This window comes from Pseudorca crassidens, chromosome 15, assembly GCF_039906515.1.
Source record: "Pseudorca crassidens isolate mPseCra1 chromosome 15, mPseCra1.hap1, whole genome shotgun sequence".
NCBI classification, from domain to species: Eukaryota; Metazoa; Chordata; class Mammalia; order Artiodactyla; family Delphinidae; genus Pseudorca; species Pseudorca crassidens.
Window position 1 is genome coordinate 65,323,116 of NC_090310.1, and position 137,568 is coordinate 65,460,683.

Below are 137,568 nucleotides of genomic sequence, written 5' to 3' on the forward strand. Positions count from 1 at the left end.
GTAGCTTTAATTCAGTATGTGACCTTGGGCATGGACCTGCTTCTTCCTCTGTGCCTCCGTTTCCCCAGCTGCCCAATGAGAGAGTTGGTTTGCATGACCCCTGAAGGGCCCTTTCATCCTCTGATGCCTGTCAGGACATATTCCTCATGTGTCTAACCTCTCTCTCCCTCTTGCTGCAGTGGAGGCCATAGTCACCTCCTTTGTTTGCCCTTTGTGAGGATGGGGGACAGCTGGTCCCCCCATCCCCTCCCCCCAGTAACCTTTCAGCCATAAATCCATGCTGAGGCGTCTCTCCACCGGATAAACAGCCCTGATGCCTTTTGGCTGCACTCATCCTATTTTCTGCTTGAAGCATGAGAGCCGGGGCCCACTCGGGCCCTCTGCAGCTGCCCACGGCCCCAGGAGGGGGACAAGCCTTGGACGAGCAGGGGCACCCCCCCGGGGTGCCAGGGTGGAGGCCCCTCTTTGGGCCTCACCACCTCGCATTTAGACCCTTATGGCAGCCGCCTCCTAAGTCTTCCTGCCCCGGTCTCGCCCCTGCAGTCCATCCTCCACACCAGCTGTCATGGGGCTCTTGTGAACACATAAATCTGAACACACTGTCAAATGCCCTTGCTCCAAGCTCTTTGATGAAAAAAATAAAATAAAAATGCCTTTGATGGCTCCCCAACTCCCGCAGGATAAAGAACCAAATCCTAATCTGGCTTTTGAAGCCCTTCACAATCCAGTCCCAACTGCTCCGTCCAGCCTCACCTCCCTTTACGCCCGTGTGGCTGCTCTGGGCTTGGAGTTCAGGTTCACGCTGTCCGTCCCCTGTCCTCTACCTTCAGTGCCTCTCCCTGGATGGCCACAGCCTGCTCACTGGTCTGCCTGTGGCATCTCTTGCTCTTTCCAGTCCATTCTCTACATGGCAGCCAGAGTGATCATTATTAACCTTCACCACTTACTCTCCTGCCCTAACAGCTCCCCTTCGCACTTGGAATAAAGTCCTCCAAGAGTCCCGGTGACCCAGCCCCTGCCTACCTGTCAAACGTCACCTTGCAAAACTTTCCCCACCTTCCTACCCCAGCGGCACTAGCACTGTGACAGGGCCTCAGACACACCAAGCTATGCTCTGCCTCATGGCTTTTGTATTTACTGTTCCTCCTGGTTGGAATATCCTTCCCCCAGCTCTTCACCTAAACGGCTCCCTCTTATCCTTCAGATCTTGCCTTAAATGTCACCTCTTCAGAGAGGCCCTCTCTGACTAACCTGAATAGAGTTACACCCCCGTTACCCTCCACAGCACTACTTTGCGTGGTGCCTTCATAGCACGTGCCACGATCTTTTAACCTTCAAACTCCTCCATTCTGACATCCTCCTTGAGCATCACTTTTTTTCCTGGACAATGAGTGTTGTGTTCCCATCCTGGACACATAAGAGAAGCTGTCAGATGCATGTTGAATTGAATTCATGTGTCCCTCCCTCCTTCACAGAGTCCTTCAATGTCTTTATCCAAAGAAGGACTTCCAGGCACTGGGGTGCATTGTTGGCAGATATATTTGGGGCTGGGGTGGCTCCCAAATTACATCCTCTCTGCCTGCCTGCCTGCCCTTGCTTTCTCCAATGCTCAGCTCCTCTACTGGCATTTTGGGCTGGAAGAGGAGACGCCAGAGATACTATGCCCCTGTCAGGCTTTGCCTAATCAGTCTGGCTGCTACTAAGCTGTGGGTTCCAGGACTCTTGGCAACTGCCGATCTGAGGTCTTTGGTGGAGAGGAATCGGGGACACCTAGACCCTGGTGCCCAGCTTGGCTCTCGCCCCCTACATACTAAGACTTCCAATCTCTATCTCTGGCCACTTTACTCTCTTCCCTGACTCCTGCTTCTCCCCTCCAACTCTCTTCCTAGCCAGGCCCAAGGTTCCCTGGTGTAAGTGGGGGCTGGTGGACAGCATATCAGTTTTTGAGGGCAGTGGTAGACCTATTCAGGGCCACCTGGCTCTGGGGGCCTGGAGATACAGACTAGAAAGCCTGAGGTCCAGCCCTCCCAAACAGCCTTTTCTGGGGCTGTCAGTACCCTAAGTCCCTTGAAGATGGTGTTTCTTTGAGTGATTTCCAGGGAGAGTCCCTCTAGCCCAGGAGGGTGGACACACTGCTGGCCAGGCTGCAGGTGACCCAGCTGCCCTCATGCTGGTCCTGCCTGAAGTTGCTTTCTCCTTTCCCAGTTTTCGTGTGCAGGGGTAGAGAGCTTGCCTTTGGAGTGGGATCCTGGAGTCTGGCCTGGGCTTCCCTCTGTCCCAATCAGGGTCTTGGTGTGCTTAGCTAAGCTGATTTCCCTTCCAGCCCTCCAGCCCTGATGCTCCTGATTCCTAATGCCCTAGGAGTCTTTAATTTAAAAAAACAACAGGGGACTTCCCTGGCGGTCCAGTGGTTAAGACTTTGCCTTCCAATGCAGGGGGTGTGGGTTCGATCCCTGGTGAGGGAGCTAAGATCCCACATGCCTTTCAGACAAAAAACCAAGACATAAAATGAAGCAATATTGTAATAAATTCAATGAAAGACTCTAAAAATGGTCCACATCAAAAGAATCTTAAAAAATAAAAAGAAAACAACAACAAACAAACAAAAAAACCCCAAAGGAGGGACAAATGTAAAAGATACAGGGAAGTACAAATAATAACAAACCATTGTACCTTTTGTCATATTTGCTTCAAGTCTTTTGCGCCAGGATTCTAGCACTTCAGAGTTCTAATGACCCTGGGTTCTAACACCCCAGCATTCTAAAACTGAGGAGCATATATGTCTTGTCTCTGTACTTATAACATTGGGAAGAGAAGGCAAGAAGAAAGACTTTGGACTGTCTATACTGGCTACGCAGTGGGTGGGTTTGTTGGGTTGAGAGGGTGGTTGTTAAGAAACAAAGCTTCCAGAGGGTCTAAAATCCTGGAATCCTGGAGTCCTGAGGTTGGAGTAGACCTCAGAGGTCATCCAGTCCAAAGCCTCAAGCCCTGTGCAGACTCTACTTGATTCTTCCTTGCTTTTGGCAGGCTCACTTTCTTCCAAGGCAGCCTCTTCCATTGCTGATTGGCTCCAAGTGTGAAAAAGTCCTTTTTTGTGTGTATCTTCAAACTCTGCTTCCTTGTAACTGCACTGTTGTTCTGCTCTTGGGGCCACACAAATCACACAGGCTCCCTCTGTTCCAGCATGGCTCTTCGGGTGTTTAAAGTTGGTACCTTAAGTCCTTGCAGATTGTAGCATTTGTTGCATCTCTCAGGTGCATCTTGGGTTTCCTCACTGCTTTGTCATGTTTGTCTGTGAGCTCATCTCAGCAGGAAGGAGTGTCCGGTGTAGTAGAGGCGAACTTACAGGGCAGTTCTAGACCCACTTCTTTGGGTTGGTTTTTCAGCCCCAGGTTTCTACACTGAGCAGGTAATTCTAGAATTCAGACCCCCATTATATTTGGTATAGGCTAGGCTTGTTAGAGATTCTGATTCTCCAGGCCAGTTCTATTGCTCGGGCCTTAGGCACAAAGCCCTGCTTTCTGAGCATCTTTGAACAGGAGCAGAGTTTTCCCTACCCTCTGGGCTTTTTAAATTGCTCAAGCCCAGCTCCTTAGCCTCTGACCCCATATGGATATTAAAACTCTGTAATCTAAACTATCAATCAAGTTTGCTTCATTCTCTTACTTCATAGATATTTATTGACTTTCTACTATGTGTATCTACTCTGCAAAGTGCTGGGGGCCTAGACCAAGCTCTTGCCCTTTACTGGGTGTGGGTGTGGGTGGGAGGTGGAGGCAGGGAAGAAACAATCTAAGTTCTGTGAAGATAATTAAAACAGAATGATGGGGCTTCCCTGGTGGCGCAGTGGTTGAGAGTCCGCCTGCCGATGCAGGGGACGCGGGTTCATGCCCCGGTCCGGGAGGATCCCACATGCCGCGGAGCGGCTGGGCCCATGAGCCATGGCCGCTGGGCCTGCGCGTCCGGAGCCTGTGCTCCGCGACGGGGGAGGCCATAACAGTGAGAGGCCCGCGTACCACAAAACAAAACAAAACAAAAAATACCAGAATGATGTTGTCACAAATATGATGTGGAGAGAAAAAAGAAAGGAATACATAATGTAGGACTCCATTCATATAAATTTCAAAACCATCTGTGATATTAGAAGTCAGGATAGTAGGTGAGGGAGTGATAACTGAAAGAGGGTTGATGGGGATGCTGGTAATTTGGGGTTCTTGAACAGAGTGTGTTTACTTTGTGAAAATTCATCAGACTGTACAAGGATATTCACTGCAGCCCTGATTGTAATGGCAAAAAGAGAACAATCTAACTGTCCACCCAAAGGACACCTGTATCATTTTGTAACATGGGGAAATATCTGTAGGATTAATTACTAAAACGTTCTGGGCATTTGTAATTTTGATAGATATTGCCAAATTTGGCCATGCATTTTTAACAAAGTTTTCATGTAACATACATACTGTGAAGTGCATACATCTTAAGCATATAGCACGACTAGTTTTACAAAGTGAACACACCTGTGTAACCACAGCCCAGCTCAGTATATAGAGTGTTTCCTGCATTCCAGAAGCTTCTCTTGTGCCTCCTCTCGTTGTTATTTCCCTCAAAGGACCACTCTTTCACTTTATCATCATTCGTTAGTTTTGCCTGTTTTGAACTATTTATGGTTGAAAATGTATCTTTGAAATTATTCCTATAGAATATAGATATGTCTGTATATTTGGAATTGGTAACCTGTTGGTGCAGAGGATTTCTCTTTGTGAGCTCAGCCTAATGTCTGGCTGGAATCCTGGCTCTGGACCTCTTTGTGTCCAGTGTTGAAGGTTCCAGGATCCTTTAATATTCTGACTCCAAGATTCTGTGGCGTCACCAGGGCCTGAATGGGGTGACAGAAAAGGAGAGCCTGGAAGTGCCCTGACACGTTCTGAAGGCAGACTGAGTGTCAGCACCCCGAACCCCTGATGTGAGTAGGGTGCAGGAGGGGGCTAAGAGTGGGAACTTGGCTTCCTGTGAATCTTAAATGTCATTATGAAGGGGGCTCCTGATTGGTCTAAATTTCCTCAATTTGCTTCCTCTTCAGCTAAATTATTCCTTTATGCCTATGGTCCTAGGTCTGGTTTTCTTCTTGTGTAATTTCCCCAGGGGACCTCAGAGAACTAGGGATAGAGGTGAGGGGAAGTGGGGAAGAGACAGCATCCAGGTGCTTGGAGAGGGATGCCTTAGTGTCTCTGCTTCTCTTTTTGAGTCGGTCTCTGCCACTGTTTATCTGTGAGGTTTGGCTAGCGCTTTCCTTTCCCTGGGCCTCAGTTTCTCTGGATGTGTAAAGAGGGTTGGACCAAATAGTCCCAGTGTACATTTTGTGGTCGCCCTCCCTGAGTCTCCTTGCTCTCCACTTCTGGGGGTGTGGACCTTTTTCTGGGTGTATCAGACTCCCTGTGGCTCAGTTTCTCTCTCCCAGCACCTCAGTCTTCCCAAATCTCTCCCTGCCTTGTCCCTGCCCCTGTCGGTCTGAATCTCAACCTCTGAGTGGAGTGAGTGTCTCTATCTGCCTTTGTGATCCCCTGACAATGGGAGGTAAAAATAGCCCAGGGGCCGTGCTGGTGGAGATAAAAGGGAATTTGCCTTTTGTGTCCTGTGGCCAGGCAGGGGGGGCTGTGACACGTGGAGATTGCTGACATAGCTCTCCTCCGCTGACCTTGACGGTGGCAATAAAAGGGGTAGCCCAGCTCCCAGCCCTCACCGTGGTGCTGAGGTGGGTGATCAGGGCTGGAGTTGGAGCCCAAGGGAGGGCAGACAGGCTGATGGGTGAGGGTGCCTATGGGCTGGCACAAGTCTCTCCATTTCTGTGGGAGAGGATACTCTGGTGTTAGAGAGAGAGAGAGAGAGAGAGAGAGAGAGAGAGAGTGTGTGTGTGTGTGTGTGTGTGTGTGTGTGTGTTGCCTCACCAGGGAGGCTGAAGTGGGGAGCCCCACGGAATCACCTACTATTAGGTCTTGTGGGTTTTTCGATCATGCCCCAGTTTGGGGCCCCTGGTCCCTCAGTTCCCCTGTCACTGCCATCTTCCAGTGCCTGCTGCCTTGGACTGCCTTGAACCTCTAAGATCTCATCCTCCACCTCTCAGTGCCACTACCATGATGGATGTGAGTGAACTTGGGGAGTCTGCCCGCTACCTCCGCCAGGGCTACCAGGAGCAGATGAAGGTGCACACTGTCCTGTGGGATGGTAAGTGAGGGCAGAGTGGGGCACAGCTACAGAGAAGCCCTTATGGACTCAGACCAGGAGTGGGGAGGGGGGCACTCAGCTCGGGTCTGAAGGAGCACTCTGGCCTGAAAGCTTTAGCCCTGAGGATAAAATCCCAGGGAGCCTGTGTACATCACTGTATGTCTGTGAGCAAGCCTCGGTTTGCTCCTCTGTAAAATGGGACAGTATCACCCACCTCCTGGAGCTGCCGTCTGTGGCTGGAGCCTGAAGCTTCTGAGATGAGAGTGATTGGTATGTGTGCAGGCTGCCTCCACATGTCCATAAAACCTGTGCTGGAGTTATTTTTAGTGCTTTCCATAGAGCCAAAGCCTCTGTTTATCAGGGACAGGAATAAAGGCTACTATTTATGACCCAGTTTGCTCATAGGACAATAATAACAATAGACAATGTGTATCAAGTGCTTATTGTGTGCCAGGCCCAGAGCAGATGACTTTCCATGCATCATCTCAACAACCTGGGGAGATGGAGACCAGGGCCAGGGCCAGCTTCGTGGGTGTGCAACCTCTGCAGCCACAGAGGGGCCTCATGCTCGATTTAACACTCTGTTATCACCATCTTGAAACTGTAAATAATTTCTTAACAAGAGGATCTGCATTTTAACACTGGGGCCTGCAAGTTATGGAGCTGGTCCTGACTAAGGCACTTGACTAGTAAGTGGCAGGACACCTGAGTCTGTGCCTTTAACTGCCATGAAATATGGGCTCCCTGTAGCTCTGGGGCCAGCTGACCAGGCAGGAAGGAGCATAAGACAGACTTACAAGACCTGGGTTTGAGTCTTCAGTGAAACGGGGGAGGCAGAACCCACTGAGAATTAAGTGCCTGATATTGAGGGCTGCTCCATATGGGAACTAAGGACATGCCCATAATGTTACCTTTGAGGGACAGGCCCATAGAGAATGAGGGATTTTCCTGAGGTCACAGGGCAAATACAACAGAAGCAGGAATCTGAATCCAAGTGTGTAATCCAGGGCTGTGAGGGACTGTAACCTCAGTCAGGGGATCCTTTGAGGAGATCTCTAGGGACCCTCCCAGCTCTGCCCTTCTGGGAGTCTGTGTCTGGAAGGATCTTTTCTGGGTACTCCTGCATCCTGACAGGGCCTCCTAGGAGGGGCACAGCTGTGTAGACACGATCTGGGAACCCCAGCCGGGTCCCCAACCCCTGGATGTGCGTCAGCCTTTCTCAAAACCCCCATGCTCTCCCCAAAACTCAGGGAAGAAGCGGGTCTGGGTACCTGATGAACAGGATGCTTACGTGGAGGCTGAGGTCAAATCCGAGGCTGCTGGGGGCAGAGTCAACGTGGAGACCAAAGACCAGAAGGTTTGGCTCCCCCTTTTCCCGGAATTAGCTCCTCTGCCTTCCCGGGTGTAGCTCCTGGCCAGTGTGCTCTGGTTGATGAAAGGGTGTCTGGGAGCGTACAGGAGTGAGAGGCTGAGGTCAGTTTGTTCCTGCCCACCTGTCACCCCACTATACGACCTTCCTGGCAGGTGCTGACGGTTCGTGAAGCTGAACTGCAGCCCATGAACCCGCCCCGCTTCGACTTGCTGGAGGACATGGCCATGATGACGCACCTCAACGAGGCAGCCGTACTGCACAACCTGCGCCAGCGTTACGCTCGCTGGATGATCTATGTGAGCTGTGGGCCGGGGAGGGGCCACGGGTGGGATGGGGCTGTGTGTGGTGGGGGCGGGGCCATAGTAGCAGGGGCGGGGCTAGGGCAAGAGGCACAGCTTGGTGGGGACAGAACGGGGGAAGGGGCGGGGCTGTGTGCAGTGGGGGAGCAGGGCTAGAGGCAGGGTAGGGTGATGTCATGGGCCTGTGGAGGCGGGGCCACTGGCTGGGGCGGGGCTAGAGGTAGGGCTGGAGGTTTGGCTACGACAGTGTAGGGGCGGAGCTGCAGCAGCACAGAGGCTGGGCAATGGGGCTGTGAAGGGGCCACGGGCTGTGGGCAGGAGTAAGGGCTAGGGCGGGGCTAGGGCGGCCACAAAGGGTGTGGCATCGCACCTTAAGCAGCTCCTTGGGGGATTTTGCAAGGGTCACAGTTTTGCGAGGGCTAGAGCCTGGGGATGGGAACTTGGCCTCCAACAACCTATCTATACACTCTCTCCTCAGACATACTCGGGCCTCTTCTGTGTCACCATCAACCCCTACAAATGGCTCCCGATCTATACAGCCTCTGTGGTAGCCGCTTACAAGGGAAAGCGCCGCTCGGAGGCCCCGCCCCACATATATGCGGTGGCAGATAACGCCTACAATGACATGCTGCGCAGTAAGGGCCGCCTTGACTCCTCTCCCCCACCCGAGGCCCCTCCCCCGGCTCCAGGACCCCCTTCCCTCCACTTGCACTGCCCTCCTTTTGATGCTGCTGGACACTCTAGCATATCCTTCTGTCTCTCTAAGTGGGAGCTGGCCTGAAGTCTGAAGGTCCCACCTGGTCCTTGCCGTTTCTGGCCCTGGGTGGTGGAGGGGCTTCCCCAGCGCCAAGGATACCCAAGGTGTTCCACCTGTGGCTGGTCCCTCACTTTGGCTAACTTGTCTATCTCCTCCCCTTTCTTCCAGACCGAGAGAACCAGTCCATGCTGATCACGTGAGTGTGGGGCTCTGGGGATGGGGTGGGAAATGCTGGCCATCTGGCAGGAAGAGAGTGGAACTAAAATCATATCCCAAGGTTGAATACAAAGTGCTTAGGGCAGGGGTTTTACCGCCTGGAGTCAGTGTCCCAGGTGAAACTAAATTAGAGCATTTTCTTTGCCCCCTATTCTGGGCAGATGTGTTATGGGTGGTGGGCAGGAAGGGGGTACCAGACTGATCACCAGCCCTGATACCCTCTGTCCCTAGGGCCTGGAATCTTCTCCCACCTTGATCTTTTGGGAGTTCTGATTCTTGCTCAAGGGGAGTGGGGAGACCCCTTTCCTCCTTCTTACCGTCTCCATATTTCTGAATCTTATTTCTAATCCTTTGTTTGCTTTCACTGGTAAGTGGTAGAATTCTTACATACCAAGTTTATATCCAGCCAAGCCAATATGGACATCGTTCGTGTGTGTGTGTGTGTGTGTGTGTGTGTGTGTGTGTGTGTGTGTGCAGCCTGCTGGTGAAGATCAAGACCTTTGAAACCAGAAAGACCTGTATTCAAGTTCTCACGGGTCCACTTCCTGCTGGTGTGCTTGGGCCTCTGAGTCTCATCAGAAAAGACAGAACAATCCTACTTACCTACCACACAGAGCTATAGGAGTCAGTGAGTTAATGTCTGTACCTGGCACACAGCAGAAACAGCTACATAACTTCTCTGAGCCGCATTTCCTTATCTATCAAAAGCGGATGATAATGGTGCCTGCCTTACAGGTTTCTGAGGCTTAAATGAGCCAATATAGGTAAAGCACTTGGCCCAGTGTCTGGCGGTAAGTTAGTGTTCAGTAAACAGTGGCATCATAATGTGTTTTCTCATCTCACTGGGATGGTCTATGTTCGCTTGTTTTGTAAACAATTCTGAGGGCTAATTTATCTCAGGAGTTTTGAGTTGGGGTGTGGGTCCTGAGTTGGGAGCTGGGTGTGGGGAGGGCAGAGGGGCCCTGCTTGAGGGGTAGGGCGTTGGGGGATGGGAGGAATTAGAGTAGTCAGATGGACATTGGTGACTCATGTTTGTGTCGTCCAAGGGGAGAGTCGGGGGCCGGTAAGACGGTTAACACCAAGCGGGTCATTCAGTACTTTGCCATCGTCGCTGCCCTGGGAGACGGGCTGGGCAAGAAGGCCGTAAGACTCGCCCACGCGGGCGCTGCTCCCTGCTGCTTCTGTTTTTCTTTTCTTTCTTCTCCTTTTTTTTTTCTTCTTTTTTTCTTTTTAAAAAGTTGACTCCCCAGAGCCTCCAGCCCTGCCTGAGCCTCCCACCCTGGTGGCAGACTCTGGCCTGAGCAAGGCTCGACCAGCGAGGCTGTGGCCATTCTCTGTCACATTGTATGACGTGGTCCCAGGCTTGCCTCACTGTTCCCATCTGGAACACAGCGGGTGGGACCACATTGCTATTCCTAAGCATTTTACGTATTTTTTCCCTTTCATCATGACCTTCATATTTTGAAAGAGTTTACCAGGTAGGCTGCTTTTACCAAGAAGTAATTGTTTTCTTAGTTTTCATGCACCAAAGATACAGTTACCTGCTGTTAATCAAACAAGCAGGTTCAGCCAGAGACAAGGGCACCTGGCATTCCCAACAGCCAAGGTTAAGGGGCAGTTTTGCACCCCATGATTTCTTTATGGTTTTTGAAATTTTCTGAAACAATGGGGGAACCAATTTTTTGTTTTGTTTTTGTTTTCGAGGTACAACTTTCATTCCTAGCGCCAGGGCCAGCTGTTCAGAGCTCTGTGTGTGCTCCCCTACCCCAAAATGGGTTGCCTTTTCTTTCCAGAAACCCAAGGCCTCCTCCTGCACAGCCCCTACTCCTGGTCCTGTTGAGCCTTGCATTTGTTCTGGGACATTTTTCTTTCTTCTTTCCATTTAAAGTTTTTTTCTTTTTGCCTCTTCCTATTTTCCCCGTTGATTTTCTTGTGTTTTCTTTTTATTTCAGTTTTGTTTTTTTGGTGTGGTGGTGGTTGTTTTGTTTTTGCTGTTGACTTTTTGGTACTCTTTCCTCCCTCCCCCCCACCCCATTTTCCCAACTCCCAAAGTGTCTCTGAGGATGCTACAGAAAGTCGGGTATTGGTCCAGGAACAGGAATGGAGGGCAGGGAGCTGGCAGGGATGCAGCTGGGAGGGGCGGGGGTAGGGGGCACCTGGGCAGAAAGGAGCCCTGCATTGTGGAGTTGGGGTTGGGGGGAGCTGTCAGGCAGGGGAGGTAGAGAGAAAGGCTGCCCCCCCGCAGGGGCCATGGGTGCTGGCGCTTAAGAGCCTTATCAACCTCCCTCCCCTCGGCCCCCAAATTGACCACATCTCCAAAGACAGCCCTGTTCAAAAGCCCTGGATATGAATGTGTGGGGTGGAGCTCGGGGGAGGGGCTCCTGCCGGTTCTCTCCTGCCTCTGTCTCCCCAGCAATACCTCAGGGGGATTTTTAAGTCTTAGGCTCCCTGGAGGTGAGTGAATAACCACAGTCCCCTGGCGTGGGACAGGTGGCATGGCACCTGTCACTCCAAAATCTATTCGTTCCTTTTTCTCCCTTTTTTCCCAGGCTGCTGGGATCCAGAGTAGGGAAGAGAAAGAAAGGGAAAAGGAGGGAAGACAAGGATGAGGCTAGGAGAGCAACGGGGGGAGGATCCCCTCCATTCAGTAAGTCCCTCTAGATGAGACATATGGGTGGCTTCGGGCATCGTGGAAAGCAGGATGCCTGGGCTCAGTGTCTGCTCTGCCCCTGACTTACTGTGCCATCTGGAGCAGATCACTTTCTTGCTCTGAGTCTTAGTTTCCTCATTTGCAAATTAGGGCTAATAATGTGCACCGACAGGGTGCACTATTTTGAATAATAGTCGGTGTACAACTGTACGATGAAAATGCACCTCATCACAGTACAGAGGAGTAGTGTGAAGATGGGAAGTCATAGAAGGAGGGGAGGGGTCAGGAGGTTTGGGCAGGAAGAGGTCTCTTCCAGCCTCAGAGCGTCAGGGAAGCCTTCCTAGAGGAAGGGGCATTTGAGCTGGGCTCTAAAGGGGAGTAGACTGTAGTCAGGAACCTCTAGGGCTTGGGGCAGGGTCGCTTCCTGGGGCATGGGAAATGAAATGATATGGAGGAGGCCAGAGACAGGGCTTGGGGGGGCTGTGAATAGGAGACCCCCAGACGCAGCCCCTGCCTCAAGCCCCTGACTAGGGCCATGTTTGCTCTACTTTCTAGCATTTCTCCTTCTAACAGTCCCTGGAGGGTCGGGCATGAGGGGTCGGGGTGGGGGGTGTACATTTGGGTGACTAACGTTCACTGTCCCGCTCGCCACCCACTGCCTGCTCCCGCCTGGTGACACCTCACAGCCTCTAACTTGTCTTCCTTCTCCTCCCGGCAGTTTCTGGCCGCGAAGACCAGGGTAGGTATGGGGCTGGTGTGAGTGGGGCAGGCAACAATTATGAGGTCCTGGGGACCCCTCCTCCCCTCCCCTTCCCAACCAGAGGTTGTCTGGGCTGGGCCGAGACCCCGGGACCACGGGCTGACAGAGCCCTTGGCCCGCCACCACCAGGGCACCCTCGAGGATCAAATCATTGAGGCTAACCCTGCCATGGAGGCTTTTGGCAATGCCAAGACCCTGCGGAACGACAACTCGTCCCGCTTCGTGAGTGCTGCAGTGGGAGAGCCGGGTGTGGGTGGAGCCCGGTCTGTCGTGGGGAGACACAAGGTGGTGGGAGCCTTGGACGAATAGGGCAGCGCTGGCTGGGCACCCAACTGAGGTTGCTTTTCTGCCCACAGGGCAAGTTCATCCGCATTCATTTTGGTCCCTCTGGGAAGCTGGCATCCGCGGATATTGACAGCTGTGAGTCTAGGAGAGGGTGGGGGAGGGTGAGGATGGGGAAACAGGCCCAGGCCTGAGTCTTTCCGCTCAGACAGACTGAGGTCTGTCATCAAGTCCTTGGGGCTCCCACCTGTCCCAGTCGCTTCTCTTCATCCCCTGGCTACAGCCCAGCTCAGGCCACCTCACCTCTCACCTGGAACATTCCCCCAGCCCCCATGTAGTCTTCCATTCTCCATTCTTCTGCTGGATCTCCTTTCAGCCAGAGTGATCTTTTCTTAGAGACTAATCTGACCACATTGCATTCCTGCTTAAAAACCTTTTCCAGATCCCATCGCCTTAAGATGGAGACCCAAATCTTTATTTGGCCAGTCAGGCTCCTTGTGACTGGGCCCTTCCCCTCACCCACCATCCCAGTCTTTTCTCTGGTGCTCGATAGGGCAGGCCTGTGCCCCTCCTGCCGTGGCCTCATCTCTACACCTCGAGTCCCCATTCTTCCTGGAAGCCTCCCCCAATGCCTCTCTGGGGTCATTGCCCACCTGACCCAGACCTGCTGCATAGACACCAGGTACCCAGGCTGCATGCATAGAGGGGCCCCCACGCTGACTGCTCCCCATCTTGGGGTGCATGGCCAGATGCTGATGGATAAGCATGGGCAGGTGGTGATAGGCGGGAACGTCATAATTCATGCCCCGACCGACCCATGCACAAACACACAGAGGCTCTGCTCGGTGGACACACTGACACACCAGCAGTGCTCTGGAGGAAAGGAGTGTGGTCTGTGGATGGTGGAATGAAAGCACAGATGAAAGAATAGACAAATCAAGACCCATACACAGACAGCTACATTAATACACCCACACACAGAGACACACAGACGTACAAACATATGCATTCCCACACCGTGACACATGTGCTGATGGAGAGACACCCTTCAGCACATGCTGGCATGTGTGCAGACACGGCACCTCTACACACACCCCGGCCCCTTGCTGACACCTCCTCCCTGCCCCTCAGCCATAGTGGGGTGACCCACTCGGGAAACTAGGCCAGCACCTCCCTTTTCCCCAGATCTCCTGGAGAAGTCAAGGGTGATCTTCCAGCTGCCTGGTGAGCGAGGCTACCACGTCTACTACCAGATCCTCTCGGGGAAGAAGCCAGAGCTGCAGGGTGAGGGCCAGCAGCAGATGGGGTTGGAATCAGAGCCCACAGGTCTGGGTGGCAGTTGGGCTGCCCAGCCCTGTTCCGGCCCCCGTCAGAGCAGGCCCTGGGCTACCTGTTCCCCCACTGTTCTGGGGTCTGTGACATCCCTTCTTTCCTGGAGACCCAGAGCCCCTTCTATCCACCCACCCCCTTCCTGGGACTTCCAGTTCTTGCTGAGCCCTCTCCTCCTCATGCTAGGAAATGGGCCCCTTAGCACCATTGCCCTGGCAAGGTTGTCTCTCCTGCTGTCCTGACACTAGAGGCCCCACCTAGCACCAGTGGGGAGCAATGGCTCTGTCTAGGCCCAGCTCCCCTCTCTTGCAAGCCACTCAAGGGCAGAATCTGGTCCTCGCTGGGCCACAGCACCCAGCACAGGGTCTGGGCCATAGGGGTGGCTTGCGGAATGGTCAAAAGATGAGTGAGATGTAGGGACCGAGGCTCATTTCTCAGAACTGTAAAGAAAGAGAAGCCATGGGTGTGGGAGTTGAGGAGACAAACTCAAGCTACAAAGTCTCGGGAGGGCCCTACACTCTCCTGCCGGGCTGGCTCCCAGGATCCACCACGCTGGGATGGGGAGACGGAGGAGAGCTGGGTGAACACAGCCGACCTGTCCTTCTCCGCCCCGTGTACCCCCAGACATGCTGCTTCTGTCTATGAACCCCTATGACTACCACTTCTGCAGCCAGGGCGTCATCACTGTGGACCACATGAATGACGGGGAGGAGCTCATGGCCACTGACGTATGTGTGTGGTGGGAGGGGAGGAAACCTGGGGGAGCAGGTCCAGTGCCCTTCACTCGGCTGAACCCTGGAGGAGCCCAGACTTCTCTGAGCCTTCCACACCCCACCCCCAGCATGCCATGGACATCCTGGGCTTCAGCGTGGATGAGAAGTGTGCCTGCTACAAGGTCGTGGGGGCCCTCCTGCACTTCGGCAACATGAAATTCAAGCAGAAGCAGCGGGACGAGCAGGCCGAGGCCGACGGCACCGAGAGTGAGGGGCCCTGACCCTGGCCTGACCTGGTCATCCTCTTGACCCTGATCCCAGCATCCAGTCCATGACCATTAACCCTAAGCCTTGTTCACAGCCTTTGACCTCAGTCTTAACCTGGCCCTGATTGTAAACCATGACTTCTCAATTCCAGACCCTCACCCTCCTGAGCTGTACAGTTTGCTGACCCTGAACTTAACCTCTTCCAACCTCCCTCTCATAACCCTAAGTGGAGGCCGGTGGAGCTCCCACGTACCCGTGTTCTTGGCCTCCTCCCCCTCATCTCACCCATGTGCCCTGCCAGGTGCTGACAAGGCTGCCTACCTGATGGGGGTCAGCAGTGGAGACCTCCTCAAAGGCCTTCTGCACCCCCGAGTGCGTGTGGGGAACGAGTATGTGACCAAGGGTCAGAGCGTGGAGCAGGTGAGCGGCTGGCAGGCGGGGCCCACCTGGGGACAGCTGGGGCAGGGTCCCCTCCTTGCCAGGTCCCAGAGCAGCCTCCCCGCGCCTCCAGGTGGTGTTTGCCGTGGGGGCTCTGGCCAAGGCCACCTATGACCGGCTGTTCCGGTGGCTGGTGTCACGGATCAACCAGACACTGGACACCAAGTTGCCCCGTCAGTTCTTCATCGGCGTCCTGGACATCGCCGGTTTTGAGATCTTTGAGGTGAGGGCAGGCCCACACCCCCAGGCTCTGTTCTCTCTGGGGTGGAGGACCATGGGGGTGGCGACAGGAGCCCTGGGTGTCTGCCTGGAGGTGGGGTGAGCTCCCGCACACCCCTGTTCTCTGTGGGTCTCCTTGTCCCCATCTACAAGGAGGTCTGCTGAGCCGGGCGCCTCCCACTATAGTTTAACAGCTTTGAACAGCTGTGTATCAACTTCACCAACGAGAAGCTGCAGCAGTTCTTCAACCAGCACATGTTTGTGCTCGAGCAGGAGGAGTACAAGCGGGAGGGCATCGACTGGGTCTTCATCGACTTCGGCCTGGACCTGCAGCCCTGCATTGACCTCATTGAGAAGGTGAGGCCCGGGGCCAGGTCACTGCAAGGAAGGGAAGGCATGGGAGCAGTGGGTGAGCAGAAATGAATGCGCACTTGTGTGTGAGCGAGCGTGTGCAAGCCTGCATGTGTGTGTGCATGTATGAGCGTGGCTGTGCACATGTGTGTGTAACGTGTGTATGAATGGAAATGTGTGCATGTGTGTGACTAGGTGTATTGGAGATTGAGTGTGATTGTGTGTTGGTGAGCAGTGTGTGTGTGTGAGCGTGCAACCCAGCACTGTTGCAGCCACAGTTTCTTTGGACCCTCAAAACTGTCCGGAACTACAGGGCAAGGTAGGATGCGTTTGTTTATTTGTCTATAAAACATTACATACATTTCCCTATTGTACAAAGACTAGAAAGAAAGAAAAATCAAAGAAAAATTGAAAAATCAGAAATAAAGGAGAAAAGACGTGTCCCCCAATCCTACCACAACCTGTTTCCTCCCAGTCCTTTATCCTGGGCATCTCTTTTTTCTTATGAACACAGACGCATTTCTCGTCCTACCTTTTCTCTGGGAGTGTATTTTGAGCATGGTGCTTTGTTGAAGAAGGCACAGTAGTTCACGCAGCAGATGATTTTCATGCATTTCTGTAATCTCCTACTAGTGGACATTTAGGTGGTTGACAGCTTTTGCTGTTATAACAGCAATGAAAGTATTCATTTCCCCATTTTGCAGGTTAGGAAATTGAGGCTTAGAGAGGTCTAAGGGCCCCATAGCTACTAAGTGAGGAAGCCAGAATTTGAACTCAACTGCCTTTTTTGACTGTACCACGTGTGAGAGTGTGAGACCACGGATGCCGGTTTGAGTTTGCGCACTTCTTATAAGTAAAGAGAACAACTCAGAGCTGCAAGTTGGGCAGAAGGGGCTTGGAAGCCAAACCACAAACTTTCTTTCTTAGAAGACAGGGCTCCTGGGTGCAGGTCAGTTCTTCGTCCCTCAGGGCAGATGGCTGAGGTTGGAGGGTCTGGGAAAGCTCCCAGAGGGAGGGGCTCCAGGAAGTGGGGATCCAGCCCAGCCTGGATGGGCTGGCTTGATGGAGGCCCTGTCCCCAGCCACTGGGCATCCTGTCCCTTCTGGAGGAGGAGTGTATGTTCCCCAAGGCCTCAGATGCCAGCTTCCAGGCCAAGCTCTATGACAACCACGCGGGGAAGTCGTCCAATTTCCAGCAGCCACGGCCTGACAAGAAGCGCAAATACCAGGCCCACTTTGAGGTGGTCCACTACGCGGGCGTGGTAGGTGCCTGTTGAAACCCCAGCTCTTGACCTCTCTCCTTCCTTCTCCGGGTTCCCCCACCTCAGTTCAGCCCCCGTCTGGTCTCTGGCAGGTGCCTTACAGCATCGTGGGCTGGCTGGAAAAAAACAAGGATCCACTGAATGAGACGGTGGTCCCCATCTTCCAAAAGTCGCAGAACAAGCTCTTGGCTACTCTCTACGAGAACTATGCTGGCTCCTGCTCTAGTGAGTACAGAGGGATGAGATTCTGTAGGGGACTCACAGGGGGATGTCCCTTGGAGTGACTGGTCCCATGTCTCTCCTAGCCGAGCCCCCCAAGTCTGGGGTGAAAGAGAAGCGTAGGAAGGCAGCATCATTCCAGACGGTGTCCCAGCTACACAAGGTGAGGCCCAGTCTAGGCCTCGTGCAGGCCCTCACCCTGCCGCCTCCACCCCGTCCCGGCTCCCTGCTCTGTCCCCTGCACCCTGGGCGGGCGGCCGTTAAGACTTGCAGTGATGTTTAATTCCTCTCCACGTGAACATCACAGCAAGTCTGTGCTGCTTCCCGTCCCCATGCTGCCTGGGCAGGGTTTGCGGGGGATGGGGCTGGAGCCACGGGGATTGGGTGGGGGAGTGAAGACTTTGGTGATGGTAACGGGGACCCAGTCAAACAGAAGAGGGCAAAGGGTCACAAGGAGCAGAGTGAAAGGGCAGCACTGCAGAGACACGCTTAGGCACCTACTGCGCAGTCCTTAAGGGGCTCATCCACTGCGGTTTCCAATTCTGCTTCTCTGCCCTCTTGTGCTTTCTCCCCTCTCCTCACCCCCAGGAGAACCTCAACAAGCTGATGACCAACCTGCGGGCCACACAGCCCCACTTTGTCCGTTGCATTGTCCCCAATGAGAACAAGACCCCAGGTAGTCACCCCAGGGTGGGTTGGTGGCATGGGGGCACATTGGAGGGAGGGGACAGGGCAGACTGGAAGCTGGGTCTTGCCCCCTCCGCAGGGCCTGCTCAGCCTCAAAGTGAGCCCTGTGCCTGAACTCCTCGTCTTTTCTGGGGCATGAAGTTGTGTCCATTGACCTCTAATCTTTTCCTTTAACCCCCACCATGTCCAGGGATCATGGATGCCTTCTTGGTGCTACACCAGCTGCGTTGCAATGGGGTTCTGGAGGGGATCCGGATCTGCCGACAAGGATTCCCCAATAGGCTGCTTTACGCTGACTTCCGGCAACGGTGGGTGTCTCCCTCCCCCAGCCCTGGCTCCTCCCCAGCTCCAGCCTGAGGGGGCGGAAGGGCACCGAGGAGGATGCAGGGGGACTGGGGAGGGGGCCAGAAGGTATCCCAGTGGGAGATGCTGATGGCTGAGACCTGGGGGTGGGCGGTGGGCTGGGGGAGAAGTGAACCAGGCTCAGGGTAAATACTGGAGGTGCAGCCAACAGGCCTTGCTACTGATGAATTGGATGTGGAATAAGAAAGAAAAAGAAAAGACAAGGGTGACTTCTGGTTATTTGGCCTGAGCAACTGGGGAGTTGGTGGTAGATTTACTGAGAAACCAAGATAGGATTTTTTAAATTTTGTGGGGAAGTAGGAGGAGAGTGGATTGAGCTCTACTTTGAACATGTCAACTTTGAAATGTCTCCAAGCAGGGAATTCCCTGGCCGTCCAGTGGTTCGGACTCCGCGCTCTCACTGCTGAGCGCCTGGGCGTTCGATCCTTAGTCGGGGAACTAAAATCCCACAAGCCACACAGCATGGCCGGAAAAAAAAGAAATGTCTCCAGCAGATAGGAAAGCTGAGGGGGAGATGGGATTTGTTAGTCTGGAGCTCAAGGGTCGGGGGGCAGGCAGAGCTGGAGGTAGATTTGGGAGTTGAATGAGGGTTCACAGGGACTAGACTTTATGTAATGGCTGTCACCAAGTGAGGGCTCAGTCCGTGCTGTTAGCCCCTCTGCCTTCCCTTTATAGGTTTGATTTTTGTCAGGCTGCAATCGTGCACAGTTCCCTCCCCCTTCAGAAGTAACTGGGGCCATCCACGCTGACCGTTATACTTGTGTGTCCATACAAATATTGTACACACGGGTGCACACGCACATGTTCTCTTTGTTTTTCCCTGTAACTCTATGTCTTGGAGATTTGTTCCTTATTAATAGACATAAGTCTGCATCATCATCCTTTTTTTTTTTAAATTAAGACTTTCTTTTTTTAGAGCAGTTTTAGGTTCATAGCAAAATTGAGGGGAAGGCACAGAGATTTCCCATAAGCCCCTGCCCCCACACGTGCACAGCCTCCCCCATCATCAGCATCTCCCGCCAGAGCGGGACATTTGTTACAGCTGATGAGCGCACACTGACACATCCTAATCACCCAGAGTCCATAGTTTCCATTACAGTTGGTGTAATGGAACTTGGTGGTGCACATTCTAGGGCTTTGGATAAAGGTAATGACACATGCAGCAGCCATTTTGTTACGGCAGTAAAATATCCCCTAATCCAGTGACCGGTGCTTTGTTCATCAGTCCCTTAGTGAGGGGCCCTTTTGTGTTTCTAGGGTTTTGCCTTCACAGTGTGGTCACGACAGCCTGACCCACACAGCCCTGTACACATGTGCAAGTGTGTCCCCTTTAAAAGTGGGTGTGCCAGAACCCTTGCTCTTGTTGATTAGAATTCTCTCCCAAATGTTCCTTCAGTTTGTGATATGCTGTAACACATCACCTTCTTTACTTTTTTTGGCCTCCTGAAAAAAATGATAAATTATTAAAAATCATAAACTAAAAAATTATAAAAGTGCTGTATGCCTTCTGTAAATGCTGCAGGCTCTTAAAGAACTGAACTCCTGAATGCACTTAAATGCTACCCAAGCTTTTAACGCCGAGGATGCCCAGTCCTCCAGTGTCACAAGGCCGTCCCCCGCCAGCCTGTTCAGGGGGTGCCCCTCTGGAGCCTCTGCTCCGGCCTCTGAGGGGCCAGCCTCTTCAATCGTCGGCTCCCTGCCCAGCACCCTCCTCTCCAGCCCTTCCCCGCTCCCCCAGGTACCGCATCCTGAACCCCAGTGCCATCCCGGATGACACCTTCATGGACAGCAGGAAGGCCACAGAGAAGCTGCTGGCCTCGCTGAACATCGACCACACCCAGTACCAGTTTGGCCATACCAAGGTCAGGGCACAAGGGAATTAGGGCGCTGGACCAGATGTGGGCAGTCACACTGCAGGGGTCACGCAGGCGACTGAGGGTTACACCTACCGCCCGCACCCCAGGTGTTCTTCAAGGCTGGGCTTCTAGGCGTCTTGGAGGAGCTTCGTGACCAGCGTCTGGCCAAGGTCCTGACACTGCTGCAGGCACGGAGCCGGGGCCGCCTCATGCGCCTCGAGTACCAGCGCCTGCTTGGAGGCAGGTGGGTGTCGGAAGGGGGTGGGGTGATGCGGGGGTACAGCCACTGTCCCCCAGCTCGCAAAACCCTCTGAACCCAGACTCTCTGAACCCTGTCACACCGTCCTGTGGGTCAGATTTCACCGTGTGGCTGCCTGCGTGCCTCCCAAGGGGCAAGGCTGTGGTTTGTGCCACGCAGCCCCCAGCTACCACTTCCTCACCTCGGAAGTTGGGGTAAGAGAACCTGCCTGTACTCCAGGCCATCCCAGAGTGTGGCCTGGAGTAGTAAGAAGGGCATCTAGTGTTTCCCAAGACTCTTAAGTGCCAAGCCCTGGGCAAGATACTTTATTTGAAGTTATCTCGGTTAAAGTACAGGACAGTTCTGAGAGGTAGGTGCCATGATCGTGTCTGTTCACTAGAGGGGGTGTCTGAGCAGAGGGAGCCTGTCTGCTGGCTTGTGGCGGGAGGTGGGAGGCTGGGATGTGAGCCCAGGCAGTCTGACCTTATATAAGAGCCCAGTGGCTTAACCGCCCCTGGTGTCTTCAGGACACTTGCAGGGGCCATTCAGGGCTCTTGAGCTCCCACCCCAGGGGCAGACCTGTGTGACCTTGGGCCTCACCCTGAAGTTTGCCTGTAAAGCAGAGGATTAGGACCTACTTGAGAGGCTGTTGGGAAGGTTAACGAGGTCCCACGCTGAAGTGCTCAGTGCAATGTCCGGCCCAGGGTAGGTGCTCAGGGAACAACGGGGCTGTCATTATGAAGGGGGGGCACTGAACCTGCTGGCCACCTGTGGCTGCCCCTCCCCAGGGATGCCCTGTTCACCATCCAGTGGAACATCCGCGCCTTCAACGCCGTCAAGAACTGGTCATGGATGAAGCTCTTTTTCAAGATGAAGCCACTACTACGCTCGGCGCAGGCTGAGGCGGAGCTGGCGGCCCTGCGGGCAGAGCTGCGGGGGCTGCGAAGGGCACTGGCCACCGCCGAGGCCAAGTGCCAGGAGCTGGAGGAGACGCACGTCAGCGTCACCCAGGAGAAGAATGACCTGGCCCTGCAGCTGCAGGCAGTGAGTAGGGGAGGAGCAGGGTTTCTTTCTGCGACTTGGTGCCCCCTGGCCCCCAGCCCCCTCAGAGAACCCCAGGCCGCTCCGAGGAAATACCATAACCAGATCCCCGGCCAGGGCGGACCTGGCGTGCTCTGGGTGCTCAGGCCTCACCCGGGTCTTTCTTCCTATTCCGGAGGCTCATGGGCTTGTGCCCGTGTGCAGCCTCCCACGTTCCCAACCTCCCCACCCAGTCTATGCATGTGTCCTAATGCTCCCACGCCTTGTGTCCCCGTGGCTTCCTGCAGAGCTACAGTGTAGCCCCAACTCTCCCCTCCTCTCCATCCCCGAGACAGCCGCATGCTCCCTTCTCTGGTTAAGGGCCATGGGAACCCAGGCAGCAGGTAACAGTAACAACCAGAGGGTAGAGATCAAGGGTCCGGATCCTCCCCAAGTCCACAGAGCCATTCCTTCCTTCAGCAAATACTTTGAGTGTCAGGCCCCATGGAAGCTCTGGATATACATTGGTGGGAGAACAGACAGGCCTGTGCTCACAAACTCACCTGCTAGAGCAGGAGACGTTATGCAGCCAGGTAGTGAGGAAACAGTGATGGCAGAGAACCTGAGCCCTCCGTGGCCGTGCAGGGCTCTCCCCCCACCTCAGCCCCGCGTGGGCAGAGCTGGCAGCTGGCTTCTCTGCTAGAGCCCTTGTTTGGGCCTTACTCTGGGTTGCCCCCAGCCTGTCTAACGTTCCCCTCTTGCTGCCCCGTCCATCCCTCTACCTGAGCCCTTATCCCACCACACTTGAACGCCTTCAGGGCCAAGAGCAGGTCTTCGGTATTCCTTGGTCCCGGAGCCCAACTAAGCGTGTGTCCAGCCTCTGCACAGACAAATGAACTTGCTTTCCGGGGCCTGGCCTGGTGTCCCTGAGCTGCCTTGACCCTGCCCCATTCCCCGTGTCCCCCTCCAGGAGCAGGAAAACCTGGCGGATGCCGAGGAGCGCTGCCACTTGCTCATCAAGTCCAAGGTGCAGCTGGAGGCGAAGGTGAAGGAGCTGAGCGAGCGGCTGGAGGACGAGGAGGAGGTGAATGCTGACCTGGCTGCCCGCCGGCGCAAGCTGGAAGATGAGTGCACAGAGCTCAAGAAGGACACTGATGACCTGGAGCTGACGCTGGCCAAGGCCGAGAAGGAGAAGCAAGCCACGGAGAGTAAGGTGTGGGCCGGGCCGGCTGTGGCCCTGGGCAGGTGTCTTCCTCTCTGTGGGCCTCAATTTCCTCATCTGTCAAATGCTGCTGTTAATAGCAGCACTTCCCTCATTAGGGCGGGTGAGGATTCAGCGTGTAACTAGCCTGTGCTGGCGCTCGCCACAGGGCCTCGCCCGCAGTAGGTACTCAGCAAATGCTAGTGATTGTCATCCACCAGCTCCATGTCCCCCGGGTGCCTTCCCTCACTGAACCCTCCCAAGAGCCCAGGTGGTTCAAAGACTCGGGGTATTGACTCCCTCATACAGGAGGGGAAAGTGGGCCTCAGCAGGGTAAGCCGCTTACTCGGGTTCTCACAGGTGCTCCCCGAGGAAGGCAGGACTAGGAAACAGCTGCTTAAACACCTGTGCATCCCCAAAATAGCTGGTGTCTGTTGATCTCTCACTCTGGGCCGGACACTGTGCACAGGGCTTTGTGAGCATTTGCTCATTAATCCCTCGAGGAGGGTGCTATAATCACCCCTTAAGGGTGAAGAAGTTGAGGCTCAGAATGAAGTGACTCGCCCGAGGTTCCCTGGCTCGAAGGGGACGGTTGCTGTGACATGGTGTGGCGGCTGCTCAGACCAGAGTGCGGGGGAGGCATCCTCGTGGTGACCTTGGCCCTGACACAGGTGAAGAACCTGATGGAGGAGATGGTGGCGCTGGAGGAGTCAGTGGCCCGGCTGACGAAGGAGAAGAAGGCCTTGCAGGAGGCCCACCAGCAGGCCCTGGGCGACCTGCAGGCTGAGGAGGACCGTGTGAGCGCACTGGCCAAGGCCAAGGCCCGCCTGGAGCAGCAGGTGGAAGACGTAAGTCAGGGCCACGGCAGCGGCTGTGTGCTGGGGCCAGGACAGCCGGGACGGTGCGGAGCCCACTCACCCCGTCCTGCCCACAGCTGGAGTGCTCCCTGGAGCAAGAGAAGAAGCTGCGCATGGACATGGAGCGGGCCAAACGCAAGCTCGAGGGTGACCTGAAACTGACGCAGGAGTCGGTGACGGATGCTGCCCAGGACAAGCAGCAGCTGGAGGAGAAGCTCCAGAAGTAGGTGTGGTGGGGGGGCCTCAGCCCCAACCTCCTGGCCACAGGGGGCTTCCTGAACCTGCACCCCACTTCTCACCCACCTGGACTCTAGTCGGTTCTGCATCACAGCAGAGGTTGAACCCTAGGGTGTAGGGGGTCACCAAGGGCCACGATCTAGGGCCGGGCCTTGAGAGGGAACACAGGGATGAGGTCACTTAGGGCTGCTCCGGGTGAGGTGCCTCAGTCAGCGAGTGTGCTGGGGGCGGGTACGGAGGGGCCCCAGGCAGGTGGATGGGAGTTAGGCCCTGGGCCGGCTCATGCCCACCCTGTGACCTCCAGAAAGGACTCCGAGCTGAGTCAGCTGAACCTTCGAGTGGAGGACGAGCAGCTCCTTGGGGCCCAGCTGCAGAAGAAGATCAAGGAGCTGCAGGTGTGCGGGGGATGGGGGTGGGCGGAAACCTGGGTCGGAGGCCCTCAGAGGTGACACTGCCGCCTGCGCATCCCCAGTCTCGGGCGGAGGCGCTGGAAGAGGAGCTGGAGGCCGAGCGGTCGGCCCGGGCCCGCGTGGAGAAGCAGCGGGCAGAAGCAGCCCGGGAGCTGGCGGAGCTGAGCGAGCGGCTGGAGGAGGTGGGCGGCGCGTCCACGGGGCAGCGCGAGGGCTGCCGGAAGCACGAGGCCGAGCTGGGGCGGCTGAGGCGGGAACTGGAGGAGGCGGCCCTGCGGCACGAGGCCACAGTGGCTGCGCTGCGGCGCAAGCAGGCGGAGAGCGCGGCCGAGCTGGGCGAGCAGGCGGACAGTCTGCAACGGGCGCGACAGAAGCTGGAAAAGGAGAAGAGCGAGCTCCGCATGGAGGTGGACGATCTGGGCGCCAGCGTGGAGACTCTGGCCCGCGGCAAGGTGTCTGCCTCCTTCCTGATCCCGACCTCTGACCCGACTCTAGCAGCCTATCCTGACTGAACCCCTTCTGACTCCAGCAGCTGACCCCTGACCACCCGCTGCCAATCTGGCTCCATACTAGTCCTGGCCCTACACCCGATCGGGACCCCTGACCCATTCACCTGACACCCAGCCTGAACCCCACACCAGTCCTGACCTCAGACTCTACCTCCTAAACTCTGTGCCCTGACTCCAGGGGATTTTTGACCCAGTATCCAATTCCAACTTCTCAGTCCTTGACCTCTGAATTCTGACCTCATACCTGTCCTGACTCTGTTCCTGTCCTTAATCCCAGCACCCAACCCTGACCCCTGACCTTTGTACCACCTAAGCTTGACAGCTGACCTCTGACCAGTGTCCCCGGCCGACTTCAGACTCTAGTATCCTAACCTCACCTTGACCCACCGGCCTTGGGACTAGTACAGCCCTCTCTCACTTCTGACACTCATCTCTTAAGCCATAGTCCAGCAATAGAATCTCCGACCCTGAACGTGGGGTTCTGTTCTCCCTTTGATTCCTGGGCACGTGTCTAGCCTGCTAGTTCCCGACTCCGGGTCCCCATCTCTGACTGGCAGCCCTAGATCCTGCCCTGTGAGTCACAAACCTTTTCTGATCCCTGACCCCGGATCCCAGGCCAGTGCAGAGAAGCTGTGCCGGGCCTATGAGGATCAGCTGAGCGAGGCCAAGATCAAGGTGGAGGAGCTGCAGCGGCAACTGGCGGATGCCAGCACCCAGCAGGGGCGGCTACAAGCTGAGAGTGGTGAGGCCGGGGGCTTGGCTGGGCCACAGGGGGGCTGGGTGCTGCCCCTCACCCACCTGACCTGCCGGCTCTCCCCTTGGCCTGCAGGGAAGCTGAGCCGACTGCTGGAGGAGAAGGAGTCTCTGATTAGCCAGCTGAGCCGTGGGAAGGCCTTGGCCACCCAGAGCCTGGAGGAACTGCGGCGGCAGCTGGAGGAGGAGAGCAAGGTGGGCCAGCCATTAGCTGCCACAGAGCAGGCGGCGTGGGCACAGGGCCACTGGCCCGGCCCGATGCTGAGGTCACTGGGCTCTCTGCAGGCCAAGAGCATGCTGGCCCATGCCGTGCAGGCTTCGCGGCATGACTGTGACCTCCTGCGGGAGCAGCACGAGGAGGAGGCCGAAGCCCAGGCCGAGCTGCAGCGGCTGCTGTCCAAGGCCAACGCCGAGGTGGCCCAGTGGAGGAGCAAGTACGAGGCAGATGCCATCCAGAGGACCGAGGAACTGGAGGAGGCCAAGTGAGTGCCTTGCGGGCCAGGCCGTCACCACACAGGGACGGCGCCTGCACCTCGAGCTGTCAGGGGTGAGGGGAGATGCAGGGCTCAGCTATGCATCCAGATCCTGTCTGCTCCCGTGGCCTAGAAAGAAGCTGGCACTGCGGCTGCAGGAGGCAGAGGCGGGGGTAGAGGCTGCTCATGCCAAGTGCTCGTCGCTGGAGAAGGCCAAGCTGCGGCTGCAGACAGAGTCGGAGGACGTGACCCTGGAGCTGGAGCGGGCGACCTCGGCGGCCGCGGCGCTGGACAAGAAGCAGCGGCACTTGGAGCGGGCGCTGGAGGAGCGGCGGCGGCAGGAGGAGGAGATGCAGCGGGAGCTGGAGGCGGCCCAGAGGGAGGCCCGCAGCCTGGGCACGGAGCTCTTCCGGCTGAGGCACAGCCACGAGGAGGCTCTCGAGGCCCTGGAGACGCTCAAGCGGGAGAACAAGAACCTGCAGGGTACGACCCACCCCAGGGTCAGAGCCGCTCTGGGGTCACTGGGAGTCCCTCAGGGTCACACAGGGTGATGCGGTTGGAGCATGAGCCGTGGGGTGGCCCCTCAGTGCCCTGTCCACTCTGCAGAGGAGATCAGTGACCTCACAGACCAGGTCAGCCTCAGCGGGAAGAGCATCCAGGAGCTGGAGAAAGCCAAGAAGGCACTGGAAGGGGAGAAGAGCGAGCTCCAGGCTGCGCTGGAGGAGGCCGAGGTCAGGGGCGGGGTGGACACTGACCCGCTGCTCCCTGGCCTCCCCTCTCAACACACACGGCCCCACCACCATACTATCTGCTCTGTATCCCCAGGGGGCCCTGGAGCTGGAGGAGACCAAGACTCTGCGGACCCAGCTGGAGCTTTCCCAGGTCAAGGCTGAGGTGGACCGGAAACTGGTGGAGAAAGACGAGGAGTGCACTGACCTGAGGTGCGGGGCCGGGCTGTCCCTCCTCCCCGGGCCGACAGCCTCTCCCATCCCAACCACCTGAGAGCAGAAGGGCAGGTGATGTTGGCTGAGCCCCACTGTGCGGGGGACTGGCACAGACACCTAATGCCCCCATACCCACGACCCTCTCAGGTGGGGACTATCGTCCACAGTTTGGAGGTGAACCTCGGAGAGGCCAGAGGACTTGCCCAAGGTTACACAGTGGGGGTAGAGCCAGAGTTCAGTCCCTGTCTGTCTGCTCTGGGGCCTCACTCTTGCCTGTGAAATTGCTCTGATGGGCAGCAGGCAGGCAGACACAAGGGGCTTGAAACCGGGGAGAGATCAGTCACTTATTCCCCAACTGGCTTCACGTCTCCAGTGTTCCCTGCGTGTCTGTAAGCAAGTCCCTCGCAGGCCACGACCCCTCCTTTCATCCCTCCTAACTACAGGCGCAACCACCAGCGGGCAGTGGAGTCCCTGCAGGCCTCCTTGGATGCAGAGACTCGGGCCCGCAACGAGGCGCTACGGCTCAAGAAGAAGATGGAGGGCGATCTCAACGACCTGGAGCTACAGCTGGGCCACGCCACCCGCCACGCCACGGAGGCACAGGCCACCACGCGGCTGCTGCAGGCCCAACTCAAGGACGAGCAGGCGGGGCGGGATGAGGAGCAGCGGCTGGCGGCCGAGCTCCACGAGCAGGCACAGGCCCTGGAGCGGCGGGCCGCCCTGCTGGCCGCGGAGCTGGAAGAGCTGCGGGCCGCCCTGGAGCAGGCCGAGCGCAGCCGGCGGCTGGCGGAGCAGGAGCTGCTGGAGGCCACCGAGCGCCTCAGCCTCCTGCATTCGCAGGTGAGGACGGGGGTCACAGGGATGCACGGGGCGGGGGCCTGAAGGCCGACTCTAAAGCCCTGCCCCCCCTCAGAACACAGGCCTCCTGAGCCAGAAGAAGAAGTTAGAGGTGGATTTGGCCCAGCTGAGCGGGGAGGCGGAGGAGGCTGCCCAGGAAAGGCGGGAAGCCGAGGAGAAGGCCAAGAAGGCCATCACCGACGTGAGGCTGGGGCGGGACCGTGGGGGCCCCGAGCAGAGCCCGAAGGGACTTTGACCCCCGACCACGCCACCTCCTCCCGCACAGGCAGCCATGATGGCAGAGGAGCTGCAAAAGGAGCAGGACACGAGCGCACACCTGGAACAGATGAAGAAGACTCTGGAGCAGACGGTGCGGGAGCTGCAGGCCCGGCTTGAGGAGGCAGAACAAGCCGCCCTCCGTGGCGGGAAGAAGCAGGTGCAGAAGCTGGAGGCCAAGGTGTGTGCGGCCCTCCCAGTCCCTTGCCCTGCAGGGTGGGCCACCCGAGGGCAGGCTGAGGGCACCAGGCCCACTGGCTGGCTGCTCGCAGGTGCGGGAGCTGGAGGCCGAGCTCGACGCAGAACAGAAGCAGCACGCCGAGGCCCTCAAGGGGGTGCGGAAACACGAGCGCCGGGTCAAGGAGCTCGCGTACCAGGTGGGTGACCAGGTCCACCTAGGGGGGCAGCCCTGGAGCTGGCCTGGTTCGGGAAAGACCTGAATCCCCTTTGCCTGCCCAGGCCGAGGAGGACAGGAAGAACCTGGCTCGCATGCAGGACCTGGTGGACAAGCTGCAGAGCAAGGTCAAGAACTACAAACGTCAGTGTGAAGAGGCGGTGAGTGCACGGGGGTCTGAGGATGCCTGTGGTCACCCAACTTCTACAGCTGGCCCCAGGCTCTGCAGCCAGGTGGGATGCCAGCAGCCGGTCAGGCCTGCTCCATCGCTGGGCCGTGGATTCCCCCGTGTTGGCTTAGTGTGTAGGTTGGGACAGTGACCCCACTGCCCAGTGAGAAGACACGTTTCTAACAGCTCCGGCAAGACGTGAGACCTAGCTCTGTCTCTGAAGGGACCGCATGCGCCTTCCCCTTCCGGCCAGGTCTGGCACACGGGCACCTCTGGAAGGAGTGGCTCCCCCCACCCCGCTTCCTGCTGTGGGTACTGGCAAGGGGGGAGGAGGGCCGCGGGCAGTGGTGGTGGAGCAGAGGTGAGGACCCGGAGAAGCCATCCCCTTCTGGGGGTGCTGACCCTTTCAGTGACCAAAGGGTGAGCGGGCCTGCCTGTGCCCCCAGGAGCAGCAGGCCAACACTAACTTGGCCAAGTATCGCAAGGCCCAGCACGAGCTGGATGACGCGGAGGAGCGGGCGGACATGGCGGAAACCCAGGCCAACAAGCTGCGGGCGCGGACCCGGGACGCCCTGGGCCCCAAGGTGAGGAGTGGTGTGGGGCACCCACCCTGCCCTCCGCGTGGGGGGCAGCTCACCCAGGCACCCCTCTCCCCTTAGCACAAGGAGTGACACCTGAGCCCTGGGCTCTGAAGAGGGACACCTGCTGTTTGCCCCACCCTGATCCTCTCCTCTCCATCCCTGCTGGAGCCTCGCCACCCCAGGCTCTGCTACACCCTGAATAAACGCCACGTCTGCAGCTCCTACCGGTTCCTTCTCGTTCTTTGGGGTTCAGGAGGGGAGGGGAGCACGTGGTCTCATGGACAAAAGTCAGGTCCACATCAGTCATTTAAAATAAATTCTTTAATAGTCTCCATTTAATTGGTTTATTTGTTGTTAATAAATTGGCAACACACGGAGGGGCCGAGGGTATGCTCCCAGGCAGGCTCCTGCGCGGGGTGGGCTCAGGCAGGAGATGCTGCCCTGGAGCGGGGGGCCCAGGCACAGCCTCCCTGTGCTCCAAGGGGTGGAAAGAGAAGGCCCCTCCCACTTCTGGGGGAACCCATGAACACAGCGGCCAATGAGCAAACAGAACCAGAGGAGCTAAAGGAAAACAAGGGAGGGAGGAAGGGAGGGACAGAAGGGCAGGCTTGGGGGAAGGTAGCGTTCTCTGGTGTCCCCCACCCCTGCCCAAGGGCTCAGAAGCCTTTGCCTGGGTCCAAAGGCCAGGGCAAGCTTGGCTCACAGACTGGGGGAGGGTGCCCTTATCTCCCTCCCCACCCCAGGACTGACAGCCAAGAGACCGGGCAGGAGCTCAGACAGAGCTATTTTTAAAAGTCCCTTACCTCTGGGTGGGCCGGGACCCCAGGGTTCTGAAGGAAGGGTGGGCACAGTGTCCCTGTCCTCGTCATGGAGATCTTGAGGGAACTGAGGCTCCCCAATGACCCGGGGCCCTCAGACCCAGGGGCCAAGGGCTTCTAGACGCTCCCTCCCACCAAGCCTGTACCTGAAGACCTGGGGCAGGCGGAGAGCAGCAGGGAGGCGCGGGGTGGGGGACAGGACGGGACAGGGCAGGGCGTGAGGCACACGTACCCACGCTCACCCGCGCTGGCCCAGGCCCAGCAGCCTCCCAAGGCCTGGCCCAAGATCACTCCTCGGTGAAGTCCCTGTCTATGTCCATGTAGGGCTCCTCGATGTAGCTGACAAGGGCAGAGGGTGACTGGCGGTCCGGGTTCAACAGGATGGACACTGTCTCTTTCCAGTATGAGAAGCTGATGCAGGAGCTCTGGGCAAAGAGAGAGGGGCTGGGCGGGCGCCTGGGGGACCCGGGTCGAGCCCAGCACCCCGTGGGGAGGGCCTTGGTAAGGGGACAAAGAGCTGCCTGCCACAGGGTCCAGGCGGGGACCAGGGACCCCAGACGCCCCTCCGAGGGGCCCTGGGTCTGCGTGCCCGCAGCCCGCCCGCCACCCCTCAGGGGTGGGGCACTCACGTTCTCCAGGCAGGTGCTGTCCTTGTCCTTGTGTAGGTAATGCTGCTGCCAGAAGCGCAGCAGGTTGTGGAAGTTGTTAAGCAGGAAGCCAGGGTACTTCTTGCTGTGCTCCATCCGCTGCAGCAGCCGCAGGTACAGGGGCAGCCGCTCTTTCCGTCGGGCCAGCATCAGGATCACCAGGCTGGTGTTCAGGCAGCTGACATTCTCCTGCAAGCACCAGGCCATCCAGGTCACGCACGTGCCGGCAGCCCCAGGGGCCCCGGTGGAGCGGGGGTGCCACTGGGCAGGGAGGACGGTGTCCCTGGCGGAGTCCAGGGGCCATGCACTGCACTGCCCCTGCAGAAAGCTGACAAGAGGACTGGGGAGAGGAACGATGCTGGCATCCTGGCCCAAGTGCCTTCCTGGTCCCTCACCCCACGCCCCCATCCCCACCCTGGGATGTTTCCGGTGGGAACGGTGTCATCAGTCTAGTTAGAGTCCACTCTTCCTCCAGAATCAGCTCAGGCATCGCTTCTTCCCAGGAGCTTCGATCCCTGGGGCGGCGGGGTGCACGCATCAGATGCAGGTGTCTCACTCCGCTTCACTCAGCACTAGACAGGCAGCTTCCTGAAGTGTCTCAGACTGTTTCGTTCACTGTGCATCCCCAGCCCAGGGTCTCGCCTCAGTAAACGTTAGATGAAGGAATGAAAGAACAACCTCTGAGTATTACCCCCATTTTAGAAAAGAGGGGTGTGAAGCTCGGAAAAGGGTCAGCTGCACAGTTATCTGTTGAAGGAGGTGGGAGTCAACATCAGGTCCAACCCCAAAGTCTGCACAGGAGGCTGGGCTCGGAGAGCACTGAGCTGGGATTCAGAGCTCAGCGCCCATCCTGACTCTGCCCCAAATCATCTGTGACCTTGGAGCCTTGCTCCCTCCCCAGGCCCCTTCTGTAAAATGGGGCACTGATCCTTATTGGAGAAAAGTCCTCAGAATAGCTGGGAGGGTTTCCCAGGAACCAAGGGATGGGTCTCAGGAGATGTATTGGGTTGGCCCAAAAGTTTGTTCAGTTTTAAGTAAAAAGACACATTTTTCATTTTCACCAAGAACTTTATTGAATGTATTCATTAACCAAACGAACTTTTTGGCCAACCCAACACTTCTAGGCTGAAGGTGGCTCTGGGATGAGGGTAACTGCTTCCAATCTCCCTTTCCCTGTGGCAGGTCTGCAGAGCCTCTCACCTGGGTCAGCGTCTGCACGTGGATGATATTGATGAGGCGGAAGAGGAAGGACATCTGTGTGGGCACCTGGGATATGTAGGCAAGCAGGCGGCACTCGGACAGGACCTCTGCGACTAGGGACAGAGAGGCAGAGGTGTGAGCAGCAGGTGTGGAAGCTGGTCTGCGGTCAGGCCCAGGGGCCTGACATCCAGGCTTCTAGTCAAGCCCCCCTCGGGCTCTGACTCTGAAGCTGGGAGCCCCCACTGTCAAAACAACTACAGAAAGTGCTGGCTGCAGCAGGAACAAACCTCCAGCTGCTCTGCCACCCCGGCTAAAGCCTGCGTTCTCACTAGAGCCCCTGCCAGGAGTTTGCTTCCACCTTTGCCTTCGGTCACGTTTGGGGACCGCCTCTCCCAGAGGCCCTCCCCAGTCTTCACCACGTGGGGGCCTCTCATCCCAGCCAAGTCCAGGCCAGGAGAGGAAGGGTGTGTGTTGTTTTTTGCATTTTGCTGGAAACAGTTTTTTTTTTTCCCACCTGCCATTAAAATGTCACACATGCTCATCAGAGGAAGCATGGATGATAAAAGCAAAGCCAAGAAAATCACCCTGAGAGCCACCGCCTTGACCCCAACCACGTGGGTGTTTGGTGCAGCTACTTCCAGACATTTCTGTCTCCTTGCTAGAGGCTGGGCATTTGACACCAATCGCAGCCACACTGGACCGATTCACCTTGGCATTACGGCTTTTTCTTACCTTTCATGTCCACCTGGTTTTCGAATCGGTCCAGTGACAGAGTGACGCAGCGCACCAGCATGTTGGAGTCCACCAGCGAGCTGTTGATCTGCTTCAGGAACACCTGGAACTGGAGCGGAGGCTGGGCTGACGGGGGTGGTGGGTTCTCGGCTGGAGACGGCCAAGGCCTAGGGCGTGCAGTCACTGCAGGGGGTATCCCCGTACCCTGGCCCAGCTGTTTCCAACAGGAAGACTGAAGCTCGGACAAACCTGTGCCCTGCCCTCACCACCTAATAAGCAGTCCCAGCAAAAGAGCTCGACTCGGATCTTCTGACACTATGTCCAGTGTTTTCTGCACTGAAGGGTCTACTGTCATTTTTACTTCAACTTGTCTGAGCTGGGTTTCTGCCACACACATCCTGTGAGCCTAACACACCGGGCCCAGTCCTGCCCTTCTGGGGCTCATCATGGCACCCAGCACACTGCATCAGACCCATTTCCAAGCCCACCTGCCCACAAGCGGCTGAGACTTTCATCCCTGTGTACCCAGGGTCTAGCACAGTGCCCGGCACACAGCAAGGGCTAATGAATGTTTGTTGACAACTACCCGCTGACTCCCCAGGACTCTCCAATTTAAAACCAGCATCTGAAGACTGGGCTGCAACATAACTTCTGGATGATGTGGCACACCCCACGGAACCATGGGTTAGACTTACCTTTGCATCCGTGTTGATGTATTTATTAAATCTCTTGAATGCATCAACATTAAACTTCATCAGCTCCCCCAGGAGGTCAAAGTAACTCTGGAGCACATCCCGCGACTTGCACTCACTGTCCACAATGCAGTAGAGGATGTGCTGGGGGTGGGAGAGGACAGGGTGAAGGCAGGAAGGCGGCTGATCCCAGGGACCAACAGGCACATATGGCTGCTGCCCCCAGGCTGTGCTCATCTAAGCTGCCCACCGCCAGCCTCCCCCAGCCCTGGCACATAGCTCAGACCACGTGGCATTAGCTTTGAGCAAGCATCCAGGTTGATGGAACCTGCTCCCCTGTCTAGATTCTCATCTGAGGACGCTGGTGGCTCCCAGGGCAGGGCCGGGCCTGACACACCTCACCAGGAAGTCGGGTGTGGGGGGAGGTTGGGCTGTGTAGCCATCACCTCTCTCGCTTGCCCAGGTCCGAGCTAAAGTGTCTGCAAGACGGCCAGGCTCTCCAGCTCGCAGGGAGGTGGCCGTCTCCAGAGGTAACACTGGCCACTGCCCGAGCACTGAAGCCATTCAAGTGAAGCACAGGGTTTAAGAACACGAGACACGTTTTGACCCCATGGTTTGTCTTTATGTTAATAAAAGAAGAAGTTCACACTAAAGTCAGTGAACTTTTATCAAGAACATAAAGCAATTTATTAACTCCTTGAGAAGGTTTTCTATGACAGTTAAACTGTTTCCTTTTTCATTTTTATTTTCTTGAAGTTGTATATACCAATTTGGATCAGTTCTTTTCCTTATGGATTTTTATAACAATGCATGGGTCAGTTTCTTATTTGTATCCTTTTTTTTACCCAATTGTAGCTTTGGACATTTTGCCCTACCTCCCTTCGTAAATTTTGCTTTTTCTGGAGGCCATTTTTCAAGAAAGGGAAATGAACTTTTAGTCAGCAGCAAAATATCCTCAGGGTCAAAAGGCCTTGCTGAGCAACTTTACAGACTCCTGTAATCCTCCATGGCCACCCCCAGATCCCTCAGTCACCCGTTAGGCACCCATGGGGAACCCAGAGTTGACAGCTATGGGGAAGTACCAGGGCGATCTGCACTGGCATTTTATGATAAAGAGATCTGGTCTGCTCTGCCAGCTGTCTAGGTCTCAGGACAGGAAAGCAACACATGGGGCTGGGGAGAGGGACACCCGACACCCTGGCTCCTCCGGGCCATTACCTCCAGAAGGCCTCGCTTCAGCAGGAACATCTGGTCTGCATAGGAGGTGGTCCCTCGGAGGAAACTCTCCACAGCCCGGGCTTGCCAAAACCTGCGACCCAAATGTTGACCCCTGGCCCAGGTGGCTAAGGCTGCCCTCTTCTGGCCCATGTTCTATTCACCAAGGGGCTGGGAGATGTCTGCTGCCTTTTCATTTATCCAACAGACATTTACTGAACGTCTATCTACTAGGCATCGGGGACACATCAAGGGTCCCCATCCTCAGGGATCTGATGGCTCAGGGGGGAACAGTCCTCCATGTGGTTCGTCTGGAAGGAGCTGTGTCTTGGAGAAGGCAGCATCTAGGATCAAAGGGCTGGCCCCGTGAATCACGTGTGAAAACACACTCTAGCCTCTGCCCCTTCAGAGGAACAGGAGGACATGGAAGCGAGGGGCCGGGAATGCATGAGGGAACCCGACAGACGTGTGGACAGACCACCGAGCTCACTTCTGATGGGCTGTCCTAGAGAAGAGGTGGCTGATGTTGACTGAGTGGCCCTAGAGGGTAGAGCTGGGATCCATAAGGGGACGTCAGGACAAAGCAGGCTGAGCTGACAGGGGACCCTAGGGGATGGAGCCTACTGACAGCTCACACCCACCCTGATGGAATGCCTCCCTCACCTGCTACTGCTGTCTGCAGCCTTTAAGACTCAACTTAGATGAGTCTAAGGAACTGAGGTGCCCTCCCTGTCCGCACCCACCCCACCAGGCTTTCCTTTGCTCCCACGGCTCCCGGGGCAGGTCCTGGCTCCGAGCCTTTCCACACTGCAACCCTCACACAGGTTTCTTTTCATGCTTGTTTCTCACAACCCAGGCAACTCCATGTGGGCAGGGGCTGTAGCTCCCATTTCTCCCCCACCTGTCCAGCACCAGCACAGAACAGGTGCTTGGTGAATGCTTGGTCAATTCTTGAAACACACTGGTGGCACGCAGCAGAAGCTAGTGAGTACGTGCTGAGTCAACACAAGGGAGACGGCAAACTCCCTCTCCCTGACAGTAACCAGATGTCCGGGGTAGAAGCTGGTGACTAAAGAAGGTCATTCTAACAGCTAAAGAAACACTTGGCTCCTGGGCCCTCAGGAGTGGCAGGTGCGTGTCCCAGATCTACCTGAAAGATGACTCAGCTGGCTCCTTCTTCATGACCTGCAGCAGACGAGTTAATAAGCCCCTCTTCCCATCACACACCAAACTCCTGAAATAAAATACACAGGGACATATTGGGGGCAGATCTGAGAGGCTGACAGGGGCCAAATTCCACTTGGCCGAAGGACTGTGTCTTGGGGCCCTGGGGTTGGGTGTCTCTGCTGGGGTAGGTGGGTAAAAAAGCATGGTGACATTTCCAAACCTACAGGATGTCCTCCTGCTCTACCTGGGTCCAGAGCACCCTAAGGACTCCTGCAGTCTCACAACTGAATAGCCAAGTGCATTCTCACTACATCTCAGGGCAGCTTTTCCTGCCCAAACTCACTGACAAGTGATCAGAGGCCAAAAACACAACCAGAGTCACACAGGGCTCAGAACTGCTGGAGAGAGGGCTGCTTACAACAAAAGTGGGTTTGAAATACCATGACAGAGTCTAGCAGATGGGGCAAAGTCCGTGCCAACAGGGTGAGGCAGGGAGTACCCTGGGCCCCAGGTTCAGCTCCAGCTGGCCTTGGACAAGTACCTGAGGCTCTGGGCCTCCGCTTCCTGGTCTAGGAAGCAAAGACAGTAAGTGAGGAAATGACTCAGGTTGCATTATCGGGGAGAGAGGGCCAAGCAGGCAGGGACTCTAGGTCCTTAAACTCCCCCTTCAAATAGAGCAGCTCTACTATTCACCCACTACAGGTGTTAGGGTGGGACTATATTCACTTTCATTTGAACAAAGATTTCTGCTACTTTAAAAGTAAAAACAAACAAACAAACAAAAAAGGCTGGAGAATTACAACTCCTGTTGCTGGATACAGTCCTCCCTCCCTCCCCTGACCCCTGTGAGCCTGTGACTTCCCTGCTCCGCTCTAGAAAGTGAGGCAAGTATAACCCAGCTAATGGGACTTGGCAGAGGGCAGGAAAGGAGCATGTCAATGAAGCTGGGTGACAAGGGAGACAGCAGAGTATATATGACCTGTGGGAGGTGACCCGAGCCCCTGCTCCCCAGTCTGTAAAGTGGAGGTGACGACGGCACTTCCCTCCAAGGGCTGCTGCGGGGCTCCAATGAGATAATGCAGGTGACGGGAGGACAGTGCCTGGCACACAGGAGCCCTCAAGACACTGTAGCTACACGTGAGTGAGAAAGGACAAGTACACACACCTGTGTGCACCCATCTGGGAGCCCTGGGACACGCAGGAAACCAGGGTGGGCTGTGGGCCACAGATGCACCCCAGCCGTGCTCACCTGTCAGTGTTGAGGACGGCTTCCACCTCGGGGATGTTGGCCTTGAGAGAGATGGCGCTGAGTTCATTCAGCTCTTGGTTGTTGAGCAGTAGATACTTGTTCCTGAAATAAATGTGTTGGAGGTGGTAAAGGACAGGAACTGTGGCTGCCGCATCAACACTGGGCTAGTGCCCTGCCCATTTGCTGTGGAGGGAATCCGAGAAGCCCCGGGGTACCCGCCCCCAACGCCACTTACCCCGAGCCAGCATTCTGTGGCAGGGCACGCAGCCCACTGCTCTCAGGCTGTGGGAGTCTCCCTGGCCCCAACGCCCACCCTCTGCCTGCCACGTCCACTAATGAGGCCCCTTTCCTTAGCATCTCTAGGCCTTTCTTTTGCCACTGAACATTTCTATTTAATTTCTCAAAGGCACTTCCAACTCAGTGATGTCCAAATCAAACTCATCATTTTACTCAAGACTGGCCCTGTTCCAACATTCCCACCAGGAGGCCTGAGTTGGCTGTGACACTCCCTCCCTCCTTTCCCTTTCACATCCAGGCCTCTCGCCACCCAAGTCATGTGGACAGAACCAGCTTCCTAAATGGTCTCCCCACAGGAGTCACTCCCACATACAGCACCCAGAATAATCTTCAGATAACTGGAATCTGATCATGTCACTCCCATGAAAAATGCTCCCACATTTTCGCACTGCTTTAGAATATATAAAATCCAAGCCTGAGAACATGACCCATCAGATTTAAGAATCTGATGAAAGCTAGGGGCTCAATTCTTCAGGAAAAAAAGGACACGTTCAGAACACATTGGTGCCGTTTTTCAGGGCTGACATACTTGCTGGAGCTTGAGGCCTTCAGACAGAGAACCTCTCAGAGAGGATGATCAACATGATCCAGACAAAAGCTGCAAAGTGAAGGCCCCTGAGGTCACATGTGTCCCCAGGCACGTCCTGTCAGCTTATACAATATTTGAAACGAATATAAACCAGCACTTAAAAATCAGGACTTTTCACATAAATCTTAATTTCTGGCTTTCCTTGGGGGAAAAACTCAGAAGCTATGCAACACTGGGCCTTGTTTCCTGTACACCAACAGCTGCTAAGAGCTGAGCAGTGGCTGCCTGTGTGTTCCAGCTCACCAAGGTCTCACCAACGCCAAGGTCAGCTGCCATTTACCCCTCCCCTGCACTTTCCTTATAGCAGAGAATCATTCTCCAACACATCCTCCACCAAACGTTGGACAGTAAAAATAAGAGGGCAGAGTGTGTTTCAAGGAAAACAGGGGAGAGTACATCTCTTTGTAAAGGTGAAGAATATTCCATCTGCTCAACATGCCAATACTCAGCCCACTTTGGCCATCTGAGGTTCCTGCTGGCCCCTGCAAATAGCCAAGCTCCTGGCTCAGAGGGACAGACGGCTGAGAGCTGTATTGACCCCAAGGGTAATAAGGGGGCAGCAACTTCCGCACTCACTTCCAAGGTGGCTGTGGGGCAAGAGGAAACTCAGTGTAGGGCCTGACATAAAGGATGGGCTGCACAAATGGCAGCCCTGATCATGGAAGTGCAGCCCCATGCGGTTGCCCTGAGGTGAGAACGGCGCCCAGGTCCTCCTGAGCCGAGGTGAGCGGTTAGACAAAGGGAGAAGAAAAGACAACGAAACAACTCTCCTCCAGGGATGGCTCGTACTTACTCATGGTGGTCGCTGAAACTCTGGAGGAGCCTCAAAAACTGAATCTTCAAGGTGATGTCCTAAAATACATGTGCATCCTCGATGTTAAAACCACAGTCACAATGTTCCAAAAGAAAACAAAAGGCTCTGGTGACAGCCTGGATGTCACTCTGCTTCTCTGAGCCCCTGTCCTCGTGCACAGTGAGGACTTCTCTTTAGTCAGAAAACCCTTTGTCCACATCTGGCCAACAGGAGATTCAGCTAATGTAGACCCTTCCTGTTAAAAACACCCCAACATAACTGGATAAAAAATAACTGAAATTGGGCTTCTCCGGTGGCACAGTGGTTGGGAATCCACCTGACAATGCAGGGGACATGGGTTCGAGCCCTGGTCCGGGATGATCTCACAAGCTGTGAGACAATTGGGCCCACGCACCATAGCTACTAAGCCTGTGGTCTAGAGCCTGTGAGCCGCAACTGCTGAAGCCCGTGCACCTAGAGCCTGTGCTCCACAACGGGGGAGGTCACCGCAGTGAGAGGCCCGCGCACTGCAGGCCTCTGCTCACCGCAACTAGAGAAAGGCCCGTGGTCAGCAATGAAGACCGAATGCAGCCAAAAATAAAATAAATTAATTTTTTTAAAAAAGTCTTTAAAAAAATAACTGAAATTATTTTAAATGTGAGGCTAAGTTCATAAGAAATTCCACTAGAATCAGAAATGAAAGGACCGAGTTCAGAGCAGCGAGCAGAAGAGCTGATGGTGGCAACTCCGGGTGGCTGGAGAAGTGGAAATGAGACTTATTCGGGCCAGGGCTTGGGTTTCAATGCTCTGCAGGGACCAGACAGAACCTTGGGCCCATGGAAAGCCTGCAGAATGTAAACATTTGGTGAAAAAAGGGTTAGAAAAACCCCACCTACCAGCCCAGGGAGCCGGTAAATAAGCCTGTCTCTGCCAGGGTGCTGCTGGTGGTGGAGGGGAGCCCCCAGGTCCCCAGGAGGACCCTGGGCTCATACTACCAGAGTGGGAGGGCAGACACTCAAAATGAAACCTTGCCCTGGGATGCTGTGCCCCCTGAAGTACCTGGCAGACAAAAGCCAAATGTTCTATAGGACTACTTCCAGGGCCCAGGCTACACAGGTACTCACAGGGAAAACAAGCTCCCCCTCCCCCGAAGGTGACCTTCTACAAACAGTACAGAACACAAGGCAACACTCCACCCCGAGGCGAGTCTGAAGACTCAGACACAAGTAGCTCCCCATGAGCAATCCAAAAAATACCATAAAAAAGTATGTTATGAATGATTAAAGAGGTAAAATTAAAGACAGAAAATGCAACAGAAGAACAAAATATTAACATAATGAATAAAAGACCACGTAGCTTTTGACAAAGATCCAGACAAAATGTCTAGAAATGCAGAATATATTCACTTGAAATTAACTTAAATGGATGTGCTGAAAGGTAAATCTGACAAAGCCAAGGAGAAAAACAGTAAACTGGAAGATTCGGCACTGAGGAAAGTCCCCAGAATGCAGCTTAGAGACCAGGGAGGACCCGTGTCACTGGGCCTGGTGGCCGTGTGGCACTTTCCCCCTCATGCTGAGAGCCGATGATCTTTCTTTTGCAAGAAACAGAGGCTCAGAAATTCAGTGACTTGTTCAAGCTCTCCCAAAAAGCTGAGTGGCACAACAGGGCTCCTGACTCCCAGTTCAGTGCTCTCTAGGGCACCGTGAGAAAGACCGAGCAAAGGTGAGCCCTTGACCCTTAAAAAAGAGAAAACCTCCTAAAGCCCTTTTTGGAGGCAGACCACTGGCGTGGTTCTGGAAGGCAAACCTACTATCAGTGGGTGTAAATTACAATGGGATAGAGAACAGAATGAGGAAAAACTTGCTGTTCCGTAGCAGAGAGGGTAGCCCTGTCTGGAGGAAAGTGAGTGCCCTGCCCAGAGGTGAACAAGGGAAGGCTGGCTGGAGGGCCTCAAAAGGGATTTCTGGATAGGTGAAGGGTGGGGGTTAGATCCTTCCCCAAGGTGGCTTCCAATTATGGGGTTACACAGGCTATGACTTTCAGTTTCTGCTCTACTCTCAAAGAATGAAATTTCAAAGGGCCAACAGCAGTTCTTGAAACGACTACTTCTGGCAAGCAAAGCCCATCTGTCACCAGGGTCCCTGCTCACCGGGCTACAGTCACAGTTCTGGTTGTGACCGTGGAGGACAAGGGCAGATGCTGAATGCTTCCTCCAAATCAGTTTGTCAAACAAATTGTTCAGCCCAGGGATCAGCTTGAACTCCGCAATCATTCTGTGAACCTGGATGGGGCAGGAAGGCAAAAGCATTAAGACAAATGTGCTGTGAAGGCCTATCAAAGCCTGGGCAGGTAGGTACCATGAGGCTTCAGGACGAAGAAAGCATTGCTGAGGCTTAAAGAAAACAGCCACACTTACTCTACCCTCACCACCACTCCCACCACGCACAAACATACTTTTAAACTCTCTAGAAGGAGACATTAATAACTGGTAAAATTAGATGCTTCATGGGAGAACCCTGAATGTTCAGGATCAGAGGGGAGAAAGGCTTCACTTATACTCATTTACACCTTTTAATACAGAACTATGTGAATTACTGACCTATTAAAATAATTTTTTACATAACATAAAACAAAACTATTACTACTTTTCAGGGCTGTTGTAAGGATAAAGTCAGAAAACATGTCTAGTCCAGAGCACAGCCCCAGTACTTACTAATTCCCATTTTACAGAGGAAAGGAAAGTTTAGCAGGACCGATGTGGCCAAGGCAGGGGTGGAAATGTCACCCTAACTCAGGTGTTCTGATCTGAAAGCCTGTCCCTTCCCCGTCCACCACAGGCTGGTGTTTATCTTGGGAGACCAGAACTTGACAGTGCTGTGACTCTGGGCAACATTCTTCTTTAAGCCTGAGTCCCTTGATGGAAAATGAGGGCTGATGAAGCTATTGAAAGGGCTGAATGAGGTAATGTGAGGGAAGCTCAGGGCCTGACTTACAGGAAGCGCTGGAAAAAATGACTGTTGTATTGATTATTTTCATTAGCACCAGAGGGATGGAACTTATGACATTTGGTGAGCATTTCCAGTCTAGTGATTTCAACTTAGCCAAGACTGGTCAGAGAACCTGGCCCAAGTGCACAATAATAAGGTCACTCCAAGGAGGAGCCTTCTGGGGGACCTGGCCGGGGAAACTGTTCCCCCTGCTGTCCTGGTCTAGGCGGGGTCTGTGAATCCATGTTCCCACAGTGCCTAGCACACAGTAGGAACTCAGTTAATGCTGACTGTGCAAATGAGGACACACCAGCATAACACTGGTTCTCAGGAAGGCAGGGTTCTGAGGCCAGCTGATGGTCCCTCCCAAGGAAGTGGAGGCTGTTATCACAGTTTAACTAAAGACCACAATGATTCATAGAAACTTGGTAACAGGAAGGCTCAGAGAGCAGGGAACTGCCATGGTGAGGGGACAGAAAGAAGAGTCAGGGCAGCAGAGTTTAAATCCTGGCTCTCACGATGCCTGAGATGACTGAGAGCAGGGCCCTTTTTGTATCTTTGTTTTCACAAGCATCAAGTGGGGTAGAGGTCACCACCTGCTGTATAACTTACCAAATAACCTCAAATTCAAATATGAATGACGATGAAAGTGCCTCAAAAAAGAAAAAGCACTCAACACAGGTAAGATATTGTGACTAATATCTTTTATAAGAAATATATTCCATATTAAAGGAAGGAGTCCCAGTGCTGTGGACATCAGGGCAGGATCTCATCCAGCGTCCTGGTTTTAAATGCCAACCACAGGGTGACGACGCCCAAAGTTATACCTCCAGGCCTCTCCTCTCCCCTAACTCCAGGTGCAGGTAAGCCAAGTGCCAATTCTAACAGACACCTAAACCTAACTTGTTCAAACTGAACTCCTCCCCTTCCTCCCTTCAGACGTCTGCCCCTCCAGTCCTTACCCACCAGTCTTAACCATGTCAATAAATGGCAAACCATTCCTCCCACCTGCTTGGAAAGAGGTAAGGAAGTTACCTTTAACTCCTCTCCCCTTATGTCCACATCTAACCGATCAGCAAATCTTACCTGTTCTACCTTCAGAATAGATCCAGAATGCAAGCACCTCTCACCACTCCTGCCACAAACATGCTGGTCCTAGCTACTGTGAGCTCTTTCACACAGCAGCCAGAGGATGGCTTCCCATTTCACTCAGAGTATAAACACAAGAGCCCTTAAATGGCCTATGAAAGCCCAATGCGACCTGGCCCCCGCGTGACCCCTCAGCCCACCTCTCCTCGCTGCTGGTTCCTGTCCATCCCCCAGCTTCCCTACTGTTCCACCAACCCACCAGGCAGGCTCGCACCCACTTCCCATCTGGGCCTGCTCCCTCTACCTGGCAGGCTGTCTTGAGGGTTAGCAGTCCTGGCTTCCTCGCTTTCTTCAGGACGCTGCCGGGCCAGATGTCATCTTTCAGCCAGTCTTTTCCCTGCTGCCCTCTCTAAAATTGCTCCTCACTTGTAAACTTGTGATAACTGCACCCACCTCACAGAGAGCTGTGTGAGAGTACAGTCCCTAACTCAAAAAGGTGCTCAAGGACTGCTGAGCTCCCAGCTCCCGCTTCCCTTAGCCCACCCCTCCCCCCAGGCCTCGTTTCACCCCTAGGAGAATGCGCAGGGAGCACGAGTGGGCCACTTATGCATCTTGAGGAGTGCTGCATACTTCTAGAGCCCTCCCCCTCCTCCCTGCTCCTCCCTCCTGGAACTGCTTCAAGGTTCAAGGAACCTCAGCATGGCTGGACCCCCCGCAGTTGCCTAGTTTTCATAACTTGACACAGTTCCGACCCGCCACCCCAAGTCCCCATCAGCCTGGCAACTCCTCCAGTGCACCTACAGGGCAGACACCCACCCTTTACTCTGCACATTAACAAGGTCAGATAACATGGCTAAGCCGCCCACTCCTGCCCGGGGCACCAATGCTCTGTCTAGAAATGATGCCCACAGCAAGGTACAGTGGAAAGACTATGAGCCCCGGAATCAGACTGGTTTCCTGATGTGTAAAACAGGGACAAGGGAGCCAACCCCTCGCTTTGCTGGCCAGAGACAGAGGCATTGTGAGGGGCAGCCTAACAGGTGCCTGGGAAGTGTCTGCCCGCGGCTCCTCCTGCTCTGAGACGTGGCGGAAGGGCCCACCTGGTTTCGCTGGCGCCCCATCAGCAACACGCAGAGGACATAGAGCACTTCCAGTTTGTACATGATCTCATGCATGATCTTCATTGACTGAGGCAGCTGGGTCCTAGGTGAAGTGTGAGGCAGGCCATTTTCCTCCGAAGCCCCTGGAGGAGGGAGCACAATGGAGGCTGAGACAGCCACCAGGAAAGAGGGTTCAATCACTGCTCGTGAGGAAACACGTTTCTGCCCCTCAAACCTGCTCTGAACAGACCTGAGGTAACAGAGCCATCAGACTGGGCCCTGAGTCCGTGACAGAGACTTTGAAAGCCACAAAACTCTCTCCAGGCCACCGGGTTCAGGGAAGCTTAGAAACTTAGGAACATGGACTCTGCAATTGTATCCCATCAGCTTTTAACACCCAGCAAAAATACTCTGACACAGCCAACCCAGTAATCTGATCCATGCCCTGCCCCCAAATCCCTTCTCCTGCCACCGCCGGACCCTCCGCGCCCACCCCGAGAAAGTGCCCAGACACATGTCCAGCAGCAAACTGTGTCAAATTCTCTTCAGGTCACAAAGGACTCTTAAGTACCTGGTCCCTCTGCTTAGATGCCACAAGGGGGCACTGCTGAAGGACTAAAATGGATGCTTTTTGAAGATTTTTTTCCCTCCTGTTTTTCAAACAGTCATGGAAAGTTTCCTAAGGCAGACGAGGCATCACAATCGATACTAGTGATACAGATACTATCTGTACAGATGATACAGATAATATACAGATATTATCTACTAGCAGGTTTTCATTTTACCCTATTTCATTATTAGTGACAACAGCAAAAGCTACGTAATATTCATGGACACAATATGTGTCAGGCATTGGGTTTCGGGCTTTAGGTAAACCATCTCATTTCCTCTACTACCCAGTTAACAAAAAAGTCTCAGTGGGTCACGCAGGCTGCAGTGGAGGGTACTCTCGGGAATGGGGCAGAGCAAAGGGATGAAGACTGAGGGCGGGCTGTGGAATGACAACTTGCTGGCTGTGTGACCCTGAGCAAGTCACCTCCTCGTCAGGCTTTCAAGTGCTCTGTAAACGGGAAGAAAAGCAGTGCTGCAGCGATCGGCTGGAGCTCCTGTGAGGAGTGAAGGAGGACACAAGAGAGCCCAGCACCTGATTCTTGGGAAGCCTCACTCTTAGGTCCCTATTATTTTAAAAGGTCAGAGTCAGGAGACCTTAGGATTTACTTCCCCTTAGTTTTCCTCATCTTTAAGGTGAAAGGATGAATCAGTAACTACTAAGGTCCTTTTAAGTTCCTATTGGAACTGTTGCCCTAGAGGCCTTTTGAAAAGGCCAGAAAGTCTATGTGGTACAGAGCAGTGGTCATGAGATATATTCGGGTGAGGCACATGCAGTTATGATTTCTGTACGGGGATATCATGACCTAAAAACCTAACTTACTCCACCCTACAGACTTAGAACTATTTTTTCCAGCCATGTTACATCACTAATATAAAAGCTGAAAGATGACCAGCTGCTGAACGAAGCATGACAGAGAGGCAGTGCAGCACAGTGGTTAAGGACTCGGAGCCAGACTGCTGGGTGGCTTTGGGGAAGTCTGTTGATGTGTCTATGCTTCAGTATCCATCCTCATCTGTAAAACAGAAATAATGGCAACAGTACCTATCTCTTACCAACGTTGCAAAGATTAAATGATTTAATATGTTGAAAGTGCTTAAAAAATGCAGGGCACACGTACCCAACATACAAGTATGTGTTAAACAGAAGTAGAAAACGAACTCTGAGTTTTTGCTAATGCTTGCTTGCTATATGTTTTCTTCCTTTTAATCTGCAAGCTCTTAATGGCAATGAAAGTGACAGCCAGCAAAGACTAAGAAAAGTTTACTGGAAAAAATCTAATTGAGAAAATTCTTTCTATTCACATATCTTTTCTTGCATGTTGGGAGGAAAACCATAATTACTCAATTTATGTGTTGGGACTCCTTGGCCCCGCTCCCAGAACACTTTAAGAGTCAACTGATTTGTAAAGAGAATCTGAAGAGCTATCACGCAGAATCGCGCCTCTGCTGCACACCTGCCATGTAGCCTCCAGCGCCTCAGCGTCCTCATCACCTAGCTTGGGGGTCTGGGGGGCACTGCGGGAGAGGACGTCTGTGGAAGGAGCAGGGGCGGCGGATGGCACATGAGCCCTCCTCAGTAATGAACGTCTGTGGAGAAAGAGAGATGCAGGCAGCCTGGACTCTGCCGAGTCACTGCCAACTTTTGGTGCCTGGTTTGCAAAGGCCTGACAAGAAACTCTCTGGGATAAATATTTTCACGAATCACAGTCCTGAAAGCAATGGCCAGAGCTTAGTAACAACGTGATTCCCAAGGATGAGGATAGAAAAACTAGTTTAAGAGGCCTGTGCTTCCCTCCAAATCTCTTCAGCTCCACAATACTGATTAAAGTGGTACCACCCTCCATATATCTGTACTGTACCCTGGGGCACACTCACTTTAAAAAAAAAACAAAACAGCTCTGAGCTATGACTCACATGCCATACAATTCACCCCTTTCAAACGTACAATTTATTGGCCTTTAATATATTCACAGAATTGTGCAGCCATCTCCACAATCAATATTAGAGCATTTGTATCACCCCTAAAAGAAATCCTGTTCACATTAGCAGTCAATCCCCATTTCCCGCCAAGCACCTACAGCTCCAGGCATCCACTAGACTACTTTCTGTCTCTACGGAACTGCCTATTCAGGACATTTTATATAAATAGAATCATATAACTTGTGTTTTTTTGTTTCTAGCACAACGGTTTCAAGGTTCATTCAGGTTGCAGTACGTAACAGTATTTCATTTTTTTAAGTTACTGTATAATATTCTATTACATACAATATACCACATTGTTATCCATTCATCAGTTGATGGACATTTGAGTTGTTTCCATATTTTGGCTATAGTAAATCTTCTCTTATGAACATTCGTGTCTAAGTTTTTGCGTAAACATATGTTTTCATTTCTCTTGGGTATATACCTACAAGTGGAATTTCTAGGTCATACGGAAACTATGTTTAACCTTTTGAGTACCTGACAGACTGTTTTCCACAGTGGCTGCACCATTTTGCATGCCCACCAACAGGGAATGAGGGTTCTGATTTCTCCATCTCCTTGCCGACACCTGTTATCTGTCTCTTTTTTAAAATTAATTTATCTTTCGCTGCATTGGGTCTTTGTTGCTGCACGTGGGTTTTCTCTAGTTGCGGCGAGCAGGGCTACTCTTGGTTGCGGTGCGCGGACTTCTCGTTGCAGTGGCCTCTCGTTGCGGGGCACGGGCTCTAGGCACGTGGGCTACAGTAGTTGCGGTGCGTGGGCTCAGTAGTTGTGGCTCGCGGGCTCTAGAGCGCAGGCTCAGTAGTTGTGGCGGACGGGCTTAGTTGTTCTGCGGCATGTGGGATCTTCCCAGGCCAGGGCTCGAATCCTTTTCCCCTACATTGGCAGGCGGATTCTTAACCACTGCGCCACCAGGGAAGCCCCATGTTATGTGTCTTTTTGATGATAATCATCCTAGTGGGTGTGGAGTGGTATCTGATTGTGGGTTGGATTTGCATTTCCCTGATGGCTAATGATGCTGAGCATGTTTTCATGTGCTTGCTGGCTTTCTTATATCTTCTTTGGAGAAAGTCTATTCAGATCTTTTGCCCATAATTTGAAATGGGTTGTCTTTTCATTGTGGAGCTGTAGGAGTTCTTTATACCTCCTAGATACAAGTACCTTATTAGATATATGGTTGGCAAAAATGTTCTCCACCCTCCAAAAATGTTCTCCCATTCCGGCTTTTCACTTTCTTGATGGTGTTTTTTGAAGCACGAAAGGTTTTAATTTTAATGAAGTCCAATTTACCTATTTTTCATTTGGCTGCCTGTGCTTTAGTGTCATCTAAGAAACCACCACCAAATCCAAAGTCATAAAGATTTATCCCTGTTTTCTTCTAAGCGTTTTATAGGATTAGCTCTTACATTTAGGTCTTTGATCCTTTTGAGTTCATTTTTATATATGTGAGGTAGGGGGGTCCACTTCATTCTTTTGCATGTGTACGGCTAATGGTCCCAGTACCATTTGTGGAAAAGACTATTGTTTCCCCAACTGAATGGTCTTGGCACTCTTGCTGAAAATCAACCGACCACATAAGTGAGCATTTATTTTTGAACTCTCAATTCTATTTCATTGTATATGTCTCTCTTTATGCCAGTAGCACACTGTCTTGATTACTACAGCTTTGTACTAAGTTGAAAAATTAGGAAATGTAAGTCCTCCATGTTTGTTCTTCTTCTTCAAGATTGTCCTGGCTATTTTGGGCCCCTTGCATTTCCAAATGAATTTTAGGACCAGCTAGTCCATTTCTGCAAAAAAGCCAGAGGGGATTGTGATAGGGACCATGTTGAATCTGTAGATAGATCTGCAGATCAAGGTGTGAAATATTGCTACTTTAACAATACTGACTCTTCTGATTCATGAACATAAGCTGTCTTTACATTCATTTAGGTTTTCTTTCTTTCAGTAACAGTGACGTTTTGCACTTTGAATTCAGAGTATAAGTTTTATATTTCTTTGCTAAATTTATCACTAAGTATTTTATTCTTTTTTGATGCTCCTTTAAATGAAATTGTTTTAAGTTCATTTTTGGTCTGTTCATTGCTACTGTGTAGAAATACAAGTGATTTTTGTATACTGATCTTCCATCCTGAAACTGTGTTGAATGAACTTGTTTATTGGTTTAGCGGTGTTTCAGTGGATCCTTAGGTTTTTCTATATAAAAGATCACATCATCTGTGACTAGAGATAGTTTTACTTCTTCCTAATGTGGACGCCTTTTATTTCTTTTTCTTGCCTAACTACCTAGCCAGAACCTCCAGTACAATGTTGAATACAAGTGGTAAGAGCAGATATCTTTGTCTTGTTCTGATCTTAGTGAGGGAAAAGCTTTTCAGTCTTCAGCTGTCACGTATAATGTTGGTTGTGGGTTTTCTGTAGATGCTTTTTAACAGGTTGAGGAATTCCCTTCTATTCCGAGTTTAAATGTTTTTATCATGAAGATGGATTTTATCAAATGCTTTTTTTGCATCTATTGATAATCATATAGTTTTTGTCCTTTGTTCTATTGATATGCTATATTAAATTGATTTTCATATACTGAGCCAACCTTGCATAAATCCCACTTAATTATGTATATACACTTGATCAGGTATATAATCCGTTTTTGCTGCTGTACTTTGTTTGCTAGTATTTTGTTGAGCTGTTTTGCATCTATACTTGTAAGACACATTAGTCTGTAATTTCCTTGTGATGTCTTTTTTTCTTTTGGTCTCGTTTTGGTATCAGGGTAATATGGCTTCATAGAATGAGTTAAGCAAAGTTCTTTCCTCTTCTATCTTATGGAAGTCTGTGATGTACTGGTGTTACTTCTTTAAATGGTTGGTAGAATTAACCAGTGAAGCCTTTTGGGCCAGGGTTTGTCTTTGGGGTAGTTTTTCATCACTAATGTAATCTCTTGTTATAGGTCTGTTCAGTTTTTCTATTTCTTCTTGAGTCAGTTGCAGGAGTTTGTATCTTTCTTATAATTCTTCCATTTCATCCAGGTTATCTAATTTATTGGCATACAGTTGTTTACAGTATTCTCTCAGAGTCCTTTTTAAAAATATTTGTAAGGTTGGTTATAATATACCCTCTTTCATTCCTGATTTTAGTAATTTGAACTTGTCCCTTTTTTGCTTGGTCAGTGTAGCTAAAGGCTTGTCAATTTTGTTGACCTTTTCAAAGCACCAGCTTTTGGTTTTGTGGATTTTCTCTATTGTTTTTCTATTCTCTATTTCATTAATTTCCAGTCCAATCCTATTATTTCTTCTGTTTGCTTTGGGAATATAGTTTGCTCTTCTTTTTTCAATGATTTAAGGCGGTAAGTTAGGTTATTTTTTGAGCTCTTTTTAAACGTAGGCATTTACAGCTATAAATTTATAAGCATCCTTTAGCTGCATTCCATAAGTTTGGTATGTTGTGCTTTCATTTTCATTCATCTCAAAATATCTTCTAGTTTCCTTTGTGATTTTATCTTTGAACCATCAGTTATTTACAAGTGTACTGCTTAATTTCCATGCATCTGTGAATTTCCCAAATTTCTTTCTGCTATTAATTTCTAATATCTCTCCCTTGCGATTGGAGTACTTACTTTGTACAATTTTAATCCTTTTAACTTTCCTGAGTTGTTCTTTTTTTTTTTAAGGCCTAGCATATGGTCCATCCTGGAGAACATTCCATGTGTACTTGAGAAGAATATGTTCTCTACAGTTGTTGGGTGCAGTGTTCTATATATATATCAGTTTAGTCTAGTTGGCTTACAGTGTGGCTCAAGTCTTCTATTTCCTTGCTGATCCTCTATATAGTTGTCCACTATTGAAAATGGGTTATTAAAGTCTCCAACTATTATGTTGAACTGCCTATTTCTCTCTTTGAATCTGTTGGGTTTGCTTCATTTACTTATTTTTGGCTCTGTTGTTAGATACACACGCTGTTATATCTTGATAGATTCACCCTTTTATATTATTATAAAATCTATTTTTTAAATCTCTGATAACATTTTTGTTTTAAAGTCACTCTTAGTACTCTTAGTAGCCACTACAGTTTTCTTATGGTTGTCCTTTGCATGATACATCTTCTTCTGTCATTTACTTTCAACCTATTTCTACCTTTGAATAGAAAATGTGTATCCTGTAGGCTGTAAATAATTGGATCTTTTTAAAAAAATCCAACATGACAATCTGTTTTTTGAATGAATTATTTAATCCATTCACATTTAATGTTATTACTGACAAAGTTGGATTTACTTCTGCCTTTTACTTTTTGTCTTCTATATAGCTCACTTTTTAAAATTCCTCTAGGTTTTTTTTTTTTTTTTTTTTTGTGGTACGCAGGCCTCTCCCTGTTGTGGCCTCTCCCGTTGTGGAGCACAGGCTCCGGATGCACAGGCTCAGCGGCCATGGCTCACGGGCCCAGCCGCTCTGTGGCATGTGGGATCTTCCCGGACCGGGGCACAAACCTGCGTCCCCTGCATCGGCAGGTGGACTCTCAACCACTGCGCCACCAGGGAAGCCCCCTTTAGTTTTCCTTTAACACTTTCTTTTGCATTAAGTAAATATTTTCTAGTATAACACTGTAATTCCTTTAATGAGTTTCTCACTATATTTCTAAAGTTACTTTCTTAGCAGTTGCTACAAGGCTTGCCTGCCATATACATCTTAACTTGACAGACTTTTTCAGATATAAATTAACGTAATTCCAGGGCTCCCAGAGCTCCCTCTTCCCCCTTTTTGTGCTATTATTATGCATACTACATCTACATATGCTAAAAGCCAAACAATACAATATACTGGACAATACACTGTATACATTGTTACACAATACACTGTTATAATTATTACTTTATAAAATTTTATGTCCATTAAAGCAGCTGAGAAAAGAAAGGAGAGCAAGTAAATATTTACAGAGTCTGCTATAGTGACCCTCTTATTTACCATTTTGATTTTCTTCACTGATTCCTGTCAATTCGAGTTACCACCTTGTCCAATTTCCTTACTCCACTACAACTTTGGGTCCACCCACCTTCTTTGACCTGTTATTGTCAAATATATTACATTTCTATATGTTATAGGTTCAACAATGTAACTATAAACACATAGTTTTATACAACTGCTTTTGAAATTAGTTAAGGAGAAGAAAGATGCACATATATTGTCTTTTATTATTATACAATTACCTTCACCGATCCTCCGTTTTTTTGCTGTGTGAATTTGAATTACTGGCTGAGGTAACTTGCTTTCAGCCAGTATTTCTCCTAAGACAGGTCTGCTAGTAGTGAATTTCCTAAGTTATTGTTTATCTAGAAAGCTGTTTATTTCACCTTCATTTTTGAAAGAAGGTTTTATTGGATGCAATTCTTGGCTGAGTTTTTTCCCAGCACTTTGAATATGTCACCCCACTCCCTTCTGGCCTCTATCATTTCTGATGAGAAGTAAGCTGATAATCTTACTGGGATACTCTTGAACATGATGAGTCATTTTTCCCTTGCTACTTTCCAGATTTTCTCTGTCAGCATTTTCATTATGATGTGAATGGGTGTAAATCTTTTGAGTTTATTCTACTTGCAGTTCTTTGAACTTCTCAGATGTGTACATTAATCATATTTGGGAAGTTTTCAGCTATTATTTCTATTTTTTTCTGTTCCTTTCTCCTCTCAGTGAACTTTTCATTCCAGTTATTGTATTTTTCATCTCTGGAACTTCCATTTGGCTTTTTATATCTCTTATCTCATTATTAATATTCTCTATTTGATGACACATTGTCATCACTGCTTCTTTGAGGATAGTTTCCTTTAGTTCTTTGACCATATTTATAATGGCTGCTTTGAAGTCTTTGTTAATTCTGGTATGTGGGCTCTCTCACAGGCAATTTCTGTTGCCTGCTTTCTCCTGCGTTTTGGTCATACTTTCCTGTTTCTTTGCATGTCTCGATTTTTGTTAAAAACTGGACATTTTAAGTAAATACTGTAGCAACTCTTGATACTCTTCCCTCTTTCTTCTTTCAGGGCTTGTGGTTGTTTTCTTGTTTATTTGTTTTAATGCCCTGGCTAGCCTATTTCAGTAAAGTCTATTTCTCTGAGGACTGATGAGGCCATTTGGCAGAGAGCGCAGCCTTGGGCATGTGTCCCTGGATGACAGTGTTTTAGCAGGGCTCTCTTTGTCTGGCTCTTTCCTTGATATCTCTGTTAAACTTTCTGCCTCATCTAGTATGAAACTCAGTTGTCAGGCTCCACTAACTGCTGGCTGAATGCTCTACTGTTTCTGACAATGCCTTGAGGCATAAATTGCTCCAAAGTCTGATTCAATTAAATTCAGGCAGGGGTAGTTTTTGAGACTGAGGTTTGTTTTGACCTCAGCTTTAAGTTCTTCTTAGCCACCTCTTTCCTTGGTTCTCTCTGGTGAACTAGCTGGCATACGGTTTGGCTTTTTGTTCTCAATTAAAAAGAGCTCCTTTTATTTTCTTACCACCAAAATCTACACTGTTTCTGAGAATGACCTTGAGCTCAAACTTCCCAACATTTTGTTCTTACCTATTACCTCTCCCCCTGGCAAAATCTCAGTGCTATTACTCTGAGCAGGATAGGTAGCCTCTATAGCCTCCTCAGCTTGCCTCTCCCTACATAGTAGAACCTCTGTCCTACAAGAGAGCTGGGGCAAGGGCAATAAGGGCCATAGAATTCTTGGCCTACTGGGCCTGGGTAGAGCTTCTGTCCTATGAGTACAGTATTGAGGTGGGTGGAGGGAAGGAGCCCCTGGCATTATGCTAAATCAAATAAGTCAGAGAAAGACAAATACTGTATGATATCATTTAATGTAGAATCTAAAAAAGCTCAGAGAAACAGCTAGTGGTGGTTACTAGTGGTGGGGTGGGGTGGGGAGAAATGGGGAGTTACTGGTCAAAGAACACAAACTTCCAGTTATAAGATTAACAAATTCTGAGTATCCAGTGTATAGGATGGTTATTATAGCCAATAATACTATATCATATAATTGAATGTTGCTAAGAGAACAGATCTTAAATATTCTCACCAGAAAAAAAGAAATGGTAATTACGTGATGGGATAGAGGTGTTAGCTACTGCTACAGTGGTAATCATTCTACAATATATAAATGTATAAAATCAACACATTGTACAATTCAAACTTACGCAATATTATGTGTTGATTATATCTCAAGAAAGTTGAGAAAAGGGATGGAGGGAGGGAGGGAGGGAGGGAGGGAGGGAGGGGAGGGGAGGGGAGGGAGAAAAAAAGGAGCCCCTGCCCTCTTGGCTATATTCATCAAGAATTTAGCCTCCTCCACTCGGAGCTGGAAGGGATGAGAAAAACTGGTAGCCTGCCTCTTCCAGTGAGATTCTGTATTCCTTGTTTGGAAGCTGAGGGAGCCCTGTCTTTTAGGCCACACCTGTCCAGAGTGGAACCTGCATCAAGCAGAAACTCTAGTGTCATAGGCTCTCAATGTTCTCACTAAATTTTAGTCGATTTTCTAGAAGAAATGCTTCCCCACTTGCTGTACACTCTGAGAACAACTTCCACAGACTTCACGTGGATGTTTGTTGTTGCTGCTGTTGTATACAGGGTTTGTTTAGTTTCACTGACCAAGCAGGTCCACGGAGCTCCACACACTGCCATCCCAGGAACGAAACTCCTCCCTTCACTTTTATCTGCATGATTCCAGTGGGAATTCCTGGCTTTGTACAATTTGACCCCAGAGTCAAATGCTTTGTGTTGAGCACCTCACCCAAAACAGGCCACCGTAGTTCACCAAGGAGCTGGAGCTGAGACTAGGAGTACACACATTTACTAGGCAGTCTACTTGTCAGAACGGAGGAAAGATAAGACTAAAGAAACATGTAGAAAGAAGTGGAAACAGAGAAAGAACCCTCTGGGTTCCTAGAAACGCTCCAGTAATGTTTCCAGTTGATTTCTTGGGTTCTGCAACAAAGCCCCTGTCCCTGAAATCAGGTCTGCTTTAAGGGAGCTCAAAGAGGTTCTGTCACTGGCTATCAAAAGTCTTAACCATCATGATCCAGGACTGCCCTGAGGGAAATTCTACTTTGAGCAAATTTCAACTTATTCTGCTTGGAAAAGAGTTCAAGAATGGCTCTAGGAACCCAAAGGAATGCTCCCCACCTCTCAGGAGACCCATCCCGAGTACCTTGATTGTGCTCGGATTCCTCATTAGCCACTCGCATCAGGGCATCTAGCACCAAAGCATTGTCTAGCCAGGTGTACCACTCCTCCAACTCCTGAAGGAAGCTGGCTGTGCCCGTTGACTCTGACACCTTTCGAGTTGCCAGCTTGCAAAGCCGCTCGACAAAGCCAGGGATGCTGAGAAGGGCCGCTGTCGAGGAAAGAACAAAAGAGGAAATGTCAAAACAGAGACCAGCTCTAAAGCACTCAACAAACAACCAGCTTCTCACCTTAATCTGACAGCAGTTAGTCAGAGCTTCCCTTTAAAATGAAATGCCAACCCAAGGTAAAACAGTAATAAAGTTATAAAAACAAATTCAATTTTAGCAGGTGCAGGGAAACAGACTCATATCTACTGGTGGGAATATAAACTAGAATAACCTTTACGCCGTAAATCTGTGTGTCTCTGAGGTAGGAGGTCCATTTCTGGGGAATTACCATAAAGAAATAACTAATTATATATACATAGATATCTGTATAGAGAGGTTCATTGGTGTGGTTTCTATAACAGCAAAAAGGTAGAGATAACTATATGTTCATTAATAGCATACTGATTAAATGATACATCCATGCAGTGGAATACAACACACAGACACTAAGAACAATGACACACACATCTTTATACAGCAACTCCAGAAAGATGTTTGAATTTACTTGTTAAGGAAGTAAATTATTATTATTACTTTAGTGATTTTTATAAAAATTTATTTATTTATTTATTTTTTGGCTGCGTTGGGTCTTCGTTGCTGTGTGTGGGCTCTCTCTAGTTGTGGTGAGCAAGGGCTACTCTTCCTTGCAGTGCGCGGGCTTCTCATTGCGGTGGCTTCTCTTGTTGTAGTTGTGGAGCATGAGCTCTAGGCGCGTGGGTTTCATTCAGTAGTTGTGGCACACGGGCTCAGCAGTTGTGGCTTGCAGGCTCTAGAGTGCAGGCTCAGTAGTTGTGGCGTATGGGCTTAGCTGCTCCGCGGCATGAGGGATCTTCCCAGACTAGGGATCGAATCTGTGCCCCCTGCACTGGCAGGCGGATTCTTAACCACTGTGCCACCAGGGAAGCCCCAAGGAAGTAAATTACTAAACAGTATTGGCTTAAGCCCATTTTCTTTAAAATTTTTAAAGTTTTCTTCTTTAAAATATGCACGTAATATACATATACACAGATAAAGAACAGAAGGATATATACCAAGGTATTCACTGTGGCTGTTCCTGAGTAGGAGAGGATATAAATGCTTCTTTTAAAACTACTTAACTGGGGCTTCCCTGGTGGCGCAGTGGTTGAGAGTCTGCCTGCCGATGCAGGGGACATGGGTTCATGCCCCAGTCCGGGAAGATCCCACATGCCACGGAGCGGCTAGGCTCGTGAGCCATGGCCGCTGAGCCTGCGCGTCCGGAGCCTGTGCTCCGCAACAGGAGAGGCCACAACAGTGAGAGGCCTGCATACCGCAAAAAACAAACAAACAAACAAAAACTACTTAACTATTGTTTGATTTTCCTATAACACACACATACTAGCAGGAAGAAAAAGATAAGTCTTTTCTTTCTTTCTTTCTATTTTTTTAAGGTAAGGAAAGAAACTGAATAATTACCCGGCTCCTATTTGCACCAGTCACATTTTACTGACAATGATGAGTAAGACAGAAATTCTGGTCAGCATAAAGAACATAATAAACTTTGAAGGCAGGGAATCCAGGTTCAAATCTTGGCTCCAAAATTTAACCTTCTTTAAAATAAAGCTAACGCCTGTACGTATTTGCTTGTGTATGCATTAAATCTTCTTAAGGATAGAAAACTGGTTTGCCAAAGGCAAAGAGAATAACGCCACTGGGAATACAGTGGGAGGGGTACTTTTCAGTGAACAACTTTTTGAATTTGTAGATTTTCTAAATCATGTAAATGTATCATTGAATCAAAAATTAATAAATAACTAGATATTTCAAAATATCAAGATATTAATTTGGGAGTGTACAATATGGTTTAAAGAGTAATTATCTTATAGAAACACTGAAATGTATGCAAGTGAAATCTTACAATGTCTGGGATATGCTTCAAAATAATCCAAAGTGAGGACGGTAGGAGTAAATGAGGGTAGAGATAAAGACAGGCCAGCAGGGGCTTCCCTGGTGGTGCAGTGGTTGAGAATCCGCCTGCCGATGCAGAGAACACAGGTTCGAACGCCGCTGGTCCGGGAAGATCCCACATGCTGCGGAGCAGCTAGGCCCGTAAGCCATGGCCGCTGAGCCTGCACGTCCAGAGCCTGTGCTCCGCAACAGGAGAGGCCACAACAGTTAGAGGCCCGCGTACCGCAAAAAAAAAAAAAAAAGACAGGCCATCAGTTGATAACTGTTGAAGGTAGGTAGTAGGTAAATAGGGATCATTACACTGTCATATATATGTCTCTGCTTTTATATGTGTGAAGTTTCCCATAATAAAAAATTTTAAAGTAAACCTTAAAAGAATACAACATTAAAGAAAATTCTTTAAAAATAAAATAAATAAAAACAAAGTAGTTAGGAGGATTATATGAAGTCATATGAATTTAGTGCCAGCACAGAGCTTGGCAAATCATCTTAGCCCCCTCTCCATTCGCTATAAATTAGCGAGTGACTATAAAATAATGTGTGACTGCATTAATAAAAAAAGGTGAATTAAACTACACTGAGGGACCTCCCTGGTGGTCCAGTGGTTGGGACTATGCCTTCCAATGCAGGGGCTGTGGGTTCAATCCCTGGTCGGGGAGTTGGGATCCCACATGCCTCATGGCCAAAAAACCAAAACATAATACAGAAGCAATACTGTAACAAGTTCAATAAAGACTTTAAAAGTGGTCCAAATCAAAACAATCTTAAAAAAAAAAACCACTACACTGAACTACACTGAAATTAACTTCTCCTCAAAAAGTTAAATATAGAATTACCACATGGCCTAGCAATTCCATCCTAAGTTCACACCCAAAAGAAGTGAAAACAGGTGCTCAAACAAATACCTGTGTATGCATGTGTTCAGAGAAGCACTATTCACAACAGTCAAAAGGTGGAAATAACCCAAATGTCCATCAGTGTTTCACAAATTGGTATGTACACGTTTCACAAATTGGTATGTACACACAAAGATTATTCAGCCATAAAAAAGAATGAAATACTGACATGCAACAGCACTGATGAACCTCAAAAACATCACGATAAGTGAAAGAGGTATGATATGTGATACAAAAGATCACATTTTTAAAATTTCATTTATATGAAATACCCAGAATAGATAAATCCACCAACAGAAAGCAGATGGTTGCCAGGGGTTGGGGGTAATGAAGAATAACTGCTGAATGTGTACAGGGTTTCCTTTTGGGGTGATGAAAATGTTTTGGAACTAGATGGTGGCTGCACAAATTGTACATGTACTATAAATCACTGAATTAAATGGTTGATTTTTTTAATGTGACTTTCACCTCAATTAAAAAAAAACATATTGAGATATTTTTTTTTGAGATACCATTTTTTTCCTTATCAAGTTTGACAAATATCAAGAAGTTGAAAAAGGCCCTGTACTGGGAAGGGTATACAGGGTGGAAAGATGAACTAGTAATTTCTATGGAAGGTAAATCTGTTAATAACTATCAAAGTTTAAAAGGCAAATATCCAGCACATTAAACCCCATACACAAGGCTGTTATTTGTAGGAAAAAAGACTTGAGGTAAACCAAATTTCTATCACCAGGGGACTGGTTAAATAAATTATGCTACGCCCATATACTAGAATACTATCCAGTTGTAAAAAGGAATCAGATAATTCTGTATGTACTGGAACGGATGCTTTGCAAGACAAAGTTAAGTGAAAAGCGCCAGGGGCAGAATGGTGCTTATTTTACATCACCATCAGTACAAACAGAAAGGAGCCAGTCTTCTCTTCTTCCCTCCTCCACCCCGTAACTGGTCACGTACAGAGTATCCCTGGAGAGACAAATGAGAAACTGGTAATAGGTCACCACTGGGATGGGAACAAACTTTCTACCGTACACCTGCTGTTCCTCTGTAGTTTGTGAAGTTAAAACAAACAAACAAACAAAAACTATAATTTTTCCCCCAAAAATAAACTAAATAAATGAAGAGTTTGGATTTCTAAAAATTTCTAATTTTGAAAAATTTCAAAAAGATGGATTTTTAGTCACACCTCGTTTCTCCAGGTAAATAGCTCCAGTTTCTCTAACTGTTCCTCACAGGGCAGTTCCTAAGACCTAGTCTTCACACCCTGCACACTAAACACAGACCTTCAGATGTAACCTACCCAGTATTCAGGGTTCTGAGACTGACTTCCACCCCAGATATTCCTGAGCTTTTGCTAGTCACTCATCTCTTGAAAAGCTGATGAAAGTTTTGGATTCTCTCCCCAGGAAAAACTCACTGGCCCATTATATTCACCAACTTATACACAATCTCAGGGGACTGGCACCCCAGCATCGTACGGTCTTTGTATTTCTCACAGCTTTATCAGTAGCTACCACATGCACTGCTGGTTAACGTTAAACAGGTTGACAGCTAAAACACCCACAACTTCCAATAATTTCTGCAAAAGCAGACCTCTTCTCTCCTCTTATTTGTTAAAAACGTTAGTATTTCCCAAATACTCCTGTAAATTTTCCTGTTGCAGTTTAGGTTCTGCTTTCCAGCTCTCTGAGATGATTCTGAATTAGTTCATATGCTGTGTAAATCAGCATATATAGGTGTCACCTATAAATTGATAATTACCAGGCCTGTGGCTTCACCTACATCTGACTAACATTATGAGTGATGTTTTCCCTGCAGATGGATCCATTTGTTCTTATCTGAATCAACAGAAGAGATAACTGGTACTTTCTGAGAAGCCTAAGAAGTTCTCTAACATTTTTATTATCTAAGCTCCAGGAAGATAGCATAAGACATCATTTTGCTGGCCAAGAAAACTATTTCACAGCTGCAGTTTATTAAAAACAAAACAAAAACTTTTCGGCAACACCCTACACACTTCAGCTTTCCATACTAAAATGGATTGAATTGTGTCCCCCCTGAAATTCATATGTTGAAGTCTTAATCCACAATATGACTATATCTGGAGACAGAGCCTTTAGGGCGGTAATTAAATGAGGTCGTAAGACTGGGGCCCTAATCTGATAGGAATTGGTGTCCTTACATAAGAGGAAGAGACACCAGAGCTCTCTTTGTGCATGTACAGAGAAAAGGACACATGAGGACACGGTGAGAAGGTGGCCATCTGCAAGCCAGGAAGAGAGGCCTCACAAAAAACCACTGCTGATGGCACTTTAATCTTGGACCTCTAGCCTCCAAAACTGTGAGAAACTGATTTCTGCTGTTTAAGCCACCCAGTCTGTGCTATCCTGTTATGACATTCAAAGCTGACTATTACACATACCTCTATTTCCTTAAAAAACTAAAAATAGAGCAATCCCACTCCTGGGCATATATCCAGAGAAAACCATAATTTGAAAAGACACATGCACCCCAATGTTCATTGCAGCACTATTTACAACAGCCAGGACATGGAAGCAACCTACATGTCCATCAATGGATGGATGGATAAAGAAGATGTGGTACATATGTACAATGGAGTATTACTCAGCCACACAAAAGAATGAAATAATGCCATTGGCAGTGACATGGATGGACCTAGAGATTGTCATACTGAGTGAAGTAAGTCAGACAGAGAAAGACAAATATCATATGATATCGCTTACATGTGGAATCTAAAAAAATGGTACAAGTGAACTTATTTACAAAACAGAAATAGAGTCACAGATGTAGAAAATAAACTTACGGTTACCAAGGGGATGGGGGGAGGGATAAATTGGGAGCTTGGGATTGACATATACACACTAGTATATATAAAATAGATAACTAATAAGAACCTACTGTATAGTACAGGGAACTCTACTCAATACTCTGTAATGACCTTTATGGGAAAAGAATCTAAAAAAAAAAAGTGGATATATGTATAACTGATTCACTTTGCTGTACAGCAGAAACTAACACAACACTGTAAATCAACTATACTCCAATAAAAATTAATTAAAGGAATAAAAAAATAAAAGTATTCAGTACTGGAGTTCAATTAAAGATAGACAACACTAAGGACTAAGATCTTTCTCATCCACTTGTAATTTAATTATGTTCACCTTGGGGCATTTGACTGGAGAAAAATGTGTGTGAGGTGGGGGGACAAGGAGATAGGAATTATGGTCAGAGAGTCAAGAAGAACTAGACCCCGTACAACACCATATGCTAAAATACAACATTTAATAAAGCTTTATCCCAAAAGCTATAAGCTGACATCACACGTAGATAATCTCATGGGTTAGCCACACAGGTATGAAAGTGAACCTTGACATTTTATAAAGCCTTCCTTTTTTCAATCCCCCAAATCAATGAAAACTAGGCTTGGGGTTAACCCTCAGTTAATTAAAAACCCAACTGACTAGAATACCTCATTCCCCAAGGATGATGGGTAATGGTGGTTTTACTTGTCAGCTTACAAACAGGTCCATGAAGGTCATCGATACCAACAGGATAAAACTAACCTGCCAGAATAGATTCTCTAAAGGGGAAACTACAAGATGAAAGTTACTTAGTACCTCAGCACACACAGGTATCCATTACTGAAACTGTATGACCCTCAGTTTCCCAAGCTGTGCAATGGGGATGCTAATCTCTATTTCACAGGGCTGCTTGGAGGATTAAACAAAATCACTCCTAGGTAAAGCAGTTAGCTCAATGTTTGCCACACACAGGAGCTTAACAAACGTTAGCTTTTGTCAGTGTAGGTGTATGCACGTGCTTAAACTAGGTTTGAGGTATAATTTAGTTATAATAAAATTCATGTTTTTAAAAATGTATATTTTATGATTTAGTAAAATGAGAACTCCCCCAAAGTCACAAGAAAGGAGGATGGGGGTAAAAACCCTACAAGGACCTTCTGGAAAGGATTCACCGTTCTAGATGCCATAAGGGACATTCATGATTCATGGGAAGAGGTCAAAGTATCAACATTAACAGGAATTTGGACAAAGTTCATTCCAACCCTCATGGATGACTTTGAGGGGTTCAAGACTTTAGTGGAGGAAGTAACTGCAGACGTGGTGGAAACAGGAAGAGAAACAGAATTAGAAGTGGAGCTTGAAGATGGGACTGAATTGATGCAATCTTATGATAAAACTTTAACAGATGAAGAGTATGGATGAACAAAGAAAGGGCTTCTTGAGATAGAATCTACTCCTGGCAAAGATGCTGGGAAGACTGTTGATGCAATCAACAGTCAAGGGGGAGGGCCGGTGGGAGAGGGATGGTTCGGGAGTTGGGGATTAGCAGTTGCAAACTATTATATATGGAATGGATAAACAACAAGGTCCTACTGTATAGCACAGGGAACTATATTCAATATCCTGTGATAAATCACAATGGAAAAGACTATAAAAAAGAATGTAGGGCTTCCCTGGTGGCGCAGTGGTTGAGAGTCCGCCTGCTGACGCAGGGGACGCGGGTTCGTGCCCCGGTCCGGGAAGATCCCACATGCCGTGGAGTGGCTGGGCCCGTGAGCCATGGCCGCTGAGCCTGCGCTTCCGGAGCCTGTGCTCCACAACGGGAGAGGCCACAACAGTGAGAGGCCCGCATACCGCAAAAAAAAAAAAAAAAGAATGTGTACATATAAATAACTGAATCACTTTGCTGGAAAGCAGAAACTAACACAACATTGTAAATCAACTATACTTCAATAAAAAAAGGTTGAAATGACAAAGGATTTAGAATATTATATAAACTTAGTTGATAAAACAGCAGGGTTTGAGAAGACTGACTCTAATTTTGAAGGATGTTCTACTGTGGGTAAAATGCTATCAAACAGCATTGCCTGCTACAGAGAAATCCTTCATGAAAGCAGGAGTCAATGAATGTGGCAGACTTCACTGTTGTCTTATTTTAAGACATCGCCGCAGCCACCGAAGCTTCAGCAATCACCACCCTTATGAGTCAGCAGCCATCAACATGGAGGCAAAGAGATTATTTAAGACTCTTGGAAGGCTCAGATGATGGGTAGCTCTTTAATCAATGAAGTATTTTTTAATTAAAGTATGTACTTTTTTTAGATGTAATGCTATTGCACATAATAGACTATGATATAGTGTAACCATAACTTTTATATGCACTGGGAAACCAAAAAGTTTGTGTGACTCCATTGTAATATGTGCTTTATCGCAGTGTCACAGATACTGGTACCCAACTCCCAGTATCTCAGATGTATGACTGTATCTCTCTCTCTCTCCCTCTCTCTCTCTCTATATATATATTCCATATATCTATCTCATATATCTATATCTATATTTATTATATAGGATAAAGGAAGGCTCAGTGGAAGAAAACGTATGTAATTTGAATTCTGATAAATAATGGTTCTTAACTTTTTTGAGGTTCTGGATCTATTAAAAAGTCTGATGGCTATGGACTTGGTCCCCCAAAATAATGAAGAGATACATAGATATAAATTTTACATACTCTTAAGTGGACCCAAGGAGCCCTCACATGGATCAAATCTCTAGAAATACTGAAAAAGCTAGATGAGTTAGGAAGGGACCTCGGAACTACAATGTCAAAATTCTGACAACTTAGAGACTTTACCTTGGTTGATTTCAGCTGCAGAAGGCCCCAAGCTCAAGCTCTTCTTCTGCTGAGCATTTTTGGCCAGAAGCGTATGCTTGTCATCATTCCCTGTATCCATCTCTGAAATGGTGACAGCCAGAATCCGGCAGAAATTAGCAAGCTGCTGCTGATCGAAATTGGATACTAAGGAACTCAGATTGGGGACTTCATCTAGTCGGATCATTTCCTACAAAAGACACAAATAAAACAATCCCCATGCTCAGTTCATTTGAGATTGGATGTACTGCTCTTTTGCATTCCCCTAAGAATGGGGCTTGGTAGCTAGACCGCTTAGGTTCAAATCCCAGCTCCACAATTCGCAGCTGCACAACCCTAGGTAAGTCATGGAACCTAAGTCTTTGTCTGCTCTTCTGTCAAATGGGACTAATCTAATCTACCTCATAGGATTGGTTTGAGGATTAAACCCTTTGAGGACCACTATTCTTACTCTCCACCTTTGCTCATATGCCCCATTTTGCCTAAAAAAAAACGCCTACCACTCAAGTTTTATCAATCAGAAATTGCCATAGATGTTTTCAAGACATAAAATATTTCAAATATAGCTGAAGGTCCTTGTGTATCCCTACCTAGTTGCATTCACTTCATTCCCCCCCAAGACGTAACCATTATTTTGAACTCTGTTTATTATTTTTACACGTTTTCACACTTACAAATATTTCCACAAAAAATAAATGGTATTGTTCACAAACTACTATGTATAAAATAAATAAGCTACAAGGATATATTGTAGAGCACAGGGAACACAGCCAATATTTTATAACTTTAAATGGAGTATAATCTATAAAAATTTTGAATCACTATGTTGTATACCTGAAACTAATATAATACTGTAAATCAATTATACCTCAATAAAAAATAAAACAAAAATACATGGTTTTGTTCTGCATGCACAGTGTGAATGATACTTCACGGTCAACAGTGAGATTCAACTACACTGATACAAGTTAAGTCTACTTCAATCATTTCTCATTGTTTTAATTCACAATTTATTCATTCATTCTTTTTAAATATGTGTATGTTTAGGTGGACTATAATTTTTCACTATTAAACAGTGTTGTAATGAACACTCCTATAGGTGTCTCCTTGTGTGTACATGCCCATGTAACCAATTATCTAGAGTAAGTGATAGCAGACCTTCTCCTCTTTTCCCTTATTAGAAATATTTCCAAAGTTTCAGGTTTAGTTTGATGTTTGCTGTAAGTTTTAATAGATATACAATACCAAGTTAAGGAATTTTCTTTCTATTCCTAGCTTTTATCATGAGTACTTAATTTTATGAAATGCTTTTTGTTATTTGGTTATATTCTCATTTTCTTTCTTCCTTAATATCCACAAATGTTGTACATCACATGGTCTTCTCTCCTTCTGAAACATCTTTACATTCTTCAGATAATACCTGCTACCCTTCATCCCACTAATGTACTTAACTCCCACTGGATTGGGTATTTCTCTATCACTGCACATATAACATGATCTTGTAATTATCTGTTCCTGCATCTAATTTCCCAAATAAACTGACACTGCCTTGAGTCAGGAGTGTATCTTACCTCCTTTCCAGAGCCTCAGTGCATAGACCCTGGTAGCGTAGGTCTCAGTAAATGTATACTGAACCAATGAATGATTCCTAGAAGCCCTTGTGAATCTCACTCCTATTTCTGGTTGGCTGTGGAGGGGTTATTTGGGAGTAGCTTCTTCCACCTTTGCCTTCCCAGTACACAAATGTTAGCTATTGTTATTATTGGAAACTGGGACTTCCAGCTCATCTGTTCCTTTAGCCCTGTCCAACTTAGTGTATGGGTTGCAAACCAGGTCCCGCCCCCCCCCACCCTCCAGGCCCACTTCTTTGTGTTATATTTTAATTTTTATTTAATACTTGATACAACATATGTTATAAAGCATAACAAAGTGAATAGCTATGTGTGCCTTTCCTATCACATCTCCCTTTCTCTCGGCCAGAGGTAACCACTATCCTGAATTTTGTTTATTATTGCTTTTTCATTAAAAAAAAGTTTTGTATGATTTGAGTTTGCCTATTTTTGAGCTTTGTAAAAATGATACACTATACACATGGAGGCTAAACAGTACGCTACTAAATAACCAAGAGATCACTGAAGAAATCAAAGAAGAAATTTAAAAAATACACAGAAACAAATGACAATGATAACACGACTACCCAAAACCTATGGGATGCAGCAAAAGCAGTTCTAAGTGGGAAGTTTACAGCAATTCAATCTCACCTCAAGAAACAAGAAAAACCTCAAATAAACAATCTAACCCTACACTTAAAACAACTAGAGAAAGAAGAACAAAGAAAACCCGAAGTGAGTAGAAGGAAAGAAATCATAAAGACCAGAGCAGAAATAAATGAAATAGAAAGGAATAAAACAATAGCAAAGATCAATAAAACTAAAAGCTGGTTCTTTATTCCCCAGAAGAGTTGTTTTCAAAGCAAACATTCCAAATGAATGTGGCTCTTCAAATGGAATGTCCCCATTGTGCTTGAAGTGTTTCTTCTCTGGTTGTGATTTTAAATTACAGACTCATTTGAGCTACTCCCCTTCCCCTCAGTATCTTTAGAGGAGCAGTGACTTTGTCCTTAGGTAGAGGATGTGTAATTTTGGGTGAAAGTAAATTACAATTTATTTGAGTTTATTCCAAAATCTATGTATTTGGTATTCTGGAGTAGATCAAACCAAGAGTAGATCAAACCAACAGAAAGTTTCTTGGTCTTAAAAAGGAATGATCTAATTGCTTTGGGTATTGTGCTGGCTGCACACTTTGGCCACTTGAAACGTGTTAAACGTCACTGATTAAAACAGCTGGAGCATTTCTTGCCCCATTCCAGTTACGGAGCAGCATGCTGAAATCCTAACATCTCTCACTCACCTATAAGGACAACACACAGGCTGAGAGAGAACAGAAGCGGGTAGAAGACTCAGTAATTTCAGTCCCCCTTCATCTGTTCTGCTGTTCTCCTTGCTCTCTGAGTAGACAGAGTAATGTTTCCTTTTTCCTTTTCCCAAAGAAAGGAAGGTAAGGGGGAAAGTAAATTTATGTATTTAGACCAGTCAAAAAAAAAAAAAAAGCTGTTTTTTTGAGAAGATAAACAAAATTGATAAACCCTTAGCCAGATTCATCAAGAAAAAAAGGGAGAGGACGCAAATCAATAAAATTAGAAATGAAAAAGGAGAAATCACAACTGACACTGCAGACATACAAAGGATTATAAGAGACTACTACAAACTACTACAAACAACTATATGCCAATAAAATGGACAACCACATAGAAATGGACAAATTCTTGGAAAGGTAAAATTTTCCAAGACTGAACCAGGAAGAATTAGAAAATATAAACAGACCTATGACAAGTAATGAAATTGAAACCGTAATTAAAAATCTTCCCACAAACAGAAGTCCAGGACCAGACGGCTTCACAGGCGAATACTATCAAACATTTAGAGAAGAGCTAACACTGATCCTTCTCAAATACTTCCAAAAAATTGCAGAGGGAGAAACACTCCCAAATTCATTCTATGAAGCCACCATCATTCTGATACCAAAACCAGAAAAAGATATCACAAAAAAAGAAAATTATAGACCTAAACAAAATACTAGCAAACAGAATCCAACAGCACATTAAAAGGATCATACACCATGATCAAGTGGGATTTATCCCAGGGATGCAAGGATTCTTTAACACACGCAAATCAATCAATGTGATACACCATATTAACAAACTGAAGAATAAAAACCATATGATCATCTCAATAGATGCAGAAAAAGTTTTCAACAAAATTCAACACCCATTTATGATAAAAACTCTCCAGAAAATGGGCATAGAGGGAACCTACCTCAACATAATAAAAGCCATATATGACAAAACCCACAGCAAGCATCATACTCAATGGTGAAAAACTGAAAGCATTTCCACTAAGATCAGGAAAAAGACAAGGATGTCCACTCTCACCACTATTATTCAACATAGTTTTGGAAGTCCTAGCCACGGCAATCAGAGAAGAAAAAGAAATAAAAGGAATACAAATTGGAAAAGAAAAAGTAAAGCTGTCACTGTTTGCAGATGACATGACACTATCCACAGAAAATCCTAAAGATGCCACCAGAAAACTACTAGAACTAATCAATGAATCTGGTAAGGCTGAAGGATACAAAATTAATGCACAGAAATCTCCAGCATTCCTAGACACCAACAATGAAAAATCAGAAAGAGAAATTAAGGAAACACTCCCATTTACCATAGCAATAAAAAGAATAAAATACCTAGGAATAAACCTGCCTAAGGAGGAGAAAGACTTGTACTCAGAAAACTATAAAACACTGATGAAAGAAATCAAAGATGACATAAACAGATGGAGAAATATACTATTGTTCTTGGATTGGAAGAATCAATATTGTGAAAATGACTATACTACCCAAAGCAATCTACAGATTCAATGCAATCCCTATCAAACTACCAATGGCATTCTTCACAGAATTAGAACAAAAAATTTTACAATTCCACAAAGCTACAGTAATCAAGACAGTATGGTACTGGCACAAAAACAGAAATACAGATCAATGGTACAGGATAGAATGCCCAGAGATAAACCCACACACCTATGGTCACCTAATTTATGACCAAGGAGACAAGAACAAACAATGGAGAAAAGACAGCCCCTTCAATAAATGGTGCTGGGAAAACTGGACCACTACATGTAAAAGAAAGAAATTCAAACACTCCCTAACACCATACACAAAAATAAACTCCAAATGGATTAAAGACTTAAATATAAGACCAGACACTATAAAACTCTTTGAGGAAAACATAGGAAAAACACTCTTTGACATAAACCACAGCAAGACCTTTTTTGACCCACCTCCTAGAGTAATGGAAATAAAAACAACAACAAATGGGACTTAATTAAACTTAAAAGCTTTTGCACAGCAAAGGAAACCATAAACAAGACAAAAAGACAACCCTCAGAATGGGAGAAAATATTTGCAATTTTAAATTATTAAAAAATGGACGGAATTAAAAAATAGGTGGAAGACCTAAATAGACATTTCACCAAGGAAGACATACAGATGGCCAAAAGGCACATGAAAAGATGCTCAACATCGCTAATTATTAGAGAAATGCAAATCAAAACTACAGCTATCATCTCATGCCAGACAGAATGGTCATTATCAAAAAATCTAGAAAAAATAAATGCTGGAAAGGGTGTGGTGAAAAGGGAACCCTCCTGCACTATTGGTGGGAATGTAAATTGATAAAACCACTATGGAGAACAGTATGGAGGTTCCTTAAAAAACTAAAAATAGGGCTTCCCTGGTGGCGCAGCGGTTGGGAGTCCGCCTGCCGGTGCAGGGGACACGGGTTCGTGCCCCGGTCCGGGAGGATCCCACATGCCGCGGAGCAGCTGGGCCCGTGAGCCATGGCCGCTGGGCCTGCGCGTCCGGAGCCTGTGCTCCGCAACGGGAGAGGCCGCAGCAGTGAGAGGCCCGCGTACCGCAAAAAAAAAAAAAAAAAGAAAAAAAAACTAAAAATAGAACTACCGTATGACCCAGCAATCCCACTACTGGGCATATACCCTGAGAAAACCATAATTCAAAAAGAGACACATACCACAATGTTCACTGCAGCACTATTTACAATAGCCAAGACATGGAACCAAGCTAAATGTCCATCGACAGATGAATGGATAAAGAAGATGTGGCACGTATATACAACTGAATATTACTCATCCATAAAAGGAAACAAAATTGAGTTATTTGTAGTGGGGTGGATGGACCTAGAGTCTGTCATACAGAATGAAGTAAGTTAGAAAGAGAAAAACAAATACCGTATGCTAACGAATCTAAAAAAAAAAAATGGTACTGATGAACCTAGTTGCAGGACAGGAATAAAGATGTAGGCATAGAGAATGGACTTGAGGACATGGGGTGGGAGGGGGAAGCTGGGGCAAAGTGAGAGTAGCATCGACATATATACACTACCGAATGTAAAGTAATTAGCTAGTGGGAAGCAGCAGCATAGCACAGGGAGATCAGCTCGGTGCTTTGCGATGACCTAGAGGGTGGGATAGGGAGGATGGGAGGGAGACGTAAGAGGGAGGGGATATGGGGACATATGTATGCATATGGCTGATTCACTTTGGTGTACAGCAGAAACTAACACAGTATTATGAGGCAATTATACTCCAATAAAGATCTATTTTTAAAAAAGATATACTATATACAATCTTCTGCAACTGACTTCTATCAATAATTTCTATGGGGCTTCCCTGGTGGCACAGTGGTTGAGAGTCCGCCTGCCGATGCAGGGGATATGGGTTCGTGCCCCGGTCGGGGAAGATCCCACATGCCGTGGAGCGGCTGCGCCCGTGAGCCATGGCCGATGAGCCTGCGCGTCCGGAGCCTGTGCTCCGCAACGGGAGAGGCCACAACAGTAAGAGTCCTGCGTACCACAAAAAATAAAAAAATAATTTCTATGATTTAGCTATGTTGTCGCCTATAGCAACAGTCATTGTATAATATCCCATTGTGTGAATAGAGGACATTTATCCATTTTCCTGTTGATGGATCAGAGACCTGGTTTCAGTTTTTTGCCCTTAACCAATAATGCCATAACCTTTCTTATGTGTTTCTTGATGCACATGTGCAGAAGTTTTTCTGAGGCAGTGGCTTCCAAACCATTCTGACAATGTCCAAGAATAAAAAATAAAATTTCCATCACAACACAGTAAATATACACAGGTGAATGTATGTGTATAAATATGAAACAAAAACTTAAACAATACCCTTACATAATACATTTTGATCTTTTCTATTTAGCTGGTAGATCCACTGAATTCATTTCACACCCTCCTGGCTTCAATTTAGTGTTTTTATTTCTAAGAATCACTGCTCTGGAATTGAGCTTCCCCACGAGTGTGCCTGGGCATAGGTTACAGGTTACCCAGGCCACAATACTGATGCTTCGGCCCTCAGGTCAGTGCTTCCTTAGGTGCTGGGTCACAGGGTATGCCCACGTTCAACTAGAAAACAAAATAGATATATTCTGCTGATATAAAAAGGTATCAGCAGTAACGTAAGTGTTTCCAGTGATACACATTCTCGAGCTCTCTCACTGTGGTCTTATCTGCATTTTCCTGATTATCAGTGAAGTTAAGCATCTTCTTTTTATGGATCATTTGTTTCTCCTCTGTAAAATGCTTGCTCCTATCATTGCCCATTTTTCTACTGGGCCATTTGTCTTTTCCTTGCTGATTCATAAGAATTCATGATAAATGCTGTTGTTGTTTTGGGGGTTATTTTGGTTGTTGCTTTTGTTTGTTTGTTGGCCGTGCCACACTACATGCGGGATCTTAGTTCCCTGACCAAGCATCGAACCCATGCTCCCTGCAGTGGAAGCCCGGAGTCTCAACCACTGGACCACCAGAGAATTCCCCATGATAAATTCTGAATACCAATCTTTTGTTAGTTGCATGGGTTGCAAATATCTTTTCCCAGTTTGTGGCTTGTGTTCCCACTTTCTTATGGTGTCTATCCCCCTTTCAAACTGCACTAAGGTACCCGTAATGTCTAGCAGAACTCATCACTATTTTTGGCAACACAGAAAGGTATGAGAGGGAGGAAGAGGGCATGAGGGACAAGCAGGAAAAGTTATGAAGGAGGAATCCTAGAGTCTTATGCTAAGACTGCCAGGGAGTCTGGAGTTTCCGCCCTGGAAGCCCCTTCTCACACACTGGTGCATACAATTATTGGAAAAATAACAAAGCCTTTTCATCAAAGGGCACAAAGGGTCTGTCTGGGACCTGCACACATCTCCAATGTTTTCCTACAGACAATGGGTCACTTGTGCATCTTCTGCCTGCGCAATAACAAGCAGAGCCTGGGGAAAGTGCCAGCAGAAACACAGAAATGAAAGCTGGGGTCACCACAATGCACATGGGTACTCTTTTCACTGCAACAGAAAATCTAAGAGGCTGCTCCTACCTCCTCGGTAGTAAAAGGAAGGAATCTGCAAACCTGCAACTGACGTGGAGGCATGGGACAAGGACTTGGGGAAGTAAGCCAGGTCCTAACAAGCATTACACCAAAAATCTAATATAGTGATTCTCTAACATGCCTATAGATCTGCTGGGGGGGGGGGGGCGCCGTTTGTGAATTCTCGATGACAAATATTTAATTTAGTGCTTTCACTTCGATCATAGTCCTTTTGTTTTTTTTTTTTAAAGCATATCCTGGATCATTTGAATGTCCATCTTATGACCAACTGGCAGGATTTCAGTGCTCATATTTGTTATTTCCTATGTTGTCAATTAAACTTTGTTGAAAACTAAAGAGAAAAAATAGAGGTGAACGTAATAAGTGAAAGTCAAACATCCTCACAAGAAAGCTTCACAACAGTTCAAATATAGAAAAGTGGTAGGAGAATGGAGTTATTATACAGCATACAGCACTAGAGCTACGCTAAAAAGATCTTGCACCATAATAATTGAGGGACAATTTGATTTCAGCAAAGTAACATTAGCTAACACATGAAATTCACAAAGTCAATCTGAGCTTTTGAGTTTTATAAGTAGTTTGATTTCAATCTATTTGTTTAGGTTTTATAATCATTTAAGATCTCTTAGTATAAGTAGTATAACCTAGTGAATATACTTAAGTAACACAAAAAAATAATGTTAACACTAGGAGTATGGCAGAGTTTTTCTTTAGAAGAGTTCTGTACATTATTCAGGTTTGAGAATCCAACTGTCTGAGGCACTCTCCTCCACCTGGTCATTCACCTGCTAGAGGATACAGCTCACCTTTTTAACACCCAAAATATCTTCAATGAGGGTTGCTGTCTGTAAGAATGTCTTCTTACTCGTCATCAGTGTAAACAGGAAGATCACAAAGTCATTCTTTTCTGCCAAACGCTTTGTAACCCCTTCCGTCTATCGCAAGGGAGAAGAAGAGAAAAAGCAGAATGGTTATAACCCCAAAATAAAATATGAAGGGCAAAATATCCATTCCAGACACTGGAAAAGCAATTCCACGCTACATCAGGAACTGTTAGCTGAGCCCTTAATTCCCTAAAACTATATATAAAACACTGTGTACAAATGTATTTTTATGGGGAGGAGTTTTTAAATAATATCCATCATAGGTTTTTAACCTAGTACCTAAATCATGAGCTATAAGCCAGCACCCAGTAGGCTAAGTTTTATTTGGCCAGCAATATCTTTTAAATTTTGACTTTAAGTCTTCAGATAGGATATGCTTACTCCAGTTAGTCACAATTTGCACAAGTCCCCACTCCAAAACAGGCAACTTCAAACGTTTCTTGTTTTCTGCCTGATCCTTGGAGGCACTGGTGTTTGCAACTCTAAAAGCCCTAGGTTTCCATCTAACCTGGGTTTAAGCCAGATCAGCACAAAGTTGGACCATATCATCCTATGTTCTTTACGTTTTTGTTTCTTCTTTCTTTGCTTTCCTTTTCTTTTTCTTTCCTTTTCTTTCTCTCCCTTTCTTTCTTTCTTTCCCTTTCCTTCCTTCCTTCCTTCCCTTTCTTTCCTTTCCCTTCCTTCCTTTTTTTAACTGAACTGTGTTTTGCTGGAATATTATTAACATTAGGTGTCATTATTAACGAACAGCCTCATTAAGACTGCCTCATAAGACTATTAACTACATGGAAGCTGACAATGATGGAGTCATTACATCACACATATATCATCTTATTTTATAAGAACAATTTCTTACTGGCCTTAGTTACAAGAATAATTGTGCACTACCTGAACAATCAGTTTATTTTTATCTCACGGGTCTGTCTGTGCTTACCTGTGCCACTAGCTACATGTGGCTACTGAGCACTTGAAACGTGGCTAGTCTGAACTGAGATGTGCTCTGAAAGTAAAAAACACACTGGATTTTGAAACCTTAATACAAAAAAAAGGAATTATATCTCATTAATAATTACTTATATTGATGACATGTTGGAATAACATTCTTGAAATACTGTGCTAAATAAAATACATCATTAGGGCTTCCCTGGTGGCACAGTGGTTGAGAGTCTGCCTGCCGATGCAGGGGACACGGGTTCATGCCCCGGTCCGGGAAGATCCCACATGCCGCAAAGCGGCTGAGCCTGCGCGTCTGGAGCCTGTGCTCCGCAACGGGAGAGGCCACAACAGTGAGAGGCCCGCGTACAGCAAAAAAAAAAAAAAAAAAATACATCATTAAAATTAACTTCACCTATTTCTTCCTACTTCTTTTCTTACTTTCTAAAAAACGTGGCTACAAGGAAATTGAAAATAACCTAAGTATGGTGGGGTGATGGGTTATTTCACTTGTTTTCGGAGTCTTTTTATATTATACTCTAATATTCTTGAGAGACTGGTATAATACATTCTTATACTTTTTAAAATGTGATACACAGAAGCAAATACAAAATACCATATATAGCCTAATCAGTGACTAAAAGTGCAGGTTTATTACACTAAGATTGCATTAGCCTTTTTGGTGACAATAGTTTTTGCTGAATCCTTTTGAACTTACTGACAGTTTAGGCCCCTAAACTATTTTTCATTTGTATGTCCCTAAGACATATCTCCCTTGCTCAGGACCTCAGCATTAATTTTTTTTTTTTTTTTTTTTGTGGTACGCGGGCCTCTCACTGCTGTGGCCTCTCCCATTGCGGAGCACAGGCTCCGGACGCGCAGGCTCAGCGGCCATGGCTCACGGGCGCAGCCGCTCCGCGGCATGTGGGATCTTCCCAGACCGGGGCACAAACCCGCGTCTCCTGCATCGGCAGGCGGACTCTCAACCACTGCGCCACCAGGGAAGCCCTCAGCATTAATTTCTTATTTGTTTATTTAGAGTTATGTCCAAAGCTTTACATTATCCCTTTTCAATTCTTTTTATTCAAACAGCCTATCATTTATGTTGTCAAGGTTTTTGTGGATGCTGATTTTTATCTTAAGATATCAATCCTGGAGCTTCCCTGGTGGCGCAGTGGTTGAGAGTCTGCCTGCCAATGCTGGGGACACGGGTTCGAGCCCTGGTCCAGGAAGATCCCACATGCTGCGGAGCAACTAAGCCCACGCGCCAGAACTGCTGAGCCTGCATTCTGGAGCCCGTGAGCCACAACTACTGAGCTCACGTGCCACAACTACTGAAGCCCATGCGCCTAGAGCCTGTGCTCTGCAACAAGAGAAGGCACCGCAGTGAGAAGCCCACGCACCACAACCAAGAGTAGCCCCTGCTCAACGCAACTAGAGAAAGCCCGCGCACAGCAACAAAGACCCAATGCAGCCAAAAAAAAAAAGAAAAAAAAAAGATATCAATCCTGAACTAATAAATATGCTATTCCTAAAGGTAAAATAAAATAACCTAAGTGTTATATTTCTGTTGCATAGCAATGTTATGGATGCTGAACTTTGTGTTAAGTGTTGAAACATATTTCCCTATTTGTGTTGGTTGCTAAGAAGCTTAAACCCAAATTTTTTTTTTTTTTTTTAATGGAGGCTGAGAAGTCCCTTGATATGCCATCTGCAAGTTGGAGAACCAGGAAAACTGGTGATGAAATTCAGTCAGAGACAGAAGGCCTGAGAATCAGAACCAACAGTGTAAGTCCCTGTTGGAGCCAAAGGCCCAAGAACCAGGAACTCCAAGTCCGAGGGCAGGGGAAGACGGATGTCTCAGCTCGGGCAGAGAGTGAATTCGCCCAACCTCCCCACCTTTTTGCTCTATTCAGGGCCTCAATGGATTGGATGGTGGTCACCCACATTGGTGAGGGCATCTACTGATTCAAATGCTAATCTCTTCCAGAGACACCCTCACAGACACACCCAGAAAAAAAATGTTTAACCAGATATCTGGGTGTCCCTTAGCTCAGTCAAGTTTACACATATGAACAAATGTTCATAGTAGCATTATTCTTTTTTTTTTTTGATGTGGACCATTTTTAAAGTGTTTATTGAATTTGTTACAATATTGCTTCTGTTTTATTTATTTTTTGAATTTTTGAATTTTATTTTTTTTATACAGCAGGTTATTAGTTATCCATTTTATACATATTAGTGTATACATGTCAATCCCAATCTCCCAATTCATCCCACCACCACCACCCCGCCCGCCACTTTCCCCCCGTGGTGTCCATACGTTTGTTCTCTACATCTGTGTCTCTATTTCTGCCCTGCAAACCAGTTCATCTGTACCATTTTTCTAGGTTCCAGATATATGCGTTAATATATGATATCAGCTTAAACCCAAATTTGTACCCCATCCGCGATACAGATGATTTTATGTTCAGCCCAATTCCTGGATACCTACTTCTAAATTTATAATATTGGTAGATCTTACATACTCCTAACGATGCCCGAAATCTTTTTTTGAATGAGGCAAGAAATGAAATGGAATTAAATGTTCCTTTGTGCTTTCATTGCATAGAGGTTTCACTTCTACAACAGCATTTGTTTCATTCTGCTGTATTTGATTCACTCTTTACAGTTTAGCACATATGTTCCCAAAAGACAGGTACTGGGTCTTACAAAAATTAACATTTGTATATTGCTTTACAAAGTGCTTTCACATCTATCATCTCATTTAAATCCCACAACCCTATGATGTATGATTACCAACTACACTCTACTAAGATAAGAAACTAAAGCACAGGGAGGAGAATTAATAAGCATGAAGCCAAGAGCTAGAACCCCAAACCAAGTTCTAGCACTAAGTGCTATGCTCTTTCCACCAAATTGCTTCTTTTATTCACCATTCTTTCCCACTCAGTGATCAACCTAGTTGGATGTCCTGATCAACACATGGTGGGTCTTCTGGTTCTTGTTTTGTTTTCTAACAATAAAAATGAAGGAGTAGGTACAATAGAGTTTAAAGGAATCCTAAAACGTCACAGGCACTCTTTCAATGCTTGTATCCATTTAACAAGTTTTTTGTTCAGTCTGTGCTTGGACACCTCCAGGGCTAGAGGAGTTCAGTACCTGCTGAAGCAGCCATGGCTCAATTAATATGAAATTTTGCCATCCATAATTTCTACCTGTTGGTTATGGTTCTCAGGCACATATCAGTCCAATTCTCCAATGTCTGAAGATAGCTGTCATGTCTACCACCCCATTCAAATCTTCCCTCCTCGAGCACTGCAGATGTGGCAGGGAAAAAAATGAGGCCCTGATGGCAGGCATACTTACACAGACACAGGTATTATACAAGATGCTCAAACAGTCCTTGGACATTTCATCACTTACTGAAAGTGAAAGGGGAATAACTGGTTATTTTTCTCATTGGAAAGATAGTGTAACAGAATTAAATTTTTGAACATAGAATTGTTCCTCATAATCCCCTCCAAGATGATTATTTTCCTTTTAGCATACCTCCTTCCAGTCCTTATTCACCAAAGAGTTTCATGGTGCCTGCATCAGAGCCTACAAACCAATTTGTACACTGCTTTTTGGTTTGATATAGTATTGTGCTTATTATGTTCCACAGTCTTTATAATTTCAACCTGTTGTGGTGTTATCACTTAGTAAGCCATGTTCCTTTATAGCTTGATTAGAATTATATCCAGGGTTTTAAAAATTTTGCTATTTAAATAGACTAGAAATAAACAACATAACATATAGTCCTTTTATGCTTGTGTTGAACTGGTTCCCTAAGATACAGTTCCAAAAGCAGAATTACGAGAATCCAAAGTAATTGGATTGATGTTATAAATTTCCACTGAAAATTCTACTAGCAGCAAACAAGGATGTCATTTTTACTACAGACTCAACGTGTTTTGTTCTGTTGTTATTTACGTTGGGTACCAATAAAGAACTAGTTACTTCTCTGTGAGCAGGAACAGGAGAGTACGACAAAAAGGAAACTAAATTTTCAAGTCCTCAAAACTGGGAGATGATAAAATTGAGTATGAACCATGGATAGAGTGTTTTGTTTGGCATTACTTTTATTTTTAAAAACTGTTTGCATTAATTCCTATGCTGCCACAAACTCTAAAATGTTAGGCTTCCTTCCAAGATCCCAGTGGGCAGACCTGCCAAGCTAGCTTGACCAGAAGGGTTATCTGACATAATCTTGAGATAATGCAGATGTCCTGTATCCCTCATCACCACTTTTCAACCTATGGGGGCTTCTGGTTTATTTATTTCATGACTTCAGAGCAGGTTGGAACACCAAATCAGTATATTTCAGTACTTCTAGACCTTTCATTTTCAAAGGGAACTGGAATTCACTCATTCATCAAATATTTATTCAGCATCCACTCTAGAGCAGATACAGAATATACAGTGGTTAGCGAAAAAAAAAAAAAAGACAAAGCCTCATGGAACTTATAAATCTAGTGGGGGAAGAGAGAATAAATAAGAACACCAACAAGTAATTACAAGATGCTACCTGCTATGAGGGTAGAGGACATGAAGACCAATTTAGATAGGATACAAAGCTGCGACATAAAAGATGAATATGAATCCTCTTAACCACTACTACACATACAAACAAGGCCTTACATAATATGTCATGTTGATGTTGGGAGGAAAAGTTTTTAATTAAAAAAAAAGTGATATTTGTAGTAGAGCATTCATCAGATGTTAACTGATCTCTGGCTTTTAATGCCAAAGTAAGTGTACTTACTCACTTTTTTAAATTATCAACTGACTACCTAAGAATAATATTTGCAACATGTGTAAGTTATAGAGAATAATAATAGAATAATACCCATATACCTACCACCCAGTCCAAGAAATAATGTGCTACCCTAAACACAAATAAATTACACATTCTGGTAATGACTGAACTTTTCACAAAGAGCTTATATCACTTTTATAACAACAAAAACAAGACAATAATTAAAAAATAAAACAAATGATCTTACCAGGCTTTTCCTTACTCTCTCAATTAACTATATGAGAAATAAGAATTTGCAAAGAAAACATAAAAGCTGAAACCAAGGACTATTAGAAACTACAAAGATGCAATTCTTTTAGCCCAGTAGTTTTCACACTTTTTCTTTTAAAGCACTAGACTTTTATTTCTACCAAGTATAAAATAAAGAGAGCTGCTTAGTTAGGGGCGGAGAGTGTCCTACAGCCGAACATAAGGCATGTCCTCATTGTTAAGAGTTAGGAAGGGAAAGAAGAGAAACTCCTGGGAATTACCATCATAACAGCAGGTTAGGAAATGAGTACCAGTGGCTGATAAGTATACTTACTTTTCAGTTTCTGTCCCCGAATAGAGATTGTAGGCCTCATAAGAATTTCTACAAGGAGCTATAAAAAAAAATTGGATAAAAGCTTCAAAATTCAAAGCACAACTTACAAAACAGTCTTTGCCATGACAACTCATGGCCCAAATATCTGTCAGGGTACTGCAAGACCCTCTTGGTCCCAACACAGGCAGAAGGCAGTGAAGTTCAGGGAAATGAGCACTGTACCAAGAGTCAGGAAACCTGGGTTCTAGTTGCAGCTCAGCCACCTATTCCCCATGTAAACTCGGGCAAGTCAGTGTCCCTCCATGGCCTTGGCTCTCATTTTTAAAAATAAGAATGTTAGATTAGTTAATCTCTGGGGTCCAACGTGGCTTTAATTTTTTTAAAGCTGCAGAACATTTTCACTATGATTCCTCTTTTGCTTTTAGAATATTTGTGTTCTTTTTATAAACATAAGTTTATAAAAAGAATCACAAAAGGTATACCATAAACTGTTAATACTGATTTCTACAGGGGGCTGGGGAGTATATGCATTCATTTTTCATTTTACATACTTGTAATACAACACATAATTCTGTTTAAACTGTTTACAATAAATATGCATTTAAAAACCCATTCTGTTGAAACAAAGGACAGTTTATAATGATAAAAGGGTCAATCCATCGGGACGATATAACAATTATAAACATATATGCATCTAACAACAGAACCTCAAAACACATGAAGCAAAAGCTGACAGAACTGAAGGAGACAATTCAAAAATAATAGCTGGATAATACCCTACTTTCAATAATGGATAGACAATGAGGTAATACCAAAAATATAGAAGACTTGAACACTATAAACCAACAAGCTCTGACAGCTATAAAGCATTCTGCCCAGCAACAGCAGAATACACATTCTACTCAAGCACACAGGAATACACACACACACACACACACACACACACACACACACACACAGGAACACTACTCAGCCATAAAAAAGAATGAAATTTTGCCATCTGCAGCAACATGGATGGACTTGGAGGACATTATGCTAAATGAAATAAGTCAGACAGAGAAATACAAACACTGTATATCACTTGTATGTGGAATCTAAAAAAGTAAAACACAATAGTGACTATAATAAAAAAGAAGCAGACTCACAGATACAGAGAACAAACTAGTGGCTACCAGTCGGTGGGGGGCAATATAAAGGTGGGAGAGTGGGAGGTACAAACTAGTAAGTCTAAGATAGCCTACAAGGATGTATTGTACAACATGGGGGATACAGCCAATATTTTACAATAACTATAAACAAAGCATAACCTTTAAAAATTGTGAATCACTATATTGTACAACAACTATACTTCAATAAAAATGCAAAAAATAAATTTCGCTTAAAAGAAAAAAAGGGAATTATCTCAAACCAATAACCTAATCTTTCACTTCAATTCACTGGAAAAAGAGGTGCAACACAAAACCAAAGCAAGCAGAAGAAAAGTAATAAGGATTAGAATGGAAACTAATTTAGCAGAGAATAGAAAATAACAGAGAATATCAACGAGATCACCATTGACCTTATAGAAAACAAGAACTACCTTCCTCCTGATGAATACTTTTAACTATTATATATAAAGCCACACTAAGCATCTTTGTATACAAAGCCTTATCTCATTTTGACTTACGTCTTCATGAGAGATTCACACAAATGGAAACAACAGGGCAAAATGAGTAATGATCTTTAAGGTTTTGAAGCATACTACACAAATGCTTTTGAAAAGAGATGCCCCACTTTTCACAGTCATCCAAGAAAAGTATAAGATATTCATCTGCATAGGTTATTATATTTAAAATAAATTCTCTTGAAATAAAGGATGGACTATGTCAATGAATAAATTAAAAGTCCCTGAATGCCAAGTGATGGATCATACCTGGGCCACAGACATAATTCATGAGGTCTACATCTACTGAAAAGCTGGGAGATTCTACATAAGAATCTAGATTTCCTACATCCCTGAGGGCAAAGGTCAATAGGAATGGAAGCCATTTCCTCATAAAAGCAGGCATGCACTCTCTAGTTCATCCTAGTCCCTGAAGTCATTTAATTTATGCAGATCTCCATTTTTTTTCTTTTTTTTTAATAAATTTATTTATTTGGCTGCACTGGGTCTTAGCTGCCACATGCGGGATCTTCATTGCAGCATGCGGGATCTAGTTCCCCGACCAGGGATTGAACCTGGGCACCCTGCACTGGGAATGTGGACTCTTAACCGCTGGACCACCAGGGAAGTCCCAGAGAGACATACCTGTCTTTGTACCTTAAAAAAAAGGGGATATATATATATATATATTTTTTAATTATATTAATTTAATTAATTTATTTATTTTTGGTTGTGCCGGGTCTTAGTTGCGGCATGCATGTGGAATCTAGTTCCCCGACCAGGGAACAAGCCCACGTCCCCTGCACTGGGAGGCAAATTCCTAACCACTGCGCCACCAGATCAATTTACATAAATCAATTATTCTAGTGTAAAAGCTTTGGTGCTTCAATATATGTGAATACCACTGAGCTTCTAAAGATGAAAATTCTGGGGACTTCCCTGGGGGTCCAGCAGTTAAGACTCCACCTTCCAATGCAGGGGGTGTGGGTTCAATCCCTGGTTGGGGAAGATCCCACATGCCACGTGGCCAGAAAAAAAAAACTAGGCCTGTAGTGATAGTTACTCTGTAACTCTGTAAATACACCAAAAATCATTGAATTGTACAAGTAAAGCAAGTGAACTGTATGGTATGTAAGCTATAACTCAGTAAAAATTTTTTAAAAATCATAAAAAAAGATGAAAATTCTGAAATGTTTGCTATAAATTGTAAAATGTTTCCTACCTCCCATTTCAAGAGTTAAATTCCCAAGCCATTAAGTAGCAGTAGTAATAATAAACAACAACTTACATCAACACCTCCAAACAAATCAAAAATATAAGTATTTGGATAAGTGGTTTCTTGGGTAAGTTTCCTCTCTTCAGTAACAAATGCCATAGCCTCCATGGAGAGAAGAGGAGAAATTTCCTAGTGAAAAAGGATACAGAAAGACATTCAGTTTAGCATCCAACACAAACCAGACACCAAAACACCAGTTTGCATTTTAGTCACAACTTGAACTCCCATGAAGTCAAAGACAATGAACCATAAAAAAAAAATCTTACAGAAAAGCTGATACAATAAAAGTTGTTGTAATAGTAGTAATAGCTAACTTATTAAATGCTTATTATGTATCAGGCATGGTTCTAAGTACTTCATCTATTACCTATTTTAATCCTCACAACCCAATGATATAATAGTAATTTATCAGCCCAATTTTACAGATAAGGAGACTGAGACACAAAGAAGTTGTCAATGTCATACAGGGTACGTGACAGAGTCAGGACTTAAACCTAGGAAGTCTGGCTCCTGAGTCTGTGCTTACAAAAGAAAGCAGAACTATTTGGGGTGAAACAGGAGATAGGATAGGAAGAATATAATAGGGCCCTACTCGTTATGCTCCCTTCTCAGGAACCTCGAGGGAAGATGGAACACAGTGGGCTAGAGCAGCAGTTCTCACACAGTGATGAGCATCAGAATCATCTGAAGGGCTTGTTAAAACCCAGACTGCTGGGTCCCACCTGCAGTTTCTGATTTAATAGGTCTGGGGTGGGGCCTGAGAATGTGCATTTATAGTAAGTCTCCAAGTGATGCTGATGTTGGTCCAGGTACCACACATCAAGAAAAAGCAAAAAAAAAAGAAAAAGAAAAAAAGAAAAAGCAGAACCCTCTCTTATGGATAACCTATTATATGCCAAGCACTGGGTTTCTATACTTTAGCCCATTTAATCTTTAAAACAATTCAGTGAAGTGAGTGTAGTTTTACAGGTGAAAAACAAAATCACAAAGTTGTACAAGATCACATAATTAGTAAGTGACTGAACTACTTTCTCTGGGTTTCATTTCTCTCATTTATAAAACTAGAATGTAATTCTGCTGGCAACATGGTACAATGGAAACTGGTTTCAGGAGTAAGACAAATCTGGGCTCACAGCAATAATAGCCACGTGACTTTGGGCAGGTTATGCTGAGTCTGTTTTCTCAACTGAAAAAGGGAACGGAGAAGACATCTGGATTTGCCTGCTCAATATCTCCTTTTCTCTTCCTCAGGCAATAGCCCTACTTCTGTGGAGGAACATGAGGCCACACACAGATGTCAAGATAAGAAATGGACAGCCTAACTCTATTTGGCCCCTCAGTTCACATCTGTGCTTTCCGATTATGTGAGACAATAAAAGATCTTTTTCGCTAATCTGAGTGGGTTACTGTTACCTGCAATCAAGGTATTTTGGACTAATATACTAATACCACCCATCTCACAGAGTTATCATAAAAATTAAATATGCCTGGTACACAGTACATTTCAAGTAAGTATTTGCTGAGTGCATAAAGAAATGATGATCACATAGCAAGCACTCAAAATATGAATTTCCCTCTTTCATCTACCTCATATCTCAGAGATTTTGCAGGAATCAAATGAAATAATGCATTATTCCTTGCAAAAGGTTTTCAAACAAGTGTAAGACACTATTTCTATCCTAATCAGACTGTGAGAAGATCAAGAAGACAAAATGCCTTCTTTTTAATTAAATTTTTATTTGGGAATGATTTTCAACTTACAAAAAAGTTGTATAGACAAAACATCTCTTCTATTTTTTTAAAGATTTATTATTTATTAATTAATTTATTTATTTCTGGCTGTGTTAGGTCTTAGTTGCAGCATGCAGGGTCTTCGTTGAGGCACGCGGGATCTTTCGTTGCAGTGTGCAGGTTTCTCTCTAGTTGTGGCGTGCGGGTTTTCTCTTCTCTAGTTGTGGCACGTAGGCTCCAGGGCACCTGGGCTCCGTAGTTGTGGCACGCGGGTTCCAGAGCACGTGGGCTCTGTAGTTTGCAGCACGCAGGCTCTCTAGTTGAGGCACACGGGCTCAGTAGTTGTGGCAAGTGGGCTTAGTTGCCCTGCAGCATGTGGGATCTTAGTTCCCTCACCAGGGATTGAACCCGTGTTCCCGCCAGTGGTAAAGGCGGATCCTTTACCACTGGACCACCAGGGAAGTCCCAAACGTCTCTTCTCAAAGGTACAGACTAAACTTTTTGGCCCTATTATATATACATTTTTTTTTTTTTGCGGTACACGGGCCTCTCACTGCTGTGGCCTCTCCCGTTGCGGAGCACAGGCTCCAGACGTGCAGGCTCAGAGGCCATGGCTCATGGGCCCAGCCGCTCCGCGGCATGTGGGATATTCCCAGACCGGGGCACGGACCCATGTCCCCTGCATCGGCAGGCGGACTCTCAACCACTGCGCCACCAGGGAAGCCCCTGGCCCTATTTTTAAATGACTTCTTATGCGATATAATAAACAGAACTTCACCTCTGAAAAACATTATATCGTTTCATTATGATCAAATATAACTTGCATGGGTTTTAGCTACATTAGAGCCAGTAATCTAAATTCCAAGTTGGACCCACCTCCCCAAGCTGAAGTCTGACCTACTAAATAAGAAACTCTGCCGGTAGGGCCCAGGACTCTGTTTTAACAAGCCTTCCAGGTGACTCTGATACACACTCAAGATTGAGAACAACTGCCCTAGATGTCTATGCATTCTTTCCATCCCTCTCCCAACCACCAGGCCCAGTCCCTTCATCTTTATATGCTAGTCATAATTATCAACAGCCACAAGGCTACTTCTTGAACCTTCAGCAAAATGGGATCTTTTAAATCCTGTTGAAAAAGAAGGTAACCTAATCCCAGGGCACAGGCCTCCTTAATTAAGCAAGCACTGATACAAAACAAATGTGAATAAAACCCAAAAGTATATACACAGGAAACTTAATGGTGATTATCTCTGGATGGTGGGGGATTATTGGGGATTTTTATTTTCTTGTTTGCACTTTTTCTGAACTTCCCAAATTTTCTATAGCTTATGCAATAAAAACAGACTATTTTAAAAAGTAGGCGGAAGAAGAGAAAAAAATCAGACATCTTGTATCATCTGGAGACCCTGAATGCAGTCCCTCCAAGTCCCCTAAGTTACCTTGAGGATGTTCTGGCACTCAATGAAGTCACTGTGGAGGTGGCTGGTTGCATACAGCTTAAGGAGCAGCTGAGGAATTCCACTCCATTTGGACTGTTTGTCCCTCTCCGTCAAAAAAGTTTCAGTGAACTGTGAGGCAAAAGAAAAAAAAAAAAAAAGAGGAAAAGTTTACTGGTGAGGAAAGAACTACTAGCATATACAGCAAAAGAGAGCAGCTGGCTCCCAAACCCACACAGGACAAATAATTCAAAGGTCTTTCTAGAAACGTTCAGAAGTTCCCCAACAGCCTGCAAGATAAAAGTCCAGCTCCTTGCTCATGATACACACCCCTCCTATTCTATCACCTACTTTCCTCTCTAGCTTCATCTCTTTCCCAGTGCCCGCTCTAGGCTCCAGATGTACATGTTCTCTCTCTATGCCTCTCTGCACATGCTTTTCCCCTGCCTACAGAGCTGTGTACCTGTATATATGGTATGCCACCTGTGTGGGGAGAAAATAAACCTAAGGTCGGGGCAAGGTGGGTAATTATTTACACACACCCATATACAGGTGACCCTTAAACACAGGTTTGAACTGCGTGGGTCCTCTTATATATGGGATTTTTTTCAATAGTAAATACTACAGTACTACACAATCCACGATTGGTTGAATCCACAAGTGCAGGGAAACTGCAGGTATGGAGGGCCGACTCAAAGCTATACAAGAATTTTCAACTGTGGAGGGTCAGTGCCCCGACCCCCTGTATTGTTCAAGGGTGAACTCTACCGCCACAGAACATCTTTGGATGTCTTTTCTATCTGGAAAGCTCCTTCTCCTCCCTGCCTTTTCTACCCAGAAAGCTCTTTCTCCTAAATGCAAGCCACAAAACCAGAAATTTTCCTTGATAGGCCTTCCCCTCTCTCCTTTCTAAGAGTCTGGGGCCTTATCTAACATTTATCATATTGTATCATAATTACTGGCTCATTTGTCCCCCCCTCCTGTAGACCACAAGCTCCTTCAGAGTAGGTACCAAGCTGTGTTTATTGTGCACTTTCTCTCAAAGAATACCAGACACAGATCAGACACTCAGTAAATGTGTGAAGGCATGAGCAATAGCCTAGTCTAATGACAGGTTCATTAATCAATATGGCAGTGTCTACTTTGGGGACACAGCATTATCAGGTGCCAGAAGTCAATTATTTTCATGTACACTTGTCCCTCAATTAGATCAAAAGTTCACTGTAATTTATTACAGGACATGCACATCTTCAATAACATCTTAGCCTATCCGGACGCATATCAGTCCTATGACCTTGAGCAAGTCCCATTATTCTTCCTGAGCTTGTTTTCTTAGATTGTAAAAATAAGATAATACAGGGGTAATGGGAGGTAATGAGATGTTTGTGAAAGTAATTTGTATTAGGGTGAACCATAGGAAATTACCACTTCCGTAGGTCTAAATGATTATCAGAAATTTTATATACTTCAAGCAAGCTCAAATCAAGGCAAGCCCCAGAACTATGAAAAAACATCTTTCCCTTCCTTGAAAGGAAAGAAAGAGAAGACGATAATGGTTTCACGGGACTCAGCAAAAGCAGTGCTTACAGACAAATTTATAGTTAGAAACATTTATATTAAAAAGGAGAGAGGATCTCAGATGATCTTATCTTCCACAATAAGAAACTAGGAGAAAAAAGGAATAAACCAAACCCAAAGCAAGCACAAGGAAATTAAAAAGATCATTGCAAAAATAAGTGATATAGAGAAAAGAAAAATGACAGAGAATAATCAACAAAATCAAATTTGGTTCTTTGAAAAACCAACAATATTGAAAATAGTTACAGTGACCAACTCACACTGACTCAACTATATTCAGAAATGTAAGAGGGGACAATACTACCAATTTTAAGGAAATAAAAAGGTTTACAAGGAAGTACTAGGAGCAACTGTATGCCAACAAACTACATAACTTAGATGAAATATACAGATTCCCAGAAAGACACAAACAACAGAAACTGACTCAAGAAGAAACAGAAAATCTGACATACCTACAACAATTAAAGAGATCAAATTAGTAATTTAATAGGAAAGGAAGAAAGGGAGGGAGGGAGCAAGTAAGGAAGGAAAGAAACTACCCACAAAGAAAAGCCCAAGTCCAGACGCTTCACTGGTAAATTCTACTGAACATTTAAAGAGAAATTAGCAAATACTTCACAGACTCTTCCATAAAACAGAAGAGGAGGGAACAGGTCCCAACTCATTCTGTGAGGCTACTATTATCCTGATACCAAAACCAAACAAAGATATTAAAAGAAAACTTATAGAACAATATCTCTGATGAATATAAACACAAAAACGCCCAGCAAAATAGCTGATCCTTGAACAACATGGGGGTTAGGGGTGACAACTGCCCATACAGTTGAATTTTACAATCAGCCCTGTATCAACAGTTCCATATCCACAGATTCAACCGCAGATCATGTAGTACTGCAGTAAGTATTTATTGAAAACAATCCACATATAAGTGGACTCATGGAATTCAAACCTATTGTTCAAGGATCAGCTGTGCCAGCAAACCTAGTCCAACAATATGTAAAAAGGATTATACAACAGACAAAGCAAGATGCATGTCAGGAATGCAAGGTTGGGTCAAACATGAAAACTAATCAATGTAATCAATCTGATAAAGGGCCGTTAATCAAAATTCCACAGCTATCATCATAATTAATGGTGAAAGCCTGAAAGGCAAATATATTGTAAAGGCTGAGGATCAACCACTTAAATAAGCTATATGAAAATTAAAAGACAAAAAACTGTAAAGTCAACTGTAACTATAATAAACAATAAAGGGATAAACATAAAGATATAAAACTATGACATCAAAAACAAAATGTGAGGGAGAGGAGTAAAAAAATGCAGATCTTTTAGAATGCATTTGAACTTACATGACTATTAGTTTAAAACAAGTCAATACAGTTAAAAGTCAACATATATGAATGTCATAGTAACCACAAATCAAAACCTAAAATAGATACACAAACACTAGAGAAAAAGGAACATAAGCACGCCACTAAAGAAAATCGTCAAACCACAAAGGAAGAAACTAAAAGAAGAAAAAGAGAACAGAGGAGAACTACAAAAACAACCAGAAAACAAGTAACAATAGGGACTTCCCTGGTGGTACAGTGGTTAAGAATCTGCCTGCCATTGCAGGGGACACAGGTTCAATCCCTGGTCCGGGAAGATCCCACATGCTGCAGAGCAACTAAGCCCATGCGCCACAACTACTGAGCCTGAGATCTAGAGCATGCACACCACAACTACTGAAGCCCACGTGCCAAGAGCCTGTGCTCTGAAACAAGAGAAGCCACTGCAATGAGAGGCCCACGCACTGCAACAAAGAGTAGCCTCTGCTCACCGCAACTTAAGAAAAGCCTACATGCAGCAACGAAGACCCAACGTGGCCAAAAATAAATAAATTTTTTTAAAAAAGGAAAGAAGGCCCTGATCGTTTAAAAAAAAAAAGTAACAATAAGTACATACAAGGCAGTAAGTACATACCTATCAATAATCATTTTAAATGTCAATGGACTAAATGCTCCCATTAAAAGACATAGGGTGGCTGACTGGGTAAAAAACCAAGACCCATCTATATGTTGCTTATAAAAGACTCATTTCAGAGCTAAAAACACACCTGAAAGTGAGGGAATAGAAAAAGACATTTCATGCAAACGGAAATAACAGGAAAGAATACTCATATCAGACAAAATAGACTTTAAAGCAAAGTATATAACAAAAAAAGAAGGGCATTATATAATAGTAAAGGAATCAACAGAAGAGAGAATATAACATTCATTTACATATATTCACTTAATACAGAAGAACCTAAATACATAAAGCAAACAGTAACAAACATAAAAGGAGAAGTTGACAATAACACAATAACAGTAGGGGATTTAACACCCCACTTACATCAATAGACAGATCACTGACACAGAAAATCAATAATGAAACAGTGGTCTTAAATAACACATTAGACCAGTTGTACTTAATAGGTATCTACAGGACAGTCCATCCAAAAAAAGAACATACATTCTTTTCAAGTGCACATGGAACATTCTCCAGGAAAGACCACATGCTAGGCCACAAAACTAGTCTCAACAAATTTAAGTGCATAGATAATTATGTCAAGCATTTTTTCTGACCACAACAGTATGAAACTAGAAACCAATTAAAAGAAAAATGGGGAAAAAACACAAACAGGTGGAGACTAAAATAAACTACCAAAAAACCAATGGGTCACTGAAGAAATCAAAGAGGAAATCAGAAAATACCCAAAGAATGAAAATGGAAACACAACATTCTAAAATCTGAGATGCAGCAAAAGCAGTTCTAAGAGGGGAGTTTATAGTGATACAGGCCTATACCAAGAAACAAAACAAAAATCTCAAATAAAGAACCTAACCTACTATCTAAAGGAATTAGAAAGAAGAACAAACAAAGCCCAAAGTCGCAGAAGGAAGGAAATAATAAAAATCAGAGAGGAAATATATAAGAGAAACCAAAAAAAAAAAAAATAGAAAAGATCAATGAAACCAAGATCTAGTTTTTTTTTAAGATAAAACAAAACTGTTAAGTCTTTAGCCAGAAAGAGAGAGGACCCAAATAAACAAAATAAGAAATGAAAGAGGAGAAATAACAACTGATATCAGAGATACAAAAAAATCACAAGCAAATATTATGATCAGTTATGTGCCAACAAGTTGGACAACCTAGAAGAAATGGACAAATTTCTAGAAACATACAACCTTCCAATACTGAATCAGGAAGAAACAGACAATCTGAACAGCTTGATCACTAATAGTGTAACTGAATTTAAAATTTAAAAAACTTCCAGCAAACAGAAGTCCAGGACCAGACAGCTTCACAGGAGAATTCTACCAAACATATAAAGAAGAAATAATACCTATACTCAAACTATTCCAAAAAATTGAAGAGGATGGAACACTCCCAAATTCCTTCTACCAGGCCACCATTACCCTGATATCAAAACCAAAGACACTACAAAACAAAATTACAAGCCAATATTTCTGATGAATATAGATGCAAAAATCCTCAACAAAATACTAGCAAACCAAATTCAACAATATATAAAAGTGATCATACATCATGATAAAGTGAGATTTATTCCAGAGATGCAAGGATGGTTCAATATCCGCAAATCAATCAGTGATACACCACATTAACAAAAGAAAAGGATAAAAAATCACATGATCGTCTCAATAGATACAGAAAAAGCATTTCACAAAATTCAACATACATTCATGATAAAAACTCTTGTCAAAGTTGGTAATACAGAGAACATATCTCAACATAATAAAGGTCATTTATGACAAACCCACAGCTAACATCATACTCAACAGTGAAAAGCTGAGAGATTGTCTTCTGAAATCAGGAAAAAGACAAGGATGCCACTCTTGCTACTTCTATTTAATGTAGTATTGGAAGCCATACCCACAGCAATCAGACAAGAAATAAAAGGCATCCAGAGTGGAAGGAAAGAAGTAAAACTGTCACTATTTGCAGATGACATGACACCATATATAGAAAACCCTAAAATTTCCACCAAAAAACTATTAGAATAAATGAATTCAATAAAGTTGCAGAACACAAGATTAACATACAGAAATCTGTTGCTTTTATATACACTAATAATGAACTATCAGAAAGAGAAAACAAGAAAACAATCGCACTTAAAATCATACCAAAAAGAATACCTAGAAATAAACTTAACCAAGGAGGTAAAATATATATACTCGGAAGACTATAAAACACTTATGAAGGAAATTAAGATTGATACATAGAAATGGAAAGATATCCTGTGTTCTTAGATTAGAATGATATTGTTAAAATGTCCATACATCCAAAGCAATCTACAGATTTAATGCAATCCCTATGAAAATACCCATGGCATTTTTCACAGAACTAGAACAAATTCCTAAAATTTATATGGAGCCACAAAAGACCTTGTATTCCCACAGCAATCCTGAGGAAAAAAGAACAAAGCTGGAGATAACACAATCCCTGATTTGAGACTATACTACAAAACCACAGTAACCAAAACTGCACAATACTGGCACATACATGCAGACACACAGATCAGTGGAACAGAATAGAGAGCCCAGAAATAAACCCCCACACTTATGGTCAATTAATTTACAACAAAGGAGAAAAGAATATACAATAAGAAAAGACAGTCTCTTCCATAAGTGGTGTTGGGAAAACTGTACAGCTACATGATAAACAATGAAATCTGTAACAAACACTGTAAAACAACTATACTTCAATAAAATAAATTTTTTAAAAATATGAACATTTTCTCACACCATATAAAAAATAAACTCAAAATGGATTAAAGACCTAAATGTAAGACTGGAAACCATAAAACCCCTAGAAGAGAACACAGACAGAACACACGTTGACATAAATCATAGCAGTATGTTTTTGTACCAGTCTCCTAAGGCAAAAGAAACAAAAGCAAAAATAAATAAATGGGACCTGATCAAACTTAAAAGCCTTTGCACAGCAAAGGAAACCATCAACATGAAAAGGCATAACCTACTGAATGGGAGAAAATATCTGCAAATATATGACTGATAAGGTATTAATATCTAAAATATATAAACAGTTCATACTACTCAAATCAAAAATACAAACAACTCAATTAGCAGAAACTAGCTTAACATTGTAAGTCAACTATACTTTAAGAGAATAGAGAAAAAAAATATAAACAACCCAATTTAAAAATGGGTGGAAGACCTAAATAGACATTTTTTTCAAAGAAGACTAAACACGGCCAAGAGGCACATGAAAAGATGCTCAACATTGCTAATCATCAGAGAAATGCAATACAAAACCACAGTAAGATATCAGTTCACAGGAGGATGTGGAGAAAAGGGAACCCTAGAACACTGTTGGTGAGAATGTAAATTGTTTCAGCCAGTACAGAGAACAGTATAGAGATTCCTCAAAAAACTGAAAACAGAATTACTGCATGATACAACAATTCCACTATTGGCTGTATATCTGAGGAAAACGAAAATAGTAATTCAAAAAGAAACATGCACCCCAATGTTCATAGCAGCACTATTTACAATAGCCAAGAAATGGAAGCAACCTAAGCGTCCATCAACAGACGAATGGATAAAGAAGATGTGGTGTATATATATATACAACAGAATACAACGTTGCAGGATACAAAATCAATATACAACATACTCAGCAATAAAAAAGGATGAAAGGACCTAGAAGGTATTATGCTTAGTGAACTAAGTCAGACAGAGAAAGACAAATACTGTATATTATCACTCATATGTGGAATCTAAAAAATAAAACGAACGAATATAACAAAACAGAAACAGGCTGAGATACTGTGAACTAGTGGTTACCAGTGGAAAGAAGGGAGGGGCAATAAGAGATACAAACTACTATGTATAAAATAAATAAGCAACAAGGATATTTTGTATAGAACAGGAAAATATAGCCATTATTTTACAGTCACTTTAAACAGAGTATAATCCGTAAAAATACTGAATCACTATGTTGTACACCTGAAACAATATGATACTGTAAATCAACTACACTTCAATTAAAAAAAGAAAAAGAAAAACTGCGGAAATCTGAATAAAGTATGGACAAAAGTTCAGGACCAGATGGCTTCAGAGGTGAATTCTATCAAACATTTAGAGAAGAGTTAACACCTATCCTTCTCAAACTCTTCCAAAAAACTGCAGATGGAGGAATACTCCCAAACTCGTTCTATGAGGCCACCATCACCCTGATACCAAAATCAGACAAAGATATCACAAAAAAAAAAAATTACAGACCAATATCACTGATGAACATAGATGCAAGAATCCTCAACAAAATACCAGCAAACCGAAACCAACAACACATTAAAAAGATCATACACTGGACTTCCCTGGTGGCGCAGTGGTTAAGAATCCACCTGCCAATGCAGGGGACATGGGATCGAGCCCTGGTCTGGGAACAACCCACATGTCGCGGAGCAACTAAGCCCACGCGCCACAACTACTGAGCCTGCACTCTAGAGCCTGCAAGCCACAACTACTGAGCCTGAGTGCCACAACTACTGAAGCCCGCACACCCAGAGCCCATGCTCTGTAACAAGAGAAGCCATCAGAATCAGAAGCCCACGCACTGCATGAAGAGTAGCCTCCACTCACTGCAACTAGAGAAAGCCCACACACAGCAATGAAGACCCAACGCAGCCAATAAATAAACAAATCAATAAATTTATATACATATATATAAAAAGATCATACACCATGATCAAGTGGGATTTATCCCAAGGATGCAAGGATTCTTCAACATGTGCAAAACAATGTGATACACCATATTAAAAATTAAAGGAAAAAAGCATATGATCACCTCAACAGATGCAGAAAAAGATTCTGACAAAATTCAACACCCATTTATGATAAAAACTCTCCAGAAAGTGGTCATAGAGGGAACCTACCTCAACATAATAAAGGCAATATACGACAAACCCACAGCAAACATCATTCTGGTGATGGTGTGGGTGAAAAACTGAAAGCATTTCATCTAAGATCAGGAACAAGACATGGATGTTCTCTCTGGCCACTATTATTCAACACAGTTGGAAGTCCTAGCCACAGGAATCAGAAAGGAAAAAGAAATAAAAGAATACAAATTGGAAAAGAAAAAGTAAAACTGTCACTGTTTGCAGATGACATGATACCATCCATAGAAAATCATAAAGATGTCACCAGAAAACTATTAGAACTAATCAATGAATTTGGTAAGGTTGCAGAATACAAAATTAATGCACAGAAATATTTTGCATTCCTATACACTAACAACAAAAGATCAGAAAGACAAATTAAGGAAACACTCCCATTTACCACTGCAACAAAAAGAATAAAATACCTAGAAATAAACCTACCTAAGGAGGCAAAAGACCTGTACTCAGAAAACTATAAAACACTGATGAAAGAAATCAAAGATGACACAAACAAATGGAGAGATATACCATGTTCCTGGATTGGAAGAATCAATATTGTGAAAATGACTATACTAACCAAAGGAATCTACAGATTCAATGCAATCCCTATCAAATTACCAATGGCACTTTTCAAAGAATTAGGACAAAAAATCATACAATTTGCATGGAAACACAAAAAAGACCCCGAATAGCCGAAGCAATCTTCAGAAAGAAAAATGGAGCTGAAGGAATCAGGCTCCCCAACTTCAGACTATACTACAAAGCTACAGTAATCAAGACAGTATGGTACTGGCACAAAAACAAATATAGATCAATGGTACAGGATAGAAAGCCCAGAGATAAACCCACACATGTATGGTCACCTAATCTATGACAAAGGAGGCAAGAATATACAATGGACAACTACATGTAAAAGAATGAAATTAGAATACTCCCTAACACCATACACAAAAATAAACACAAAATGGATTAAAGACCTAAATGTAGGACCAGACACTATAAAACTCTTAGAGGAAAACATAGGAAAAACACTCACTGATGTAAAACACAGCAAGATCTTTTATGATCTACCTCCTAGAGTAATGAAAATAAAAACAAAGATAAGCAAATGGGACCTAATTAAACTTAAAAGCTTTTGCACAGCAAAGGAAACCATAAACAAGACGAAAAGACAACTCACAGAATGGGAGAAAATATTTGCAAACGAAGCAACAGACAAAGGATTAACCTCCAAAATATACAAACAGCTCATGCAGCTCAGTATCAAAAAAAGCAAACAACCCAATCAAAAAATGGGCAGAAGACCTAAATAGACATTTCAGCAAAGAAGGCATACAGATGGCCAAGAGGCACATTAAAAGATGCTCAAAATCACTATTAGAGAAATGTAAATCAAGACTACAATGAGGTATCACCTCACACTGGTCAGAATGGCCCATCAAAAAATCTACAAACAATAAATGCTGGAGAGGGTGCAGAGAAAGGGAACCCTCTTGCACCGTTAGTGGGAATGTAAATTGATATAGCCACTGTGGAGAACAGTATGGAAGTTCCTTAAAAAACTAAAAATAGAACTACCATATGACCCAGCAATCCCACTACTGGGCATATACCCTGAGAAAACCATAATTCAGAAAGACACACGTAACCCAATGTTTACTGCAGCACTATTTACAATAGCCAGGACATGAAACAACCTAAATGTCCATCGAAAGATGAATGGGTGAAGAAGATGTGGTACACATATATAACAGAATATTACTCAGCCATAAAAAGAAATGAAATTGGGTCATTTGTAGAGATGTGGATGGACCTAGAGTCTGTCATACAGAGTGAAGTAAATCAGAAAGAGTAAAACACATATATATGGAATCTAGGAAAATGGTACAGATGAACCTATTTGCAGGGCAGGAATAGAAAGGTTGACCTAGAGAACAGATGTGTGGACATGGGGGGGAAGGGGAGGCAGGATGAATTGGGAGATTAGGCTTGACATAAATACACTATCATGTGTAAAACAGATAGCTAGTGGGAACCTGCTGTAGCACAGGGAGCTCAGCTCAGTGCTCTCTGATAACCTAGATGGATGGGTTCGGGGTGGGGGTGGGAGGTCCAAGAGGGAGGGGATATATGTATACATATAGCTGATTCACTTCACTGTACAGCGGAAACTAACACAACATTGCAAAGCAATTATACTCCAATAAAAAAAAATTTTTAATAAAAAATAAAACAAATGAATATAACAGAAACAGACTCACAGATACTGAGAACAAACTAGTGGTTACCAGTGGAAAGAGGGGAGAGACAATAAGAGATACAAACTACTATGTATAAAATAAATAAGCAACAAGGATATTTTGTACAGCACAGGGAAATATAGCCATTATTTTAGAGTAACTTTAAATGGAGTATAATCCATAAAAATACTGAATCACTATGTTGTACACCTGAAACAATATGATATTGTAAATCAACTATACTTCAAGTAAAAAAAGAAAAGAAAAATTGGAGATATCTGAATAAAGTATGGACTTTACTTTTAAAAAAACTGAAAGCCTGAATGAGTTCCCAAAATGATCAAGAAAATGACATATACGTTAACCCTCACCACTTCTATTTAACATTGTACTAGAGATTCTAGCCAGAGCAACAAGGCAAGAAAAAGAAATAAGGGCATGCAGATTGAAAAGGAATTTGTAAAATGATATTTACAGATGCTATCATCTTGCATACAGAATATACTAAGGAACCCCCCCCCACACACACACACAATTAGAGCTAATAAATAAGTTCAGCAAGATTGCAGGATACGAAATCAATATAGAAAAATCACGTGAATTTCTATACACCTGCAATGAAGAATCCAAAAGTGAAAATAAGAAAGCAATCCCATGGGTGTGCTCAGAGCAGGGGTCTGAAGAAATGGCTCGTCTGTTTACAACACACCCAACAGGAACCTGGGTTCACTGTGACAAGGGGCACAAAACTTGTGGCCTTCCTATGAACAAATACCCAATATGTATCCCCCTGCACTTTTACGTGGCTACCAGGCAGGACCAGTGGGACAGGGCTCAGTACTGGAAGAAAATCTACAGTATTTAGTGGGGGAGTTTGCCACCTAGAGCCTGTCTGGTCTATGCATGGGTGGGCCATGAGTGGTCTTATAGGCATTAGGGCTTTGAACCCCTATCTTCAAGGAAAAAAGAAAAATAGATTCCAACTATATGCCATCCTGGAAAAGGCAAAACAATGGAGACAATAAAAAGATCAATGGTTGCCAGGAGTTTGGGGGGAGAGGGGAGATGAATACACAGAGTACAGATGTTTTTATGAGTGGTGAAAATACTTTGTATGACATTATAATGATTTTATGTCACCATACTTTTGTCCAAACCCATAGAACGTGCAACACTATTCACTTCATTATAGTGAACCCTAAGATGAACTAGGAACTTTGGTGATTATGATGTGTCAGGGCAGTTCAGCCTTGGTTAAAAAAAAAAAGTCTTAAAAAGAATTAACACGCAGGGTAGACGTTTTTGGCAAAATTTTGTTTCACTTTTATATATGTATACATATTATATATGTGTGTGTGTTGGACTGTGATATGAAATGTACTTTTTAGATTAAAAAAATTGCCAGCTACTGTATTTATACTGGCAAATAAAAGCACAAATTAATCTCAAAAAAAGAGAAAGCAATCCCATTTATAACATCATCAAAAAGAATAAAGTACTTACAAATAAATTTAACAAAAGGGATACAAGACTTGTACAATGAAACTACAAAACATCATTGAAAGAAATTAAAGAAGTAAAGAAAACCTAAATAAATGGAAAGTCATCCATGTTCAAAGACTGGAAGACTTAATATTTCTAATATGGCAATACCCTCAATATTGATTCATTGTAGTTCCTATCAAAATCCCAGATGGCTTCACTGCAGAAATTGACACTACATCTAATAACTACTCACTACACATTCTTTGCAAGTACACAGAACGTTTACAAAATGACCAGTTGCTAGGCCATGGAGCAAAATTCAACATATTTAAATGAACTGAAATACAAACTATGTTCCCTGACTGCAGTGCAGTCAGCCTAAAATCTGTAACAGAAGGATAATTATAAAACTCCAATGTTTGGAAATTAAGAAATACCTCTTCTAAAAAATGCATAGGTCAAAGAAGAAATCAAAGTAGAAATTTGAAAATATTCTGAAATAAATGACACTGAAAACACTACAGATCAAAATTCGTGGGGTCCAACTAAAGCTATGACTAGTGGCCAGGATAAACTTGATACCAAAACCCGGTGAAAGGAAAATTATAGGCTACTTTCACTCATGAACACAGAAGGATAAAAATCCTAATAAAAAAATTAGTGAATCAAATTTAGAAATCTAAAAAGGATGAAATTTTGAATCAGAAATTCAGATTTGGTTTAATATTTGAAAATTGTACTCAATGTAATTTACATTAATAACACAAGGAAAACAATTATATGAACATCTCAATGCAGAAAAAGCATTCTGATAGAATTCAACATCATAAACTCAAACTCAGAAAAGAAGTGAACTAATAACAGTATCTACAGAACATCTTCAGCAAACATCATACTTAATGGTTAAATGTTTAAGGCTCTCCCTCTTAGATCAGGAACATGCCAATTCAATTCACTGTACTGGAGCATCCCAAACAGCACATTTAGGCAAGGAAAAAAAAAAAAGATGTAAGATTGGAAAGGATAAAAGCTTCATTTGCAGATATGATATTCGCAGATGACTGTATACATATACAATCCAAAATAACCTAAAGGTAAAGTATTAAAATATAGAGCAATATAAATGCTGAAGCAATAGAAAAATCAATCTTGTTTTTATCTTACAGCTATCGTGAGAAGACGCAATTTAAAAAACACTATTTACGATACCATCAAATCATGTCAAATGCCAAGGAATAAATCTAACAAAAGTTATGCAAGACCACTATATAGAAAACTACATACATAAGACATTATCAAGAGAGATTAAGGGAGACCAGATCAGAGAAAAAGAGGAGTAAGGGCAGGAGAGAGAGAATGAATGTGTTGTACTGAATAGATTGAAGGCAATCCCAATCAAAATTTTTTTGTAAAAATGTACAAGCTCATTCTAAAATGTATACGGAAATGGCAAAGGGGCTAGAAGAGCCAAAGAAATCTTGAAGATAAGTAGGAGAAGCTACTCTTCTGATTCAATATTCTATAACCAAAATCAACACACATAAAGTTACAGAAAATAGGACAATGTGATTTCAGTGTAAGGGTAAATGGACAGACCAGAGAAACAGAACAGACATGAAACAGATGTGAAAACAAACACTACAGAGCACTGGACGGACAAAAAAGACTTTTCAATAAATAACAGGTCAACTTGGTATCTCTATTGAAAAGCTCACACCACATCCAAAAATAAATTCCAAGTCGAGTGTATGTTTAAACGGAAAAGGCAAAACAATAGTTTCTAGAAGATAAATAGAAGGGTAGGCAAAGATTTATTAAACAGAATACAAAAAGCACTAACCATAAAGGAAAATAGTTATACAATGAGTCGTATTAAAATAAAGCACTTCTGTTCATCAAAATATCTTTTTAGAGACTAAAAAGGCAAGCCACCAAATAAGAGAAGCTATCTGCAAAACATCACCACAAAGGGCTCTTATCTAGCTAATAAAAAGAACTTCAAATCAATTAAAAAAAAAAAAGAACGAAAAACCCCACCAGAAAAATGTGCAAAAGATTTGAACAGGTAATCCACAAGAGAGAATGTCCAAATGGCCAGTAAACTTCTGAAAAGGTGCTTAACTTCATGAGTCATGAGGGAAACACAAACTAAAACCATAATGAGATTCTACTGCTCACACACTAGAATGACTAAAATTAAAAAGACTGGCAGCACCATAGGTTAGCGAGAACATGGAACAACAGCAACTCATATACACTGCTGGTGGGATTGTAAATTAATACAACCACTTGGGAAACTGTTCAGCAACAGCTGCTGATGCTGAACCTATGTATATCCTATAACCCAGCAATTCTACTTCTAAGTATATACCCAAAAGAAATTGTGCATATACACATCAAGAGACATGTACAAGAATGTTCACATAAGCATTATTCACGATAGCTAAAAACTGGAAAGATCCCAAATACTCATCAAAAGTACAATGAATTAACTGTGGTTTAATACCACAGAATACTATACAGAAATGAAAATGAATGAACTACAGCTTCACCCATCATCATGGATGAATTTCACAATGTTGACTGAAAGAAGGCAGACTCAGTACACAGTTTGATTCTATTTACATAAAGCATGAAAACTAGTACAACTAAATGCAATGTTGGAAGTTGCATTGGGCTGTTCTTTATTTTTTGTGCATTTTTTTTGTATATTTCAACACAAAAAGTTTTGTAAACACCTAAAACAAAATAATCTGTATGTACTGATTATGGAAGGATCTCTAAAATATATTTTAAGGGAAAAAAGCTGGATGCACAACAGTGTGTATAGTATCACTTGTGTAAGAACAAACATATAGAGACATATTTGCTTTCCGAAGCTTAGATAGAGAGATACACAAGAAATCAAAACCATAGCTGCCTCTGGGAGTAGAACTGGAGCGTGCTAGTAGAGGTGGTAATAGGCTGTTTGCAAGGGAGACTTATTTTTCTCTGTAACCCTTTTGTACATGTGCATATGTTATCTACTCAAAAGAAGCACCTCTGGCAGGGAGGGACTGACATGAAAGGGGCATTAAATGTATTGGTAACTCCTCAAATTTGGTCGTGGGTACATGTTTATTGTTGTAACACACTGGCATTACTTATTACAGCTTTTCATAGGTCAAGTATTTAACAATAAACTTAAAAAAAAAAAAACCCAAGTATCTGCACAATGACAAACTGTGTATGCTCAATAAAAGTTAGTTACCCTCCCCACTCTATTCCCAAATATCTAAACTTATCTCCCACCTATGTCCCACAGGAGCACTTCACTTTCTCTTCCATCTTCTAATGGCTGGTTATGAGGACTTTCTCAGTGGTGTTCTTAGTGTCAGAAATACCTCTGCTACTGTTAAAATTCTACTCATTCTTCAGAAACAACTCAAGTCTCACCTATTCCATGAAGCTCTCCAAAGCAATCACAGCCCGAACTTCACAGGAGAGAAAATGTCTTTCAAAAATAGGAAGGTCCTGGGCTTCCCTGGTGGCACAGTGGTTGAGAGTCCACCTGCTGATGCAGGGGACACGAGTTCATGCCCCGGTCCAGGAAGATCCCACATGCCGCAGAGTGGCTGGGCCCGTGAGCCATGGCCGTTGAGCCTGCGCGTCCAGAGCCTGTGCTCCGCAACGGGAGAGGCCACAACAGTGAGAGGCCCGCGTACCACAAAAAAAAAAAAAAAAAAAAGGAAGATCCTAAGAGAACACTTAGTGCAATCATTTTGCAGAGGGGGTTAGTTAATGTCTGGTGATAGACATGACTTTATTATAGTTGTTATATATTTTAATGTATATCTACACAAAGTGTTCCCACAATGAATAAAAAGAAAGACTTTCATCAATGCATATCATAGTTAAATTTCAGAATACCAGAAAGAGAGATGATCCTAAAAATGCTTAGGGAGTGAGGAGTGGGAAAATAGGTCATGCACAAAGGACAGGGAATCAGAACAGAACCTCTCAACAGCTACACCAAATACTTAAAGACAATGGAATAATATAATGCCATTAAAAATTTAAGGGAAAATAACTTCCAACTTAGAATTCTATACCCAGCTAAACTAAATACTCAAGTATAAGAATAAAAGACATTTTCAGACACGCAAGCTTTAAAGTTACCTCCCATGTAGGCTTTCTTAGGATGTTACTAGAGAATGTACTCCAAGAAAAAGGAAAACAGGATTCAGAAAACAGAGGTCCAAAACATGAGAAAAATAAATTAAATGCCCTGAATTTGGTGAAGGGAAATCCCAAGAATTCAGCTATACAGCTGTTCTAGCAAATAACTAGTGCAAATTGCAGAACAGAGGGTTCCAAGAAAGATTTCTTAAAAAAAAAAAAAGTAGGAGTTTTAGAGTTTGGGAGTAAATTGTAAGTAAACAAAAAGAAAAGCAAATTTTATAAGGATGATTATACTAGTGAAAGAAGCCAGACTCAAAATGCTACATATGGAATGATTCCATTTCTATGATAGTAAAATGGCATTAACAGAATAGAAAACAGATAAGAAGTTGCCAAAGGAGGGCGGTGAGGAAGGGGTGACTACTACAAGGGTATTTCTAAATCCTAACTGTAGTGGTGGCCACACAACAGTGTGTGCTTGTCAAGACTTGTAGAACTATACACTGAAAGGGTGAATTCTACTTGTGTCTTGAATTCTATTTGTGTCTCAATTTAAAAAGTAGGGGGAGAAAGGGCAGCTTTTAACTCTAAGAAAAACAAATTATACAGAACAAATACAATTGTTGTATACTATATGGCTCTGCTATAAACAATTATACCTCATCACTATCATCATAATGTAAATACTTAACACCAACAGTCAAAACTGATATAAATACACAAGGAGAATGATGGAGACCAAATGTGTGGCACAGGGTGCTGTGAATTAAATCCTAATCTCTACAAGAGGAAGAAAATAGATAACCTCTAAAACTGTAAAGTCAAGAAATAGCCTTATAAGCATGTTATTTAGAACACTGGCTTTCCTGTTTCCTGGACTCTTCCTCTATAAAAGAAAACAGCTACAGTGCGGGCAGTGGTTGCCTGGGGAGGGTGGAACTTGGGGGTGAAAAGTGGGGGCACTGCTGTTATTTGTTACAAGGTTCATGATACCCAGAGATCCTCCAAATTGTATTCAAAATATTCAACTTCACATGGAATTTCTTTTACTACTACTAGTTTTTGTCTCACAAGGCATTTACTCTCATTTAAAAATAAACATCTAAAAAAAAAATAAAAATAAACATCTGGGGCTTCCCTGGTGGCGCAGTGGTTAAGAATCTGCCTGCTGGGGCTTCCTTGGTGGCGCAGTGGTTAAGAATCTGCCTGCCAATGCAGGAGACATGGGTTCGAGCCCTGGTCCAGGAAGATCCCACATGCCGTGGAGCAACTAAGCCCATGAGCCACAACTACTGAAGCCTGCACTCTAGAGCCTGCGAGCCACAACTACTGAGCCTGTGTGCCACAACTACTGAAGCCCATGTGCCTAGAGCCCGTGCTCCTCAACAAGAGAAGTCACCGCAATGAGAAGTCTGTGCACCTCAACGAAAGAAGAGCTCCCGCTCGCCACAACTAGAGAAAGCCCATGTGCAGCAACGACCCAACACAGCCAAAAATAAAAATTAATTAATTAAAAATTTTTAAAAAAGTATCTGCCCGCCAATGCAGGGGACATGGGTTCGAGCCCTGGTCCAGGAAGATCCCACATGCTGCGGAGCAACTAAGCCCGTGCACCACAACTACTGAACCTGCGCTCTAGAGCCCGCGTGCCACAACTACTGAAGCCCGCGTGCCTAGAGCCTGCGCTCTGCAACAAGAGAAGCCACCGCAGTGAGAAGCCCGCGCACCGCAGGTAGAGTAGCCCCCACTCGCCACAACTACAGAAAGCCCACATGCGGCAACGAAGACCCAATGCAGCCAAAAATAAATAAATTTATAAATAAATAAGATAAAAATAATCATCTGGATTTTGTTTTCCTTGTGAACAGCTGAGTAGCGTGATGAAAAGAGCCACCATCCAGGCATCTTCAAAGTTGAATTTTTGGCAGATGTTGTATGGGTTTCTTCTCTCGGAATACTTGTGGTTTAACAGTTTACAGGAGTGATAATCTCTTACATCATGCTGCCTAAGCTGTCAACCTGTTTAGTGAATGTGACACTTCCAGACATTTACAGTTTTCATTGACTTATTTTTGTCTTTACTGCTTTTCTTTTTAAATAATTAAAGGCTGAATTCCATAAACATAAAACGTGTATCTTACTTGTTTAGTCCTAAGATATCTAATGCCTCAAAATGCATTAAGTGCAAGTAAATACCCTTCTTAAAGAATAATTAATGAAAATTAAATACCTTTAATTAATGAAGATTAAATACACATATTATTCTGATAACAAACATTAACCAATGAATGCTTGTGTCTACTTTAATGGGATTTGTTTTAATATAAGAATGAATTTTATGGTTTGCGAATACAAAAACTGTTTAAATATTATTCATATTTCTAATTAATGAGAATTTATCCTATCTACAGGGTTTTCAATATCAAATTATCCTTGACAGGCAAAGAGACTGTATTCGACTTGAACCGCTAGGTTTCAAATGTTAATGCTCAGAACAAGGTTAAAACAATTGTGCCAACTGAAATTAAAAAAAAAAAAAAAGAGGAGTCAATCTAAAAAAATATATATGAAGTAACACTCAAGTAGAATTTAGATATGCCAAAAATCACGAAGGACGCAATGACCGGAAATTTGGGAAACAAAACAGGATGCTAGGGGCTTCCCTGGTGGCGCAGTGGTTGGAGTCCGCCTGTCGATGCAGGGGACGCAGGTTCGTGCCCTGGTCCGGGAAGATCCCACATGCCGCAAACAAAACAAAACAAAACAAAACAAAAACAGGATGCCAAAACCTAGCCTCTCACCAGATTGCCAAACTGAAGTAGTATCTCTAGGTGCGGTAGGTCATGACCTGTGTGAGTTGCTTTGCCTAGTCTATCCCTTTCCCTCGATTCCTACTGATTGTGCAGAGTCTTGTGCACCCCTGGAAAGGAATCTGGATTTGATTCCAACTGCAATGGGATGCCATTGGAGGGTTTTAAGCAAGGGATTATAAGATCTGATTTGCTTTAGGGATCAAATGTGCTGATAAATGTGAACAGGCTCTGTAAATGCTAAAGCATCATACCAGCATATTTTATTACCTTGATAGAGGTCAAACTGAAAGGGAGAGATGAAAATAAGGAACATTAAAATCCAAGTAGGGGGCTTCCCTGGTGGCGCTGTGGTGGGGAGTCCGCCTGCCGATGCAGGGGACACGGGTTCGTGCCCCGGTCCGGGAGGATCCCACATGCCACGGAGCGGCTGGGCCCGTGAGCCATGGCAGCTGAGCCTGTGCATCTGGAGCCTGTGCCCCTCAACGGGAGAGGCCACAACAGTGAGAGGCCCGCGTACCGCAAAAAAAAAAAAAAAAAGAAAAAAAAAAAAATCCAAGTAGGACAAGGCCCATTCTAAATCATGTGGCCTGGGGTCTTCTCCCAGGCTTCTCTCAAGTTCTGTTTGGGACTTGAGGAAGATCAGGTTTGGTGGAAGAGGAATTAGGAATTGTATTTGCCATATTAAGTTCGAGGTGACTATTAGACGCCTAGGTGGAGACCCTGAGAAAGTATCTGGATATATCCAACTGGAGCTAAAGAGAGAAACCAGGATGGAAATAACAGATTTAGGATCTATCAGAATATAGTTTTGCTAAAAACGATAGTTGCTAATCTTTATAGCATGCTTACTATATTTTACACACCATTTTAAGTGCTTTATGTGTATAAACGCTCTTGGTCCTTACCACAGCTTTAGCAGGTTAGGTCCCATGATTATCTCTATTTTAAAAATGAAGAGGGCTTCCCTGGTGGCGCAGTGGTTGGGAGTCCGCCTGCCGATGCAGGGGACACGGGTTCGTGCCCCGGTTCGGGAGGATCCCACATGCCACGGAGCGGCTGGGCCCGTGAGCCATGGCCGCTGAGCCTGCGCGTCCGGAGCCTGTGCTCCGCAACAGGAGAGGCCACAACAGTGAGAGGCCCGCGTACCACAAAAAGAAAAAAAAAAAAAGAAGAAGAAACTGAGGCACAAAGAGATTAAGCTACTTGTCCAAAGACACACAGCAAGTATGTACCAGAGCTGGAACTCAAACCTAGGTAATCTGACTCCAGAACTCCTTAAAGCCATGGGACTGTTTGGGATATACAAAGAGACAGGACTGAGGAAGACGAGGACAGAGCCCTCACATACAGTATTTCAAGTCAAACAATTTCCTGAGTCCTGAAGATCAAGTGACTGGCGCTGTTTCAGGCTCTGCAGACACGAAGAAAAATAAGGCACAGTCTCTCAGGAAGCCCACTCTGATGGCTATGAGCTGATGGCAACTATTTACTGAACATTTACTATGTGCCACACACTGGCCAAGCTTTTTAGATACGTTATTTCACTCCTCCTAACAGCCCTATGAGGTAGATGTTACTGCAGCCATTTTAGAAATAATGAAACTGAGGTTCAGAGAGATTAAATAATATAACCTAGTTATAAGTGACAGAACTAGGATTCAATCCAGGTCCATCTTACTTTAAAATCTGGTCTTTTCCAAGGAAATCCTGTTACATGCTATAACATGGATGAACCTTGAGAATATTATGCTAAGTGAAATAAGCCAGGCACAAAAAGACAATGTATGATTCCACTTATATGACGTATCTAAAGTAATCAAGTTCATGGAAACAGAAAGTAGTAGAATGGTGGTTACCAGGGGCTGGGGGAGGGGAAAAAAGTAGTTGTTTAATGGGTTGTTTCAGATTTGCGAGATGAAAAAATTCTGGAGATCTGTTTCACAATGTGAATACTTGACACTACTGACTGCACACTTAAAAATGATTAAGAAGGTAAATTTTATGTGTTTACAACATAAAGAAAAAAAATTTTCATCTGGTCTTTCCAAGTATACCACATGCCATAATGGATATGCTTACTGTGCTATGGAAATACTTGTGAGGATATAATTTATTCTGCAACGTGGGAGTGTAGCAAGGAAGAGATCAAAGAAAGTGACTAAGAAAGGACACATCTGAAAGATGAAGTTCCCCACTTTATCTTCACTATAGTTTTGGGAAGGTACATCCATCTCAACCTCTGAAATAGCTCCCATTCCTGTCTGTATACAACTACTGATTACCACAATAACCAGACTAGATCAGGCTCAAGAACATTCCAGCACCTTCTATCTGGTGAGCTTCTTCAGTCTCCTCCCATTTCAAGTCATCCAGCACTGGAAACAAATTAAGTGTACTAAATTTCCCCATTCATTAAGTTAACTTCCGTGGCTCCCTATTGCCCTCAGAACATAGAGGATTATCAAGACGAGTGCTTAGGAGCAAATTACCTAATTTTTCTGAGCCTCAGTTTCTTCATCTGTGTTGAGATGAGTCCCGACACTTGGTTCAAAAGATTGAGAATTAAATAAAGACACTGTATACCTTGCACAATGCTTGATCCAAAATATGTGCTCAGTAAAGGTGAGTTAGTTCCCTTTCTGCCCATTCCTACATACCCAGCTCAGTAAGGGTCTTTGGGTTAAAGGATAGAGCAAGTATTTCCAGAATCTTAAGGCAGACAGAGAAGAATGCAAAGGGAAAAAAGTTGCTCATCTATGGTTAACTGATGTTCAGGAAAATACTGTTCACCCAGAACTGCTTCTTCATCTGTAACCCTCTACAAACACAGACCACCTGGTCTTTATCTTATATTCTGTCCTTTTAACCATATGAGTAATATTGAAGTGGTTCAAAATTAAGTTCATATATAAAGTTATACTGTGAAAAGTCTCACTCTCACGCTCTCCCTCATCTACCCAATTCCCACTCCACTCCCACCAGTCACTTTATTACTATTCCTGTATTTACTTAAAAAGTTTCTTTACGCAAAAGCTATCCTTAAATTAAGCCAATGCTTTACAGGTCTGTTTGCAACGTAAGTTCTGGGAACATGGGGGCGGGGGGAGTAGAGGAGCGAGCAGCCTAGGTTTATTCATCCCTCTTTACCCTAAAGCAGTGTCCTTCATTCATTCAAAAAAAAAAAATGCTAATCATATATTGGACACTATTTAAGCCAAATACCAAGTATAGCATTAATATTAACTGATTACTCTTCAGCTTTTTACTGTGCACCAGAAATGCATTTAACGCTTTTACACAAATCAGGAAACTGAGGCACAGAAACGTAACTTGCCCAAGCAAGAGAGAGCAGGGTTCTGAATCCAGGCCTGACTCCAGAGCCCTAGCTCTTTATCATGACGCTCTACTCTGGCAAACCAGATACAGTCCCTGCACCCGCTGGAGCTCAGCCTAACGTGGGACACACGCGAGAAAAAAGACAGACAACAAAGAAATATGTAATTACAGACTAAGAAAGTAATGTGGACGGAACGAATTCAGGGCTGTAACTGAATAACAATGGGGACCCACTTTTGAAGAGGAAGGGTTGTGTCGAGGAAAGGCCTCTCTGAGAGAATGACATTTATGATGGCTTGGGAACCGTTTGGGGTTTGCAGTGATGACCCACCGCCCAAGTCACGGGGAAGAAACTCGCGGCCCGTAGAGGCTACAGCAAACTCGCCCAGGGTCCCCCAGACGTGCAGACGTGGCGCAAGGAAGGGAGGATCTAGGAGCTGGGCCTAAGACTCGTACACGCCATCAATGCCCGATGCAGCCCAGCCCTGCTCGGCCCCTAAGCCGGAGCCTCTAGCCTGCCGCTGCCCACTGCCCCGCCGCGGCTGACAGCGTCGCGACAGCCCACAGGGAGGCCCCGCGGCCAGCCAAGAGGGGTCGGGCCCGTACAGTGGCGGCCTGAAAAGGCCTCTTGCCCGGCCCCCCCGCCAGCTCCCGCCCGGTCCACCCCGCCCCGCCCCTCCGGGCCGGCTTCGTACCTGCACGGCCCGGACCAGGCCCCGGCCGGTCAGCTGGCCCTGCCGCAGCTGCAGCAGAATGTTACCAGGCCGCGGCCGGCCGCCCCATCCGCCCCAAGCCGCCACAGTTGCCGCCGCCCGTCGCCCTCGGCCGACCCCAGACCCAGCAGCCGCCGGCGCCGCCGCCATGTCTCCTCGTCCGACAAACAGGAAGCAAGCGGCCCCGGGGCCGCGGAGATTCCTACGGGGCGGCGGAGGGGTCGCCGCAGCGCCCCCAGTAGGCCGACGGCGGAGGCGCAAGCCGCGTGGCAAGGGGCCGTGCGCGCCGCGGGGACTGCTGGGAAATGTAGTCTTGCTCTCAGGAGGGCAGGTGCGAGAGAGCGATGTGGCGTTTCTTACGCCACTCGTCCTCCTGGCCCCTCAGTCCAGCATTTCAGTGAGGTCCCCCGAGGTCGAAGACAGGTCCCCGCGTGTGCATTCTCCCATTTCTTGCCTATTTGGGGAGGTTACAGCTAACTGGCTAGGAAAAGATCTTGGATGCCAGACCAGGAATCAGGCCGTCTGGTCTGATTTCCCGCCTGCTTCTTTCTGCCTCTGACTCGCCACGGACCTCTCTGAGCCTCAATTTCCTCATTAGTTCATTCAGTCAGTAGTTCCTGGGAGCCTAAACAGCCAGGAAATAGTTCCTTGGGGCCAGCTCTGCGCCCAGCACTGAACGGTCCCTGAGAAAACAGTGGTGAGCAGAGCGGAGTAACTAGGTCCCTGTTTTGAAATGCTGGTTACAGGGAAGACAGCACATCCATACACAGACGCACAGTAACAAACTGGGTAACTTGTGTAACTGGGTAGGTTGTTGTGATGTTAAATGGAATAATGGAAGGGAAAAGGATTGGTAAATTGTGACATCATATTCTCTGTCAGAGGACTCTTGTCCTGATTTCTCCCCACCAGATAGTATGTTCTGTTCTACTCTGAGCCCAGGTAATCATTTTTTTGGCAAACTTCTGTGCCCGGATCGTGGCATCTCCTCTCCTTTTTTCTTCCTGGGAGGGGGTCTTGTAACATAAATGAAAGAGGAATGCTGGGTGTGATGCAATAAGGAATGGTGGAGATTGTGACCCATAACTTACTGCCCAAACCAGAACTTTTAAGAATGAAAGGATGCTATTAATTACAACGGGACAGCAGGCGTGTAAAGGGACTGTTCCTGGCAAACTGTGATTGTGGTCACCATCCCCATGCCCATCTACAAGGAGTGGTCTCTACTCGCCTCCTGCAGATTGTTGCTGAATTGTCTAGTTTTTCCAGAAAGGCCAAAAGTCTGGGTTTTTATGTGAAATCCCTCAATTTAAAAAACTCCATGGGCCAAATAAAACCCTATTTATGACCCCTGGAACAGGGAGACCAGGATCAGGTCCAGGTGTACATGGAAGTTTAGCATGTGGTAAGGGAGACATTTCAAATCAATGGGCAAAGAAAAAAAAAGTTAGGTCTTAAACTTTACACCAAGTTAAAAGGAATCTCAGACATACTAAAAGCTATGTATAACAAAATCAAAGTATAGTTCTAAAGCTGGATTGTGGTAATAGTTATACAACCTTAAGTTGACTAAAAATCATTAGATTGTATACTCAAAATGGGTGAGTTTTATGATATGTAAATTATACCTCATACATTTATGATATGTAAATTATCTGATATATTAAAAACCAAAGTATAAAAATAGTACAAGTGGGGGCTTCCCTTGTGGCGCAGTGGTTGAGAGTCCGCCTGCCGATGCAGGGGACGCGGGTTCGTGCCCCGGTCTGGAGGATCCCACATGTCGCGGAGCGGCTGGGCCCGTGAGCCATGGCCGCTGAGCCTGCGCGTCCGGAGCCTGTGCTCCGCAATGGGAGAGGCCACAACAGTGAGAGGCCCGCGTACCGCAAAAAAAAAAAAAAAAAAATAGTACATGTGGGAACTTCCCTGGTGGCACAGTGGTTAAGAATCTGCCTGCCAATGCAGGGGACACGGGTTCGAGCCCTGGTCTGGGAAGATTCCACATGCCGCAGAGCAGCTGAGCCTGTGCGCCACAACTACTGAGCCTGCACTCTGGAGCCCATGAGCCACAACTGCCGAGCCTACGTGCCACAAGTGCTGAGGCCCACGAACCTAGAGCGCGTGCTCCACAACAAGAGAAGCTACCGCAGTGAAAAGCCCATGCACTGCATAGAAGAGTAGCCCCTGCTCACCGCAACTAGAGAAAGCCCGCACGCATAGCAACAAATACCCAACGCAGCCAAAAATAAATAAATAAATTTACCAAAAAAAAAAGTAGAAGTTAATCTATGGGAATACTTTTACGATTTGGGGATAGAAAAGTTCTTCTCAATCATAAAACCCAGAAGTCATGGATAGGAAAAGATTGACAAGTTTGACCTTAACAATGTTAAAATTTTCTGTACAAGACACTATGCACAACCATAAAAGGCAAGTGATATTCTGGGAAACAGTCAATATCCAGAATGTATGAAGGACTTACTGCACCCTCTGCCTGAAGTTCTCATCCCCAGGAAGCTCTCTGAATGGCTTGCTTCCTCATGAACTCCAGGTTTCTATTCACGGAGAGATCTTCCCTACTATCCATATAAAAACAGCACTCCTTAAACTCACCATCTTATTACCTGCTTTGTCTGTTTCTATAGCACTATCTCCACATGACATAGTTGTTTACTTTTTGCACCCCTCCCCCTGACTGGAGTATAATCTTGGTCTTTGTTCATTGCTGCATTTATCTCCAGCACATAGAATATTCAGCTGACACACGGTAGGTGGTCAAATATTTGTTTATTGGTTCAAAAAATTAATGAACAGATGCATGAACACCTACAAAAATCAAGGTAAAGGGTTCCTGGTGGTCCAACGGGTAAGACTCCGGGCTCCCAATGCAGGGGGCCCGGGTTCGATTCCTGATCAGGGAACTAGACCCCGCATGCATGCGGCAACTAAGAGTCCGCATGCCACAACTAAGAAGTCCACATGCCGCAACTAAAAAGATCCCGCATGCTGCAACGAAGACCCGGTGCAGCCAAAATCAATCAATCAATCAATGCTTTTTAAAAAAATCAAGGAAAAAACCAAACAACCCAATAGAAATATAGGTAGAAAGGAAGAGGCAATTCACAAAAGCTAAATAAATGGCCAGTAAATGTGTAAAAAATGCCCACCCTCGATTTTATTAATAGTAGAATGTTTATGGTGAGAACATAAACTGATATATCTTTCTGCAAAGAAATTTTTTAGCAATATGAATTAATCATAAAGAAATCCAAACTTTTTGACTTGATAATTACTCCCTAATGATATTATTTGATATGATGATGATTTAATGCAAAAATGCTTATTACTGTATTATTTGTGAAAGCAAAAATAGAAAAAAATGTAACAATAAAGTAGGATCATGGTTAAATCTAGTGTTTCAATATAATGGAATATTTGAGCCATCGAACATCATCGTTTACAAAATAAAATACTAAGATTTCAAATAAAATTAAATATTCATATACTTTGATCTGCTTCTAGGAATTTATGTCTTAGCAACAGCTAAACAAGTATACCAAGATGTATTACTAAAATATTCAGTGAGATATTTATATATCAAAATATTGGAAAAATCTGAATAGCCATCAATAGGTGACTAGTTAAACGAACCACGTTTCATCTACTCAGCAGAATACTGCACAGTCACCGAAACGAATAGGACACACACACACACACACACACACACACACACACACACACACACTGACATGGGAAGATGTTCATGACACAGTTAAGTTAAAAAAGCTCATAGAGGGCCTTCCCTGGTGGTGCAGTGGTTGAGAGTCCGCCTGCTGATGCAGGGGACACTGGTTCGTGCCCCGGTCCGGGAAGATTCCACATGCCGCGGAGCAGCTGGGCCCGTGAGCCATGGCCACTGAGCCTGCGCGTCCGGAGCCTGTGCTCCGCGACGGGAGAGGCCACAACAGTGAGAGGCCCGCGTACCGCAAAAAAAAAAAAAAAAAAAAAGCTCATGGAGGGACTTCCCTGGCGGTCCAGTGGTTGAGACTTCGCCTTCCAATGCAGGGGGTATGGGTTCGATTCCTGGTCGAAGAGCTAAGATCCCACATGCCTTGCCGCCAAAAAAACAAAATATAAAACAGAATCAATATTGTAACAAATTCAATAAAGACTTTAAAAATGGTCCACATCAAGAAAGAAATAATCTTAAAAAAATTGTTTAAAACAAGCGCTCATGGGCCTTCCCTGGTGGCGCAGTGGTTGAGAGTCCGCCTGCCCATGCAGGGGACACGGGTTCGTGCCCCGGTCCGGGAAGATCCCACACGCCACGGAGCGGCTGGACCCGTGAGCCATGGCCGTTGAGCCTGCGCGTCCGGAGCCTTTGCTCCACAACGGGAGCGGCCACAACATTCCTTTCATTTTATTATAAGCGTAGATAACTTTAATAATTTAAAATATGAATTTAAAAAAGTACATATCTATAACTGGATAGGAAGGTGCTCACCACACACTCTTGAAAGAAAAATAAAGCAAGTTATAAAGGAAGAGGTATATTATGACCCCATTCATGTATAATTAGACATTCATACTCTATATGGTTATATGCACAGAATTACCTGAAAGAAATGTTACCAAAAATGTCAACTGTGGTTATCACAATGTAGACAGACTTCAGGTAATTTTTACTTTATTAATATTTTTCTTAATTTTTTACATAGTCTATGTATCATTTTTACACTCAGGGAGGAAAAAAAGTTCTTTTAATGTTAGAAATTAAGAAAAAAGAAAGGGGGCTTCCCTGGTGGCGCAGTGGTTGAGAATCTGTCTGCCAATGCAGGGGACACGGGTTCGAGCTCTGGTCTGGGAAGATCCCACATGCCACAGAGCAACTGAGCCCGTGAGCCACAACTACTGAGCCTGCGTGTCTGGAGCCTGTGCTCCGCAACAAAAGAGGCCGCGACAGTGAGAGGCCCGCGCACCGCGATGAAGAGTGGCCCCCGTTTGCTGCAAATAGAGAAAGCCCTTGCACAGAAACGAAGACCCAACACAGACAAAACTAAAATAAATAAATTAATTAATTTTTTAAAAAAAGAAAGGAAAAAAAAATCCATTCCAGGGCCACAAAGCTGGACATTGGTCAGCTGTCTGTGAAGCAGCCAGCCTTCCCTGGACAGCCCCAGGATTTCACCCAGAGCTCTTCCTGAGGCATATGGTGGAATATACTCTCATCCTTGTCACAGCAAGGAGACAGGATCCTGACAAACCTTACAGTTCAAATGGCCCTTCAGGTTTCCCCTGGCACTCATGATGCTAGGAACAAGTCTTCCCACCTCAGTTTTGACCCAACTACAAATGTCACTTTACATTCCTAAATTTGAACCTTCCTCAGCCCAGCCTGGCCCAGGCATTCCCCAAAGCTGGCTATTCACTGAGTCAAAAATGATCACATCAAGTTCAGTCCTAAGGTCACTACTGACTAGGAAATAAGGAGATAGGTTTCCAGAAACCTCTGGGCAAAGGTACTCTCCACTTCATCTCTGTTCTGCTGGCCCGTTCTGTAGAAACCAGATGAGTGTCTTTCACCACCAGAGGGCAGAGCATCCCTCCCGTAAGAGGCCAGTTGATGTCAATTTAGGTCAGGGTTAGAAAAACTGAAGCTCCTTAATAGGCTAATTTCTTCCCCCACAATAATCCCAAATGGCTTAACGAAACATGCTGATACTACTCAGAGAGTATCACTTCTTGTAAATGAGTTACCAAACTCAACTAGGCAGATGGATTTTCTGGGGCAATTTTTTAGATCATATTTTTGAATCATAGAAAAGTCATTTTAATCAAAGCAACTGGCACAGTTATATTCAGACCACAGAAACAGCTGTTCGTGCATCGTCCTTTGGTGTTATTTCCGACTGTTATATTCTTTCACATTACATTTCTAATGTACAATCTCTCAAGGATTTGTTTCAAAAAGGTTTGTTGAGTACCATTTCACCTGCCAGGCACTACTGTAGGTGCTAAATAAAAGAAACAAAGTCCCTGCTCTCATGGAGCTTATACACTTGTGTAAGACCCACCCTTCTTTCAGCATGTACCGTTGGCCAAGCACCTTATTTGCAATATTTTATTTTCCCTCAGCTTTTTGGGGGGAAATTTTCAAATCTACAGAAAAGTTGAAAGAATAATACGATGAATACTCATATATCCTTGCTTAAACTCACCAATTGTTAACATTGCTTTATCTATTTCTTCTCTATCTACATGTGTATATATACATATATATCACATTTTTGCCAAACCATTTGAAAGTAAATTACAGATATCATGATACTACACCCCAATATTTCAGCATCTATCTCCCAAGAACAAGGACATACTCCTAATAACCATGACACCATCACACCCAAGAAATTTAATGTTGATATAATATTACCTTACATTCAATTTTCTGCAGTTGCCCCCCAAAATGTCCCCCAGAGTCTTCCCCGCACATTCAGGATTCAATCAAGGATCACTCATTGCTTTTGAATGCCATGTCTCTTTAGTGTCTTTTAATCTCTAAGACTCCCCTCATCTTTTCTGTCTTTCATGAGAGTCCCTTTCATTTTTCTGTCTCTTCAGTGTATGACAGTTCCCTTTTCTCTACAGCCTCAATAACATTTGTTTCTGTTTATTTTATTTATTTGGTTGCACAGGGCCTTAGTTGCGGCAGGTCGGCTCCTTAGTTGTAGCATGTGAACTCTTAGTTGCAGCATGATGTGGGATCTGGTTCCCTGACCAGAGATCGAACCTGGGCCCCCTTCATTGGGAGCATGGAGTATTAACCACTGTGCCACCAGGGAAGTCCCATGCCAACGTTTGTTATTTGGGTTCCTTTTGATGACAGCCATTCTGATTGGCGTGAGGTGATATATCATTGTGGTTTTGATTTGCATTTCCCTTATGATGAGTGATACTGAGCAACTTTTCATGTGTCTTTTAGCCATTTGCATTTCCTCTTTGGAAAAAATGTCTACTCAGTTCCTCTGGCCATTTTTTAATTGAGTTGTTTTTTTTCTTGATGTTGAGTTGTATGAGCTGTTTATATATGTTGGATATTAACCCCTTATCAGTCATGTCATTTGCAAATATCTTCTCCCATTCAGTAGGTTGTCTTTTCATTTTTTCAGAAAGAGAAATTAAGGAAACAATCCCATTAACCATCACATCAAAAAGAATAAAATACCTAGGAATAAACCTACCAGAGGAAGTAAAAGACCTGTATGCGGAAAACTGTATATAAGACACTGATGAAAGAAACTGAAGACAACACACACAGATGGAAAGATATACTGTGTTCTTGGACTGGAAGAATTAATATTGTTAAAATGACCATACTACCCAAGGCAATCTACATATTAAATGCAATCCCAATCAAAATAAAATGGCACTTTTCACAGAACTAGAAAAAATAATTTTAAAATTTGTATAGAAACACAAAAGACCCCAAATAGCCAAAACAATCTTGAGAAAGAAGAACAGAGCTGGAGGAATCATGCTCTCTGCTTCAGACTATACTACAAAACTACAGTAATCAAAACAGTATGGTACTGGCACAAAAACAGAGACATAGATCAATGGGACAGAATAGAGAGCCCAGAAATAAATAAACCCACACTTATATGGTCAAGTAACCTATGACAAAGAAGGCAAGAATATACAATGGAGAAAAGACAATATCTTCAATAAGTGGTACTGGGAAAACTGAACAGCTACATGTTAAAGAATGAAATTAGAACATTCTCTAACACCATATATAAAAATAAACTCAAAATGGATTAAAGACTTAAATGTAAAACCAGATACTATAAAACTACTAGAGGAAAACATAGGCAGAACACTCTGACATAAATCACAGCAATAATTTTTTGGATCCGTCTACTAAAGCAAAGGAAACCAAATAAAAATAAACAAATGGAACCTAATTAAACTTAAAAGCTTTCGCACAGCAAAGGAAACCATGGACAAAATGAAAAGACAACCTACTGAATGGCAGAAGATATTCGCAAATATGTCCAATAACAGGTTAATATCCAACATCATTATTGTTTTTAATGCTCAAATTGTCCCAAATTTGACCAGTGGTAGTCCTTTCAAGCCAGTTCCTGTGTCCTTTTGATATTTTCTGGGACAATCCTAATTTTAAATGGTCCCTGTGAGACTTGAACTTGTTCAACTCTGTCACCTGATCTGAGTTCAGAAAATACAATCACTCTAGATCTCTGCTCCAATCCCCACCAATGCAGATTTTTTCCTCACTTCCAGAGCCAATCACTCCTTAATCTACAACAGCACTTCCTAACTTTTTGAGGGGCTGAGGACCCTTCTATGATGAAAGCTTAAACCCCTTCTCCCCAAAAAGATGCATACACACACACACACACACACACACACACACACACTAATTTTGCCACAAGGTTCTTGGCTTGGGCTTCAAACTAGTTATCTCAAGGCTGTTCATGGAACACCTGCTATGTATCAGAAATTATGGTAGAAATGCAAAGGGAAGAAAGGAAGAAAATTAACATTAAAAAAGACCTACTATGTATGTTCCAGACACTGTGTCAAAAGTTAGATACATGTTATCTCAACAAAGAGACATAAAATAGGGAGTTAATAAACTAACCAACAAATTGTCATAGCAAGATGGAATACGTGCAGTTATAAATAAAGGCATATGGTCATTAAATTTCATTCACTCACCAAATATTTATTGCAAACTTACTATGTGCAGGCACTCTCCTAGGAACTGGAGATATATCTGTGAATAAGATAAACATGGTTTGTGCCTTCCAGGGTCCAGAGTCTAGTGGAGGAAGACAGATAGATAAGCAATTCCAATCCACACAAGCATTATAACCTTGAACAAGTTACTTAACTTTCTAAAGCCTCAATTTGCTTATGTGTAAATGGAGAAAATAGCAGCATCAACCCCAATGGATTGTTCTGAGTTTTATATGAGATAATAGATATAACACAGGACCTGGCACAAAGTAGACACTAACAAAATATTAGCTATTATTATTACATTATATTTATCACATAAATTTTCTTGTTCAAAAATATGTAAAATTCAGTGGCTTTAAACTGGCATTTTTAAGGCTCTACACAATCCATGTTTACCCCTAAGTATTCAATCCTGCTTCCCACTGTTCTTCCACATCCCCCTCCACGTTCCAGGCCGACTGGGATCCTTAGAGACCTCCTGTCATGCTAAGGATGAGAGCCTCCAACTCCTGCAAATCCCACGTTTTCTTTAAGACTAAGCTCCTACCCTTTTCAGAACTCTGGAAGCATTTCTGGTCAGACTCTCACAACTTAACCCTTGCTCACAAACCGTTTTAGTATTGTTCAGTACTTAGTTCTTATGGTTTCTTTCAATTTCGTAGGTAGATTGCATCTAAGAGCAGGATAAAGTAACAAGATTACTTTCCCCTCCTTTTAACACACATATAGTTCAAAAGATATTCAAAGCCTTATTTCCTTGACTTGTATAATTATCCCCTTTAAAAAATCCTTTTTGGAAAGAATCCAAAAAAATCTCTTTTAAAAAGAAAGAAAATTCTGAGTAAAAGCCACTGCCTCTGAGTCTTTATTACAATTCTTGGGAACCTCTTGACAGGCAACAAATTCGAATTCTCTGGTGGATTCGAGTCTTACAAACAGCCCAAAGTCCTTCTGAGTGGAGCTTGATGAATAAGTGGATTATTAATACCATTTTTTCCTGTTCTTTATTAAGAAAACTTCTAATTTGGAATAACTTTAGATTTACATAAGAGTTGCAAGGATAGTACAAACAGTTCCCTTACTGTTTGTAAGGGAACAAACACACCTGTAACACAGCTTCCCCAAATATTTACGTCTTACGTGACCATCATTTTTCTGTTTGTTTGTTTTTTAAGCTGCAGTACAAGAAATCCCACATTGACTGTTGTGCTGCAATCCCAGAAAGCAATCAATCAAATTAGAACAGACCCTGTGAAAAAAATAGAATAGATTCCAACCAGGAATTAGTGTCAAAAATTGAAAGGAGGAACATCATTTCAGATTCTTCAGCAGGATATAATGAACAAGAAGAAGATTGTAAGAGGATATAATGAACAATTTTATGCCTAGACATTTGAAAATTTAGATGAAATAAATAAATTTCTAGGAAAAAAAGCCATACCTAAATGGACACCACAAAATTGGAATAATCCCATATCTATTAAGAAATTGAATCTATAAATTAAAAACCTTCCCACAAAGAAAACTCCAGCCCTAAATGGCTGTGATATCTACTAAACTTTCAAGGAAGAAATAATACCAGCAATACACAATTTCTTCCAAAGACCAGAAAAAGAGTTAACATTCCCCGACTGATATTACGAGGGGAGCATAACACTAATACCAACATAGGAGATAAGGTGCAATAAAAATCTCTAATTTTATTTCATTTAATTCAAACTGCTTTCATTAATAAGGTCTCATCAATTTGTTGCAACAATGATGGGGACATCCAATACCCTGGTTCTCAAACTTAAGCTTGTATCAGAATCACCTGGAAGGCTTGTTGAACCACATATTGCTGGCCCTACCCCAGAGTTTCTGAATCAGAAGGTCCAGGGTGGAGCCCAAGAGTTTGCATTTGTAAGAAGTTCTCTGGTGATGCTGATGCTGCCGGACCAGGGACCACATTTGAAAACCATGGATCCAGTGGCATATATATTGAAATCTTGTTGCCATAGCAGTAATATTATTTGAAATGCTTGGATAGGCTTGAAATGTTGGAATGGGTTTCCCAAGAACTTTCTAATTTAATTCACTAAGAATGTTAAAAATATATATCAAATAGGCCAACATTGTTACTCAAAAAAAACTTTGAAAAGATTTTCCAAATGAGATTGCTTTTTGACTAGAAAAATATGAATTTCACTCTTGTATTCCTACAATGTGCTTTGGACTTTCCTTTAAGACAACCAACTAACTTTGATATGATAAACTAAGTGGTAGGTCAGCTCTAAGCCCCGAAAAAGTGTTGTTTTTTTTTTAATTAGCTATTTTGTCAGCTTCCTTTAACAAAATTAACAAGAACATACACATGAATTTCAGCAGAATCTCTGTTTTCCAAAGATTTACAACATATGAAAGAGTATGCCAAATAACATTGTTTTTAGATGCTTCTAAAATTTTTAAATGCCTTTGTTATATTTTCATTTTTCCAGACTAATTTACATTGACCAAAATTGCACTTGTCAATTCTGTAAACATTTTAAATCAAGTTTTGTGTGAAGAGGTTAACTAAACACCTAACAAGACCCTCCTTAAAATGGCCTTACCACTCATATCAGACATAAACTAAGTGTTGTGCAATTTGCAACTTGTCTTTCTCAAGTTGGATCACAAAATCTATACCAGACTGTAATAGCATAACAAACATTGCTTCTAAAATCTGCAACAGCAAAGATTCAAGGAGAAATCGTCTTATTGCTAAGACATATTTTTATCAGTTGATCTACCATAAAAACAGTACATACCAAAATACATACCAGAAGATTAAAACGCTTTTGCACAGGGAAGGAAACCATCAACAAAACCAAAACGTCACCTATTGAATGGGAGAAGATATTTGCAAATGATATATCCAGTAAGATATTTGCAAATGATGTATCCAAAAGATACAAAGAACTCATACAACTCAACATCAAAAAACAAAATCACTTGATTAAAAAATGGGCAGAGGATCTGAATAGACATTTTTCCAAAAAAGACATACAGATGGCCAACATGCACATGAAAAGATGCTCAACATCACTGATCATCAGGGAAATGCAAATCAAAGCCACAATGAGATATCACCTCTCACCTGTCAGATGGCTATTATCAAAAAGACAACAAATAACAAGTGTGGGTGAGGATGTGGAGAAAAGAGAACCCTCGTGCGTTATTGGTGGGAATGTAAATTGCTGCAGCCACTATGGAAAAGAGTATGGAGATTCCTCAAAAAATTAAAAATAGAACTACCATACAATCCAGCAATTTCACTCCTGGGTATCCAAAGAAAATGAAAACACTAATTCAAAAAGATACATGCACGTCTATGTTCACTGCAGCATTATTTACAATAGCCAAGATACGGAAGCAACGTAAGTGCTCATCAATACATGAATGAATAAAGAACACGTGACATATATATATATTATATATATATATATACACACACACACACACACACACACACATACATACATACACACACACCATGGATATTACTCAGCCACAAAAAAAAGAATGAAATCCTGCCATTTGTGACAACATGGATGGACGTAGAAGGTATTATGCTAAGTGAAATAAGTCAGAGAACGACAAATGCTGTATGATTTTACTTATATGTGGAACCTAAAAACGAAAACAAAGGAACAAACATAACAAAACAGAAACAGAGTTATAGATACAGAGAAGAAACAGGTGGCTGCAGAGGGGAATTGGGAAGGGGAGGAAAGAAATAGATGAGGGAGATTAAGAGGTACAAAATTCCAGTTACAAAACAAATGAGTCAGGGGTATGAAATGTCCAGTGTGGGGAATATAGTCAATAATTATGTAACATCTTTGTATGGTGGCAGGTCGTAACTGGACTTAGTGTGGTGAGCATCTTGCAATGCACAGAAATATCAAATCACTATGTTGTGTAACAGGAACTAACATAGTTTCATAGGTCAAGTATACTTCAGAAACAAACAAACTCAGGAAAAGAGATCAGTTTTGTGGTTACCAGAGGCAGGGGGTGAGGGGTGGAGAACTGGATGAAGGCAGTCAAAAGGTACAAACCTTCAGTTATAAGATAAATTAACACTAGGGGTGTAATGTACACCATGATAAATATAATTAACACGGCTGCATGTTATAGAGGAAAGTTGTTAAGAGAGTAAATCCTAAGAGTTCTCATCACAAGGAAACATTTTTTTCTATTTCTTTAATGTTGTATCTATATGAGATGACGGATGTTCACTAAACTTATTGTGGCAAACATTTCATGATGTTTCTAAGTCAAATCATCATGCTGTACACCTTAAATTTATCCAGTGCTGTGTGTCGATTATATCTCAATAAAATTGGAAGAAAAACAAAAACAAAAAAATATATATGCCTAAAGAATAATTTTTTTTCAGGAGCCATGTGAGCAATTTTCCCTTTAGACACATAATATACAACCCAATACAATGATAACAAGGTTTTCCCACTGACAGGTACATCATGACTCAGAAAAATTTGCCCATCACAATATATATATTTTTTCTTTTTCTGAAAATATTTAAGGGACTAAGTCAGCATGTCATGTTTCCAAGATATTTTTAATACTGGTGGCTTTAAGTTTTCATTGGCAAGTGTATCATTACAAATAACACACTAGTATATGTCACTTTTTGGTTTTGCACATTTGATAAAGCCATATATATATATATATATATATATATATATATATATATATATATATATATATATATATATATTTGGCTGCATTGGGTCTCCATTGCTGCATGGGGGCTTTTTCTAGTTGTGGTGAGCAGGGGCTGCTCTTCATTGAGGTGCACGGGCTTCTCATTGCAGTGGCTTCTCTTGTTGCAGAGCATGGGCTCCAGGCACACGGGCTTCAGTGGCACGTGGGCTCAGTAGTTGTGGCTCGCGGGCTCTAGAGCACAGGCTCAGTAGTTGTGGCACACGGGCTTAGTTGCTCTGTGGCATGTGGGATCTTCCCGGACCAGGGCTCGAACCCGTGTCCCCTGCATTGGCAGGCGGATTCTTAACCACTGTGCCACCAGGGAAGTCCCAAAAGCCATATTTTTTAAGAGCTGTCTTACTAAACTTACCCTTTCTTTTTAATGAGGCACAAATAAAGGCACCGTCTGCTGACTAAGGTCAGTACTTTCCCCAATATCACTATTCACTGTTCCCATATTTTTCACCTTCTCATTCTCATTTTTTGTAGCATTAAAATAATTATTTAAGGGCAATTTGAAATAGTGCAATAAAAAAATGCTACATTTTTCCACACATTCAAGATTTTCCTGATTATGAACTTTCTGAGAAACCACACTGCAAATTCCTAACCAAAACTCACTTGAAAGTCATGGCAATGTTGCCAAAAATAAAATTCTCCCACACTTTCATTCACAACTAACTTCAAATTATGTTGCTATAAAGTTAAACAATACTCAATTCTCCCATTGTAGGGTGATGATCATATTACTGACAGTCATAGACCAGAAAATCAAAGTAGATGCTAGTCCACTGAATAAAACAATCTGCTCCTAACCAATGTATATATTTTTCACATTCCATCTGTGTCTCTCTCCCACAGCATGATGCAGTTAGCCTTAGTATTGCCAATGCCCTTGATTCTTGTCAACGATCAACATGATACACTCTAACAATTTCTAATCCATTCTATTTCATTACTGTAAAAGTTAGTTGTGACTCATTATATTTATTTCTTGACCCGCTGAAGGGTCATAAGCTGAGTCTCAAAAACACTGCTCTAAGGCACTAAACAAGCAAGAAAGTTTGAAAGTATATATAAACAGAATAGCTTATGTCTGCGCATGCAGAATGCTTCCTTTGGTAAATTTATTTTCCAGGTATGGATTTAGACCACTCTGTGCCTGCAAATTGCTGCTGCTTCTTGAGAGAGTGTATGTTCTTTTTCGTTTCCTTGTTTGTTTGGGTTTTTTTTGCTTTTAAAAAAAATTGAGATATAATTCATATGCCATAAATTCACCCTATTACAGTGCACAGTTCAGGGACTTCCCTGGTGGTGCAGTGGATAAAAATCCACCTGCCAATGCAGGGATTGGCAGGATTGAGCCCTGGTCCGGGAAGATCCCACATGGCGCGGAGCAACTAAGCCCGTGCGCCACAACTACTGAGCCTGCGCTCTAGAGCCCGCGAGCCACAAGTACTGAAGCTCTTGCTCCTAGAGCCGTGCTCCGCAACAAGAGAAGTCCCCGCTCACCACAACTAGAGAAAGCCAGCGTGCAGCAACGAAGACCCAACGCAGCCAAAAAAAATTTTAAAAATAAAGTGTACGGTTTAGTAGTTTTTAGTATATTCACAAAGTTGTGTAACCATCAACACTCTCTAATTTTACATTTTCATCACCCACCAAAAAAAACACAAAAAACCCTATGCACATTAGGAGTAACTCCCCATTCCTTCCCCCCTCCCCCTGGCAACTAACGATTTACTTTCTGTCTCTATGGATTTGTCTAGGTTACGTGCTTCATATAAAAAGAACAATATGATAAGTGGTCTTTTGTGTCTGGCTTCTTCCACTTAGCATATATTTTCAAGGTTTAGCCACGTTGTAGTATTTATCAGTACTTCATTCCTTTTTGTGGTTGAAAAATATTCCATTGTATGGATATGCCACATTCTGTTTATCCATTTTTCAGTTTACGTATATTAGGGTTTTTTACACCTTGGGCTATTATGAATAATGCTGCTATAAACATTGGTGTTTAAGTTTTCATGTGGGTATATGTTTTCATTTATCTCAGGTATATATAAACCTGGGAGTGAAATTAGTGGGTCATAGGTTATTCTATGTTTAACTTTTTGAGGAACTGCCAAACTGTTTTCCAGACCAGCTTCCCCATTTTGTATTCCCACCTCCAACATATGAGGGTTCCAAATTCTTCTTAACATTTGTCTTTTTTTTTTTATTATAGCCATCTGCAATGGACTGAATGTTTATGTCTTCCCAAAATTCACATGCTGAAATCCTAACCCCCAAAGTGATGGTATTAGGAGGCGGGGCCTTTGGGAGGTGATTAGTTTCACCCTCATGAATGGCGTTAGTGCCCTTATAAAAGAGGCCCCAGAGAGATCCCTCATCCCTTCTGATGTGGTTACGGTGGAAAGACAGCCATCTAGGAAGCAGGCTCTCAGCAGACACGGAATCTGCCAGCACCTTGATCTTGGGCTTCCCAGCCTTTGGAACTGTGAGAAATAAATTTTTATTGTTTATAAGCCACTTAGTTTATCGTATTTTGTTATAGCAGCCCAAACAGACTAAGACACTGTCCTAGTGGATGTGAAGTGGTATCTCATTGTGGGTTTGATTTGCATTTCCTTAATGACTAATGATGTTAAACATCTTTTCATGTGCTTATTGGCCATCTGTATACTTCTTTGGAGAAATGTCTATTTATCTCCTTTGCCCATTTTTTGATTGGGTTGTCTTTTATTGTTGAGTTGTAAGAGTTCTTTATATATTCTGGATACTAGACCCTCACCAGATATTTGATTTGCAAATATTTTCTCCCATTCTGTAGGGATAGTGTCCTTTGAAGCACAAAGTTTTTAATTTTGAGAAAGTCCAATTTATCTGTTTTTCTTTGTCTACATGTGCTTTAAGGTGTCTTCTAAGAAGCCATGGCCTAATCCAAGGTCACAATGATTTATGCCTATGTTTTCTCCTAAGAATTTTATAGTTTTAGCTCCTATTTAGGTCTTTGATTCACTGAGTTAATTGTTTTTAATATGGTGTTAAATAGTGGTCCAAAATCTTTCTTGTGCAAGTAGATATCCAGTTGTCCCAGCAAAAGTTGTTAAAAATATTCCCCATTGGATTGCCTTGGCACCTTTTTCAAAAATCAGCTGACCACAAATATAAAGGTTTATTTCTGCACTCTCAGTTCTATTCCATTAATTCATACATCTATCCTTATGCCAGCACCGCACTGTCTTGATTATTGTATCTTTGTAGTAAGTTTTGAAATCAGGACGTGTGAATCCTCCAGCTTTGTTCTTCTTTTTCAAGATTGTTTTGGCTATTCTGGGTCCCCTGACTTTCCAAATGACTTTTAGGATCAGCTTGTCAAATTCTCTTTAAAAAGCAGCTGAATTTTGATAGACATTGCATTCAATCTGTAGACTAATTTGGGTAGTAATGCCATCTTAACAATATTGTGTCTTCTAACCCATGAACATGGAAATATTTTTCTATTTATTTAGGTCTTTAAAGTTTTCTTTTAACAATGTTTTATAGTTTTCAGTGTACAAATCTTCTTGTACTTCTTTTGGTAAATTTACTCCCAAGTAATTTATTCTATTTTATGCTATTATAAATGGAAATGTTTTCTTAATTTCATTTCTATATTGTTAATTGCAAATGTATGGAAGTAAACTGACTTTTGAATATTGATCTTGTATCCCACAACCTTGCTAATCAAATGTTTTTCTTTTATTTGGGAGTGGTGTAAATATAATGATTAACTTTAGACTTTAAATTAAAAACATGTACCAGTCAGAATGGTCTCTAGGTGTAACAGTCAGGCACCTGACAGGAAACATATGGCTCATTCAAATTAGGAACATTAGAGGAGGGTTTAATAAAAAGACTATTTACAAAGGTATGGGCAGAGTGTAAGAGAACCACAAAGGATAACTCAGGAATCTGGGGCTACTAACAGCACAGCAATTACCATACCCAGCCTGAAAGAACAAGGGAATGGAAAGGTTACCATTTCCTGAAAAGAAGGAGTTGAGAGAAACAGTGACCTTCAATTGAGAGACTAGCCAGCCTGAAGCACCCCGGAAGGAAGGAAGCCAGGGGGACAAATATCATGACATCATTCTACTCCCTTTTGCCAAATTCCTGCCTGGACGTCCCATTGACTGGACCCAAGTAGAAGCCAGAAGGAAAGTGAACCCACTGGGGTAGTTCATACAGGCTACAGGAGTAGAGAACAATTCACCCTCGTGGGGCAGAAAGGGTGGAGAGTACTTCTGGAGGAGCAAATGGAAGATACCCTACAGACTAGGTCATGCCACAGTAACCAGCAACCTCATCAGAATCACTCAAAGAAAGTATAAGAAAGAAAACAATAAAAAATACTGAATCACTATGTTGTACACCTGAAACTAATATAATATTGTAAATTATACTATACTTCAATAAAACATAAAGTACACCTGATTAGTAATAAAATATGAAAGTATTAAAAAAAAGAAAGAAAATAATAAAATAAAAGCAAAAATTAGGACAATAGAAAATAAACATAACAAATGACAGTAACAACCAAGTCAAAAGTTTGTTGCTGGGCTTCCCTGGTGGTGCAGTGGTTGTGAATCTGCCTGCTGATGCAGGGGACACGGGTTCGAGCCCTCGTCTGGGAAGATCCTACATGCCACGGAGCAACTAAGCCCGTGAGCCACAACTGCTGAGCCTGCGCATCTGGAGCCTGCGCTTTGCAACAAGACAGGCCACGATAGTGGGAGGCCTGCACACCCCGATGAAGAGTGGCCCCCGCTTGCCGCAACTGGAGAGAGCCCTTGCGCAGAAACGAAGACCCAACAGAGCCAAAAATAATTAATTAATTAAAAATGAATATCTGTTTATAAAAAAAATGTTTTTTGCTGAAAAAAGAATAATAAAATTAAAAATCTCTGGCAAGACTAATCAAGGCATAGATAACTAATATTAGGAATAAAAGAGAACAACTTTAGGGCTTCCCTGGTGGCACAGTGGTTGAGAGTCCACCTGCCGATGCAGGGGACGCGGGTTTGTGCCCCGGTCCGGGAGGATCCCACATGCCGTGGAGCGGCTAGGCCCGTGAGCCATGGCCGCTGAGCCTGCGCTGTGCTCCGCAACGGGAGAGGCCACAACAGTGAGAGGCCCGCGTACCACAAAAAAAAAAAACAAAAAACAACTTTATGCTAATAAATTCCTAGAAAAACACAAATTTCTGTGGTGATCATTTTGTTATATATAAAAATATTGAATCACTATGTTGTACACCTGAAACTAGTATAATATTGTAAGTCAATTATACTTTAATTTAAAAAATGCAATTTTGTAAGTTGGGGAAGTCGATGGGATTTGGGGAAGGACTTTTCTTCCTCTCTCTGGCCTAGAATCTAGTGTGTTGACTGATGATCAAGGGTGTCCCTGAGTGTGGGGTGAGCAGGCCTCGGCCACAAGGAAGCCCTGAATAACGAGTGAGGTGGATTGTGGTTCTATGAGCAGCCATAGCTAATGGTAATTGTTAGTTTCTAGATGTTGTCATGTCCTCAACTTTCAGTCAAGTCTTGTTAAAGGTTATAGCGGTTCTTATATGTGCTGTGGGGAATTAAGAGTAGGTCTAGGTCCCTATTCTGAGGCAAAGTAATAAAAGGAGGGCAACAGGTATCCTTGTCTATCAAAGTGGCCACAGAGGCTTGTCCTGGAACTGCAGAAGATAATCAGCAGCTGAATTAATGAAGGTTCAAGGGCAAAGATGAGGCTGGCAGATAAAACCAGACAAGCTGCTGGTAAAAAGTCACCTCCCCAGCTATTAGAGAAATGGTCAATTCAGGGATGGGGCAGGAAATATATAAGATGAGCCTGAATCATCTTCTTTTACCAGAAAGCAAGGAAGCTATCAAGGATGACTGGGGTTGCATTAACAGGACTCAGGAGCTAACTTGAAGAGAGGCTTCCATTGGCCAGAAATGGGAAAATTTGAGTTTTGATTCAGTGGACTGAAAACCATCAAATGAGTTTAAATCCAAGTTTGAAGTACTTTTTATAAAAACTTCATTGTCACCTTTGGAGGATGCTAGGGAATCTGCTCATTATTTTGAAAACTGGTAAATAAAGGAAAAGAACCAAGACTTTTCTGTATGAACTATACCTCAAGGTAGCCAACTAGTGAATAAGGAAAAGTCTTTCTTTAGAGAAGTATTCTAGCCAAATCAGAATATCATGATATTGTAACCCCTACTGAAATAATGAATGTAGGCAATGGTCAACAAAAGGCTGTTAGTAATTGAGACAACCAGATACATGTGCCTCCTGAGTGAAGTACACAACACTATTTATGAAACATTCTTGAAAAATAAAAACAAAATGTAAAAATCTGAATCTGGGGACTTCCCTGGTGGTGCAGTGGTTAAGAATCCGCTTGCCAATGCAGGGGACATGGGTTCGAGCCCTGGTCCGGGTAGATCCCTCATACCGTGGAGCAACTAAGCCCATGTGCCACAACTACTGAGCCTGCGTGCCACAACTACTGAAGCCTGCGTGCCTACAGCCCGTGCTCTGCAACGAGAAGCCTGCACACAGCAACGAAGAGTAGCCCCCGCTCGCTGCAACTAGAGAAAGCCCATGTACAGCAACAAAGACCCAATGCAGCCAAAAATAAATAAATATTTTTTAAAATGGCTCTTAGGATAACATATTCTAAATGGAAAACTTAAAAAAAAATCTGACTCTGATTAAGTCTCTAGATCTTAATATCAATTTACCAAAACAAAAACACCAGGGAGACATTAAACAATCAATTCCACAGGGATGCAATTAGCTAAACCCATAATATGGGAAACTATAGGACAAACAACCCAGTTTCTTCAACAAATAAATTGCTGTGAAAGTAAGAGAGAGTTCAAGAAAATGAAAAGACAAGCCACAGACTGGGAGAAATATTTGCAAGACATATACAATAAAGGACTGTTTTCCAAAATATACAAAGGATACTTAACAATTAAAAAAACCCAACAACTTGATTAAAATGTGGGCCAAGAACTTAACAGACACCTCACCAAAGAAGACACACAGATGGCAAACAACCATATGAAAAGATGCTTCACATCAAATGTCATCACGGAAATGCAAATTAAAACAAGGAGATACCATAACTGAGTCACTTCGCTGTACAGCAGAGATTGGCATAACATTGTAAATCAACTATACCTCAAAACAAAACAAAACAACTCCCTCCCCCCTCCCCCCCCCCAAAATAATGAGATACCACTACACACCTTTTAGAATGGCCAAAATTCAAAACACTGACAATATCAAAAGCTGACAAGGATGTAGAACAACAGGAACTTTCAGGGCTGGTAGAAATGCAAAATGGTACAGCCACTATGGAAGACACTTTGGTGGATTCTTAAAAAAAACTAAATGTACTCTTACTATAATATCCAGCAATCATGCTCCCTGGTATTTACCCACAGGAGCTGAAAACTTATGTCCACACAAAAACCTGCACACAGATGTTTATAGCAGTTTTATTCATAATTGCCCAAACTTGGAAGCAACCAAGATATCCTCAGTAGGTGAATGATTAAATAAACTGATATATCCAGACAATGTATTTTTTTTAAAAATGAGCTATTGAGCCATGAAAAGGCATGGAGGAAACTAAAATGCATGCTACGAAGTGAAAGAAGCCAATCTGAAAAGGCTATATATTGTATGACATTTTAGAAGGTAAAATCACGGAGACAGTAAAAAGATCAGTGGTTACCAGGGGTTAGAGAGAGGAAGGGATGAAAAGGTGGAGCACAGAGGGTTTTTAGGGCAGTGAAACTACTCTGTATGATACTATAATGGTGGACACACATCATTATACATTTGTCAAAACCCATACATACAATGTACAACACCAAGAATGAATCATAATGTAAACTATCAACGTACAACCTCCCAAGACTGAATCAAGATGAAATAGAAAATATTAAAAGATCGATTACCAGTAATGAAATTGAATTAGTAATTTAAAAAAAAAAACTCACAACAAACAAAAGTCCAGGACCAGATGACTTCACAGGTGAATTCTACCAAACGTTTAAAGAAGAGGTAATACCTATCCTTCGCAAACTATTCCAAAAAACTGAAGAGGAAGGAATGCTTCCAAACTCATTCTACTAGGCCAGTATCACCCTGATACCAAAACCAGACAAAGGCACACACAAAAAAGAAAGGTACAAGCCAATATCACTGATAAACATGCAAAAATCCTCAACAAAATATTAGCAAACTGAATTCAACAATATATTAAGAAGATCATACACCATGATCAAGTGGTATTTATCCCAGGGATGAAAGGATGGTTCAATATCCATAAATCAATGTGATACATAAACAAATTGAAGGATAAAAATGATATGATGATCTCAATAGATGCAGAAAAAGCTTTTGACAAAATTCAACATCCATTTGGCTGCTCTCACCTTCTGAGACAGCCCACACTCTGTGGAGACTGTTTCTCCCAGGGCTGCTCTCACTTTTTTAAAAAAAATAAATCTATTTATTTATTTATTTTTGGCTGCATTGGGTCTTCGTTGCAGTGTGCGGACTTCTCATTGCGGTGGCTTCTCTTGTTGCAGAGCATGGGCTCTAGGCACACAGGCTTCAGTAGTTGGGGCACACAGGCTCCAGTAGTTGTGGCACACAGGCTCAGTAGTTGTGGCTCATGGGCTCTAGAGCACAAGCTCAGTAGTTGTGGCGCACAGGGTTAGTTGCTCCATGGCATGTGGGATCTTCCCGGACCAGGGCTCAAACCCACATCCCCTGCATTGGCAGGCGGATTCTTAACCACTGCACCACCACGGAAATCCTGCTCTCACCTGCTCTCACCTTTTGAGATGGACTGCATTCTGTCTATGGAATGTGTATCTCTGCTTTCACTTTACTATGGCTTGCTCTTGAATTCTTTCCTGTGTGAAGCCAAGGACTCTCACTTGGTGGCCTGTCCCAGGAACTTGCCTGAGACCTGAGACATGACCATCCTCTTGTGCCCCATTTTCCTGCAACATCTTTACAAAGGAAGAGGAAGAAGTTGGTCTTCTCCCCCTCCCAACTTTTCCTTTGATTATAAAGATGTAGCCCACTTAGTTCTCAGGGCAGAGCCCTCTTGCCTGCCCACTTGTATCCTTTATGAGCATCCTAAATTATAAATCTACTTCTTGCCTATCAAAAAATATTCAACATCCATTTACGATAAAAACTCTCAACAAAGTGGGTATAGAAGGAACATATCTCAACATAATAAAGGCCATATATGACAAATCTACCATCAATATCATACTCAGTGATGAAAAGCTGAAAGCACTTGCTGTAAGATAAGGAACAAGGCAAGGATGCCCACTCTTGCCACGTTTATTCAACATAGTATTGGAAGTTCTAGCCACAGCAATCAGACAAGAAAACAAAATAAAAGGAATCCAAATTGGAAAGGAAGAAGTAAAACTGTCACTGTTCATAGATGACAAGATATATCTATAGAATCTATATATAGAAAATCCTAAAGATACCACCAAAAAAACTATTAGAACTAATAAATGAACTTTCTCATACCATGTTCAAAAAGAAACTCAAAATGGATTAAAGACTTAAACATAAGACCTGAAACTGTAAAACTCCTACAAGAAAATATAGGCAGTATGATCTTTGATACTGGTTTTAACAATATATTTTTGTTTTGGATATGTCTCCTTGGGCAAGGGAAACAAAAGCAAAAATAAATAAATGGGACTACATCAAACTAAAAAGCTTTTGTACAGAGAAGGAAACTATAACAAAACAAAAAGGCTGCCTACTGAATGGGAGAAGATGTTTGCAAACAATATATCTGATAAGGGGTTAACATCCAAGAGATACAAAGAACTCACACAACTGAACATCAAAAAAACATACAGAGATTGGTTCAAAATGGTGGAGTAGAAGGACATGCGCTCACTCTCTCTTGCGAGAGCACCAGAATCACAACTAACTGCTGAACAATCATCGACAGGAAGACAATGGAATTCACCAAAAAAGATACCCCACATCCAAAAACAAAGGAAAAGCTGCACTCAGACCGTAGGAGGGGCGCAATCACAATAAAATCAAATCCAATAACTGCTGGGTGGGTGACTCACAAACTGGAGAACAATTTTACCACAGAAGTCCACCCACTGGAGTGAAGGTTCTGAGCCCGATGTCATCCTTGCCAACCTGGGAGTCCGGCAATGGGAGGAGGAATTCCCAGAGAATCAGACTTCGAAGCCTAGGGGATTTGACTGCAGGACTTCGAAAGGACTGGGGGAAACAGAGACTCCACTCTTGGAGGGCACACACAAAGTAGTGTGTGCATCAGGACACAGGGGGAATGAGCAGTGATCCCATAGGAGACTGAACCAGACATACCTGCTAGTGTTGGAGGGTCTCCTGCAGAGGCAGGGGGTGGCTGAGGCTCACCGCAGGGACAAGGACACTGGCAGCAGAAGTTCTGGGAAGTACTTCTTGGCATGAGACCTCTCGGAGTCCACCATTAACCCCACCAAAGAGCCTGTAGCCTCCATTGCTGGGTCGCCTCAGGCCAAACAACCAACAGGGAGGGAACTCAGCCCCACCCATCAGCAGACAAGCAGATTAAAGTTTTACTGAGCTCTGCCCACCAGAGCAACAGCCAGTTCTACCCACCACCAGTCCCTCCCATCAGGAAGCTTGCACAAGCCTCTTAGATAGCCTCATCTACCAGAGGGCAGATAGCAGAAGCAAGAAGAACTACAATCCTGCAGCCTGTGGAACAAAAACCACATTCACAGAAACATAGACAAGATGAAAAGGCAGAGGGCTATGTACCAGAAGAAGTAAAAAGATAAAACCCCAGAAAAACAACTAAATGAAGTAGAGATAGGCAATCTTCCAGAAAAAGAATTTTGAAAAATGACAGTGAAGATGATCCAGGACCCTTAAAAGAATGGAGGCAAAGATCGAGAAGATGCAAGAAATGTTTAACAAAGACCTAGAAGAATTAAAGAACTAAATAACAAACAAACAGACATGAACAATACAATAACTGAAATAAAAAATACACTAGAAGGAATCAATAGCAGAATAACTGAGGCAGAAGAACGGATAAGTGATCTGGAAGACAAAATGGTGAAATTCACTGCCGCAGAACAGAATAAAGAAAAAAGAATGAAAAGAAATGAAGACAGCCTAAGAGACCTCTGGGACAACATTAAACACACCAACATTCGCATTATAGGGGTCCCAGAAGGAGAAGAGAGAGAGAAAGGACCTGAGAAAATATTTTAAGAGATTATAGTGGAAAACTATAATCTCTTAAAATATTTTCTCAGGTCCTTTCTCTCTCTCTTCTCCTTCTGGGACCCCTATAATGCAAATGGGAACATGGAAAAGGAAATAGCCACCCAAGTCCAGGAAGCTCATAGAGTCCCAGGCAGGATAAACCCAAGGAGAAACATGCCGAGACACACAGGTTATCAAACTGACAAAAATTAAAGACAAAGAAAAATAATTAAAAGCAGCAAGGGAAAAATGACAAATAACATACAAGGGAACTCCCATAAGGTTAACAGCTGATTTCTCAGCAGAAACTCTGCAAGCCAGAAGGGAGCGGCATGATATACTTAAAGTGATGAAAGGGAAGAACCTACAACCAAGAGTACTCTACCCAGCAAGGACCTCATTCAGATTCGACGGAGAAATCAAAAGCTTTACAGACAAGTAAAAGCTAAGAGAATTCAGCACCACCAAACCAGCTCTACAACAAATGCTAAAAGAACTTCTCTCAGTGGGAAACACAAGAGAAGAAAAGGATCTACAAAAACAAACCCAAAACGATTAAGAAAATGGTCATAGGAACATACATATTGATAATTACCTTAAATGTGAATGGATTAAATGCTCCAACCAAAAGACACAGGCTCGCTGAACGGATACAAAAACAAGACCTGTATATATGCTGTCTACAAGAGTCCCACTTTTACCTAGGGACACATACAGACTGAAAGTGAGAGGATGGAAAAAGATATTCCATGCAAATGGAAATCAAAAGAAAGCTGGAGTAGCAATACTCATATCAGATAAAATAGACTTTAAAATAAAGAATGTTACAAGAGACAAGGAAGGACGCTACATAATGATCAAGGGATCCATCCAAGAAGAAGATATAACAATTATAAATATATAAGCAACCAACATAGGAGCACCTCAATACATAAGGCAAATGCTAACAGCTATAAAAGTGGAAAATGACAGTAACACAATAATAGTGGAGGACTTTAACACCTCACTTACACCAATGGACAGACCATCCAGACAGAAAATTAATAAGGAAACACAAGCTTTAAATGACACAATAGACCAGATAGATTTAACTGATATTTATAGGACATTCCATCTGAAAACAGCATATTACACTTTCTTCTCAAGTACACACGGAACATTCTCCAGGATAGATCACATCTTGGGTCACAAATCAAGCCATGGTAAATTTAAGAACACTGAAATCATATCAAGCATCTTTTCTGACCACAACGCTACAAAATCAGAAATAAATTACAGGGAAAAAAACATAAAAATCACAAGCACATGGAGGCTTAACAATACGTTACTAAATAACCAAGAAAGCACTGAAGAAATCAATGAGGAAATCAAAAACTGCCTAGAGACAAATGACAATGAAAATACGACAATCCAAAACCTACGGGATGCAGCAAAAGCAGTTCTCAGAGGGAAGTTTATAGCAATATAATCCTACCTCAAGAAACAAGAAAAGGGCTTCCCTGGTGGAGCAGTGGTTGAGAGTCCGCCTGCCGATGCAGGGGACATGGGTTCGTGCCCTGGTCCGGGAAGATCCCACATGCCACGGAGCAGCTGGGCCCGTGAGCCATGGCCGCTGAGCCTGTGCACCCGGAGCCTGTGCTCCGCAACAAGAGAGGCCACAACAGTGAGAGGCCCACATACTGCAAAAAAAAAAAAAAAAAAAGAAACAAGAAAAATCTCAAATAAACAATCTAACCTTACACCTAAAGGAACTAGAGAAAGAAGAACAAACAAAACCCAAAGTTAGTGGAAGGAAAGAAATCATAAAGATCAGAGCAGAAATTAAAGAAACAGAAACAAAAAAAAACAATAGCAAAGATCAATAAAACTAAAAGCTGGTTCTTTGGGAAGATAAACAAAACTGATAAACCTTTAGCCAGACTCATCAAGAAAAAGAAGGAGAGGACTCAAATCAATAAAATTAGAAATGAAAAAGGAGAAGTTACAACAGACACCGCAGAAATACAAAGCATCCTAAGGGACTACTACAAGCAACTCTATGCCAATAAAATGGACAACCTGGAAGAAATGGACAAATTCTTAGAAAAGTATAACCTTCCAAGACTGAACCAGGAAGAAACAGAAAATAGGAATAGACCAACCACAAGTAATGAAATTGAAACTGTTATTAAAAATATTCCAACAAACAAAAGTCCAGGACCACATGGCTTCAGAGGTGAATTCTAACATTTAGAGAAGAGCTAACACCCATCCTTCTCAAATTCTTCCAAAAAACTGCAGAGGAAGGAACACTCCCAAACTCATTCTACAAGGCCACCATCACCCTGATACCAAAAACAGACATAGATATTACAAAAAAAGAAAATTACAGACCAATATCACTGATGAGTATATATGCAGAAACCCTCAACAAAATACTAGCAAACAGAATCCAACAACACATTAAAAGGATCATATACCATGATCAAGAGGGATTTATCCCAGGGATGCAAGGATTCTTCAATATACATAAATTAATAAGTGTGATAAACCACATTAACAAATTAAAGAATAAAAAGCACGTGATTATCTCAACAGATGTAGAAAAAGCTTTTGACAAAATTCAACACCCATTTATGATAAAAACTCGCCAGAAAGTGGGCATAGAGGGAACCTACCTCAACATAATACAGCCCATATACAACATACCCACAGCAAACATCATTCTCAATCGTGAAAAACTGAAATCATTTCCTCTAAGATCAGGAACAAGACAAGGATGTCCACTCTCGCCACTATTATTCAACATAGCTTTGGAAGTTCTAGCCATGGCAATCAGAGAAAAAAAAAGAAATAAAAGGAATCCAAATCAGAAAAGAAGAAGTAAAGATGTCACTGTTTGCAGATGACATGATACTATACACAGACAATCTGAAAGATGCCACCAGAAAACTACTAGAGCTAATCAATGAATTTGGTAAAGTTGCAGGATACAAAATTAATGCACAGAAATCTCTTGCATTCCTATACACTAACAATGAAAGATCAGAAAGAGAAATTAAGAAAACAATCCCATTCACCACTGCAACAAAAAGAATAAAATACCTAGGAATAAACCTACCTAAGGAGATAAAAGACCTGTACTCAGAAAACTATAAAACACTGATGAAAGAAATTAAAGATGACACAAACAGATGGAGAGATATACCATGTTCTTGGATTGGAAGAATCAATATTGTGAAAATGAGTATACTACCCAAAGCAATCTACAGATTCAGTGCAATCCCTGTCAAATTACCAGTGGCATTTTTTACAGAACTCGAACAAAAAATCTTAAAAATTTTATGGAAACACAAAAGACCATGAATAGCCAAAGCAATCTTGAGGGAAAAAAATGGATCTGGAGGAATCAGAGTCCCTGACTTCAGACTATACTACAAAGCTACAGTAATCAAGACAGTATGGTACTGGTACAAAAACAGAAATATAGATCAATGGAACAGGATAGAAAGCCCAGAGATAAATCCACTCACCTATGGTCAACTAATCTATGACAAAGGAGGAAAGGATATACAATGGAGAAAAGACAGTCTCTTCAATAAATGGTGCTGGGAAAACTGTGCAGCTACATGTAAAAGAATAAATTTGGAACACTCCCTAACATCATACACAAAAATACACTCCAAATGGATTAAAGACCTAAATGTAAGATCAGACACTATAAAAACTCTTAGAGGAAAACATAGGCAGAACACTGTATGACATAAATCTTTTTTGACCCACCTCCTTGAGTAATGGAAATAAAAATAAAGAAATGGGACCTAATGAAACTTAAAAGCATGTGCACAGCAAAGGACACTATAAACAAGATGAAAAGACAACCCTCAGAATGGGAGAAAATATTTGCAAATGAATCAATGGACAAAGGATTAATCTCCAAAATATATAAACAGCTCATGCAGCTCAATATTAAGAAAACAAACAACATAATCAAAAAACAGGCAGAAGACCTAAATAGCCATTTCTCCAAAGAAGACATACAGATGGCCAAGAGGCACATAAAAAGCTACTCAACATCACTAATTATTAGAGAAATGCAAATCAAAACTACAATGAGGTATTTCCTCACACTGGTTAGAATGGGCATCATCAGAAAATCTACAAACAACAAATGCTGGAGAGGGTGTGGAGAAAAGGGAACCCTCTTGCACTGTTGGTGGGAATGTAAATTGATACAGCCACTATGGAGAACAGTATGGAGGTTCCTTAAAAAACTAAAAATAGAATTACCATATGACCCAGCAATCCCACTACTGGGCATATACCCAGAGAAAAACATAATTCAAAAAGACACATGTACCCCAATGTTCATTGCAGCACTATTTACAATAGCCAGGTCATGGAAGCAACCTAAATGTCCATCGACAGAAAAATGGATAAAGAATATGTGGTACATATATACAATGGACTATTACTCAGCCATAAAAAGGAATGAAATTGGGTCATTTGTAGAGACGTGGATGGACCTAGAGACTGTCATACAGAGTGAAGTAAGTCAGAAAGAGAAAAACAAATATTGTATACTAACACATATATGTGGAATCTAGAAAAATGGTATAGATGAACTGCATTGCAAGGCAGAAATAGAGACACAGATGTAGAGAACAAACGTATGGACACCAAGGGGGGAAAGTGGGGGTGGGGTGCGGTGGTGGTGGGATGAATTGGGAGATTGGGATTGACATGTATACACTAATATGTATAAAATAGATAACTAATAAGAACCTGCTACATAAAAAAATAAAATAAAATTCAAAAAAAGAATATATAATCTTTTGTATGTATTCAATAATACATGAACATTAAATGAATATAATGCCAAAACAAACAAACAACCCAATTAAATAATGGAAAGAGAACCTG

At 44.1% G+C, this 137,568-nt stretch overlaps 2 protein-coding genes and 1 non-coding gene across 7 annotated transcripts; 2 read left to right on the top strand and 1 right to left on the bottom strand.

Moving 5' to 3' along the window:
* Positions 1 to 6,116: 6,116 nt before the first annotated feature.
* Positions 6,117 to 29,384, top strand: MYH7B (myosin heavy chain 7B). Of its 4 annotated transcripts, XM_067707923.1 has the most exons (41): positions 6,117 to 6,222; positions 7,473 to 7,579; positions 7,747 to 7,890; positions 8,372 to 8,528; positions 8,819 to 8,846; positions 9,913 to 10,009; positions 10,427 to 10,429; positions 12,235 to 12,255; positions 12,406 to 12,498; positions 12,633 to 12,696; positions 13,744 to 13,842; positions 14,512 to 14,615; positions 14,729 to 14,867; positions 15,169 to 15,287; positions 15,379 to 15,528; positions 15,711 to 15,881; positions 16,957 to 17,136; positions 17,229 to 17,361; positions 17,442 to 17,518; positions 17,944 to 18,031; positions 18,233 to 18,350; positions 20,144 to 20,267; positions 20,369 to 20,505; positions 21,288 to 21,543; positions 22,490 to 22,732; positions 23,392 to 23,568; positions 23,655 to 23,800; positions 24,119 to 24,209; positions 24,287 to 24,676; positions 25,349 to 25,475; positions 25,563 to 25,681; positions 25,772 to 25,968; positions 26,093 to 26,442; positions 26,566 to 26,690; positions 26,785 to 26,900; positions 27,347 to 27,743; positions 27,817 to 27,942; positions 28,027 to 28,197; positions 28,289 to 28,393; positions 28,476 to 28,571; positions 29,026 to 29,384. In XM_067707923.1, exons 1-41 carry the CDS (start codon positions 6,132 to 6,134, stop codon positions 29,236 to 29,238), a joined length of 5,889 nt encoding a protein of 1,962 aa, XP_067564024.1. In that variant the 5' UTR covers positions 6,117 to 6,131; the 3' UTR covers positions 29,239 to 29,384. The 4 variants fall into 4 exon arrangements, with proteins under 4 accessions (XP_067564024.1, XP_067564021.1, XP_067564022.1 ...); XM_067707919.1 differs by lacking the exons at positions 6,117 to 6,222; positions 7,473 to 7,579; positions 7,747 to 7,890; ... (1 more) ...; positions 8,819 to 8,846; positions 9,913 to 10,009 and having other exon boundaries at positions 10,115 to 12,498; positions 29,026 to 29,163; positions 29,239 to 29,384; XM_067707920.1 differs by lacking the exons at positions 6,117 to 6,222; positions 7,473 to 7,579; positions 7,747 to 7,890; ... (1 more) ...; positions 8,819 to 8,846; positions 9,913 to 10,009 and having other exon boundaries at positions 10,114 to 12,498; positions 15,798 to 15,881.
* An 82-nt stretch (positions 29,385 to 29,466) lies between these two features.
* Positions 29,467 to 108,007, bottom strand: TRPC4AP (transient receptor potential cation channel subfamily C member 4 associated protein). Of its 2 annotated transcripts, none has more exons than XM_067707925.1 (19): positions 107,788 to 108,007; positions 84,534 to 84,662; positions 81,373 to 81,489; positions 78,443 to 78,500; positions 76,428 to 76,483; positions 72,048 to 72,176; positions 63,193 to 63,400; positions 54,511 to 54,696; positions 43,739 to 43,881; positions 40,712 to 40,843; positions 38,560 to 38,618; positions 36,881 to 36,982; positions 35,615 to 35,698; positions 34,468 to 34,558; positions 33,253 to 33,393; positions 32,558 to 32,666; positions 31,826 to 31,938; positions 30,608 to 30,814; positions 29,467 to 30,403 (listed from the first exon to the last, which is right to left on the bottom strand). In XM_067707925.1, the coding sequence occupies exons 1-19, from the start codon at positions 107,953 to 107,955 to the stop codon at positions 30,266 to 30,268; spliced, it is 2,370 nt and encodes a 789-aa protein (XP_067564026.1). In that variant the 5' UTR covers positions 107,956 to 108,007; the 3' UTR covers positions 29,467 to 30,265. The 2 variants fall into 2 exon arrangements, with proteins under 2 accessions (XP_067564026.1, XP_067564025.1); XM_067707924.1 differs by having other exon boundaries at positions 43,739 to 43,905; positions 107,788 to 108,006.
* LOC137208252 (small nucleolar RNA SNORA11) lies at positions 95,953 to 96,081 on the top strand. The gene has a single exon (XR_010935570.1). It is a non-coding gene; the product is annotated as a small nucleolar RNA SNORA11 (small nucleolar RNA).
* Positions 108,008 to 137,568: the final 29,561 nt, after the last annotated feature.

Excerpts from the sequence above, each read along its gene's own strand:
- TRPC4AP (XM_067707924.1), bottom strand. The coding sequence starts at position 107,955 with ATGGCGGCGGCGCCGGCGGCTGCTGGGTCTGGGGTCGGCCGAGGGCGA. Across the intron at positions 43,906-54,510 it reads GGAATCCGAGCACAATCAAG|CCTCCATTGTGCTCCCTCCT; the intron begins GTACTCGGGATG and ends TGGCTGTCTCAG. Across the intron at positions 34,559-35,614 it reads CCAGCTGAGTCATCTTTCAG|GTTTTGGCAAGCCCGGGCTG; the intron begins GTAGATCTGGGA and ends TTTGGGTCGCAG.
- MYH7B (XM_067707923.1), top strand. The coding sequence starts at position 6,132 with ATGATGGATGTGAGTGAACTTGGGGAGTCTGCCCGCTACCTCCGCCAG. Across the intron at positions 7,891-8,371 it reads ACGCTCGCTGGATGATCTAT|ACATACTCGGGCCTCTTCTG; the intron begins GTGAGCTGTGGG and ends CTCTCTCCTCAG. Across the intron at positions 17,137-17,228 it reads TGGTCCACTACGCGGGCGTG|GTGCCTTACAGCATCGTGGG; the intron begins GTAGGTGCCTGT and ends GGTCTCTGGCAG.